At 55.8% G+C, this 130,714-nt stretch overlaps 6 protein-coding genes across 19 annotated transcripts; all 6 read left to right on the forward strand.

Annotated features, from left to right (window-relative positions):
- The first annotated feature begins 314 nt into the window (after positions 1-314).
- On the forward strand, positions 315-22,574 carry LOC309805682 (tubulin polymerization-promoting protein). Of its 5 annotated transcripts, none has more exons than XM_082623803.1 (4): positions 315-743; positions 14,787-15,107; positions 21,415-21,568; positions 21,706-22,570. In XM_082623803.1, exons 2-4 carry the CDS (start codon positions 14,791-14,793, stop codon positions 21,898-21,900), a joined length of 666 nt encoding a protein of 221 aa, XP_082479929.1. In that variant the 5' UTR covers positions 315-743; positions 14,787-14,790; the 3' UTR covers positions 21,901-22,570. The 5 variants fall into 5 exon arrangements, with proteins under 5 accessions (XP_082479929.1, XP_082479928.1, XP_082479927.1 ...); XM_082623802.1 differs by having other exon boundaries at positions 14,790-15,107; XM_082623801.1 differs by lacking the exon at positions 315-743 and adding an exon at positions 1,453-1,559.
- Positions 22,575-24,728: 2,154 nt separating this feature from the next.
- On the forward strand, positions 24,729-37,855 carry LOC309804033 (palmitoyltransferase ZDHHC11-like). 3 transcript variants are annotated; one of them, XM_082621038.1, is made up of 7 exons: positions 24,733-26,352; positions 31,518-31,693; positions 32,062-32,163; positions 33,235-33,359; positions 33,997-34,152; positions 36,378-36,490; positions 37,373-37,855. In XM_082621038.1, the coding sequence occupies exons 1-7, from the start codon at positions 26,026-26,028 to the stop codon at positions 37,409-37,411; spliced, it is 1,038 nt and encodes a 345-aa protein (XP_082477164.1). In that variant the 5' UTR covers positions 24,733-26,025; the 3' UTR covers positions 37,412-37,855. The 3 variants fall into 3 exon arrangements, 2 of the variants coding, with proteins under 2 accessions (XP_082477163.1, XP_082477164.1); XM_082621037.1 differs by having other exon boundaries at positions 24,729-26,352; positions 36,378-37,855; XR_014294041.1 differs by having other exon boundaries at positions 24,731-26,352; positions 33,997-36,490; positions 37,373-37,389.
- Positions 37,856-49,516: 11,661 nt separating this feature from the next.
- On the forward strand, positions 49,517-58,728 carry LOC309804035 (uncharacterized protein). Its single transcript, XM_082621039.1, has 5 exons — positions 49,517-49,862; positions 51,811-51,845; positions 52,713-52,815; positions 55,974-56,046; positions 57,852-58,728. The coding sequence occupies exons 1-5, from the start codon at positions 49,800-49,802 to the stop codon at positions 58,271-58,273; spliced, it is 696 nt and encodes a 231-aa protein (XP_082477165.1). The 5' UTR covers positions 49,517-49,799; the 3' UTR covers positions 58,274-58,728.
- Positions 58,729-67,278: 8,550 nt separating this feature from the next.
- Positions 67,279-90,786, forward strand: LOC309805234 (tubulin polymerization-promoting protein). 6 transcript variants are annotated; one of them, XM_082623165.1, is made up of 4 exons: positions 67,279-67,391; positions 83,002-83,322; positions 89,627-89,780; positions 89,918-90,782. In XM_082623165.1, the coding sequence occupies exons 2-4, from the start codon at positions 83,006-83,008 to the stop codon at positions 90,110-90,112; spliced, it is 666 nt and encodes a 221-aa protein (XP_082479291.1). In that variant the 5' UTR covers positions 67,279-67,391; positions 83,002-83,005; the 3' UTR covers positions 90,113-90,782. The 6 variants fall into 6 exon arrangements, with proteins under 6 accessions (XP_082479291.1, XP_082479289.1, XP_082479292.1 ...); XM_082623163.1 differs by having other exon boundaries at positions 67,293-67,391; positions 83,005-83,322; XM_082623166.1 differs by lacking the exon at positions 67,279-67,391 and adding an exon at positions 68,137-68,207.
- A 3,273-nt stretch (positions 90,787-94,059) lies between these two features.
- On the forward strand, positions 94,060-105,973 carry LOC309805684 (putative palmitoyltransferase ZDHHC11B). Of its 3 annotated transcripts, XM_082623806.1 has the most exons (7): positions 94,064-94,566; positions 99,732-99,907; positions 100,276-100,377; positions 101,449-101,573; positions 102,211-102,366; positions 104,591-104,703; positions 105,586-105,973. In XM_082623806.1, the coding sequence occupies exons 1-7, from the start codon at positions 94,126-94,128 to the stop codon at positions 105,622-105,624; spliced, it is 1,152 nt and encodes a 383-aa protein (XP_082479932.1). In that variant the 5' UTR covers positions 94,064-94,125; the 3' UTR covers positions 105,625-105,973. The 3 variants fall into 3 exon arrangements, with proteins under 3 accessions (XP_082479930.1, XP_082479931.1, XP_082479932.1); XM_082623804.1 differs by lacking the exon at positions 105,586-105,973 and having other exon boundaries at positions 94,060-94,566; positions 104,591-105,017; XM_082623805.1 differs by lacking the exons at positions 104,591-104,703; positions 105,586-105,973 and having other exon boundaries at positions 94,062-94,566; positions 102,211-102,819.
- Positions 105,974-114,096: 8,123 nt separating this feature from the next.
- Positions 114,097-124,360, forward strand: LOC309803784 (uncharacterized protein). The gene is made up of 5 exons (XM_082620504.1): positions 114,097-115,493; positions 117,442-117,476; positions 118,344-118,446; positions 121,605-121,677; positions 123,484-124,360. The coding sequence occupies exons 1-5, from the start codon at positions 115,431-115,433 to the stop codon at positions 123,903-123,905; spliced, it is 696 nt and encodes a 231-aa protein (XP_082476630.1). The 5' UTR covers positions 114,097-115,430; the 3' UTR covers positions 123,906-124,360.
- Positions 124,361-130,714: the final 6,354 nt, after the last annotated feature.

Genomic DNA, 130,714 nt, shown 5'->3' on the forward strand with positions numbered 1-130,714 from the left:
CCAGGACCACGGTGGGGATGGGCGGGCTCAGCCTGCCTGTCCCTGGTTCCCAAAGGGTCGAGAAAACCGCATCCTCTCTCCCGGGGGCGGGCGGTCTGTTGGACAGCAGCACCTGTGACCCCTTCTCTGGCTCAGCACCCCGGCTTCCCCTGCTGCCTGGCCCGGCCGGAATCCCAGGTGAAGTCGGAAGCTGCTGCCCGCAATTCCGACTCAGACGAGACCTGAGAGCTGGGCAGAGCCTGGGGTCAGGTGTGGGGTCTCTGCAGCCAGGACGAGCACAGAGACTGGGTGTGGGGGGGGAGGGAAGTCTGTGGCCAGATGGGCCATGGAGGTGTGTATGTGTAAGGCTCAGGGTGGGGGCTTTGCAGCCAAGAGGGGAGGACAGGGCCTGCGGTGGGCTCCTTGGCCAGCGCCAGGTACCACGGCAGTGAAACTAAAGGCCACGCTTCCCCCTGGAGCCCGGGCATCTGGACAGTTTGGGGCGGCTTGCTCCACTGGAGGGGGGCCTGGAGGATAGAGAGGGAGACCCCTGCACCCCAAGTCTCAGGACTAGAACCTCCCTGTCACCCCGGCCCCAGAACCTTCGGCTGAGCAAACTCCTGGTGAAGGCGGGGACGCGCCCTGTCTCCGAACCCACCCCTCCTGGCGCAGAGCCGGCCTGGTGGAGAGGAAGCAGCAGGTGTCCCGAGAAGAGAGACGAAGAGACCCTGGAAGAGGCTCTGAGGTCTGCAGCTTTCACCCAGGTAACCCGCGGAGGCCCCGGTCGGACGCAGGAAGATGGCCCGCCTCCAGCTGGAGTCGGAGCCCGGGTTGGGGCGCCGCCGCTCGCCCCCGGGAAGGCGTCCCAGCTGCGCACCGCGCCCAGGGCCCGGCACGGAGCCGCCTCCCCGCCTCTGGCCCACCCCAGCCAGGCGCTCGCCTCACCCTCCCACTGTCCCCCAAACTCTCGCGGGGCGGCCCCACTCCCCGCCCCACCCTGCTCCCCTCCTTGAGGCCCGAGCCCGGTCACCCCGGACCCCAGCGTTGGCCCGAGCGTCTCCGCAGAGAGGCCAGCGTCCAGCCGACCCAGCCGGGAGGCCCGTCCTCGCGCCCATCCGTCGACCCGCGTCCGGGGTCCCGGAGGGCCAGGTGGGACCGCACGGGCGACACCCCGCCCCGCGGAGCCGTGTGGCCCTGGGGCCAGCGCCGACCCGCCTTGTAAGGCAGGGTCCGCGCTCGGACGGCCTCAGTGCGCCTGGCAGCCCGGGAGGGAGGGGGCGGGGCGGAGCCGCCAAGAGAGTGCGGGGCGGGCCTGGGGGGCGGGTCCGAGAGGGGGCCAGTGGGGGCTGGGGGCGGGTCCTGGGACGGGTCCTCCAATAGGAGCGCGGGGAGGGCAGGGCGTGGGGCGGACCGGGCGCGGAAACTGGGGGCCAGGGGGCGCGCCGGCGGGTCTGGGGGCGGGCCTGAGGCCGGGGGCGGAGCCGGCGGGCTGGGAGCTGCGGCGCGAGCGCAGGCCGGGTACCGGGTTGCTCGCGCGCGAGTCGCGGAGGCGCCGCCGCTGCAGTCGCCGCATCTCCGAGGTAAGGGGCAGCGGGGCTCCGTCCCGGGGCGCGGCGCGCAGGGCCACCTGCGCCTGCGGGCCGGGGCGCGCCACCCATTCCCGGCGCCCGCCCGCGCCCCTTCCCCGAGGCCCAGTGCGTCCGTGCGCCCCGCGCCCCGGAGCTGCCGGCTATCCGCGCGGCGCTCGGGCCCCCGTGGCTGCGTCCGGGCGCGGGTTTGGGGACGCGGGGGCGCGGGCTGGAGCGACCGGCGATGCAAAGGGCAGGTTTATAATTGGGCCCTAAATGAGGCTCCTCGGCCTTTCTTCGTGTCGGTGCGTAACGCGATAGAGGACTCCCCTCGCAGCCCCTTCCCTCTCCGTGTCCTGCTACATAAACACCGTTCACATGCCCAGGCCTGGGGTGGCGGCTGCCAGCGAGACTGCGGGACATTAGGGCTTAGAGGGTTTGAAATGAAGCCACTGTCATACAGCACGAATTTAAGGAGCCCCAGGGCCACAGAAAGGGCCGTTTGTGTCCAGGGGCCGAGAATGTACGTGATCCTTTGGCGAGAACTCGGCCGTCCCTCGGTCCGGCATTAACGTCGCCATATCGGTGCAGGTGAGAGGGTCAGGCCTACACTTTGCAAATCCAGAAGCATCCCCGGAGGGGTGTTCTGTTTTCTTATCGCATGTGGGCACATAACCCGGCAATCAAGATAAAGAGGTTGGCTGCCAGTGTATTTTTTCCACACGCCCCTGGGGACCAGTGCCCCGCCCTTGAAGGAGGATCCAGAGAAACCCTTTATTCTGCGGTTTCAGTTATGTAAATGAAGCCTTGAAATGAGGTGGGAAGAAAACCCTCCCTGTGACTGCTGTTTTGATAGGCGCTTTGTGCTCTGATGATGGGACACCTTTTAGGCTAAGCTGGCTATGCTGTCATCCGTCTGTGTGTTTACTGGCTAATTCATCTGACGTTTATAAACGATAAAAGACCTAGCTCCCACGGCCCCCCCCCGCCACCACCTCCCAGGACTCCCCGTGGCCAATCTCTCAGGGAGGGTGCGCTGGGGGGGTGCTCCCCAGGGCCTGGGCCAGCCCCTGCCGCCTAGGAGGTGATCAGTAAACCCTGACCTGAACTCCAAGTGCCCTAGGACCACATCCGGGGATGGAGCAATGGGCCTGGGGAGGGAGAGCTTGGAGCCGGCAGGAAATGGGGGGAGGGGCGGGGGCCATGGGACAGGCGCCTTGCGAGTGCCTTAAACTGGACTCCATGACCCCTTCTCTGGTACCAGCCCCTGTTCCCACCACGTGGTTGGAATCCCAGGGCTCAGTGATGAGTGATGGGGGAAGGGGGTGCTGGTGAATTGCCTGGGGGCATCTGCAGAATGCGTGCCACACAAGGGTATGTGTGTTTTCCTGGGGAAGGGGCCTTCGTGATTTCCAGAAGGATCTGTGACTCAGAAAGGTACCCTAATTTATGTACTACATTAAAAAATTCTTCTCCATCTTTTTGGAATGACGAAGTGATGGAGATTAGTGGGAGCTGTGTTGGCCGAATTCTTATCTCCTCGGTGTTGTTTGGCTGATCTTCGTGAACCCGTTGAAGTTGCAATAAATAAGCTGTTTTAACTGTATACAAGGTTATAGATGCTCATTGTGGGAAATGTGCAAATCACAGGAGAGTTTCGTGAAGAAAATTAAAATCACTCGTCACTGATTGAGGATTAAGAGAAATCTTTGAGCAGCCAAACTGTCCTCTGGGGCTGCGTCCTCGTGGCTTCCCTCCCTGGTGGGCAGTGGAGCCGCTCCCTGCAGAAGAGGCTGAGAATTAGAAGCTTCCTCAGGGAGAGGCTTGCTGGCTTAGCGCCAGGGCTATTTATAGCTGGTGATGTTGCTGTGAGGCCAGAGGAGCACGTACAGGAGCCGCCATCCGGGGCCACTGGGGCCACGAGGCACAGCCCCCACTGCACCTTGAAGTATCAGGGCCTCCCTGGGTCGGGAGGTCTGTGCCCTGGGCCCAGCCTGGCACCATCTGGAAACCACCCCAGACCGAGGGTGCCGGGCACTGTGCAGAGGCCACCTGAGCCCCAAACCCTGGACCAGGCGGATGCTGGGATTAGGCAGGAGAATCGACACACGCCCAACTCCTGCTGCTTGAGCAGCAGGTGTTTCCTGGGAAGGAAGGTGGGGAGCTGCCTGGGGGGTGCCCAGCGGCATCTGGGGCTCAGACGTGGTCTCCGGCGCCCCGCTCTTCAGCCCCTCCTCGGGAGACCAGCCCCCTCTTGGGGTGGGGAGGTAACCATGGTGTCACAACCCATGGAACCCCCAAGCTTGGCACCCCCAGTCCACAGCATCCCCGCCACAAGTCCCAGCTCAGCAGAGTCTCTTCAGAGGGGGAACGTCCTCAGTGGCATCCACATGGCAGTTCCTGGAAATGGCTTTGATTGGCCCTGCTGGGGTGACAGGGGAGGGTGCGGGTTCTGTGATCTGCAGCCCCCAAGAAGGGCATATGGGGGAAGGGCCGCTCCCCACAGGGACGTGGCATGCTGTCTCCAAATCTCGTTTGCTGACAGGGAAGCAAGACTGTTTTGCGCTTGCAGATTTCCCCTTTAACTGTACGGGATGTGCAGTGACGTGCAGTGAAGCTCAATTGTAATTTAATGTCTAAATGTCCAAATGTAGGACCTTCCTTGGTGAAGAAATGTAACAAGTCTTTCACAGGGTGTGAGGAAATGATGGTGTTCTGACTTTGGTACCAAACCCAAGTGTCTTCTGCGACCCCCCATTAGCTGGGGGTGTGTGTGAGCTTACCCTCGGGAGAGCACATTCATGGCCACTTTTCCTTTTCTTAATTAGATTTGTGAAAAGGAAGGACTGGCCCTTACCTTTTTTCAAGCCTAAAAGTTAAGAACACCTGGAGCCCTTTCCTGCCCATCGCCTTGTGTCCCACAGAACAGTGTCCCCGTGTGTCCCCCTGTGTCCCCAGCATGTCCCATGTCCAGTTGTCCCAGCACAATCTCCCCTCTTTGGGCCACAGTCCCAAGGTCTCATCCTGTAACCCTGTTGCACCCATTTGTTCAACAGACATCAGGTGCCAGGTGAGCCCGGCCAGGTCAGCCCCGGGAAGCTCTCGCTCCAGCGGGAATGTCACAAAAGCCAGCATCCTCCGGGGGCCTCGTTCAGGCCTCACGCTCCCACTGCCTCTGGGCGCGGGGGGCCACGGGCCTCGGAGCCTGGGAGGAGCCCCCAGCACCAAGCTGCCTTCCTGGGAAGGCGGTTCCCGCAGCTCATCTGGGCCTCGTCTGCCCGGCCCTGGCCCTGCTGGCTGCTCGGCCCCCAGGCCTCCAGAGGTCCCGGGCCGCTCCTTCTTCCTCCTGCCAGGGGTTGTGGCTGCCCCCCAGCCCGTTCCTGGGGAGGGACTCTGCTTTTGCTGTGGTTTTACTCCCTGCGCCTGTTTCCCGCCCCCCCTCCGGTTTAGTGTTTAACCTTCCTGCCTCACAGCACGTGCTCTGCGATGCTGGCGCGTTTCGGGCAGTACCGCGTGGAGCCGGTGCCTGCTGCGTTCCGTGAGCCCCTCACCGTCCGCTGATCCCTTGTGTGGGCCACGGGCCTTGGGGTTATTTCCATTCTCTGGCGTGGCTGCCTGGAGCCCCCCTGCGTGTTCCTCGGAGAACACGTGCGAATGTTTCTGCTGGGCCCTCGGCGCCCCGTCTTAGCCGATGGTACCGGCGGCTCCCCGGAGTTGAAGCCCCTTGACGGCCGCGCTCCACAGCCGCCGGCAGTGGGCAGGGCGCAGTGGCCTCTTGGCGGGTGGCCTTCTGGAGGGTGCGTGCCAGAGCCTGCGTTTCAGGCTAAGGTAACGAAGCCAGGCGTCCCCGCCAGTGACTGGGTGTCTGGATGTGCTGGGCCTCCTCGAGTCCCTTGCCCGTTTCTCTAGAGCTGTCTTTTTCTGGTTGATCCACAGGGTTCTTTCTAGATTCTGGAGACGGCAATGTGTGTTGCATGTAAGAGACACCTTCTCTGCCCACAGCTGTCTTTTCAATCCTTAGTGATATCTTCTGATGAATGGAAGTTCTGAGTTTTAATCTGGTGCCATTTAAGAATCTTTTCCTTTAGGGTTAGTGGTTTTTGTGTCCTGTGTAGAGTCTTTCCCACCCAGGACATCAGATACTCTCAAACATCCCCTTCCTGAGGCTTAATGATTTTGCCTTTCCTGCTTCAATCTGTACCTGAATTAATTTCCATTTTTCTCCATGTGTCTGTTCAGTCAGCCCATCTCCTTTTGTTGAAAAAGTTTTCTTCCCCGCTTTTCCTTTGTTGTCCACACTGTCTCTGCACCTGTGCGGGTGGATTGGAGGCTCTCTTCTGCCCAGTGGTTTATTTTCTGTCCTTGTACCAAGACCACACACCACACTGGCTTCATTTCCAGAACTTTCCATCAAGTCTCGAAACCGCTGGGCAAACCCTCCACCTGTTCTCCCTTCAAGATCGCTGGTTAATTCATGGTTTTTTGCCTTTTTGTGTATATTTTACAGTCAGCTTGTCTCACTACCCAGACATAAAAAGTGTTAGAATTTTTATTTGGATTAAATTAAAACTGTGGATGAATTTAGGGACAATTGACCTCTTTGTATTTCAGACTTAACCCATGTTCATAATATCACTGTTCTTTCAATAATGCTTCATAGTCTCTGTGTGGACGGTCTTACACATCTTTTGTTAAATGTATTCCTAGGTAATTCATATTTCCTCACTTTTTTTTAAATGGTATATTTCTAAATACCTTTTATTGTCTGGTTTTGCTGCTACATGGAAATAGATTTTTGTATGTTGACCATGTATCCAGAAACCTTGCTAAACTCACGTTGATTCTAATAGTTTTCCTGGGATCCCTTTGGATTTTGTGTGTACACAGTCATAGAAACTGCAAATAATGCCAGTTTTATTTCTTCCTTTCTACGTTTATATATTTATTTCCTTTCCGTATCTTACCACACTGACACAGTGAGTAGAAGTGGTGATAGGCAAGCGTCTTTCTCTTACTCCAGTTTGAAAGGAAAATTTTTCAATATTCAAAGTGTGATGATTTTGTAGCTTTTTGTAGGTACCCATTATCAAATTAAGGAATTTATTTCCTTTTCTAATTTGCTCAGAATTTTTACGGTGAATAAATGCTGAAATCCATCAAGTGCTTTGGCTGCATTTATTAAGATGATAATATGATTTTGGTTCTGTGTTGTGTTATGTGGTGAATTATATTAAGTTAATGTTAAATGAACCTTGCACTCCTGGCATAAACCAAACTTGATTGTAAGGTATTGATCCTTTTTATCTATTACTGGATTCAGTTTGTTAATATTTTGTTTAGGGTTTTTGTATCTGTGTTTGTAAGTGAGATTGGCATCCATTTTTCTTTTCTTGTAACGCCCTTATCAGGTTTTGGTACCAGGATTATTTTAGCCAGACTGAGTCGGGTGGGGTGTTTCATCTTTTACTCTTCTCTGGAAGAATTTGTGTAAGACTGACAGTATTTCTTCTTTCGGTATAAGGAAGAATCTGCTGGTAAAGTCATCCAGGCCTGGGGTTTTCTTTGTGAGAAGGTTTTAAATAAGAATTCAAATCCTCAATAATTATAAGAATTAATAATAGATACAAGAGCAATGATAAGAATATATTTCTTCTTGTTACTGTTTGGTAAAATGGCTTTTGTTTTGTTTTTAGGAATTTGTCTGTTTCATTTAAATTATCAAACATGTTGGTCCAAAATTGTTTATAATATTCTCTTATTATATTTTAATCCCTTAATATCTGTCGAGCTTGTAGGGATGTCCTCATTTTCCATCTGATATGGGATATTTTGACCTTCTCTTTTTTTTACTTGATTAGCGTCCCCAGTATTTATCAATTTTATCAGTGTTTTCAAGGCATTAAGTTTTGATGTCGTTGGTCCTCTGTATTATAGATTTGTTTTCTAATTTATTAATTTGTACTTTTATCTTCATTGTTTCTAACACCTTTGTCCTTAATTTGCTGAGGTTTTTTTCCTAACTTCCTGGATGGCAGCTTACCTCACATATGATGGTGTACCCACATACCATTTTCCTATGTGTGTACACCATACACATGCACATATGTATGTACATGTGTGCACACACACACGTTTCCGCCATGTCTAGCTGTTTTCTTTTGGGTATTTCTGATCCACGAGTTCTTTAACCTGCTCTGCTGTGAATCCCATCCACTGAGTTCTGAATTTTAGTTATTGTGTGTTTGTTTTACGGTTAGAATTTCCAAGGTGTTCTTTTTTCAGATCTGCTACCTGCATTCTTACAGGCCCCATTCTTGGCTGGAATTCCTCACCTTGTTCTTTTTCTTCTCTGCACACGGTGCACGTAGTTACTTTAAACTCAATGTCTGATCCAGCTCCAGTAACTGGAGCCTCTCGTCGTTTCTGCTTCCTGTTGTTTCTGCAAGTTCTTGGCACTTGTTCCCCCTCTTGGGCCTGGTTATTTTTTTTATCATCATATGTGGATATTGTGTTTTTCCGTCTCCAACGGTCGTCTCCTCCTCAGGAGTGCTTGTGTGTGTCCTGCCGCTGTTTGGGGCACCAGCGCTCCAGATCCCCGCATCCACGCTGGGGGTAGAGGGGAGCCGGCCTGACCGCCCCTGACTCCCAGGCGCCCGTCCGCCCACCCCCAGGGCAGGGCTGGTCTGTTCAGGGTGCCCTGCCCTCCCGGGTGGGGGGCCTGGGGCTTTTCAGTCCCCGTGGTTGGTGGGAAGCCTCCCAGCTGTCTGGCACGGGGTGGGTGGGGAGTGAGGGCTGGGCTGCAGACCACTGCGGAGACCCTCGGGCTGCCTCCGGCTTTGCGCTTCACACCTGCGCCGGCTGATCTCCTCTTCGGCTGCTTGGGGCCAGGAGAGGCTTTGCGGCCTGCAGGCGACACTGCCGCCCACCTGCCAGCCGTCAGACCCAGGCAGCGGCCCTTCCCCGCAGGCCCCTCTGCTCTTCCTGGCCCTGCGGTTGGCTTCCCCGGGCCCCGGCCTGCCCCCCACGCTGTGGGCTCCGTGGGGTCTCGGGCGGCCTGAGAGGCCTGGCCCCAGGACCTGCCGTGCGGGCACGTGGTGACCGCAGGGCGCCTGCCGTCGGGGAGAGGCCAGGCCATCCGCGGGCAGCTCCACGTTCCTGGAGCTAACAGACTTCCTGTTGAGGGTCTCACGTGCACGCCAACTCGAGGCCGGACCCCGTCTGCGGGGAGGGGCCTCTGCCCGCTATTGCCCCTGGGTTCTGTGCCGCCGCCCAGGCTTCACTCCTCTGGGCCTTTGCAGGCGCTTTTCTCCCGGGCAGGGACCCCCTTCTGGTGTCCCTGCTGTGTGCGGGTCCTGGGGCCGCTGTGACAAAGGACCACAGACTTTTGACTGAAAACTACAGAAATATGTCCTCTCCCAGTTCTGAGGCCGGACTCCCAGTCCGAGATTGAGGTGTCGCAGGGCCGTGCTCCCTCCAGAGGCACCAGGGAGGGTCCCTCCTGCCTCTTCCAGCTCCCGGGGCTCCGGGCATCCCTGGGCTTGTGGCGACGTCCCTCCCGTCTTGGCCTCCGTCTTCACGTGGCTTCTCTGTCTGTGTGTCTCCTCTTCCGTCCCTTGTAAGGACACCTGTCAATGGACTTAGGGCCACCCTGGTCCAGAGTGGACCCATCTCGAGATCCTTAGCTTGATGACGTCTGCTGAGACCCTTCTTCCAAACGAGGCTCCTCCACCTTGCGAGGACGTGGACACACCTGGCTCGGGAACACCATTCACCCACTACACGTGCCCTGCACAGGGTCCGCCCGACCGCAGGTTGGCTGCAGATGCCGTGTTCTTGGATTTTGTAAGAAACTTGCTGACAAACAGTAGAGACCGGCTCTGGGACCGGGGGACTGAGGCCCAGGACATGGTTCCTGGGAGGCCAAGGGGTCCCAACGGAGTGAGTCCCCCAAAAAGCCCCAGCTTCGTGGTGACCCAGAGAAGCTCCTGCTGTCCGCATCAGTTCTTCTGAGGGGCAGGGGTGGCAAACCTGTCCTGGCCCCTTCCTCCCCCCCCGCCCCCGTCCCCTCCCCCGCCAGCCCGACCAGCAGGAGCCCCCAGGCCCGCGGGTGCGGCTCCCGCAAGATGGCCACGGCCCCCAGGAAGGCGCCCGCTCAGCCACCCACCTTCTTCCCTCTCGTCCCAGAGAAACCGCGTTTGACTTGGGCGCAGGGGACAGTGTGGCTGTGACTGTGGTTCCCAGGCTGCCCCGAGGGATGGCCTAGCCTCAGTGCAGGAGGTCCCAACCCCACGGGCCTTTCCGGGCCTACGGCCTGAAGCATGTGACCCGGGACCTGAGTGGCATCCTGCTCGGACGGTGCGGCCGCTCGCCCCGTGCTGTCGGGGCCCCTGCAGGGACCGTGGAAGGCAGCGCCGAGCCGGCAGGGCTGCGTCCACGCCTGAGGCTCCGGGACCGTCTGCTCTGCGGGGCAGGCACTCAGAGGCCGCTTTGTGCCCGCCTGGGAGGCCCCGCTGCCTGGGACGAGTGGTCATTCACATCGAGTGTCGGGCAGCCGAGCTGTGGTGGCCGTATTATGACTAAAATGTGGACAGTTGCCAAAGGGCTGTGTCGTGTTCCAGTGGACTCTGAAAGAAAGAGCCAGAGCTGCGGGCCGGCGGCCCAGACGGTGCGCAGCCCCGACGCCTCTGTTCCCCTCGGGCTGTTCCCTCGGAGGCTGTGCCTCTTCCAGGGGCTGCACCGAGGGCGAAGCTGGACCCCGACCCTGGGGGCCTAAGCCCTGGTGGACAGAGGGGAGCAGGGGGAGGCGACGGCATCCATCCCCCGGCTTCTGGCCGCTTGGTCTTTTGCATTTTCTGTCCTAACCCTCACCCGCCCACCTCATCTTGGCTGCACGGGTACAGCGCGCCCACCCGGCAGGGGTCAAGGAGGTTCTCCCCGGGACCAGCTGACCAGGCGCCCTGGCCTCCTGTGCGGCCCCGGAGCAACTTGGGACTTATTTGGGGGCTGCTGCTGTTATTCCCTCGCCCCCTCCGTGCGCCATCAGTCCTGGGACTGGGCCCGGTGGGCTGAGCCGTCCAAAGGGGCTGGGCTGCCCTGGGAGGCGCCTGCTTGCCCTGCACTCTCTCCTCCTCTCCTTCCCGCACTTGGCACAGAGCCTCTGGGTTGCCTCTGCGCGTCCAGCGGCATCCGGCGAGGGGCGTTCTGTGCCCAGGCCCCTGCACGGCCGAGGTCAGGTGCGCTCAGCAGACTGTCAGCCCGGTGGGCGTCAGGAGGCTCCGTCGAGGTCCAAGGAGGGCTAGTTTGTCAGATGCTCGGGAACCTGGCATTTCCAGGGCCCGTGCGGTTCTTGCACAGAAGCAGGGTCTCAGCTGGACCCCGGGCCTCGGGGGCACATCAGCGGGCGCAGCCACGGCCCAGGGACTTGGGCTCTCGGCCCTGGTGGAGGGTGCCGCCCCTGGGCCCGGCTTGCTGTAGACATCTGGAGGGTGCTGGCACCACGCCGGCCCTGAGAACGCAGGAGGGTGGCACGTGGGGTGGGCCGACGGGGCCGAGGACCAGGAGCTCGAGAGCCCAGGGCTCCCACCGCGGCTCGTGCCTCCAGAAGGTTCCTTCTGGCGTCCGCTGTCCCGGGAGCCCTTTCCCACCTGCGGGCCGGTCTCCCGGTCCCGAGCAGCCTCTAGGACGAGGTCGGGGACAAGAACCCCAGTCGAGCTCTAGCGCGTCGTCAGCGACACCCCCAGGGCATCCCGGCGGCCACAGAGCGCTGAGGCCTCTGGATCCCCCGGCTCTCCGACCCTTCAAGTAGGGGGCTCGCCAGTGGGGCTGATGTGTTGCGGGGAGGTTCCGGACTTGGGGTGCGATGCCCGGTGACCCGGCAGAGCCCGTGGTGGGGTTCGGGCGCCGTGACCCGAGTTTCCCCCGGGTCAGTTTCCCGCCGGCCCAGCTCGCTCGGCGTGAGGTGGAGCCGGGTTCCGAGTTCCGGGAGGTTTGGCGTCAAGGAGGCCGGCGGGACGGGGCCTGAGGCCTGAGCAGCGCCCCCGCAGGGCCTGGGAGGCGGGGAGTCCCCTGTGCGGGTCCCAGCCCCCAGACATGCGCATCCCCTGGCCCGCATCCTGCCCCCAGAAGCACGCCCCCCCAGACCCCCCACCCGAGGGCCGGCAGCTTTCCCAGGCCGCCCTCCAGCGAGCCTTGGCCATCCTGGTGCACTCAACACCCGCCTGGGGCTTCGGGCCCAGAGGACCAGGGAGGTGGAATGGGCCCCGGGGGCTGGAAGGCACCTGGATCCCAAGGGGCAAGATGCTTGAGGCCTGGTCCGATGCAGGAAGTGCCTGCAGGTAGGGTGTACATATGGGCAGCGTGAGGAGGGGCATTGGGAACGAGAGGCTGAGAGTTGGTCTGGGGGGCCCGGGGGTGGAGGTGCGTTCACACCTGCGGGAGCAGGAACACACACTCCACCTGTGGTCTCAGTGCACACCTGTGTTCTGCTCGAGGAGGGGGAGCCAGGGGAGGCGGAGCTGCTGTTGCCTTTAAAACAACACGTGGCCCAGCTCACATGCACACGTGGCCCAGCTCACATGCACACCTGGCTCAGCTCACATGCACACGTGGCCCAGCTCACATGCACACCTGGCCCATCTCACATGCACACCTGGCCCAGCTCACAGACACACCTGGCCCATCTCAGAGGCACACCTGGCTCAGCTCACAGACACACCTGGCCCATCTCACATGCACACCTGGCCCATCTCAAAGGCATACCTGGCCCAGCCCACCGGCACACCTGGCGCTGCTCACAGGCACACCTGGCCCATCTCACATGCACACCTGGCCCATCTCAAAGGCACGCCTGGCCCAGCTCACAGGCACACCTGGCCCAGCTCACAGGCACACCTGGCTCAGCTCACGTACACACCTGGCCCATCTCACAGGCACACCTGGCCCAGCTCACAGACACACCTGGCCCATCTCACATGCACACCCGGCCCATCTCAAAGGCATACCTGGCCCAGCCCACCGGCACACCTGGCCCAGCTCACAGGCACACCTGGCCCATCTCACATGCACACCTGGCCCATCTCAAAGGCACACCTGGCCCAGCTCACAGGCACACCTGGCCCAGCTCACAGTCAACCTGGCTCAGCTCACGTACACACCTGCTCCATCTCACAGGCACACCTGGCTCAGCTCACAGGCACACCTGGCACAGCTCACATGCACACCTGCCCCATCTCACAGGCACACCTGGCTCAGCTCACAGGCACACCTGGCACAGCTCACAGGCACACCTGGCTCAGCTCCCAGGCACACCTGGCACAGCTCACAGGCACACCTGCCCCATCTCACAGGCACACCTGGCTCAGCTCACAGGCACACCTGGCCCAGCTCACAGGCACACCTGGCCCAGCTCACTGGCACACCTGGCCCATCTCACAGGCACACCTGCCCCATCTCACAGGCACACCTGGCTCAGCTCACATGCACACCTGGCCCATCTCACAGGCACACCTGGTCCTGTTGCAGGCACATTGCTAACATGGATTCCCAGCCCTCCTGGCTGGGGGCACTGTGTGCTGATGTCACGCAGAAGCTGTGACTGTGGCAGATAAGGGTCTGTCCTGGGTCACCTTTTCTACAGGTTTTGCTTCAGATAGTCACGTCTTAAGGGCGTTGCCCGGGAGAATCATTCTGGAGACACAGGCCTCGTGGCACCTTTTTGGGGCGCGGACAGCCTGTGAGGGGCTGGTGGGCCAGGGGGTCACGTGGTGTCTGAAGACAGCTGGGCCCCCATGGTGGGTGGTCCCTGGAGCCTGGTGGACACTCTGGGGCCGGCTTCCCCAGGTCCGCTCGTCCTGCATCTCCTTCCACTCTGGTCTGTGAGTCCACCTGGCAGCTGCCTTGCCCTCTCCACACCCTCATTTGAAAATGCAAATCCGGTCATGCCGTCCATCCCCACACCCACCGTGAACCCTCATCAGCTCCCAGCTCCGGAGCCCGCGGGGTCAGCCGTGCCTCAGCAGGGCCTGGCCAGGGGACACTCACACAGTGTTCTCTCCACCTCACCTGCCCACCCCCGTTCCTCCTACCCCTGGCCCGGGCCCCACCCCGTGGACCAGCGGCTGACAAGCCTCACGTGGAGGGAGCCGGGCCTCCTGTTTGCCACGTCCACGGCCGGCCACAGCGACGCCTGGCCACGGGGCGCAGCCCACACGTGGATGCCGTTTGTCCTCGATGGCTCCAACACCGGCTGTGTCGTTTCTGCTCCCCGCACCGTCCTGCTTCTCCCCACAGCAGGAAGTCACCTTGGAGAGCTTCCCATCTGCATGTAGGGTCTCACTCCTGTTAGTTTTGTTAAAGTAATTTTCAAGTTACTTTATTAAGCTACAAACGTGGAGCCCAGGACGGAGAGCTGGGTCCTGGGGCTCATCACCACATCCCCAGTCATGTCCACCCTGCCCTGAGCCCCTGGTGTCCTGGACCATCCTCACCAGCCACTGTGCCTTCTTGAGCTGCACTGCCTTTTCTGTTTGGGGAACTTGTAGGTCCTGAGTTCAGCAGGGCCCTGCTCGGGACCCCCACAATGCCAGGTTGCCTACTGCCCCCCGCTGACCACTAGCCGTGACTCTGGGGGTGGGCATTGGTGCTGAGCTCCCGGCTCCCCAGAGCTGCTGGAGGTGGAGGTGTCTTCTCAGCCCCATGGGGACCCGGGCCCAGCTTTGGGCATTCACTGGGCTCCTGACGCCATCAGCCACCCCCCAACGTGAGCCCCCCCTACCCTGGGCGCAGGCCGCAGCCCCGCTCGGCCCTCGGAGTCTCCACAGACCCCTGCTCTCGCCTGGGGCTTCCCTCTTCTACTAGCGGTCTGTTCGGCCCGCTGGACCCTAGTCAGCAGACTGGGCCCTGAGGTGGGCGCAGCAGCGTGACCGGTTCTGGATCCCTTCCCCGAGGATGGTGTCACCCCACTGATGCCCGGGAAGGTGTCACTCAGGGAGCCCCCAGAGCAGGAGGGTCCTGAGTCCCCCAGGAGGCTGGCTCGTGCCCCACCGTGCTGGAGGCTTTGACTGTCGGGGACTTGGCGGCCAGGGCGCCAGGGCTGGAGGGGCCTCGCCGTGTTCTGCAGCAGATGGACACTTTGTCCCGGGGTCGCACAGTTGCTGGCGGGCCACAGCCCCTGTCCGCGGGCAGCGGGGGCCTTGGGCATCTGCCCGCAAAAGCAGGTGACCTCTTGTTGCTTCCTCCCAGTAGCATGGCTGACAGCAGGCCCAAGCCCCCCAAGCCCGCCAACAAGACGCCCCCCAAGTCCCCAGGGGACCCCGCAAAGGACAGGACAGCCAAGAGGCTGTCACTGGAGTCGGAGGGCGCCAGCGAGGGCGCGGCCGCCGCGGGCCCGGAGCTCAGCGCCCTGGAGGAGGCCTTCCGGAGGTTTGCGGTGCACGGGGACACCAGGGCCACCGGGAAGGAGATGCATGGCAAGAACTGGTCCAAGCTGTGCAGGGACTGCCAGGTGATCGACGGCAGGAACGTGACCGTCACCGATGTGGACATCGTCTTCAGCAAGATCAAGTACGTGTGCGCCTGGGACCAGGGGGGTGGGAGCGGGGCTCTGCGTTCTCTCGGGCGGCCAGGAGGGCGACGCCTCAGGACACTCTCCCTGCCCGGAAGAAGATGCCCGGGAGTTTGAACCAGAACAGGCCCCAGTGGGGCCGGGAGCCCAGGTCAGGGACGTGCCGCAGCCGCCTGCCGCAGCCTGAGGGGTCTCAAGTGGCAGAGCCCGGCCCGTGGGGGGCTGCTGGGGGCCGGGGGCACGAGTCCGGGAGGTGGGCGTCTGTGGCGCCGCTCCCCTCAGCTCTGGGGGACGTTCGCGTGTGAAGAAGAGCGGGGATGACGAACGGTGGGCGCCGTGTGCTTGTCCGTGTGTGTGTCTGCACGCGTGTGCACACGGGCTCGGGCATGTGGTCCGGGCGTCGATAGGCCCCCTCCCCCTTCTCCCGCCCTTCACACCCCGGGACCACACCTTGAGGACAGCAACAGCATCTCCGAGGCATCACACAGACACGCACACACGCGCACGTGCATGCCCACACGTGTAGAACTCAGGTCTCCACTCTGCTGGTCACGGCTCACCCGGAGGACAGATGCCCTGGACAGGCCTTGGAGACCGCGTGTGCAGGAGGCACGGGCAGTGGAGGCACACGGGCCCTTGTGCCCCCTGGGAAAGGGAGCCCCATCTGGTCCCCGTCCCGCTCTGGAGGGCAGGACACTGCTCAGACACTCAGGGAGGAGGCTTGGCCCCTGGCGCCCAGGCACTGCGGGGGCCCCACCTCAGAGCCTGGCTGCTCTGGGCCCCAGGGTCTCTGCCTCGGCTCGTCGCGGGAAGTGGGCGGCTGCAGCCCCGGTCCGGCGAGGGGTCGTGGTCAAGACACGGTCAAGACCAGTCTGTGGCTACTCCCCCTCTGCCCTCCTGGACCTGAACTCCCTGTGGGGTCCCTGTGACCTGTGTCCCACTTGGGAGAGCCTGTTCTGGGGGAGGGTCCCCCAGACCTCCCAGCTGTGCAGCGGGGGACCTTGCCCTTGGGAACGGAGAGGGAGACAGTGCTCCCTGGGGGGTCCTGGGGGGGTGGTGCCCTGAGTCGGGTCGTGGGGTCCTGCAGGACAGGCTGGGAGCCACACCTGGGGGACCAGGTCTGAGGAGTGTGGGGCGCGGTGGGGACGCGCGCGTCCCGGCGTGCGGGTCGTGGGACCGCGGCCGCTCCAGGTGGCAGCCGTGGCAGAAGCGCCGCAGCTCGCGGGAGCCGTGGGCGCGGAACCACACGGGTCGCTGACTGCCGATGGCTGTTTCTGTTTGGGGCGGTTGCCATGACTCTGCAGCCCTGCCGCCAGCCCGGTATCTGCAGCCTCTGTTTAGGCCGGTCGTCATGGCAGCGCTTGTTTGTTTGGATGTTGCTATGTGTTAAGTTTTAAACACGGTTCTTGCAGCTCTTCCCCAGGCCTCGACTGAAGACTGCCGTCTCCGGGACCAGGGCTTCCCCCGGCCCCGTGCCCGCCCCCCCGACCCCCCAGCCCCAGGGCGGAAGGAATTAACTCAGGACCCCGTTCCCATAAGCACGAGTGTCACCCCAACAGTCCCGCCGGGGGCCCGTGGGCCGCAGGGTCCCCTGCGTGTGTGCCCAGGTGGGAAGGCCGGGGAGGCGGATGGCGGCTCTGCTGGCCCTTCCTGGCCCCCACTCGCCGGCTTTCTGGCCAACGGTGGCGTTGCCCGTGACTCTGGAGCCCTGTCTGGGCTGCAGGTTAGGAGGACGCACGCCGGGGCGGGGGACGCGGCCCATTCTTGCTGCACGGGCTGCGGAGGGAACCGTCTGAAGCGCAGAGCTTGGCGCATCGGTGCAGAGACCCAGGCCACGCGGGATGCCTGCGGGAGCGGTGGGCAGGGCAGAGCCGGGTGCGCTGTGCAGTCCCAGACACGCCAGCGGGGCCCAGCGCCTGCTCGGTGCCTGGCGCCCGGGCCTGCCCTGCCCTGCCCTGCCCCTCCCTGCAGGCTGGTGGGTGAGGCTGTGGCATTCGGGGCCCTGACCCCAGCACGTGCTTCCAGCTGTGGCGTTGGGGGTCTCACAGTGTCCTCCGCGGGGGCCTCTCCTGGCCGCCCGAGGCTGTGCAGGGCATCCAGCAGCTTCTGCCCTGGCCTCCTTGGGGCCTGCCTGGCGTGTCTACAGAGGGCCAAGGCTTGTGGGGGCAGGAATCGGGCAAGTCCGTCCATGCTGGCTCCTCAAACCGCTGATATTGGTGTTGGACGCCAGTGCACACAGGCCTTTTGATGACCTTCCCCAAACATCCAGAAGTGGTTTCAACGACCTCAGGTGCATCTGTCCCCAGAACCCGTCCCTGAGCCTCCAGCCTGCGTTAGGCCCTCGCGAGGTCGGGAGGAACTTAGGATGCTCTTCCCTGCTTGGGGGGCAGCTGACTGTCGGGGTCACAGGTGCCCTTCAGGCGGCCGGCCTGGAGGCCGCCAGACCTGGGTGTGAGCAGCCTCCTTCCAGGTTGCCAGCAGCGTGGTCCCTGGGGCCCAGGAGCAGGGGGCTGGCATCTGCCCGCTCCCAAGGCCTGGTACCAGACGTGTGGGCAGCTGCCACATCACACTGCATCCTCACCCTGCATCCAGGTCCTCCAGACAGCGCTCCCGTGGCCACCCGCACAGCCCCGCTGGCCCAGGGTCTGATGGGAATATCCCGGGGGCTCCCTCCTCTGGCCCTCGTTGGTGCCTTAGCCTCCCCCTCCAGACCCCACTTCCTGCTCTCTGGACGGGTCACCCAGGTCCCAGCTTCTGCTGCTCAGGGGAGCCTGGGAGTCGGCTTTCTCCAGCCCCCAAGTGGCATGTTATCTGTGGTCCAGAGGGGGCCCCTTGCTCCGTCCTAGGACATGTTAGCCAAAGTCCAGCGGCCTTCATGACGCTGGCCCTGGAGACACAGACCTCTGTCCTCGGAGGGCTGTGCTGCCCCCCCCCCCCGCCCAGATCCCTGGCCACCGAGTGTCCCTGGTGACCTTCGGGAGTGGCCGGGCTCAGCCCTCTGCCTGCCCTGCGTTTGGCCTGGAGGTCTGGGGACACAGGGCCTGGGAAGCACAACCCATGGGGCCTCGTGTGTGACCAGTGACCCCATTACTGCTGGACCAGCTTTCCAGCAGAACAACGGCCTTCTGAGCAGGGCACTGGTTGGCCCCAGTGCTGAGCCGGGAGGAGGGGGTTTGGTGGGGGGACCCTCTCCGGTTCTGTGCACTCGGGAGAACAGGCTCCCTGTGTGTGCGGAGCCGTGTAAAGTGATCACGTGTCTCCAGGGAAGAGGCTGGCAGTGTCATTCGAGAACTCCCCAGGGACTGTTCCCAGCGGGGGCCGCGGGGCCCCCTGGGGAAAGCTCCCTGCCAGCCCAGACCAGGCTCTGAGACCCTGTCTGGCGGTCACGGTGGGGACATGTGGGGACACCCGGCCCCGCCAGGTGGAGCAGGCAGGTCAGCGCCCTGGGCCCGCACGTCCACTCGATCTGAATGCGGCCTCTGACGGAGGCCCCGTCGGCCATGCCCCGCCCCCAGCCCGAGTGACTCACACTGGTGGTGCCTGGTGCCCCAGCGGCCGGTCACCAGGCTGGCAGGCAGGCCTGGCGTCCGTGAATAGAGACAGGAGCGCCTTGGACAACCCAGGACAAACAAGTGGGGCCCCACGACCGTCGTGGGTCAGCGACCAGCAGGGATGGCAGGTTCCCCGCCCCAACAAGGCCAGGACCACGCTGCCCGGGACAGCTGGGCCAAGGGATCCCCCCAGCCCGGCCCACGGACCTCAGAGCCGCTGTGGTGTCGCAGCCAGGCTTTGAGGGGTGGAACCCACCGCCGGACACGGGGGCTCTGATGAGGCCTGCGGTCCAGGTGCCCCTCCCGACAGCCGTCCAGGCCTCTCGGGCTCCGCTCCCCACCCGCCCACATGGCCTCGCTGGCGGCACGACTTGGTCGTCCTCCCCGTGGCCCCTGCGGCTGTGTCCTCCCTCCGCTGTCTCCCCGACCCCGGGGTGGCCGGTCAGCACGTCCCGTGTCCTCAGACTCACGTGTCAAGTGCCTGTGAGTCCCGGCATGCGCAGGGGACGTCCTGAGGCATGTTTATCGCTTACCGCTGGGCTGTTGGAGTTCTGGTGACTGAACAGAACCACGAATAGGAGAGTGATACACACAGGTTTACGTGCGAGTGAGACCCAGGAGGGGTCAGGGGCTGTGCATGGGCTGCCGGCCCACCTTCTGGGGGTTGCTGCCGCCTGCACCCTTCCACACCGTGGTGTCCTTTTATCTGGTTTACTTACTTCCGCTGTCCCAGTGGGTGTGTGGCAGGGCCGCATCCCGGTTTAACCTGATTTCCCTGGTGCCCAGTGACGTGGAGCGTCCTTCACGGGCTGGTTTGCACTTGTAGGTCTTTGACAAAGTGTCCGGTTCAAATATTTGCCCAACTTTTTTTTTTTCTCTTTCTTGCGGTACACGGGCCTCTCACTGTTGTGGCCTCTCCCGTTGCGGAGCACAGGCTCCGGACGCGCAGGCCCAGCGACCATGGCTCACGGGCCCAGCCGCTCCGCAGCATGTGGGATCTTCCTGGACCGGGGCACGAACCCGTGTCCCCTGCATCGGCAGGCGGACTCTCAACCACTGCGCCACCAGGGAAACCCTGCCCAACTTTTTACATTGGGTTTTTTCTTGTTGTTGAGGTATAAGAGTTCTTTGTGTGTTTCAGATACAAGTCCTTTATCAGATTTTCTCCATCTGTGGCTTGTCTTTTACTTCTCTTAACAGTATCTCTTGAAGAGCATGGTTTTAAAATTTTTGGTCAAGTCCAATTCATTGTTTTTCTTTTATGGACTGTTTTTGGGGGGTCATTCCTGAGAAAATCTTTGCCTAAGCCAAGGTCACGAAGAGTTTCATTTGGATGCTTATCCAGAAGCTGGATGGTTCGGGGTCTGTGATAAATGCAGGACTGTGGTCCAGTTGAGTTAAACTTGTAGACGGCGTGGGGCACAGGCCAGGCCCTCTCCTCTGTGCGCAGCCTCCAGCCGCTGAAAGGACAGTTCCACCTCCATTCACTGGCTTTTGCAACCTTGTCAAAAACCCTTACATGTGGCCTGTTTCTGACTGTCCTGCAGCCGCTCTGCGGCCGTGCCTGTGGCTTTGCGGCCGGTGCTGACGTGGGGGCAGCCCCCTCCCACTCTGCCCTCCCCTCTCCAGCCGGTCCCCTGGGTGCCGTCAGCTGCGCTGTCTCGAGCCCTTGGCTTCTGCAGGCAGCCTTTCTGTTGGTCCCCGGGGCACCTCCCCCCACTCCTCTTACTGTAGAACATTGAGAACCTCACCGGATGGATTCGCTGGGGAAGATCCAAGGTGGCATAAGTGCTTTTCAGTTAAAACTCATAGAGACCAAGAGCCAGTCTAGAGCCATTTTGAAATTGCGAGAATGGACTTCCCTGGTGGCGCAGTGGTTGGGAATCCGCCTGCCGATGCGGGGGACATGGGTTCGAGCCCTGGTCTGGGAAGATCCCACATGCCGCGGAGCAGCTGGGCCTGTGCGCCACAACTACTGAGCCTGCGCGCCTGGAGCCCGTGCTCCACAATGGGGGAGGCCACTGCAGTGAGAAGCCCACGCACCTCAACCAAGAGTAGTCCCCGCTCGCCACCGCAACTAGAGAAAGCCCGCGCGAAGCAACGCAGCCAAAAAGGGAGGGAGGGAGGGAGGGAGGAGAAAGAAATTGCGAGAATGACCTACCAGATCCCGGGCGGCCGTGGGATGCCTCCGGATGAGGAGCTGCTCCCGGGTCCCGGCTGTGCCCCAGCGCGCCCAGTGCTGGTCAGGCCCCGGCCATGGGGAGGCGGCCCCCAATCCTGTCCCCGAGTGGGGACCGTGCCCCCCACACCCTGGCGACCCCGCGCAGGCCGGTGGCCCCAGCCAGGACTGCAGCTGCCTTGTGCCGTGGGATCTGACGTGCTTTTCACCCTTTCCCTCTGATGAAGGCGACACGCTCGCCCACTTTAGCACCAGACCAGGATGTGTTGGTGTCCAGTCGTTCATGAAGGACGTGCTTCCTGTCAACTTCACTCCAGGACGATTTGTATTTGCTGCCATTGCCGACGGCAGCCGACTATTGGGTGTAACGCCGCAGACCAGGGCGGGGCAGGGCACGTTCTGTGTTTTAATGGATGACTCGCTCTGGGCTGTGGGAAAGAGGTGGGGTGAGGGGTCCCCTGATGTCACCGAGGCCCTGGGTGGGGTGCGGGTCCCAGCCCAGTGACTGCTCAGCGCCTCCTCCCCGTGGGGGTGCCTGGGCCCGGTGGGCGCCCCCTGAGCCCCCTCTCCCTGCAGGGGCAAGTCCTGCAGGACCATCTCATTCGAGCAGTTCAAGGAAGCACTGGAGGAGCTGGCCAAGAAGAGATTCAAAGACAAGAGCGGAGAAGAGGCCGTCCGGGAGGTGCACAGGCTCATCGAGGGCAAGGCCCCCATCATCTCGGGGGTGACGGTGAGTTCGGTGCGCGGGTCTCGGGAAGGAGGCAGAAGCGTGGCTCCCGGGCACCGGCGGCCCCCGTCCACGGTCTGGGCCCCTGGGCTGGACTCGCCCTGGCGGCTTCCCTGACCTCGTTCCCCGCTCTCTTGCAGAAAGCCATCTCCTCGCCCACCGTGTCGCGGCTCACGGATACCACCAAGTTCACGGGCTCCCACAAGGAGCGCTTCGACCCGTCGGGCAGGGGCAAGGGCAGGGCGGGCCGCGTGGACCTGGTGGACGAGTCGGGCTACGTGCCGGGCTACAAGCATGCGGGCACCTACGACCAGAAGGTGCAGGGGGGCAAGTAGCCGGCGGGGCCTCCTCCCGTCGCCCAGTCCCCCACCGCCTCACACTTCGTTACATTCCTGTGCTTGCAGGCAGAACTCGGACCCGGGGCGGGGCGGGGCGGCCGCGGAGGCTCCAGGCCCGCCTCCCTCCCACCCGGGCCCGCACCCCCGCCACCCCAGCTTTGGCCCCGACTCACCTTTCCTAACACACCTGCCTCGTGCCCGCCAGGAAGTGGGCAGATGGCCCTTTCCAAAGTGTCTCCCGGGTCCAGACCACACCGGCCACTGGTTTGCAGCAAAGGGGGCGTTTTAAAGGAGCTGGTGGGCAGACCCTCACGGGGCAGTGTTGACCCACAAGCGCCAAGGCACCAACCAGCAGCCCCAGTAAAGCGGAGGGAGCCCCGGACAGGGCGCCGCGGGGCCTGGCGAGCCGCACGGAGGTGTGGGAGGCGGGGCTCACAGGTGGAGCCTGACAAGAAGGTGGGGACAGTCCCGTCTCGGGGCAGAGGGCCCGGCCCCGCGTGAACGTCCCACGGATGACGCGCGCTCGCAGCCCTGCGTGGCCCTCGTCACCCCGCGTGTCCCCTCGGCCGCGCGGGGAGGCGGGGCTCAGGCCGCAGGGCGCGGCTCACGAGGAGAGACGCGGGACGAGCGTGGGCCGCGGCCCCTCCACCCCATCAGCTCTCTCCTCCCCCAGGTCCTCTTGGTCGGAACAACCCAGCTGATCCCGACGTCCCAGCGCAGGTCCTGGAGAGGAAGGACTTAGGCCACGGTTGCCAGGTGTGTGTGCAGGGGGCCCTGGGTCAGGGTCGGGGGGGCCCGGGCGCCACCTCGCGCCACCACATGGCGGGCCTGCTGACGGGCTGGCGGGTGTCCGCACGGCCAGCGCCGTGGGCTCCGGCTTTCACTGAAGACCCACCCGCTCGGCCCTGCATTCTGAACTTGAAGTGCCCGGGGTGTCAGGGTGACTCTCAGGTCTGATGGAGTAAATCTTTTCAGAAGACCTCTGGGAAAAGGTGAGTGGGTGCGCTTGAGTCTCCAAGCCTCCTGGGGGCTTGCTCTATCTCACCTTCAGTGACAGGCTGGCTGGTCCATCTCAGGACAGAAGACTCAGCACTTGAACTTGATAAATGCCAGTTACGTCATGTCATAGGTGATGTCATTGTTCCTTCTTCTGGGACACCTGTAGGACTCTGTGTCCTGGAAGCTCGCATTTTCACCACCGTAGATGTCTTCTTTCCACTGTCTGGTTCTTGGAGGATAATTTAGTCTTCAATCTCCTTGCAGTGCGGACATTGCTTCACTTTTCTTGGGGTGGGGGCAGTGTGGATGGGGTGGGAACAGATGGGGGACGGGGTTGGGGAGGGGCTCTGTCCGCACTGCGGACAGGTTAGGAGATCTGGGACCGCCCCTGCTTCCATGGTGACCACGGCCTGTGAATCTTGGCCATGGTCGTGTCGGGGGCCTGGAGGTGACGATGACCTTACGGGTCATCCCAGCACCAAACACAGACTCTGGAGCCCCAGGGAGGCTGGAAAACAAGATGCAGGAACCAAAATGGGGCAAAAAGTGGACCCAGGCACCATCATGCCCCAAACGGCTAATTTCCTGAGCCCGACACCAGCGGTCTGCCCTATAGTGAAATCAGGATGTCCCAGAGGAGGTGGCACCAGGACAGGGCACGGAGGGAGAAGGCGGCTGTTCCCAGGGTGGGCAGGGGCACAAGATGGCCCCAGGGCCCCGGCCCAGGAAATAGCCTGGAAAACACTGAGCAGTGAGAAATGAGCCCAGAAACCTGAGAGTGTGTGCAGCTGTGGCGAGTGGTGTGTGCTGTGTGCTGTGTGTCTGTGTGGCGTGTGTGATTGTGTGTGTGTGTGTGGTGTGTGTATTTGTGGCGACGTGTGTGGCATGTGTCTGTGGCATGTGCGGATTGTGTGTTTTGTGTGTGTGTATGTGTGTGGTGTATGTGTGTGTGTGGGGTGTGTGTGTGTGTGGTGTGTGTGCGTGCCTGCGTGTGTGGCGTGTGCTGTGTGTCCGCGTGCAGCAGCAGTGTGGAGCTGTGTCTCAGGACGGTTGGGGCAGGAGAGCCTGTCGCCTAGCGACCGGCAGGGTTCCGGTGGCCGTGGCGACGGGGGACCAGGCTCCTGGCAGAGGGCTGAACGCAGAGGAGCTGGCAGGACAAGCCAAGGCTGCAGTGGGAGGTGGAGCCTGACAAGAAGGTGGGGACAGTCCCGTCTCGGGGCAGAGGGCCCGGCCCCGCGTGAACGTCCCACGGATGACGCGCGCTCGCAGCCCTGCGTGGCCCTCGTCACCCCGCGTGTCCCCTCGGCCGCGCGGGGAGGCGGGGCTCAGGCCGCAGGGCGCGGCTCACGAGGAGAGACGCGGGACGAGCGTGGGCCGCGGCCCCTCCACCCCATCAGCTCTCTCCTCCCCCAGGTCCTCTTGGTCGGAACAACCCAGCTGATCCCGACGTCCCAGCGCAGGTCCTGGAGAGGAAGGACTTAGGCCACGGTTGCCAGGTGTGTGTGCAGGGGGCCCTGGGTCAGGGTCGGGGGGGCCCGGGCGCCACCTCGCGCCACCACATGGCGGGCCTGCTGACGGGCTGGCGGGTGTCCGCACGGCCAGCGCCGTGGGCTCCGGCTTTCACTGAAGACCCACCCGCTCGGCCCTGCATTCTGAACTTGAAGTGCCCGGGGTGTCAGGGTGACTCTCAGGTCTGATGGAGTAAATCTTTTCAGAAGACCTCTGGGAAAAGGTGAGTGGGTGCGCTTGAGTCTCCAAGCCTCCTGGGGGCTTGCTCTATCTCACCTTCAGTGACAGGCTGGCTGGTCCATCTCAGGACAGAAGACTCAGCACTTGAACTTGATAAATGCCAGTTACATCATGTCATAGGTGATGTCATTGTTCCTTCTTCCGGGACACCTGTAGGACTCTGTGTCCTGGAAGCTCGCATTTTCACCACCGTAGATGTCTTCTTTCCACTGTCTGGTTCTTGGAGGATAATTTAGTCTTCAATCTCCTTGCAGTGCGGACATTGCTTCACTTCTCTTGTTTCTCTCACGCCCTCTTCCTTTTCCTCTTCTGGAAACCCTGACAGACACACATTGTGTCTGTGTCACTTAAATTTGCTCTCACAATTATCCCTTCCACACGTCTCTGTTTCAAGATCTGCAGTAATCCCTTGATGTGACCTTGCACGTGACTGGAGTTTGATTTTTGGCAACATCTTTTCTGTTAGTTGGCCCTTCCATCTGAATGCTTTCATCTGGGAATCATGTTTCAATACCAAGCCTGCCTTTCTGGGTTCTGAACCCCTGGTGCCTTGGTTGTGTTGTACAGATGTGCTATTAGATGCTCATGAAACCCACGCAAACTCAGGGCTGCTGTGTCCCGATGTCCACATGGCGTCACATCCAGAGGGCCAGAGCAGATGACCAAAAGCTGTGGCCAGCAGCTGAAACCTGCTCTTAGGACAATCCCCAAGGGGAAGTCACAGCTCACAGAAAAAAAGAGTCTTAGAATATTTTTCAACATTTCTGTCTCTTCCCAGAGTAACACATTAATATCAGCTGTATTTTCTGTGCATTTCTTCCTGAAGAGACAATGAAGGCCGTGCACGGGGCCTTCTAACCTCAACATTCCACCTGTAACAGCCGTTAACATCCTTGCCCCCTCCAGCACCCCCAAACACCCGACAGCCTCCCTGGCCATGTCCCTCCCTTTCCCAGTGGCCCTGCCCACCTGACTGGCTGGTTCCCTCCCACCCCTGGAGGGCCTGTTCCTGTGGAAGGAAAAACACAGGACTCTGGAAATGTGGCCTCTCCTGCCACAGGGGAAACTTGTAGGTTTTCTGGTGGATGAAAGTGTCACATGATCACACCAGCTAAAGTTGGCTTTTCCTGCCCCGCCCTCGGTTTCCCCGGGGATGAGGACCTTTTCCTCACTGGGTCCACCATATCCCATGAGTCTTCTGATGAGGCGTGTGCATCTATAAACCAGCCCCCAGACTCATTGCTGCAAGTGGCCCCCAGGCCATGAGGGGCTGGGAGCTGCCCGCCCTGCGGTCATGGTGGGGGGCAGGGGGTGCCCTTTGTTCCTCATCCAGGGGGCCACACCCCCCCCCAAGAGCTGTTTTCCGCAGCTGTGATGTCACCGGGGCCCCGGGCAATGCTGGGCCGTGGGTCCCACCCCGAGTCCCCGGGCCACGAGGGCAGGAGAACATGGCCTGCCATGCCCCGTCCTGCCTTGCAGATGGCGTTCTGTGCCAGGATCTCGAGGCTCACCCTCCGAGGAACCATGTCCAGGAAGAGCACGGAGACTGTGCCACCCAGGCGGTCCAGGGTGAATGGCTGGTCGCAGCCCATCCACTGCTTTCAGGTCGTGATCTGGATCGTGTTCCTGATCCTGACCTTCACCACCTTTGGCATCTTCATTCCCTTCCTGCCACCCGAGTGGAGATACATTGCCTACAGTGTATCCTTTTACTGGGGGCATTGCTGTCATCTAAGGGGGCGAGGGGGTCCCGGAGGGGCCTCCAGTAGGCCTGGCTCCAGGCCACCCGCAGAGGTGGTCAGACCTGCCCTCCGCCCCGGCTCCCACTGTCACAGTGCTGGAAACCCCACAGCTGTCCTCCAGGCCGCCGCCGCCTCAGGGTCTGGGCTACAAGTGCCCACCAGCGCTGGGGCCGGGAGAGGGTGCCCAGCTGGCAGCAGGGGTGGGAGGGTCCCGGGTGGACAGAGACCCCAGGAGCGGGGGAGCCGCAGACGGGCCACGCACTTTCCCAACCATGGCTGAGCGGTTGCTCTGTGCTGTCCAAGAGGATTGGTGGGTTTTAATAAGGACTTGAAGAGCTCGCGTGCCCCCGCGAGGGTCACCTATGTGGAGCCGAGGCGCTGACGTCTGTGATAATGTGTGGTGGCTGTGTTCTGGGCGAGAGACGTCTGCTCTGAATGCTGGGGTGGGCGTCGGGGTGGCGCGGGACTCCACCAGGAACCCCGGCCCTCACACTGAGGGTCGCCACACGTTACAGCCAGTGGACAGGCTGGGCTGCTGCGATGTGGGCATTGGAACCAGCTTCTAAGAGTGGGGTGTTTGCGCCTGTGGCTACACTGCCTGCCTCGTCTCCTAGGCTGCCCCGTGCCCCTGGCCAGGTGTGTGTCAGTGGTGGGGATCGGGCGCGAGGGAGGTGTCAGGACCAAGAAGGGCCCTCTGTCTCCCGGGGCCTCCCAGCCCCTTATCGTGGCGCCTTTCAGCTTTGAAGAAGTGGAGAGAGCAGTGTGATGGACCCCAGCTACCAGGTACTCAGCTTCACCAGTTAAGATTTTGCCAGTGTTGTTTCATATCTCACACACATACACTGAGTATCTTTAAAAACCCCAGACATCATGAAATTTCACTGGAATGCCCCAGTTTGCATCTGACAGAGACTTTTGTCTCCACACCACCATTCTTCTTATCTCATCTAAAAAATCCCATGGGACGTTACCAAGATTGACACTTGTTGTTTTGCAGATGTGGGGCCCCCTGAGCCCCAATCAGTCAGAAAAAGCAGGGCATCTGCCTGGAGTGCCTCTCACTCAGATGAGGCCCATTTTTTCCCCTCGAGGTCATAGAGATAGATTTCTTTGTGGTAAGGTTTGCAGTGATCAGTTTCCTGAATAGGAAAAGAGCTCTTCAGCTTTTCTGTTTCATCTTCTGTCTGTTTTGGCAAGTCATGTTTTTCAAGACATTTTAGTATTTTGTCTAAATTGTCAAATTTCTTGGAATAAAATTATTTGCACTATTTCCTGTTATCTGTAAGATCTGCCGTGATGCCACTGCTGATCAGTCTTCCTAGGGTTTATTGCTTTTATCAGTTATTCAGAGAGTCAGCTTTTGGACTTACTGATTTTCCCTGTTTTATTTTTTTGAATTTCTGCTTTTATTTTTACTATTTATTTTCAATGTATTGTGGCTTTAATTTCCTCTTTTTCTACCTTCTTTTTTTCTTTTAAGATTTATCTTTATCCATTTATTTATTTATTTTGGCTGTGCCAGGTCTTTGCTGTGGCACGTGGGATCTTCACTGTGGCACGTGGGAGCTTTTAGTTGCAACAAGTGAACTCTTAGTTGCGGCATGCGGGATCTAGCCCTCCGACCAGGGATCAAACGCAGAGTCTTACCCACTGGACCACCAGGGAAGTTCTGTTTTTTCTACCTTCTTAAGGTGGAAACTTAGGCCATTGATTTTAGACCTTTTTTCTTTTTGTCGTATCTGAAGCTATAATTTCCCCCCTAGGTGCAAGCACACACAGACCTACAAACACACAAATATACATACAATGCACAAGTCACAAACCAGCCACACATATGGGCACCCACTCTGCCACACGCACAGAGGCACGGAGGCACAAAGATGGAGGCCAGAGGTCCAACTGGTTTGGCAGGGCCGTGCTCCCTCTGAAGTTCCCAGGACCTGTCCCAGCTCCGGTGGCCTCAGGCATCCCTTGGCTTTAGATGCCACCACCTCTGCGTCCTCACAGGGTTGTCCCGCTGTGCGTGTCTGAGTCCTGATCTTCTCCTCTTATAAGGACCCCAGTCCTATGAGATCAGGACCCACCATGAGGACCTCATCTCAACTTGATCATCTGCAAAGACCCCATTTTCAAGTAAAATCATTCACAGTTCCTGGGGTTAGGACTTCAACATCTTTTGGGGACACAGTTCAGCCTCACCTGTGGGTCTTTGCTTATGTGCTGGCTATGATGCTGTATCTTCATTCTCTTTCGGCCCAAAACTTAGCTGAGTTTTGGCCCTTGGAGCCTTTTTGAGTGTCCTGTGTGCTTTGTCCAGTAGCCACTGTGAGTGCTTACCTGCTTTGTGCACAGCAAGGAGCCCCGGGGTCAAGTGCACCCCGTCCCACGTGGACGGCCATTTCTTCCCAGAGTCCTGGCCCCCTGGTGGGCCTCTTGCCTCTGGGTGGCTCAGCACCCAGTCTGTGTGGCCCCCTCCTGCCTGTCCCAAGCGGTGGATGCAGGATGGCGTCCCTGGCTGTTCAGAGCTCAGACGGCCTTCAGGACATGTTTTCTGGTCCAGTTTCCTGCCCCCCAGACCCGCCACTGCCCCAGCGATGTTCCTCAGGCCCAGGCAGCTGCACTTGGGCGCCATGCTCTGGCCACTAGGGCGCGCCAGCGTCACTCGGCGCCTGCAGCGACCCAGGAGCAGGGAGAGCAGTGTCCCGGGTCAGGGCCGCGGGATTTCAGGAAGCCGGGTGGCATTCCGTGGGCCCGGTGGAGACGGGGAAGCGTCAGCAAGGCTGCACGTGCAGCGTGGGGGTCACCGTGCGGAAGCCTGGCCGCCCTTGGCCTGCGGAAAGCACTGGGCGGGGTGGGGCTCCTCTGGGACCCAGGCAGCGGTAGGGCAGCTCCGCGGGGGCCGCGCCCTCCCGCTGCAGGACCGGCGAGGCGGCCGTGTGACAGGGCGGGCATCCTGGGCTGGCGCCCGGTGCTGTTTGTTTACTGAACAAAGATAGTTGCTAGGGGACCGCCGCGTCCGCAGAACAGCTCGGGGCCCTGCTTTGCAGGGGAAGTGAGAAGGCAGACCGGGTTCTTTTTATTATTTACTTGAACCTAAGACGCTCCTGAGATAAAATTACATCGAAAGTGAAAGCTGGCAGCTTGAGGGCGCGACACCCCGCCTGTGGCACCTTCTATTCTGGGGGCTCGGTGACGGCCACTGAGTGTGTGACCGACAGCGGGAGTGGCCGGGTCGTCTCTGGCAAACGCAGACGCGGGCAGGCAGGTGGGCCCACGCGCGTACCTGTGGCAGACGTGTGACGTCTGAGGGGCCGTGGCAGCTTGGCCCACCGCATCGGGGTCTCGGGAACCCCCGGGCACCTGCAGGTTTAGGGGCTCTGCAGGGCTGCCTGTCAGGCTTGGGTTGGGCCCCCGGGCACCTCCCCCGTGAGGCTGAGGGTCTGAGCGTGGGCTGCTGTCCCCCCGCCCTCCCTGGCGGCGGTCTCGTGTGGAGCCGAGTGTGGACGTGTGGACAGAGCCCTTGGGCCACACTGGGCTCCAGCCTCCCAGCTGCCCTCCTGTCCACCCTCCCGGCCCCACCCCCCGCCGTCTGATGGGGACCGGCCTACTCTAGCTCCGCAGAGCAGGGCCGCACCTGGGCCGCAGCGCGACTTCCTGCCACATCTCCTGTCCCGGGCTGTGCCCCCGCCTGTGTCCTGCGCTCAGGACATGCTCCCGTTGCCACAGCAACCACACAAACAGTGCTGTGTCAGCTGTGCCTCAGGCCTCGGGACGCGGGCGTAGGGGCACCAGCGTGCCCGGACCTTGCTGGCATCTCCAGATGGGACAGTGCAGGCTGGCCGCTGACCACCTGCCCACTGCCCCACACCCTGCCCAGGAGCGTGGCTCCGTCTGCTGGACAGCAGGGGCAGGGAGGTCCAGGCCACAGGAAGGGTGTCACTGCGGGATCTGGTCAGTCCCGTTCCCTGTGTCGGTCCCCTGGCCTGGCTGGTCCTCGGCTCTCTCGCCCTCACCGTGGTCTCTGTGCCCCCTGGCTGGGCCGGGCCTCTGGTGCCCCACGCCTGGCACCCAGGGCCCTGGGTCTGCACTGGAGGCTGGAGGACAAGGGAGGCCAAGCAGCTTTGGCCAGACCAGCTCCCCACTGAGGCTCACCGTGCAGCAGGGATGCTTGGTCCAGGCAGGACCGCGCCTGTGAGCACAAGCCCCAGAGCCCCAGGGCGGCTCCACTGCGGCTGAGCATTACAGGCAGGGCCAGCAGGCCCTGGACCCCCAACGCGGTGCAGCCTGAGAAGGACCCCAGAAGAGGGGCCTCTTTGCTCAGAGTCTGCACTGCCGGTGGGCCTCTGTACAGGCACCGTAGACCCTGTGCACATGCGGCTTTGCCACGAGACCCTGTGGGCGGGCGGAGAGAGGCGTCTCCGCACCACGCCCAGGCCGCCCTCGCAGGAGCTGGACCTGTGAACCCGAACCCTCCCAGCTCAGACCCATCCTGGGAAGCAGGGCAGGGCTGATGGGCAGGCCAGGCCGACACTTCCTCCCCTTCTGTTTGGTTTCCATGGGGACCGTGTGTCAGTTCCTGAAGAGGAGGTGGAGAGGGTGGGATCTGAGGAATTGATTTTACCCTGGGAGCCCTGGAGGGCGTGGGAGCTGGAGTGGGCCTGGGGGGTCCTGGGCTTGGGGGAGACAGCGAGAGACAGAGACAGACAGACAGACAGCCCCGGCCCACTCACCACAGAGGCTCACTGGGGGTACTGGAACCCTCCCTCCCTCCCTCCCTCCTTCTCCTGATGGCATGTGCGCTCAGTGTGGCCTCCCTGCCCCAAGGACCTCCACAGCCTGGCTTCGGCGCCAGGCTCGGTGCCCGCGGACACACACGGGCCTCTCCCGCTGTCCCAGCGAAGCTCCGCTTGGGTCGCAGGGCCACGGCCTCCGGCGGGCCCTGCTCTGTCCCTCAGGGGCAAAGGACTCGGGCGGGTTCTGCTGGGCGCACAGGAGCCAGAGGGGCCGCTCCCATTCCCGGCCAGGCACAGGCTCCCGTGGCTGCCTGGGGCCTGGCCACCCGGCCACCCGGAGTGGGCCCCTCGCGCGTGCCGCCCAGGCCGAGCTGTCCTTGACAACCCCCAGGTGACCGGCGGGATTTGGCTCTTCTACATCTTGGCCCACCTGGTGGTGGTTTCCATCGACCCGGCCGAAGCCAGTGTCCGCCTCAAGAACTACTCACGGTCTGTGCCGACCTTCGACCGGTCCAAACACGCACATGTCATCGAGAGGCAGTACTGTCACCTGTGCAGGGTCACTGTGTGAGTACCCAGCCGTGCGAGGGGACCCCCGCGCCGTCCCGCGGGGGTGGGCTGGGCTCGGGAGCACCTGGTCCCCAGCAGCCGACGGGCGCCGCCCCTTTTGCAGAGAAGCAGGGGCCCCGACACACAGCCCCCCGCCAGGCCGGGGCAGGAGCGCTGTGGCCTTGGGTCTCACACAAGCCTCTGCCGCCGACCGGATCCCAGCCCGGGGCTGCTCAGGGCCCCAAGGGTGTCAGTAGGGGCCGGGAGGGATCTGACTCAGCCTCCGGGCCTCAGGCCCTGGTACCTTGTGACGGCGCCCAGCGTGAGGTTGGCCCTGCAGGCAGACAGGGGCTCTGACGGGCGGCCCCTCCCGACCTTCCTTCCAGGAATGTGAAGTCCAAACATTGTATCACCTGCAACAAGTGTGTCTCAGGCTTCGACCATCACTGCAAATGGCTTAACAACTGCGTGGGGAGCAGGAATTACTGGTGAGGGGTCTCCCCGCCTGGGACGTGGGGCCTGGGGTGGCACTCACCCCTCACGCGGCTTGCTCCCCCTCCTCCGGGACGAGCCTCCTTAAGGGGCCTCCTAACTGGCCGAGCACCTCAAGGTCCACCTGCCGTGGGGACGGGTGAGGGGTGTGGCCCTGCCGTGAAGAGCACCGAGGGGGCCAGGAGGTCCCGACGGCGGCTCCAAGCACAGAGCTGGCTGAGAGGGCTCTCCTGGCGGGCGCCTCCCCATGTCCACTGGGCAGGGTCGGCAGGACGGCGGGGTGGGGGGGCCTGGCACGCAACAGGGTTGGCCTGTGCGGGGTTATCTGGGGCATTGGGGGAGGACCTCAGGGCAGGACCTCACGGCGACTTCAGGTGAACCACAGACACTGTTTAACACTGAAAATGTGAAAGGTATTACAGCAGAAAGACTAAAGGAAGGCGTTTTAGTGGAACCGTATTCCAGGAATTGCCACCCAGGGTTTATTTGTTCGGACGGGGAGACCATTCTCGGGGTCTTTTGTGCGCAGAGTGCAGCAGTGATTTGGGTCTAAAACCGAAGCACGCAGCCCTGACGGGTGTGCTTTTCGAAGGCAGTGTGGCCCCGCTCCTTGGCGCTGGCATCAGCACCCCGGCCGGCTGTGCCCTTGGTGGTGGCTGGGAGGGAGCCGGGTCTGAACCAGCAGGAGAAGGGGACCCGGGAGGGGCCGGCTTGGACCAGTCGTGCCCCGTGTCTGAGCCTCCGTCTCCCTCTTGTGAGCTGGGGTGCTTAGTGTTAGGGTTAGGGCCCTCCTGTAGGACCGAGTGAGATCTCAGGTGCGTGTTGTGGAGCAACAGAAACCGCAGGGGAGGCCCCGGGGCCGTGGGTCTGTGCGGTCACCCCGAGAGCAGGAGAGAGAAGCCCAAAGGTCGGGAGCCAGAGGGGGACGGGCTGCGGGACGGCGGCCGGGGCACACCCTCAGCAGGGGCGACCCCGGGTCGCGCACACTGCCCTGGGCCCCGGCGCGCGTGCCGCTGGCTCCCAGGGCCCGGGCTGTGCAGCCGCCCGAGCAGGCTCTCGTCCCACAGGTACTTCTTCGCCTCAGTGGCCTCAGCGTCGGCCGGACTGCTGTGTGTGGTCGCCATGCTGCTGTACATCTTCACCCAGTACTTCATCAACCCCGCCAGGCTGCGCACCGACCCACACTACGGGAGTATGCACTGCCCCGGGCCCGGGCCCGGGCCCGGGCCTCCCCTCCCGCCACCTTCCTTCTGGGGGGCCACGTAGGGCAGCCCGGGGTCGAGCACCTGTCCAGGCTGAGTTGTGGGGTGAAGACGCTTGAGCTGGAATTCGGTCTTCACTGGCCAGCACATGACCCTTCTCTGTTTTTCTTCACTTAATTGTTGGAAGCCGCATGGCTGTGGTGTCAGGTCCCCTCGGGTCACAGAGGACTGTATCCTGGAAATGCCCCAGGTGGGGGCTCTGACCTTCCAGCTCTAGTTAGAGTGGGGAGGGCCCAGCGGGGCAGCGCAGTGGACGCCGGGGTCAGGCTCTGTGACCTGGGCACCTAGTTACCCTCTCCCAGCCTTACCTTCCAGATCCAGAAAGTGGATCGTGATATACCCACCGCAGTCAGGAGGGGCTGCAAGGGTACTTAGGCCAGGCAGAGCACACCTGGGCGAGGAGGAAGGGCTCACCTGGGCAGGGAGGGGCTCACCTGGGCAGGGAGTCACTCCCTCGGGCTGGTGTTCCCTCCCCCACTGCCAAGCTCTGCCTCCAGGTACTCACCTGACGAGAGGTGCGACCTTGTCAGCAGGAGCTGGATGCGCGTCTCTCTCCCCCCGGCACAGGTGTCTCCGACCAGAACACGTGGCTACTGCTCCTTCCGCTTTTCCCTGTGAGGACGGGCGCCCCGGTCTTCCTGGGCATCGTGGTGCTGATGCTGCTGCTTGAGCTCGCCAGCCTCGTGCTGGTCGGTCAGCTGCTCGTGTTCCACCTCTACTTGAGTACGTGCCCCCTGGGCTGCCCCGTGTTGGCCAGCCTTCGCCCCTATGTTCACATGGGTCCCCGGGCAGGCAGCCTCCGCCAGAAACAAGCTCAGAGCACAAAGGACAAGTCACAGGAAGAGAAGAAACACCCCGCGAGGGGCAGAAGGGCTGAGTTCTGTTCCAAGACCTGCGGGAAACATAAAGGAGGTTCAGGAAGTGGTCAGGACGGTGTTCAGAGACGGAAAAAGGAACAGAATCCATGAGGCAGGAACAGGACACTGTGGAAAAGAGCAGGGAGGTTTAGAAGAGCAACAACCAGAAACCCTAACAACGAAGAGCACTGAACTCAGCGATGGCGTCTCCACTAACCAAACTCGCTTGACGGAGAACCGGTGGTTTTCTCGTGTCCGCACGGCAGCTGCCCGGGGCAGGCTCCATCTGCCTTTAAAATGAGGGGAGGAGGCCTGTCCCGCACCCTGTGAAGCCTTTGTTTGGAAGTCACGACCGTCACCAACCTCTGCGGCCCCAAAGGGAAGGCAAGGCGCCTGTGGTGGCCGTGCCGGGTGCTCCGGCGCCCGCCATGCCCTGCTGAGCCAGAGACGAGGGCAGAACCCGCCCTGGAAGCCCCGGACGGCTCCCCCAGCTCCTGCGTGCACGGCGGGGCCAGCAGGGCCCTGGGCTCGGGGCCGGGGTGCGTGTCGGGGGCCGCTGCGTCTGTCCAGGCGGAGCATGCCCAAGCGCTGCTCTCTGCACTTCTGCAGCTGATGGGACGCGGTGAGTCCGCAGGAGTGAGGAGGGGCCTGGAGAAGTCAAGCCCACAGGACTCGGTGGCCGGCTGGACATGTAAGGACAGGAGTGTCCAGGGGCTAGTGGTGCCACCGTCACCGAGCATGAGGACACACAGGAGGCCTGTACAGGGGGAGACGTGCGGGACTCAGGACCGAGTGGGTTTATTTTAGGGTCTTTGAACCTCCAAGAATGGATTTCCAGGAAAACGTTGGGATTTAGCTATTGGTAGTTACAGTAAGAGTACCCTGGAACGTATCTACTTAACATCCTCGCGACCCCTCAGTCTCTGCGGGGTCAGACTCAGCGCAGTGGCGAGTCGGAATTCAGTCCAGGCTCAGCGCAGTGGCGAGTGCTCAGCGTGCAATCGGAGTGAAACCCTCGGGCCGGAGGCCCAAGGGAGAGCCGGGCACCGCAAGTGGGAGAGAAAGCGCCACGGAAGATGCTGAGGAAGAAGAGGGTCCTCCAGCGGCCCGAGCTGGCGGGTGGGCCCTGCAAGGCGAGTGGACACAGGTGGCCCTTCCTCAGTGAGGCCGGGCTCCGGCCACAGCTCCCAGGCCACGCGGTGTGTGAGGCTCTGCGTCCGTGTCCCCTCCTCTGCTTGATCACTGCAGTCCGATCGCCACACCTCACGCGAAGTGCGCTCAGAAGAGGGTGAGCTCCGGAGGCACGCAGGGGTGTCTCAGTCTGGATTTGGTGGTGTTTGTGCAAACCCACACGGAAGAATGAATATTTTCACGAGAATACAAACAGGGTCAAGTTTACATCCTCAAAGTGTGACACAGGTTCTGAGGGAATGTGTGCAGTTAATCAAGAAAGATAAGGCAAACGAAGCAAAAGCCCTTGGAGGAACCCTCAGGGAAGCGGACGGGGAAGGGGTTCTGAGCCTCGGGCCCCCGCGGGGTAGCAGCCGAGCGGGTCTTGTGAGGCCTTGTGAGGACTTGTGAGGGCAGGCGGCCCTCCGTCTGCTCCTCAAGCGGCAAATAGGCTTCTGTGGGTGGCCCTTTTCGCTTTTCAGAAATGATGGTCAACCCTCTGTTCTCACGTTTGTTAGTTTCCACGGAAAGGTTGGCCCCTCCGCGAAGGCACACGAGTGAAACGGGCACAGAGCATGCTTTCGTTAGTAGTGCTTTTCTACTGGCAAACGTGTTTGAGAGTTTCTGCTAACAACCTGGGGTCCTTCCGCCACGTGTGGGAGCTGGTATCTCACCTTGATTAACACGGAGCTGGGCTCAGCACTCCCCCGTCCACCTTGGCTTTACGGGCCTGTGAGGGACGCAGGGCCATGGCTCCCCTGCCCGGGACGGGGCTGGTGGGCCGCTGCTGGCCGCGGCCCAAGGCCAGCCGGGCTTGGGGTGGCCTGGGAACCAGCCGCCACCGCCCCGGACACAGAGGGCGGGGCCGCTGCGCAGCTCATGGAGGATGACTCTGCCCCTTGCCTCCGTCCTCCTTTCTAGGGGCCAAGAAGCTGAGCACATATGATTACCTAAATCAGGACGAAGAAGAACAGAGCTCGAATCCCCCGGCAGTGCAGAGAGGTGTGACCCCACAAGGAAACGAGTTGTCACAGGTACTGGACGTCTCTCTGCTTCACCATCCAGGTTCATGCAGGGCCGGGGCAAGACCCAAGGTCACCTTGCAGCTAGGACCACTTAGGCACAGTCCTTCGCTTCTGTGTTGGTGTGTGTGTGTGTGGCTGTATGTGCATGTGCGTGAGTTTGGCATGTAGTGTGCACGTGTGTGTTGTGTCATTTCCGAGCTCACTCTCCCCAAGGTTGAGTCAGCAGGGCCGACTCCGTTCAGGCCGCCCATTTCTTCAGCTGCTCAGCAAAATTAACATCCACTCTTCAAAGGCCAGCATGAAGAAAATGAAAATAAAAGCCACAGACACAAATGATTATTTGCAGATCATAGACTTGTACCCAGAAAATGTGTAGAAATTTCAAAACTCAATTATAAGAAAATCGACCCAGCTTTTTAAATGGGCAAAAGATTTGAACACACTGCACCAAAGGGGATCTATGGGTGGCAGATAAGCACATGAAAAGATGGTCAACATAATTCATTGTTAAGGAAACACAAATGAAAACCACAGTGAGACATCACACATGCCCATCAGAGTGGCCATAATCAAAGAGACCAGCCCCGAGTGTCGGTGAGGCTGTAGATGGCGGTGGGGATGCGGAACTACATCACTTTGCAAGGAGGTTCGGCATTTTCTTAAAAAGTGAAATATATACGTCTCAGTGACCCAGTCACCCCACTCCCTGTCTCTTGCCAAAGAGAAATGGAAACGCGCACACATGTGTAAGGGTGCGGGGGAGGGTGCCCCCCTCCCCTCCTGTGAGGTCCCTTCCCAGGACCCAGGGGACTCTTAGGTACCACTGCTGCAAATCAACTGAAAGTGTCAACAACGTGCTTTCATTTTATGACTTTCCTTTATCTCCCACAGGAGCTGGATAACGACCTGAGATCGTCTGTGCAGGGGTAAGTCGTCATCTGCCTAGAGCAGCTATATTCTCCTCTTAACTGGCTTGCTTTAAAAAGTCTTTCTTACGGGCTTCCCTGGTGGCGCAGTGGTTGAGAGTTCGCCTGCCGATGCAGGGGACACGGGTTCGTGCCCCGGTCCGGGGGGATCCCACATGCCACGGAGCGGCTGGGCCCGTGAGCCATGGCCGCTGAGCCTGTGCGTCCGGAGCCTGTGCTCCGCAACGGGAGAGGCCTGCGTACTGCAAAAAAAAAAAAAAAAAAAAGTCTTCCTTAGCCCAAGGAACATCCTCCATATTCTTTCCTAATATTTTTGTAATTTTTACTTGCTTTCTTTACATTTGGCTTTTAAACCATCTTCTATTTATTTTTGTATTTACTGAGGTTATTTTATTACAGCATAACTGTTGGTTGCCACCTCATTAATTAAATGGTCCACTTTTCCTCATCCAATCGAAAGGCCGTTTTCCTGATACCCCGAGCGTCCGCAGACGCTGGGCTTGTCTGCTTCTGGACACCAGTCTGTCCCTCTGCTGAGGCTACTAAGGACACTGTGCTCTTTTCACGATAGGACTTCATTTAGCTACCTTTTAACATCTAGTAGGTGAATGCCCCTCTTAAGATTTTTGCTTTTCATTACTTTTGACAATTCTTTCCTGTATTTATTTTTCCATATAAACTTGAAGATCATTTTGTGCAGTTCCAAGAAACCTGGAGTTTGAACTGGAGTTACGTTAGGTGTGCACTTTACGTGGGAGGCACAAAGCCTGCCTCCCCACCTTCACAGCTCAGCGTCTGTGTGGGGAGCAGACCAGGAAGCCAGTCTGCGGGTGGGGAGGTGGGGAATCGAGGGGCTGGAAGTGCCGGGCACACCGTAGTAGGGCTCCTTCTTCCCGGAAACCTGCAGGGGAAGCTCCAGCGTTCCTGGCAGGGAAGATTGGCCCAGGGGTCCTGGGGGACTTCACGTCTCCCTTGCCACAGCTCACCTGGCAGAGAGACTCAGAAAAGGAGAAGTGCACCGTTAGTCAATTCCCCAAAAGCTGAGAATTGCTGCAGGTTTTTGCTTAGTTTAATAATCAGGGCATATAGTTTAGTGTGAAAGAACATTCCTTTTCAAATAGCCCACTATTTTTGTTTCTAAATTTATTAGAAACCTGATTGGTACTAGTATTGTGACAACCTAAGTCATTTTGAATTTCACTTTCAAGTGTCTATGGTCCTTTAAATAAAATCTAAGAATATTTTTTCTTTTATTTCTTTCTGGCAAGAAGGATTGAAGCGTACCTGGAATCAGCGTGGTGAGCTGAGCTCGAAAACCAAACCGAAACAAGACAAAAACCTAGGTTTTTTTCAGGTTGCCTAATCAATGCATATGCATTATAGAAAATTTGGAAACTGCACAACTTCCCAGTGTAAATACGAACATCCCTTCTTGCCCCCCTCCACCAACTGCCACTGCTGGCATTTTGATTAGTATCTTTTAGGTCTTCCTTTTAAATACTTTTTGTGTGCATTGTATACATGATGGGTTTTTTTCTAAAATTATAATCATACTGTAGAACTCTTTAGAAGTCTTTTTTAAAAACTCCATATATTGTGAACATTGTTAACAGAAAAAATAATGAATTTTATGAATATAAATCATGCCAACTTTGGAATGTACCGTATTCCTCATTTTTGGAATACTATTCTTTATTTTCAATCTAGTCTTCACTTTTGCATCCCTTTATTGAAAGGGTTGATTGTGGGAGAAGTGTGATGCAACGAAATACAAGTTTACAAGCCCTCCAGACCCAATGGGCAATAAAACACCAATGACCTTTTTTTTGCTGCAGAAATGTTCCTGGGGTGACCTGGGAATCAACCTAACAGTTGACGAGTAGACACAGCCCGATTTGGGGGAAAGTTTGCTGGAGTAGGTCCTAGAAACCTGGGAATATGTTTAAATCACAAGACACTGAAGTGTCTCACAGGCGTGTTTTGGTGGAAAACACTGTGGGACTTCGTAAAGTGTGTCTCTAGTAGCAGTTATCAGACCAGTTTACTGGGAGTGTTTCTTCTGTTCTGGACTGTTTGCCTGCCGTGGAACAGTAAATAGAATAGATTATATTGATAGAAATTGACCAGCTAGGACGAAAATAAAGTGGGGAGAGGACCACACACAGGCAGACACTTCCTGTCTGATTTTAGAGGCGTGGCCTGTGCCAGTTCCCATTGCTACACAGCAAATCCCCACAGGCTTAGTGGCAAAGACGACGTGTGAACTCTCGGTTCCCGCAGTCACACGCCTGCGGGCGCATCAGTCTCTGCTTGGCACTTCACACAGAGCCGCCAGGGCTCCTGGGGCAGTGGCCTCTGCAGAAGGTGGGTCTGGAATGTTGACAGAGCCAGTCCCGTCCTCACGCTCCATCTCTAAGTCGGTAGCGGGGGGCCGAGTCCTCCTCATGCTTCAAACCTCCCCAACTTCCCCCTTCCATGTTCCTCGGTTTGTGGAGGTCCGTGTGATGACACTGACCTACCTGGGCATCAAAGACAAGCCTCCCGTATTCATTTCCTGGAGCCCCTGCGGGAAAGTGCCACAAAGTGGCAATGTTGTGGCCCCGAGGCACGTCACTGTGCACTTGTAAAGAGCCCCTGCACCGCTGCTGCTCACAAACTGGCAAGTGCAGTTGTCCTGGGGGGGCTCAGTGGGGCGAAGCCCGTCTTCCTGGCATCCCACTGGCAAGCAGCCATGGTCCTTTACATGCACAGCCCCTGCAGGCTGTTTTACATCGAGCGTTCACACGGCCTCCCAGGGCTGCTGCTCTAAGGAGGAAACGGCAGCATTGACGCTGGCGTGAGGCTTTGCAGCCTTACCCGCCCCGCGTGCGCTCCTGCCCCCAGCCAGCTCCCTCCTCGCTGACCTCAGTGTTCCCTCCGCCTGCCCCATCCTAGCAGAAAGAAGCCCAAGGCTTTCCTGCCAACTTCCATGCACCTGGGTCTGTGCTCCACCACCGTAAAGCCAGAGGACACCTCGTCATCAAAGGTAAGCCCACGGCCACCAGCGTGAGACTCACCACGGGGGTCAGAGCCGAAGGTGGGTCTCAGGCCCTCCAAGAATGAGGGCAGAGCAGTATTTGGAATCGCTTGTTTGATGAATTGAAGCATTTATGTGGTTCCCAGGGATGCCCCTTACGTGGGAACAAAGGTAGGTGGGGAACAGAAGAGAAAGTGAGGGGCAGAGGTACTCTTAACTGTGAGGCTTGTGTTGTGTGTGTGTGTGTGAGTGTGTGTGTGATGCATGTGTGTTCTGTGTGTGAAGTGTGTGTGATGTGTTTGTGATGTGTGTGTGTGAGTGTGATGCATGTGTGATGTGTGTGTGAGATGTGAGTGTGCCATATCATTTCCATAACTTCACAGGATCAAGCCTGCAGGGCTGACTCATTGTAGGCCCTCCCAGAGGTCAGATGCTCCAGGGGTTTCTGGTAGGCTACTTGTGAGCAGGCGTTGCTACTATGCCAATTTCTGAAGGTTGCTGGTGACTTTATTTTCTCTGTGGAGGAGCTTCATCTCACCACGAAGCCTGGAGGGCATCAGAGAAGGTGGATCCTTGTAATAATTTAGAAATAGCAAGAGGGTCAGCACCCACCTTTAGCAGCAGTGAAGTTGTCAGCAGTCTTTTTCCTTGCTTGCGCTCGCGCTAGCAACTTCTACTAGAAGCTCGGAAGCAACTTCGTGGAAACTGTCATCCTGCCCACCCACCCCAGACCCAACCACCAAAGGTGACCTTCACTGCAAGCCAGGAGCAGGCGTCCATGGGTTTTCCTTTGCTGTCGTTAAAGCCAGGGTGACCCTATGTTCCAGTTTGCCTGAGACAGTCCCATTTGACACCTGCTGCCAGTCCTGACCACGTGGTCACCACTCTGATGGACACTTGTCATTGATCATTATGTTAAATCTCACTAAGACTCTCCTGGACACATTATTATATCCATTTGGTGGCCAACAGGAGAGAAGGAGGCCAAGCTCAACTCCTAAGAGAAGGCAGATCTTCTAAGACTCTGAGATTTGAAACCTTTCTCTCTCCTGCACTGGAGAACACATTATCTTTGGCATTTAAGAACATGAAATTCCAAATTACCAATGCACAGGTGACTTTCTAATGCAAAAATATAACATTATGGGTTTGGGTCTCTTAAACTTTTCTATACTTAATTGTAAGTGTTCTAAGGTTGAAATATTGCTTTATTACTTAAGAAAGGGATTTACCATTCTACTTAGTTGGTACAAATTCCCAAAACCAATTCAAGAAGAAATGGAACATTCAAATGGTCATATAACAAGTAAAGACACTGAACTAGTAATTTTAAATTCTCCACAAAGAAAATCCTAGGCCCTAATGGCCTCATTGGTGAATTCTAACTGTTATTTTAAGGGGAAAAAAACCCAAATCAATTATGCACAAACTTCCAGAAAATAGAGGAGGAAGAAATACTTCCCAACTCATTTCTGTGAGGCTAGTACATAATACTAAAGCCAGATAATGTCATCAAAAAAGAGTATCATTAAAAAAAAGAGTATCATAAGCCAATATCACTCATGAATTCAGAGGCAAATATCATTAACAAAATTTAGCAAACCAAATGCAGTCACATATATACAGAACTATACACTGTGACTAAGTGAGCTTTATTCCAGAAATGCAAGGTTGGTTTAACATCTGAGAACGTATTCATGTAGTAAACATATTAATAAAATAAAATACAGTAAACATACAAGCACATCAATCAATCAGAAAAAACATTTGCTAGTAACACTTCTAGTTATGATAAAACAATTTCACAACCTAGGGGGGAAAACACCCTAAATCTGATAAAGAACACTAGTGAAACTTACAACTAATTCATACTTAATTCATACTGAAGGCTTTCCCCTTAAGATTGGGACCAAGACAAGAATGTCCATTCCAAACTTCTATTTGACATTTTACTAAAGTTCCAGCCAGTGCAGTAAAGCAAGAAATATAAGTTAAAGGCATATAGATTTGAAAATGAAACGGTGTTTATTTGTAGGAAACATGATCTAACAAATCTGCAGAAAAGCTAGTAGAAATAATAAGATAGCTTAGCAAGGTGGTAGGATATAAAATCAATGTTAAAAACTGAATTACATTTCCGTATACTGGCAGTAAAAATTCTGAAAATGGTATTAAGAAAACTATTCCATTCACAGTAGAATCAAAAAATAATAAAATAACGAAACAAGCCCCAAAATCTTTATATGTGAAGCTACAAACTATTGCTGAGAGAAATTAGACACAATCCAAATAAATGGAAAGATTTACAATATTTATGGATTGGAACACTCAATATTGTCACGATAGAAAATTTCCCCCAAATTGATCTACAAACTTACATGATCCCCATTGAATTCCCAGCAAGATTTTTTCTTTAAGGAAATAGCAAGCTGTATGTGGAAATTCGGAGGACTTAGAGTGGCCAAAATCATTCAGAAAAAGAAGAACCAAATTGGAGGGTTTAGACAATCTGACTTCAAATTTCACCACAAAGCTACTGTATGGTTGCCAGCATAAGGATAGACATAGAGATCAATGAAACAGAATAGAAACTCCAGAAATAAAACCTTTACATTTATGGTAAATGGAATTTTAAACAAATGTGCCAAGGCAATTCAATGGGGAGAAATGTATTTTCAGTAAATGATACTGGAACAATTGGATACCCACAAGGAAGAAAAAAATGAACTTAATGTCCTACTTCACAGCATACAAAAAAATAACTCAAAATCAATCTTGGACCTAAATTTCAGGGCTAAACTACAACACTTTAGGAAGAAAACAGAATAAAATCTTTGTGATCTTGAGTTAGGCAAAGTTTTCTTTAATATGACACCAAAGCACTATTAAAGAAAAATATGAAAAATTGGACTTCATCCAAATTTAAAATATTTGCCCTTCAAAAGTCACCACTACAAAAATAAAGATATAAGTCACAGACTGGAATAAATACTTCCAAACCATATACTTGTATCCAGAATATAAAGAATTTTCAAAACTCAATTATAAGAAAAGTGACCCAGTTTTTTAAATGGGCAAAAGACTTGAACAAACTGCCCCAAAAAGGATATATGGGTGGCAAATATGCACACGAAAAGATGGTCAACATCATTAGGCATTAGGGGAATGAAAATTAAAACTAAAATAAGACCCCACTACACATGAATCAGAATGGCTAAAATTAAAAAGGCTAACAATACCAAGTGTTGGTGAACCTGTAGATGTCTTAATACATGGAAAGGAAAATGAGAATTTAAAGTGACACCACTTTGGAAAGTAGTTTGGCAGTTTCTTTAAAACTTAAATATATTCTTATCATTTGACCCAGCAATCCCATTCCTGACTAGGAGAAATGAAGCCACCTCTGTACATGTAACCTGGGTTGGGAGGAAAGATACTATCCCACCAGTGAGATCCTTTCCCAGGCCTCAGAAGCCCCTGAGACACCATTGCTTGAAATCAACTATAACAAACTTGAATTTTCTGAACAAATAACCTCAACATCGACAATTTCTTCCTTTACAATTTTACTGATTTTTATTTATTCTCACAGCAACCAGTTGCCAGCCTGAGTTCACCTGTACAGAGGTAGGTTAGATGCTTACTGGAGTTGTTGTATCTATCTGAAAAATAGCTATATTCTCTTCTTAACTCAAATTACTTCGAAAAATAATTCATCTGTGATGGAATATTTTTAAATAATGTGTAACACAATGGAAGCTAACATTGTTTCACCTAAGATTACTAACAATTATAGCCATTCATGTCTCTCATTTTTACTTATCTTACTTGCAAAAACTACAGTAATTCTTCTCGCCCTTCTTTACAACTACTCTCCGAACTAATACACAAAAACAAGACAAGGCTCTTTACTTTCCGTGCCAGTGGGAGAACATGGGCTCCGCTGAGTCCGAATGTCCCTTTGACGGCCTCTACTAACGTTAGGGTTCAATTAAGCCCCCAACAGTCAGGCTGACTCATGTTGAGTCGCTGTTGAGTCAGTTAGATGCTAAGGTAAGTGACACTCTGCCCCAGGAGCACTGCACACACGCACATGACCTCTTCACCTTCAGAATCACAAAAGCAGACCATGGCCCATTATAAAGGTCATCATCCAGGGTAAGAACACATTTTAAGAGTACACGCTGTCTCCGTGATGAAATTGTATGCAGTCATGAAAAGTCATCTTCTCACAGAAGGTGGAGAAACAGGGAATTTACTTGCAATGTTATGGTGGGTGTTTTCATTTACTAGGGCTGCCACAGCAAAATACCACAAAACAAGCAGCTTAAACATTAGAAACAGGTCTCACTGTTCTGGAGGCTGGAAGTCTGAAATCAAGTGTTGGCAGGGTGGGTTGGGATCTGAGGGTGGGGGGATCTGTTCCAGGCCTGGCTCCTTGGCTTGTAGACGGTGATCTTCTCCCTGTGTCTCTTCACATCATCTTCCCTCTATGCCTGTCTCTGTGCACAAATTTCCCCTTTTTACAAGGCCACCACGGGTATTGGATTTAGTACCCACCCTAATCCAAAATTTTTTATTTTCTTTTATTTATTTACTTTTGGCTGCATTGGGTCTTCGTTGCTGCGCACTGGCTTTCTCTAGTTGCAGTGAGCAGGGGCTACTCTTCATTGCTGTGCGTGGGCTTCTCATTGTGGTGGCTTCTCTTGTTGTGGAGCACGGGCTCTAGGCATGTGGGCTTCAGTAGTTTTGTGGCTCACAGAATCTAGAGCGCAGGCTCAGTAGTTGCGGCACACGGGCTTAGTTGCTCCGCAGCAGGTGGGATCTTCCTGGACCAGGGCTCGAACCCATATCCCTTGGACTGGCAGGCGGATTCTTAACCACGGTGCCACCAGGGAAGCCCCCATGACCTCACTTTAAGTTGATGACTTCTGAAACACCCTGTCTCCAAATAAGGTCACACATTCTGACGTCCTGGGAATTATGGCTCCAATGCAGTCATCCCTCAGTATCCGTGGGGGATTTGTTCCAGGAGCCCCTGCATTTACCAAAATCCATGGATGCTCAAGTCCCATAAGTAGCCATCCATATCTGTGGGTTCTGGATCCGAGGACTCAACAAACCACAGATAGAAATTTCAGTCCAAGTTTGGGTGAATTCTTGGATGTGAGACCCATAAATCTGGAGGGCCAACTGTATATTGGAAAAAACGCACGTATAAGTGAACCCGCACTGTTCAAAGCCATGTTGTTCAAGGGTCAACTGTTCATTTTTTTGAAGGGACACAATTTAACCCACAAGAGTCTGCCTTCTGGCCCTCCAAAATCCATGCTCTTCTGTCGCCACATCACAACTTCCCCCAGTTCGAGCATCAGCTCTAAGTCCCAAATCTCACCACCTAAATCATCCAAATCAGTGGTTGCTGAGACTCAGGGTATGATTGATTCATCCTGGACAAAATTCCACTCCATCTGTGAACCTGTGAAACCAGACAAGTTATTTGCTTCCAAAATACATTGACGGGACAGGCATAAGCTAGACATACCCATTCCAGAAGGAAGAAATCGGAAGGAATAAAGGGTCACCAGTCCCGAGCAAATCTGAAACCCAGCAGGGAAAATTCCTTAGATTTCAAGTGTTGAGAAAAGTCCCCTTTGGCTTGGTCACCTGTGCTATCGCCAGGCCCACCACATGACGGCCCACCACGCCCTGCTCCATGCCAGGAAGCTGGGCTTGTTATCCATTTAAAGTTGAGAGTCGGTTGAGATTAACACCTCTCTGCTTCTTCATTATTATATCTGTAACACATGCTCTTATGTCAATATAGAGACCAGGGAAAACCCCCAACACCACCTCAAGGCTGATATCTGAGCAGCCGCCACCTTTGCTTTCTATCCATACACAAAAGCTTACAGGAAAAAGATCAAATCACGCCATACCTGTCAGTCTGCAGCTCCCTATTTTATACCCACAATGGTATATCGTGGATGGCTTTTGTGACACTGCACATAGACGTGATTCCTTCTCATCAGGAAAGTCATCCTCTTCCATGGAGAGACCGTGAGTTCGTCAGCTATCCCCCGGCACACCCTGAGGTTATGTCCAGCTTTGGCTCTTTCAGACAGTTTACCGGAAGCGTCTTTGGGCCAATATTGTTAGGTACAGTTGGTTTTATTTCTGTAGGACATCCACAGGGCAAAGGGCTTGGCTGTGCACTTTAAATCTTCATAGATCTTCACGATTACTTTCCCCAAAGTTAGAGTAATTCACACTTCCATCAATTTCCTCAGAGTTTTCAATACAAGATACTAACAGTATATTTAGTTTTATCCAAATAAAACAAGTAATTGTTTCTATGTGCATTCCTCTTAATACCAGTGGGAATGTACATCATTTCATCTGTTTTGACCATTATATTGTGTGCATGTGCACACACATTCTCTTGTGTGCATTGCATTAGGTTTCCACATATTTTCCCCATTTTTATACTGGGCTATTTGTATATTTCTTAGCAAGTTTAAGAGCTCTTTGCCTACTGAAGATATTGATTAATTCTTTGTTCTATGCGTTTCAAATATATTTCATCCAGTCTGTCATTTAAAAAAAATTTCGGGGCTTCCCTGGTGGCACAGTGGTTGAGAGTCCGCCTGCCGATGCAGGGGACACGGGTTCGTGCCCCGGTCCGGGAAGATCCCACATGCCGCGGAGCGGCTGGGCCCGTGAGCCATGGCCGCTGAGCCTGCGCGTCCGGAGCCTGTGCTCCGCAACGCGGGAGGCCACAACAGCGAGAGGCCCACGTACTGCAAAAAAAAAAAAAAAATTTCTGTATTGTGTCTTTTGCAATGTAGAGGTCACAAATTTTTCTGAAGCTGAATTTGTCAAAATTTTCTTTTGTCTTACTTTTAAAAGCCTTCCTTACTCTCAGTTTCTACAAATAGCCTCCAATAGCCTTTCTAATATTTTCATAGTTTTTATTTGCTTTCTTTACATTTTGATTCTCAGGCCATCTTGACTTTTGGAAACAGTGAGACAGGTAACAAAGTCATTTTATCCCAACGATACAACTGTTGGTTGCCACCTCATTTATTAAGTAGCCCACCTTCCCCGTGGAAGTGAGAAGCTCTCTCTTTAGTGTCTGGACCCATCTGCACTCATCCTGGATGCCTGCTTCTGCCTCAGTTACCTCTTTCTACTGCAGCAGCATCCCTCTATTCCCTGTTAGACAAATTCCTATCAAGATGTCTTCATTTTTCAAAATTTTTGACAATTCTTACACATTTATTTTTCCAGATAAACTTTGAAATGGTTTTGTCCAGTTCCAAGACACCTGGGTTTGGGGTTGGTGTTGCCTTCAATATGGCTTCACTTGGGAGGGACCAGTGCTTCTTCCCAGCACCACTGCTCCATGTGGAAGCACAGGGAAGCCTCGATTCATCTCTCCTCAGTGGAAAAGGGGCCAGAAGTGCAGCCCCCACCCTTCTGGAGGGACGTGCTGGGAGCTGGGGATGGGGAGTGCTGGGGCTGTGCCCCTGTGGGTCACTCTCTCTCCATCCTGCATCCAGCAGAGCTGAGAGGTTCCCTGGACCAGGAAAGGGGAGCTTAGAAGAAATGCACCACTAGGCAGTTTCTCAGATGCTGAGAGTTACTTAGATTTTTGCTCAGTCTAACAATCAGCCAGTAAATACAATTTAGTGTAAAAAGATCATTCTCTTTCAAACAACCCAAGAAGTTTTCTTCTAAATTGACTTCCTGAGAAATCTGACTGGCAAGACTATCATGTAACTCCAAGTCATTATGAATTTCACTTTACAGCATCATCTAACCATGACCCTTTAAGTAAAATCTGAGAACGTTTCTCTTTTATCCCTTTCTGGTAAGAATGATAGAAACTTAACTGGAACCAGGATGGTAAACTTTCACCTCAGAACAATTGTTTTCAGATTTCCAAATCAATGCATATTTATTATAGGAAATTTGGAAATACAAAATTCCCAGTATAAAAACAAAAGACACTCAGCGTCCCCCACCCGCCAATAACTACTGCTGGAATTTTGATTTGTATCTTTTAAGTCTTCCCTTCTAATAATTTTTCTGTGCATTGTATACATAATGTTTTATTTTATACAATAATGATCATATACAATTCCTTAGGAGCCTCATGTATTGTGAAGTTCATTCTGTTAAAAGAAAAAAATCAAGACTTTTTCTCCTACCTTGGGCATGTGTCATATTCATCTTTACCATCTTGATTCTTTTTCTTTTCCAATCCAGCCTCTCCTCCTCCAACTGGAAAAGGAGCTAGCATTGTTTAATGAAAGGGTTAATGATGGGTAACGTGTGATACAAGTACAATATAAGTTACATTGTAACTTATGTACAATAAGTTGAGATGAGATGGGAAATAAATTACCAGTAGTCTTTTGTGTGGCAGAAAATGTTGCTAGGGTAACATAGTCGTTTGGATCCAGTTGAGGAAATCTGCACTTTTGATGGCCATTCCCAGCCTCACCCCTACGGCTGACCCTGTTAGAGCAGGTCGGATCTCGGTTCACAGAGACCAGGGGAAATACGTAAGTCACGTGACACCTGCCAGGGGAAGAATTGCGCCCCATACGTGCCCGTGGATGTGACGGTGTTCTGTGGGCAAGTTGCCACGGAGAACCTCACGGAGGACTTTACACAGTGTCTCTTACTCTAGCAGCGGTTGTCGTACCAATTTCTAAAGAGTATTTCTTCTGGACTGTTTATCTGTTACGGAATGTTACATGGATGGGATGAGGATGTGAACAAGGAATAAGATCTTACATGTGAAGACGCACATCAACACTTGCTGTCTCATGGTTTCCTTGGGGCAGAAACCTGGTCGAGTGAAACTGGGTCTCTTCTCTGCACCCCACAGACAGCAACCGTGTGCCCCCAGGTTTCGTTCATCCCTGGAGGTTCTGGGGGAGAATCCACTTCCAAGCCCACTGGGGACAGTGACAGAATTCACTTCTCACCTTTTCTCGTCCCCCTGAATCGCAAGTTAGCAATGGCAGTTTAAGTCCTTCTTAACGTTCAAATCTCTCTGAATTATGCTTCCTGGGTTCTCCGTTTTTAGAGGCTCAGATGATTACACTGGGCCCACGTGGCTAATTCAACACGATGCTTTTGTGTTCGTTTTAGGTCTAGTGCAACGAATCCTCACAAACTAAGGGGCTTGAAAGAGGAGGCATTTGTTCTCTCTCAGCGTCAGAGGCCCGACCCCAGGGCTCAGCAGAGCTGCTCTCTCTCTGAGCCTTGTATGGTCGCGCAGCCTCTCACAGCCCATTCTGAGCCCCCAAAAGTCCACATTTGCTGATATGTGTCCTTTCTTCCTTCTGTATGTCCCACCAGCATGAAGCTCACAGAGCTGGACTCCACCATCAGCAACCTAGGCGAGAGCTCCTCGGGGCTGCAGGTAAGCACGGCGCGGGGCCAGGGGCCAGGCTCAGGGACCCGGGGGAGGACCGCACAGCGCAGGAGTTGCCTGTTTGACTCGCTTGTTTTAAACATTTATAGTGTTTCTGGGGCTGCTACTCTAACGGAATGTTCCTACGTCCATTCTTACATCCAGACGGGCATCTAGATCTTGTGTTAGGCAAAGTTTTCTTTTATACGATGCCAAAAGCACTGTCTATGAAAGAGAACAGTGGCATGCGTGTACCTGGCGAGATGATCGCATCTCACGTCGTCACCTTGTGTGTGAGAGACAGAACCTTGAGATCTAGTCTCAGCAAATTCCAAGGACAGTCACCAGGATGCACGTTAGATCATAAGGTTTATTTTAGAAGGTCTTCCTTTGGGTAAACCTATTAATAAACTTTTGGTCCCAGGAATTGCACTCCTGAGAATGAAAATAGACTCTAAGCCTTCCCGGGTTCAACCCAGTTCTGCCGGTTACCTGGGCGGGGAGCCCTGTGCATGTCTACTCCTGTGCAGACCTCTAAGTTTATTGATGATGACTGCAGAGATGTTTCACTAGCACAGTACCCAACACTTGGGAGCACGCAACTGTTTCTTACCATTAACTTGAAGATCCAATCGTAAATGTGGACAAAGCTCTATTGCAAAGATGTTCACCATAACATTGTTTACAATAATGAAAAATCTGAAATAATCTAAAAATCCAAATTCAGGTGAATGATTAAGTAAAATGGGATGAATATCCAGTCCTGACAGATGATGGGCCAATTGAAAATTCTGGCTTTGAAGATGAAATAATAAAGTTGAATGCTTCTGATGTAATAGGTGGGGAAAAGCAGTATATAAAATTACATATATGGCATGTTTGCAACTGTATAAAACAAAAACCAAATCCTATAAATAGGGAAAAAAAGATTGACAGAAAATGCATGAAAATGCATTAGGATGATTGAACTCTGGGTAACTTTTAGTTTTCTTTTTCTATTTTCCAAAGTGTTATCTGCGGTTGCATGATTTTTGAGTAAAAATACATGAAATATTTCATTTTTTAGGTTAAAAAAGGAAGAAAAAAAAGTGATACATTGGACATCATCAAAGCTTAGGGTTAGGGTTAGGGTTAGGGTTAGATTCGAACAAACTCTTTACCAAAAGGGATCAATGGACAGCGAATAAGCACCTGAGAAGAGGCTCAGTGTCACTAGACACCGAGGAAATACAAATCAGAACTGCAATAAGGTATCACCACACACCCGCCAGCGTGGCTGTAAGCGAAAAGTTCACTGATACCAAGTGTAGTGAAGAGGCAGGAGGTGGAGGCCTGTGCCCTGCGGGTGAGATGTGGATGACAGGCCAGGCCAGCAGCACCTGGAGCCAAATACATGCTTGCATGTGACCCAGCCGCCCCACTCCCGTCCTCACCAAACAGGAGTGAAAACACGTGCACGTGTGGCAGTGTATTTCTCTGCTTGGGCTGCAGAGGCCAGGCAGCCCAAACTACACGTTTATTTTCTTACAATTCCGGAGGCTAGAAGTCTGCAGTCAGGGCGTGGTCAAGGTTGGAGCATCTCTCCTTGGCCATCACACGGCCTTCATCCTAATCTCCTCCTCATGTGAGGAGACCAGGCACAGTGGACTAGGATGCACCCTAATGACCTCATTCCACATTAATTGCTGCTCTAAAGGCCCTATTTCCAAATGCAGTCACAAAGTCACGAGGGGCTAGGACTTCAACATAGAAATGGAGGGGATGCAATTCAGGCCAGAACCCGAGGACTGGGGGTAGGGTACCACCCACCAGAGATCCTTCCCTGGACCTGGGAGCCCCTGAGGTACCCTTACTCAAAGTCCACTGATGATGGACTTGATTTTGTGTAAGATAAGCTCCATGTCAAGGGCTTCTTTTTTAACTTGATGAATCATCATTTACTCCTTTCCCCCCACAGGAACTGGATGCCAACCTGAGTTCATCCACAGTGGGGTAAGTCTGTGAGCTTTTCTCCCTGACAATGGGCTGTATACTCCTCTTAACGCAGATTCCTGAGGAGGGTGGTTTATCTGTGATGGGGTATTTGAAGGAAGACATAATAGAAAATACAATTATTCAGGTAACTCTCTGACACTGTCACCCACGGCTGTCCCCCAGCCTGGAAAGTCCTGAGTTCTCCCTGTCACCTTCTTTACAACTTACACCTGAGCTAATGGACACATACGAGTCATGCTTGTTTGATTTCTCTGTGAACATGTAGGACGCCCTTCCGATGGTTTCCAATAGTGTCCTCCTGACGCAGGCCTGAGTCCAGTGGGCGCTGAGTCTGTTCGCCTTCCAGGAACACGGGCCAGCCCACTGCCCACCTCCCTGCCTCAAGGGCAGGAAGTGGCCCTTTACAAAGGCCCCGACCCAGTTTCAAGCACACGTGTTAAAGCGTATGCTCTGTCCCCTGGCAAAACTGTGTGTGGCCACGAGAGCCTTATATCTTAGAATAGCGTGTAACAATGGACACACTCACAACTTGACAGTAAGTAAATTACTCTTTATTCACTTACTCAGCAACAGGGAGAGTGTTAAATAAAAAGCTACTTTTACAAAACATTTCCTATGTTGTAAGCATTTGGAGATTGCACCCTTACCCTCCAAGCTCAATCACTTTCATCTGGTGTCATTTAATACAATTTAAAATAAAAATTAAAAGGAACAAGTCATTTACTTGAATCTCACACCACACACACACACACACATGCACGCACATGCTCGCACACCTCTCCAGCCCTCAGACACTGCACGTGGTCTCCTTCCGTGTCCCCCACATGCCAACCCCCGCCTCCCTGCTGCTTCTGTTTCCCACAGCTCCAGCAGAGTGAAGTGGAAGGGGTTCCTGCTGCCACGGTCCAGGCGCTCAAGTGTGACCCCCCTCAGGACCATGGGCCCAGAGAGCTCCCTGAAACTCCAGGTGAGCCCGGGGGACCGACCTCTGAGCCCCAAGTGCAGAATGAGGCTCTGTGTAGAAGTCAGGCTCCCCAGACTGAGGTTAGGATGACTGGTTTGCCTGTGACCCAGGAGTGCTGCTCAGGGCAGCCCAGCTGAGTGCAGAGCAGCAGAGAAAGGGGGGGCCAAGGCTGTTCTTGGCCGCGGGATGGTGTGTGTGTGTGTGATAGAAGCAGACGGACCCCAAAACAGAGGCACCACCAGCGGCCCTTGTGGGAGTCCTGATGTCCACAAGCAGCTTTGAAAGACTGTCTAGTACCTTTTCATTTTAGCCTGAAGAATTTGGAGGGGCTGTGTAAACTGTGTTAAGTCTATTGGTGATAGATTCCCTCGGCATTTATTTACCTGAAGATGTCTTGATTTCTCCATCATTCTTAAAAGATACTTTTGTTGTGTATAGAATTCTTGGTTGGCAGGGGTTTTTTTTTTCCTTCGTGACATTATGTCACCCCAATGACTCCTGGCCTCCATGGAATCTGATGAGAAATCACTGTTTATCACAATGAGGATCCCTTGTTTGTGATCAGTTGCTTCTCTCTTGCTGCTTTCAAAATTCTCTCTTTAGGTTCTGAGAATTTGGCTGTAATATCTCAGTGTGGATTGTTTTAGTTTACCTTGCTTGAAGTTTGTTAAGCTTCTTGGATTTGTAGATGCATGTTTTTCATCTTTGAGAAGCTTTCAGTCATTATTTCTTCAGGTATTTTTCTGTTCTCTTCCCCTCTCCCCTCCTCCTGGGACTCCCAAATGCGTATGTTGATACCTTCGATGGTGTCCCACAGGTCCATCAGCCTCTGTCCACTTTCCTTCATTCTTTTTTCTTTACGGTCTTCAGACTGGATAATTTCAGTTTCATCAAGTTTTCTGATCCTTTTTCCTGCCTGCTCAAATATGCTGATCTCCTCCAGTGAATTTTTTATTTCGGTTTTCGTGTTTTTCAGCTCCAGAATTCGTTTAGTGTCTTTTTCTAATTTCTACCTCTTTACTGATATTCTTATCTGTCCGTACACCATTTTCCTGATGTCCTTTACTTCTTTGTCCATGATGTCCTCTGCCGCACTGAGCATTTTTGAGACAGCCGATTCAATATCCTTGACTATTAATTTGAAAGTCTGGGCTTCCTGTTTCTTTGTATGTTTTATAATTTTTTGTTGAGAACTGGATATTCCGAGTATTATAATGTGGTAACTCTGGAAGTCAGATTCGCTCCTCAGGGATTATAGATTTTTGCCTGTTGAAGGTTGGAACTATGTGCTTGTGACTTTTCCAAACTATTTTTGCCAAGTGTGTATTTCTCGTCACTGAAATTTCTCTTCCGTTATCTCTGTGGTCAGCTAGTGACCTGACAAAGACTTTCTTAAATGTCTGGCTGCAAATAGAGGGGAAAGGTTCTGTCCCTTTAAATCTTCCAGAAGGTGGCACTGACGGAAGCTCTTGCTGCCAAGGGGGCCAAAACCAAGGCAGGCACCTGTGCCTGCCCCTCAGGGCAAGGCCAGACCAAGCAAAACACACAACCCCAAACTTGTGGAGTGCATCAGCCAGCTGCTCTGGGAATGAAGGTTCTTCTGCCCAAAGCTGCAGCAGGACTAAAGAACAGAGGGTGGCGGCCTCTCCCTCCCCCCCAGGATGTTACAGTATCTGATCAGTCTCCAAGTGTGAGATGGGTGACTGACAGCTCCTTACAGCATGAGGGTTACCTCAGTGGAGGACAAACGTCTAAAGCTTGCGACTGCACCCCTTTTCCCTAGCAAACCATTGCTGCACTTTTGATACACAACCTTCTTCAACACAGTCATCAGCCACATCCTTCCCCACAAATCTCCATTCCCCAGTCCTCCACTGTTTCACCTACCTGCTTTGTCTGGTTTTTATTTTCATTCCAAAGTAATATTTTGTTTCCCCTTAGTTCCAGTAATTTTTAGATGGTTTGGCAACACCTCACCTCGCCTTTGCTTCCTGGGCATCACTTCCTCTGTGTATTGTTTCTCACACTGCCCTGTCTCTACCAAGATTACTGCTCCAGTGCTTTCATCTGGGGGCAGACACCCCATTGTTGCCTGTGGACTCAGGAAGGTTTGTAGCAGCGATCGTTTGCCTGGCTGCTCGGCCTGCAGTGGTCCCAGCAAGTTATCCATTGGGGGTACCCCCCCACAACCACAGCAGCACCCTGCCCCCCTCACGGTGGATTCCATGAGGGTCTCTCCCACCTTCCACAGCACACTCCTCTGACCATGTCCTTCTGTGCCCATTTGCTTCCTCCTCTTTGGGAGCTGTCTTTTCTGGCCCAGCAAGGGTTTCCCTTCTTGCTTTCCCCTGAGGTTATATCTTTACCCCTTTGTGTATCTATTTATCTATTGACTATAATTTTAAAGTATTGGATCAGGGAAGGGAGACTATAGCGTATTTTAGACATGCTGTTTTGATTTAGAAGTCTCCTAGTGACATGTTTACTTGTAAGTCTTTCCAAAGTTTCAAAGAACAATTTTGCATAGTCGCAGTCTCTGGTTCCTGCCACATTCAGCACTGGAAGTTGAAATGATCACCATCCCTGACCCTTTGGCAAATCTGGCAAGAGCTGTGGTCACCCTTCCTGTTGGCTAGCTGGCAGACATGGGACAATAAAGTCTTCAGTCTGCTGGGCCAGGTTAGCACCAGGGCAAGGAAAAAAGTGCCTGTATTCAGATGTGGGTGTAAAACACTAGGGGCTCCCTGGTAGCCAGACCCCAGCACCACAGAGCAGCGAGTTATATGGAGAAGTTGCCAGGTTTGCGATGACTTGTGTGTGCCCCAGGCACCCCCCATTTCTCGTGCTGGGAACCCACACAGGTCTCCTTGGCTTCCATGAGACCCTCACACGCATTAGGCAAAGCACACTTGTCTTTATCCTGATGTACATGCTGGAGAAAAAGCCAACATTCTCCACCAGAAGCAGTGGTGGTTCTAGCCACACACAGAGATGAATGCTCTGAGGCTCTAGAGGTGACCGACTGCCCACATCTCAGAGCTCATCCAGGGGAGAGGCAGGCTTGTCTGTCTCTAAAACATCCTCTTGTCACTACATTTTGTCCCCTTTGGCAGTTTAACAAATACTGCATCATGGATTCCCTATTACTTCTCTTTCTGTAGAATGCAAAGGATCAACAAGAAATAAAGCTGCAAATGGAAGGAGACATGGCTGAAAACCAAGGCTCAGCTTCAGGTTAGCTATTTGGCAATTTGGGTCATGTTGAGATCTACCCAAGTGTGATTTTCTACAGAGTTAAATATTTTCTAAGGAAAAAAAAAAAGGAGAGAGAAATCAGCATGGAAACTCAGGGCTGGGACAGTTGTCTCTGTGATGTGTCCGCAGACAGCTCCTGACATCCCATGTGTTTGCCTTCCCCACTCTGTGCCAAAAAGCAGTCCAAGAGGTGGAGCTGGACCCTGGCCGAAGCACCAGCAGCGAACGTCTGCCCCTGCCTGAGGGCTGGCTCTGGGCGTCCTTCTGTGGCCACCAATCCGAGCTGTGGGCCCCAACCAGTGATGGTGGCCAAGCTCATGGTGGCCACAGGGGGCAAGGTCCCACCAGAGAGTCTGGATGGCGACTGGAACAGAAGGTCCAGTGTGCTCCATGGACACTCCAACTTGGCTCCACCACATCCCACCTGCCGGGGTCTCGAGTGATTTCACGCAGTGTCTTCATTGTTTGTGAGTCTTCATCCTTCCAGAGTTTAAAAAAATATTCACCACTCAGCCTTTCACCAACTAACGTTCATGACGATATCGTCTCATGAGTGTGCATCCCGGTAGAGCCCACAGGGCACCTCCTTGAGCTGTTAACTCTTCAGCACGCTCGATGTAGGACTCGGAGACTCTGACTCCTGGAAGGGAGATGGAGGCTGGAAGGGTTAACTGATGTTACGTTATTCCACGTAAGCTGGATTTGAAGGCTCACAAACACAAACATGGCATCAATGAAGCAGGGAGGGGAGAAGAGAGAGGCTGTTCCATGAGCCCGAGTGTGCAGGTTGATTCTGAGGACAGAGGGTGCTCCCGACAAGTGAGCACCATAGGTGTGTGAGGGTGCGCCCACGTGTGGAGGTCCTCCTAAAGGTGATGATGAACCAGCCAGGCGCTGAGGGGTTCTCAGGCTGGGACTGAGGCAGGGAGACCCCTAGAGAGAAGCCCAGGGCACCTGCCAACCCTGGTGACCTTGATCTTCACCGACGTACAGGAGGTAGAAACAGAAGGCCAAGTTCAGAGCCAACTTAACTTTATGGGTTAAGTTGTCCCATAAAACTGGAACCCCAAAATGTGGAGGTGAGCCAGAGGACCCCAGTTCTCTAGCCCCAAAGGACATAGGAATAATCAGCCTCAAACCTTGGGGATGTGAGGAAAAGAGAAAACTCATTGCTGACTATTCGGAACACCAGGCTGTCCCTAACTTTGTGAAAGGGGGCTGATCCCCTGAGCCCTCAAGCTGAGAAGTGACATAGAGGGTTAGGGTCATCCTGGGTGCCAGGCGGAGACCCTCTGAGACTCGCCCTTCATTGCTTGCTGCTCCTTCATCAACGACATCACAAAGAGAACTGCACAGAAGGTGAGCAGCTCTCAGTAAAATGACCGACTTCACATGGGGACAAAGCACTGGCGTGAGAATCCACAGAAACTGTAGCAGAAACAGACGCAGAGGCCTCGGGACTCATCAGACGAAAACACCAAATAACTATGAGGATTTATTTTGTTTAGAGAACTAAAAGGCAAAGTTCAAAATATCTGAAGAGAACAGAAAACTATTCCTTAATTACCAAACACATTTGAGGAAGGATGAACTAAAACTTACAGAAATGCAAAAGGGCAGGACAAGAGGTGCATAGAGCTGAGCCTGGTCTTTGCTGCAACGGCCGCTCTGTGCCGGGTGGGGCGCCGTGTGCCGTGTGCGGGGCCGTGTGCCTGGGCTCGGAGCCCCCCACCCCTGCACACACCCCTCCGAGGTGCTCACGGGAATGTCTCCTTTTTCTGCAGGAGCCCAGGGACCTGCGCCGACTGAGAGCCCCTTCCAGGGCTCCTTCTCCGCCAGTGTGCTGCCTGTGAAGTCGGTCCCGGAAACGCGCACTCTCCTGTTCCCTCTGCGTGGCCACAGGAAAGACACGTCGTCCCAGAGGCACTGTGACGTCCTCCCCAGCAGCCAGAAGCCCTGGAGCTTGGAGGCCACGGTCTTCTACCTCCCCGGGAGCTGCCAGGAGGAGCCTCATGAGTGGGCAATGGTCAAGAGCCTGCCCGTCATCGAGGAAGAAGAGTATGGGATGAAGGTGACCCCTGTCATCAGTGTGCAGAAGGATTGCAGCCCCAAGGAGGCCACTGAGCCCGGCATCCCCACCAAGGTCACCGTGATCATAGTGAATGAGGTCCCAGAGCCCGAGGACCGGGCTGCCCAGCCTCAATAGAGCAAGCGTGTCCCCCAGGGCCCCAGGACGCCCCTTCCTCCAGAGCTGCTCACACAGCCTGGCCTCATTTCCAATTCTAGGAGGAGACCTGGGTGGGCCCTGCCGTCCACGGCCAGACCCCGCGGTCCACCTTCAGACCCCACACCCTCTGTGAGAGTCAGGAGGGAAGAGGGAGCATGAGCCCCTCTGCTTCTGGCTACGTGGGAAGAGTTTTATGATCTCTGCATTTCACTCACTCTAGAAGCCATATTTTAAAGACTTTCATATTTTTCTAAACACGTCTAAGTGTTATTCCAGAAAGAAAGAGGATTCAAGATGGAGTGGGTGCCATGTTTTTACTCTGTTGACTATTAATGTTTTTAACTGTATGAATTTAAGTAGCTTTTAAGAAAATTCTTCAGAATTCCTTAGTAAGTTTTATAAGAAAAAATAAAAATTAATTTTAATGGCAATAACCTTGAAATCAGTCTTGGTAAATTTTAAGTCCCCGGGTTTCAAGTGGCTGCTTCTGTGAAGGCCTGGCCGCCGCTCCCTGGCCTGCCCACCACACTAGTGCTGGGCTCTGAAGTCCAGTGTGAACCAGGCCTGGTTTGGGCCTCCAGAACTGGCTCCCAAGCCCATTCCCGGGGGCAGCCACCCCAGCCTTGTCCCGGTCACTCCCCTGAATCGGGCCCCCTGCAGGCGGTGACCATCCAGGGCACAGCCTGCCTCACCCGCACGGCCGTGGTCATCCCCACCAGCACGGTCCGAGGCCCTGGGCAGGCTACTGAGCTCCCATTTCCTCCACTGAGCCGCACGCTGATGACGTCCCCTCCTAGAGGGTCAGCCTCCAGGCCGCCTGTGTGGCCCCTCATCGGGAGAGCACACGCATGTGTCGTGCGTGACGCAAGGAGCCCCTTGGCCTCACCTGCTCATGACCATGTTCTTCAGTCACAGAGTCCGTTTCCAGCGCCCTCCTCCTGATGGAACGTGTTCTCCCTTGGGGACCACCTAGAAGACCCCCACACGCCCTTGGGCCTCTCCAGGGTGGGGGTGCCCTCCTACAGCCCACCTCCCCCACCGCACACACTTCTCATTCCCATCAACACAGTCGGGGGGCCCTGCCTCCAAGCCGAAGACAGCTGCGCCCTCTCACCTGCGGGAAACCTGGAGCGGCCCCTCCCTGTCCCTGTTTTCCTGCCACCTCCAGCCCTCTCTGCCCTCCCCACAGGGTTTGGGTGTCCCTCTGGGCTGCCAGCAGCACTCTGGCTCCTGCCCCCAGGCCCCCAAGTCTGCAGAGACCTGGTCCCCACAGGACCTGCTAGTGGAACTTCTGTCACCCCAGTTACTTGAAATCGGATTATGGCACCAGGTGGCAGCTCCCCCGGCCCCATGGCATGGGGACCTCCAAGTCCACGTGGGCTCTTGGGACTGAGGGAACCCAGCCGCTCATCTGACCTCAACCTTAAGAAAAGAGGAGCCTCTGGCTTCCAGAGGGGAGGTGGTCTCTGCCTCCCACCCAAGCTCACAAAGAAGATCCAGAAGATCCCCCAAATAGAGAACAGGTTCAGAAGCTGGGTGGCTAGAACGTACTGACAAAAAGCATGCAGGGACTACATGATAGGCATTAGGGCTATGGCCCTCTGAGTCATGAATATGGACTGAGGACCTAGGACACGAGATATGAAGAAAGGGCTCCCAGGCTGTATGGTGACGTTTTTACTGCAGAACAATAAGCACTTGCTTAAAAACGCATTTTTATTGCGTCCTGCATTGAAGAAAGTGAGGAGACTCTCAAGAAACTAGAGAAAGTGAGCTGGGAGACAAGTAGTGAGCACACAGAAGGGGGGGCTTCTTTGAAACTAGGCCTTGAACCAAGAGCAGGGCTGGGTGCAAGATTCCAGGACTAAATCAGGGACTCCAGCAGAAATAAACTGAAATAAGGCGGCCGAAGTTGAGACCCTAGATTTCTTAGATTTCTAGATTTCAGGGTTTAAGATCAATCAAAATAAGCTCACAATGAAAGATCAGAGAAAACACACCATTGTGAGTGGAAGTCAACAGAAACAGTAGAAGTGGATTTAGGCCCCAGAAACTTGAGATTTGGAATTAGAAAGATGGAATATTCAATAGGGTGCATGAAATATTTAAATATACGAAAATCACAGAAATAAGCAAAAAGAAGATTTTCTTCATGATCAGGAAGATATGTAAAAGATGCAAATAGACTTTTTTTTTTTTTTTTTTTTTTTTTTTTTGCGGTTCGCGGGCCTCTCACTGTTGTGGCCTCTCCCGTTGCAGAGCACAGGCCCCGGACGCACAGGCTCAGCAGCCATGGCTCTCGGGCCCAGCCACTCCACGGCATGTGGGATCCGCCCAGACTGGGGCACGAACCCGCTTCCCCTGCATCGGCAGGCAGACTCTCAACCACTGTGCCACCAGGGAAGCCCTGCAAATAGACTTTTTAGAAATAAATATACTTGTTAAAATAAACGTAACAGGTAAACGAAACATCAGATTAAACATAGTTGAAGAAAGAGTTATTAAACAGGAAAATCATCTGAAGAAATTACTCAGAATGCAGACACAGCAGAGAGGATGAGAGATGGACAGAAAGAAGGGAAGGTTGGCAGAGACAGAGGAAAGATGGGGTCTCAGATGCTAGAGGACAGGAAGACAAGAACGCAGGGAGGGAAGTGTTATAAGGGCTCCCCTGAACTAACAAAGGACATGAAAGTACAGGTACAGGAGGCATAACGTATAACAAGCTGCATAAATAAAAAAGTAACCCACACCTAGACACCTTGGAGAGAAAGGCAGGGCACCAGACCATCTGACCTTGAAAACAACCAGAAAGAGAACGGATCACCTACAGAGAACAGCAGACTTCTGGACAGTAACAACGAAAGGAGGGAAGTGATGTCCACCAAGTGTGACAGAAATGGGTGTCAACCCAGCGGCGTGTACCCAACAGTGCACACTTAGGACAAAGAGCCGAAACACATTCTTAGATAAATAAAAGCTGAGTTCACCACCATCAAAGGAAAACGTGTAACGCAAACATTGGCAGAAGCCACGGGAAAAATGGAGACGTGCTTCCAACACACCCCTCTCGGCTGTGTCAGGCCACCACATTGGAAAGGAAGTAAAAATACAGATGGGACAACACGACGAACAAGCCCGATTTAGGGGGCATCATCAGGACCCTGGACTCGTTTTCTGGAACATGTGGGTTCTGCTCAGGCACACAGGGATTATTTCCCAAAACAAAGCCCGAGCAACCCTCTGGTCACGGGGCGGGTGGGTGAGGGACCTCACCTCTGTCCCCACCTCCGCCCTGTGGGGTGCCGTCTCCTGCTGCCTTACGGGCTCCCCGTGACCACGGAGTTGAGCAGTGGGACTGATGTACACGCTGAGCCTCCCCTGGGTCTTCATGTTTGGGCTTCATCGTGCTTTTTGCACCTCTGGGTTTAGTTTACATCACATTTGGAAACATTTTGGCATTCATTTTTTTTCTAACATCTTTTCTGCACTCCAACCCCAATATTTTCTCCCCTTCTTCAAGAGCTTCAACTAAACATACATTAGGCTGCTTCAAGCTGTCCCACAGGTCACTGATGATTTTTTTTTTTTTGGTGGTGCCACACAGCATGTGGGATCTTAACTCCCCAACCAGGGATCAAACCCGTGCCCCCTGCAATGGAAGCACAGAGTCCTAACTAGCAGACCGCCAGGGAAGTCCCTGTGATGATTTTTTTTAATTCTCTTTCATCTCTGTTTCATCTTGGAGAGTCGGCATTGCTACACTTCTCCATGGTCTAACCTGCCAGTAACCCCTTGTGTACTTTATCCCATGCATCGTAGTTTTTACCTCCGTGAATTTAACCGGTAGTGTTGGTATAGTCTTAGAACACGTGGAATACGTTATAATACTGTTTTATTGCCCTGTGTCGGTTCTAGGTCCATTTCAATGGATTCATCTATCTTCTCACTATGGGTCTTATTTTTTTTTTTGCTTCTTTGCACACCTCATAGTTCCCATTGAATGCCAGTGACTGTTAAGGGTACCTTTTGGGTGCTAGATATTTCTGTATTCTTATACAGTAAATTTTCTTGAAGTTTGGTCTGAGATGCAGTTTGGTCCCTCTGCCTTGCTGCTAAGATTTGTAGGCAAGACCAGGGCAGAGCTCGGACTGCGGTCTCCCATCCCCTCTCCAGAGCAATCCCTTTCTTTCCAGGCACCCCAACGCCCAAGAATTGTGAAGTCTTCTTGTTGGCTGGTACACGCGTCACTCATGACCTTGTGTGTGTCAGGCTCTGCCCCCTCTGACATTTGCAGTGGTCCACTCCCAGCCTTGCGGGTGTCCTCACCTAGGTGAGGGGATCAGCACTCGGCTGCACACTCTAGGGGGCTGTGCAGCTCTCTCTGTGCTACTCTGTCCACTTTGGACCTCCCAGTCTCTCCGCTTTGTCCCCTCACCTGGGGAGGCTGCCGGCTCCGCCCGGGTCCTCTCCCTGCACCTGGACGCTATCTAGGACGCCAGCTGGGGCTCCCGTCACTCGGGTCACTGTCCTTTGTCACCTGCTGTCCAGTGCCTTGCACACCATTGCTTCATAGATTTCATCCAGTTTGGGGCTGTTTCACATCTAGTTCCTGTGGTTACTCCATCTTGCCTGGAAGTGGAAGAGTCTGTTCAGTGATAATTTGAGGCATATTGGCTACTGCTGCGCACACACCCATTTTCCTTTGCAAACTCAGGAAATGCAATGACGGGAGCGGAGCCAACTGAACCCACACAGGCTCAGGCAGCTGCTGTTGTCACCGGTGAAGACGTGCCAGGGCCGAGGGGTCGCAGACCCCAACCCCCAGCAGGGACGCGCCCCCGAACAGCAGGAAATGGGGGCGGCGCTTCTCAAGGGCGTGTGTTCACAGAACGCAGGGGGAGGGTAGCTGACCCAGTAGCTACTGCCTTAACAGACTAGGAATCGTGCTGAGATCTCCGTGTGCTGAGAAGGCAGCACAGAAGAAGAGGTTCTCAGTTTAATGAAGTGGGAAAGGCTCGGACTGGGCTGAGGGGCGGACTCTGCTCCCACGGGGCAGCTGACCCCGGCGTGGTTTCCGGGGACACATGGTGCCCCTGTCCCGGGATCCCTTCCAGACGATGAGACACGGTGTCAGGCAGAGCCAGTGACTCCCCTGCAGTGGACGTCTTCTGATGGATTTTCACAGATGCTGGAAGAACAAGCTTATCAAAATGGCTTTGATTTCTGTTAAACTGTTTCGATTTTTATAACCTCTATGACGTGGATGCACATCCACGTCCTCTTGAAGGGACCACAGAAAGCCGCCCTGTTCACACACCCACCTCAAGCCCTGCAGTTTAGAACGCCGTCCGCCGTGACTTCGGGGTGTCCGACTGTCCTACTGTCCTCTGGCCCTCACGCCCGGAGTGCGCAGGCGTTAAACGAACTTGATGGCACATTCAGGAAACCGTGTGCATGCCTGTGCTGGCACCATACGCTCTCAGCCTCATGCAACGTTGGGAAAAAGGAAAAGCCAAGGTAGGCTGCCTCGGGTGGACACAGGGGCACCACCTCGGCCACTATGATCACAGCAACGATGACCAACAGCCCCGGGGAAGAACTCAGAGTCTGTCACTGTGCTCAGAGCCCACGCACCATGTTGCCAGGGTTAGCACCGCAGGTTTGGCATGACCAGAGGTGCAGAAGGATGCGTGGGCAGGAGGGGTCCCCAAAGCCAAGGGGACACACCAGGCCTCCACCCCGAGTTGGTGAGCTGATGCCCCTTGAGACTGTCTTAGAAGCAAAGTTAACAACAGACCCCAGGTCCTGAAAGTCTTATTAGAATAAAAATTAGGGAATCATCTTAAACCATCAGAAATGTATATGGCTTTCTTAAATAAGACTTTATGCCCAGGTTTATGACTGCAAGGATAAGTCTACGAGCCACAAAAGCAGGTTTCCAAGGTGAGTACCAAGCACGTGCTGGTGGTGGGCGCCAGCCCTGCCCCAAGCCTGCTGTGTGTCCTGGGTCAGCTATTCAGCTTCCCTGAGTCCCAGGGGCACCGCCTGAAAATCGGGACAGCGATCAGCGCTGCGCACGCCTAGGACCCCCAGGAGGATCCCGTGCTGGCCCAGGGCTCGGCCGCCACCATCATGAGATTCTTCACAATCTGGAACGAGGGCCCCAAGGTTTCATTTTGACTGGATCCCGCACCTGACGTCGGCGGCCCCGATCGGACATCCACTCCAGGCGGGATGTGCAGCAGGGCAGGGACAGCGTGGGCCACAGAGCGGGCACTGGGCGTCCACGGTCACCGTGCTGGGCTGTGGTGAGGACATTCCTCCCCAGGAGCCATCTGTCTGTCCATCCCGTGCACCTCACCCCGAGGAGGGGGCCCTGCTGGGCACCGACCAGCAGCGAGCAGACAGAGCGGTCCCCAGCTGGCTAAGGCACCCCACCCTGGGCAGCAGCTCCCCAAGGGGCTCAGAGCTGGCTGGAGGTCGTCCCTCCTTCCTTGGCTGCCCGGGGTTATTTTGGCTCCATTGGGTCTAGGCTTCGATGAAGGGCAACTCTTCCCTGGTTGAGCAGCACCAAGCGGGAGTCGCCAAAGCTCTGTCCCCCTGGCGAGATGGATGGGCCGCCTTGTGCCCACCAGTGTCCCCCTGCCGCCTGGGTGAGAGCCTGCACGTGCCCGCGGTCCACGAGCAGCTTCCCACGTGGGGGAACACCGCGTGGCCGAGGATGGAAGCTGCCTGGGCCTCCGAGCATGTGGTCAGGAATGCATTTCAACCAAGAGGACGGACTTCAGGTTTTAAAATAAGGAACACTCTCATGCCTAGTATGTGGAGTTAGGTATATAGCCTGAGGCTCCAGCCATTTCCCGCCCACAGACGCCCTCTGCCTCCCGTCTGGGTGGCCCTCGGTGGGGGGCGCCCAGGGTCCAGAGCCTGAGGTAGCCAGTGGGAGCTAGGGTGGACAAGGCATGGGAAACAGAACGTGCCAGGAAGCCAGGCCAATGAGCTGAGCACCGTCCTGGGGGGAGCACAGAGGTGGTCTCTGTAGATGTAAGTAGGGGCCTCTACAGGAGGGCACCTCGGATTACCCTCGTGGGCCCTAAATCCACGAGAGTGTCCTTAGGAGACAAAGGGAGGAAACAGACACGGGGGAGGAGGCCACGTGAAGTCACAGCCCGAGGTCAGGGTGATGGGGCCACAAGCCCAGGGATGCCTGGAGGCCCCCAAAGCTGGAGAGGCAGGAAGGGTCCCCAGACCCCTGCAGGGAGCACGGCTGCCGACGCCTTGACTTTGGACTGTGAGGGCTTCTGTTGTTTAAGCCGCCAGCATGCAGTCCTTTGCCCCGTGGCCCTGAAAAACCAGCACAGTGTCTTACAAGTACAGATGATTCCGCTCACGGGCGGCCTCCGTGTGGCCACCGTGCAGACGTGCGTGTGCCAACTCGAGTTGGGTTTTGATAACTGGGGTGTAGACGGAGGCCGTCCCAGTCTTGTCAGTGGACCAAGGGCCAGGGGGCAGTGTCATCCCCCACAAAGGGTGCGCTGGTGCAGCAGCCAGAGCCAGAAGAAGGGTCCTCCGACTCCCACACCAGGATGGAACCTGCCATCCCATCCTATCCTGAAGGGGACTCTCCCAGCTTGGTAAGAGCCCATGTCACTATTCCAGGCGATTTTTTGAGTGTGGCCAGGACTGACCCTATGCTGTGAACTCAAAGCACAATCTCATTCACAGACGACCAGTGGTAGCCTCCAGGAATGGTACAGCCGGCAACCCCGCTGGCTGGCTTCTGGCGCCTGCGCCGTGGGGCGTGGCTCCGTGGGCTGTAGCTCTAGCCACCCCATCGTGGGGGTGGGAGTGCTGGGAGCCCGCCCCGTCCCCCAGGCCCTGCCTCTGGGATGACTCTGTCCCTCACACACTTCTGCCCCCGGAGTCTGGCACTCACCTCCCAGAGCAGTTCTGCCATCGGCAAACCCGCACATTTATGCCACAGCGCTTGCACAGGTTTTGAAAGTGGACCGAATGCTCGCCTTTTGGCTAATACGATACTGGGAACATAATAACGAGTAGTGTTTTTCGTTCTTTCGTTTGCATCGTTAATAGTAACTTCAGCGGTGCTCGGGGCTGTGTGGGACAGAGAAGGTGCAGCCCAGCTTCAACCTAAAGAGTCAGGACCACAGGTCACGAGGAGCGGGCCTCAGGGGGACCTCCTGCTTTCCCTGTCCTTGCGACTCTAAGATCCTGGACTTGCCTGGTGTCCAGAGCGTGAAACTTTTCAGGGAAATGAGAAATAGAAGCCCATCTTCGGCCAGTTTTGAGCAGGAGCAGAAACCAGAGGGGCTGAGAGAAAGGCACGTCACCCCAGGACCACGGTGGGGATGGGCGGGCTCAGCCTGCCTGTCCCTGGTTCCCAAAGGGTCGAGAAAACCGCATCCTCTCTCCCGGGGGCGGGCGGTCTGTTGGACAGCAGCACCTGTGACCCCTTCTCTGGCTCAGCACCCCGGCTTCCCCTGCTGCCTGGCCCGGCCGGAATCCCAGGTGAAGTCGGAAGCTGCTGCCCGCAATTCCGACTCAGACGAGACCTGAGAGCTGGGCAGAGCCTGGGGTCAGGTGTGGGGTCTCTGCAGCCAGGACGAGCACAGAGACTGGGTGGGGGGGGGAGGGAAGTCTGTGGCCAGATGGGCCATGGAGGTGTGTATGTGTAAGGCTCAGGGTGGGGGCTTTGCAGCCAAGAGGGGAGGACAGGGCCTGCGGTGGGCTCCTTGGCCAGCGCCAGGTACCACGGCAGTGAAACTAAAGGCCACGCTTCCCCCTGGAGCCCGGGCATCTGGACAGTTTGGGGCGGCTTGCTCCACTGGAGGGGGGCCTGGAGGATAGAGAGGGAGACCCCTGCACCCCAAGTCTCAGGACTAGAACCTCCCTGCCACCCCGGCCCCAGAACCTTCGGCTGAGCAAACTCCTGGTGAAGGCGGGGACGCGCCCTGTCTCCGAACCCACCCCTCCTGGCGCAGAGCCGGCCTGGTGGAGAGGAAGCAGCAGGTGTCCCGAGAAGAGAGACGAAGAGACCCTGGAAGAGGCTCTGAGGTCTGCAGCTTTCACCCAGGTAACCCGCGGAGGCCCCGGTCGGACGCAGGAAGATGGCCCGCCTCCAGCTGGAGTCGGAGCCCGGGTTGGGGCGCCGCCGCTCGCCCCCGGGAAGGCGTCCCAGCTGCGCACCGCGCCCAGGGCCCGGCACGGAGCCGCCTCCCCGCCTCTGGCCCACCCCAGCCAGGCGCTCGCCTCACCCTCCCACTGTCCCCCAAACTCTCGCGGGGCGGCCCCACTCCCCGCCCCACCCTGCTCCCCTCCTTGAGGCCCGAGCCCGGTCACCCCGGACCCCAGCGTTGGCCCGAGCGTCTCCGCAGAGAGGCCAGCGTCCAGCCGACCCAGCCGGGAGGCCCGTCCTCGCGCCCATCCGTCGACCCGCGTCCGGGGTCCCGGAGGGCCAGGTGGGACCGCACGGGCGACACCCCGCCCCGCGGAGCCGTGTGGCCCTGGGGCCAGCGCCGACCCGCCTTGTAAGGCAGGGTCCGCGCTCGGACGGCCTCAGTGCGCCTGGCAGCCCGGGAGGGAGGGGGCGGGGCGGAGCCGCCAAGAGAGTGCGGGGCGGGCCTGGGGGGCGGGTCCGAGAGGGGGCCAGTGGGGGCTGGGGGCGGGTCCTGGGACGGGTCCTCCAATAGGAGCGCGGGGAGGGCAGGGCGTGGGGCGGACCGGGCGCGGAAACTGGGGGCCAGGGGGCGCGCCGGCGGGTCTGGGGGCGGGCCTGAGGCCGGGGGCGGAGCCGGCGGGCTGGGAGCTGCGGCGCGAGCGCAGGCCGGGTACCGGGTTGCTCGCGCGCGAGTCGCGGAGGCGCCGCCGTTGCAGTCGCCGCATCTCCGAGGTAAGGGGCAGCGGGGCTCCGTCCCGGGGCGCGGCGCGCAGGGCCACCTGCGCCTGCGGGCCGGGGCGCGCCACCCATTCCCGGCGCCCGCCCGCGCCCCTTCCCCGAGGCCCAGTGCGTCCGTGCGCCCCGCGCCCCGGAGCTGCCGGCTATCCGCGCGGCGCTCGGGCCCCCGTGGCTGCGTCCGGGCGCGGGTTTGGGGACGCGGGGGCGCGGGCTGGAGCGACCGGCGATGCAAAGGGCAGGTTTATAATTGGGCCCTAAATGAGGCTCCTCGGCCTTTCTTCGTGTCGGTGCGTAACGCGATAGAGGACTCCCCTCGCAGCCCCTTCCCTCTCCGTGTCCTGCTACATAAACACCGTTCACATGCCCAGGCCTGGGGTGGCGGCTGCCAGCGAGACTGCGGGACATTAGGGCTTAGAGGGTTTGAAATGAAGCCACTGTCATACAGCACGAATTTAAGGAGCCCCAGGGCCACAGAAAGGGCCGTTTGTGTCCAGGGGCCGAGAATGTACGTGATCCTTTGGCGAGAACTCGGCCGTCCCTCGGTCCGGCATTAACGTCGCCATATCGGTGCAGGTGAGAGGGTCAGGCCTACACTTTGCAAATCCAGAAGCATCCCCGGAGGGGTGTTCTGTTTTCTTATCGCATGTGGGCACATAACCCGGCAATCAAGATAAAGAGGTTGGCTGCCAGTGTATTTTTTCCACACGCCCCTGGGGACCAGTGCCCCGCCCTTGAAGGAGGATCCAGAGAAACCCTTTATTCTGCGGTTTCAGTTATGTAAATGAAGCCTTGAAATGAGGTGGGAAGAAAACCCTCCCTGTGACTGCTGTTTTGATAGGCGCTTTGTGCTCTGATGATGGGACACCTTTTAGGCTAAGCTGGCTATGCTGTCATCCGTCTGTGTGTTTACTGGCTAATTCATCTGACGTTTATAAACGATAAAAGACCTAGCTCCCACGGCCCCCCCCCGCCACCACCTCCCAGGACTCCCCGTGGCCAATCTCTCAGGGAGGGTGCGCTGGGGGGGTGCTCCCCAGGGCCTGGGCCAGCCCCTGCCGCCTAGGAGGTGATCAGTAAACCCTGACCTGAACTCCAAGTGCCCTAGGACCACATCCGGGGATGGAGCAATGGGCCTGGGGAGGGAGAGCTTGGAGCCGGCAGGAAATGGGGGGAGGGGCGGGGGCCATGGGACAGGCGCCTTGCGAGTGCCTTAAACTGGACTCCATGACCCCTTCTCTGGTACCAGCCCCTGTTCCCACCACGTGGTTGGAATCCCAGGGCTCAGTGATGAGTGATGGGGGAAGGGGGTGCTGGTGAATTGCCTGGGGGCATCTGCAGAATGCGTGCCACACAAGGGTATGTGTGTTTTCCTGGGGAAGGGGCCTTCGTGATTTCCAGAAGGATCTGTGACTCAGAAAGGTACCCTAATTTATGTACTACATTAAAAAATTCTTCTCCATCTTTTTGGAATGACGAAGTGATGGAGATTAGTGGGAGCTGTGTTGGCCGAATTCTTATCTCCTCGGTGTTGTTTGGCTGATCTTCGTGAACCCTTTGAAGTTGCAATAAATAAGCTGTTTTAACTGTATACAAGGTTATAGATGCTCATTGTGGGAAATGTGCAAATCACAGGAGAGTTTCGTGAAGAAAATTAAAATCACTCGTCACTGATTGAGGATTAAGAGAAATCTTTGAGCAGCCAAACTGTCCTCTGGGGCTGCGTCCTCGTGGCTTCCCTCCCTGGTGGGCAGTGGAGCCGCTCCCTGCAGAAGAGGCTGAGAATTAGAAGCTTCCTCAGGGAGAGGCTTGCTGGCTTAGCGCCAGGGCTATTTATAGCTGGTGATGTTGCTGTGAGGCCAGAGGAGCACGTACAGGAGCCGCCATCCGGGGCCACTGGGGCCACGAGGCACAGCCCCCACTGCACCTTGAAGTATCAGGGCCTCCCTGGGTCGGGAGGTCTGTGCCCTGGGCCCAGCCTGGCACCATCTGGAAACCACCCCAGACCGAGGGTGCCGGGCACTGTGCAGAGGCCACCTGAGCCCCAAACCCTGGACCAGGCGGATGCTGGGATTAGGCAGGAGAATCGACACACGCCCAACTCCTGCTGCTTGAGCAGCAGGTGTTTCCTGGGAAGGAAGGTGGGGAGCTGCCTGGGGGGTGCCCAGCGGCATCTGGGGCTCAGACGTGGTCTCCGGCGCCCCGCTCTTCAGCCCCTCCTCGGGAGACCAGCCCCCTCTTGGGGTGGGGAGGTAACCATGGTGTCACAACCCATGGAACCCCCAAGCTTGGCACCCCCAGTCCACAGCATCCCCGCCACAAGTCCCAGCTCAGCAGAGTCTCTTCAGAGGGGGAACGTCCTCAGTGGCATCCACATGGCAGTTCCTGGAAATGGCTTTGATTGGCCCTGCTGGGGTGACAGGGGAGGGTGCGGGTTCTGTGATCTGCAGCCCCCAAGAAGGGCATATGGGGGAAGGGCCGCTCCCCACAGGGACGTGGCATGCTGTCTCCAAATCTCGTTTGCTGACAGGGAAGCAAGACTGTTTTGCGCTTGCAGATTTCCCCTTTAACTGTACGGGATGTGCAGTGACGTGCAGTGAAGCTCAATTGTAATTTAATGTCTAAATGTCCAAATGTAGGACCTTCCTTGGTGAAGAAATGTAACAAGTCTTTCACAGGGTGTGAGGAAATGATGGTGTTCTGACTTTGGTACCAAACCCAAGTGTCTTCTGCGACCCCCCATTAGCTGGGGGTGTGTGTGAGCTTACCCTCGGGAGAGCACATTCATGGCCACTTTTCCTTTTCTTAATTAGATTTGTGAAAAGGAAGGACTGGCCCTTACCTTTTTTCAAGCCTAAAAGTTAAGAACACCTGGAGCCCTTTCCTGCCCATCGCCTTGTGTCCCACAGAACAGTGTCCCCGTGTGTCCCCCTGTGTCCCCAGCATGTCCCATGTCCAGTTGTCCCAGCACAATCTCCCCTCTTTGGGCCACAGTCCCAAGGTCTCATCCTGTAACCCTGTTGCACCCATTTGTTCAACAGACATCAGGTGCCAGGTGAGCCCGGCCAGGTCAGCCCCGGGAAGCTCTCGCTCCAGCGGGAATGTCACAAAAGCCAGCATCCTCCGGGGGCCTCGTTCAGGCCTCACGCTCCCACTGCCTCTGGGCGCGGGGGGCCACGGGCCTCGGAGCCTGGGAGGAGCCCCCAGCACCAAGCTGCCTTCCTGGGAAGGCGGTTCCCGCAGCTCATCTGGGCCTCGTCTGCCCGGCCCTGGCCCTGCTGGCTGCTCGGCCCCCAGGCCTCCAGAGGTCCCGGGCCGCTCCTTCTTCCTCCTGCCAGGGGTTGTGGCTGCCCCCCAGCCCGTTCCTGGGGAGGGACTCTGCTTTTGCTGTGGTTTTACTCCCTGCGCCTGTTTCCCGCCCCCCCTCCGGTTTAGTGTTTAACCTTCCTGCCTCACAGCACGTGCTCTGCGATGCTGGCGCGTTTCGGGCAGTACCGCGTGGAGCCGGTGCCTGCTGCGTTCCGTGAGCCCCTCACCGTCCGCTGATCCCTTGTGTGGGCCACGGGCCTTGGGGTTATTTCCATTCTCTGGCGTGGCTGCCTGGAGCCCCCCTGCGTGTTCCTCGGAGAACACGTGCGAATGTTTCTGCTGGGCCCTCGGCGCCCCGTCTTAGCCGATGGTACCGGCGGCTCCCCGGAGTTGAAGCCCCTTGACGGCCGCGCTCCACAGCCGCCGGCAGTGGGCAGGGCGCAGTGGCCTCTTGGCGGGTGGCCTTCTGGAGGGTGCGTGCCAGAGCCTGCGTTTCAGGCTAAGGTAACGAAGCCAGGCGTCCCCGCCAGTGACTGGGTGTCTGGATGTGCTGGGCCTCCTCGAGTCCCTTGCCCGTTTCTCTAGAGCTGTCTTTTTCTGGTTGATCCACAGGGTTCTTTCTAGATTCTGGAGACAGCAATGTGTGTTGCATGTAAGAGACACCTTCTCTGCCCACAGCTGTCTTTTCAATCCTTAGTGATATCTTCTGATGAATGGAAGTTCTGAGTTTTAATCTGGTGCCATTTAAGAATCTTTTCCTTTAGGGTTAGTGGTTTTTGTGTCCTGTGTAGAGTCTTTCCCACCCAGGACATCAGATACTCTCAAACATCCCCTTCCTGAGGCTTAATGATTTTGCCTTTCCTGCTTCAATCTGTACCTGAATTAATTTCCATTTTTCTCCATGTGTCTGTTCAGTCAGCCCATCTCCTTTTGTTGAAAAAGTTTTCTTCCCCGCTTTTCCTTTGTTGTCCACACTGTCTCTGCACCTGTGCGGGTGGATTGGAGGCTCTCTTCTGCCCAGTGGTTTATTTTCTGTCCTTGTACCAAGACCACACACCACACTGGCTTCATTTCCAGAACTTTCCATCAAGTCTCGAAACCGCTGGGCAAACCCTCCACCTGTTCTCCCTTCAAGATCGCTGGTTAATTCATGGTTTTTTGCCTTTTTGTGTATATTTTACAGTCAGCTTGTCTCACTACCCAGACATAAAAAGTGTTAGAATTTTTATTTGGATTAAATTAAAACTGTGGATGAATTTAGGGACAATTGACCTCTTTGTATTTCAGACTTAACCCATGTTCATAATATCACTGTTCTTTCAATAATGCTTCATAGTCTCTGTGTGGACGGTCTTACACATCTTTTGTTAAATGTATTCCTAGGTAATTCATATTTCCTCACTTTTTTTTAAATGGTATATTTCTAAATACCTTTTATTGTCTGGTTTTGCTGCTACATGGAAATAGATTTTTGTATGTTGACCATGTATCCAGAAACCTTGCTAAACTCACATTGATTCTAATAGTTTTCCTGGGATCCCTTTGGATTTTGTGTGTACACAGTCATAGAAACTGCAAATAATGCCAGTTTTATTTCTTCCTTTCTACGTTTATATATTTATTTCCTTTCCGTATCTTACCACACTGACACAGTGAGTAGAAGTGGTGATAGGCAAGCGTCTTTCTCTTACTCCAGTTTGAAAGGAAAATTTTTCAATATTCAAAGTGTGATGATTTTGTAGCTTTTTGTAGGTACCCATTATCAAATTAAGGAATTTATTTCCTTTTCTAATTTGCTCAGAATTTTTACGGTGAATAAATGCTGAAATCCATCAAGTGCTTTGGCTGCATTTATTAAGATGATAATATGATTTTGGTTCTGTGTTGTGTTATGTGGTGAATTATATTAAGTTAATGTTAAATGAACCTTGCACTCCTGGCATAAACCAAACTTGATTGTAAGGTATTGATCCTTTTTATCTATTACTGGATTCAGTTTGTTAATATTTTGTTTAGGGTTTTTGTATCTGTGTTTGTAAGTGAGATTGGCATCCATTTTTCTTTTCTTGTAACGCCCTTATCAGGTTTTGGTACCAGGATTATTTTAGCCAGACTGAGTCGGGTGGGGTGTTTCATCTTTTACTCTTCTCTGGAAGAATTTGTGTAAGACTGACAGTATTTCTTCTTTCGGTATAAGGAAGAATCTGCTGGTAAAGTCATCCAGGCCTGGGGTTTTCTTTGTGAGGTTTTAAATAAGAATTCAAATCCTCAATAATTATAAGAATTAATAATAGATACAAGAGCAATGATAAGAATATATTTCTTCTTGTTACTGTTTGGTAAAATGGCTTTTGTTTTGTTTTTAGGAATTTGTCTGTTTCATTTAAATTATCAAACATGTTGGTCCAAAATTGTTTATAATATTCTCTTATTATATTTTAATCCCTTAATATCTGTCGAGCTTGTAGGGATGTCCTCATTTTCCATCTGATATGGGATATTTTGACCTTCTCTTTTTTTTACTTGATTAGCGTCCCCAGTATTTATCAATTTTATCAGTGTTTTCAAGGCATTAAGTTTTGATGTCGTTGGTCCTCTGTATTATAGATTTGTTTTCTAATTTATTAATTTGTACTTTTATCTTCATTGTTTCTAACACCTTTGTCCTTAATTTGCTGAGGTTTTTTTCCTAACTTCCTGGATGGCAGCTTACCTCACATATGATGGTGTACCCACATACCATTTTCCTATGTGTGTACACCATACACATGCACATGTGTATGTACATGTGTGCACACACACACGTTTCCGCCATGTCTAGCTGTTTTCTTTTGGGTATTTCTGATCCACGAGTTCTTTAACCTGCTCTGCTGTGAATCCCATCCACTGAGTTCTGAATTTTAGTTATTGTGTGTTTGTTTTACGGTTAGAATTTCCAAGGTGTTCTTTTTTCAGATCTGCTACCTGCATTCTTACAGGCCCCATTCTTGGCTGGAATTCCTCACCTTGTTCTTTTTCTTCTTTGCACACGGCGCGCACTGCCCATTTCTTCTCTGCACACGGTGCACGTAGTTACTTTAAACTCAATGTCTGATCCAGCTCCAGTAACTGGAGCCTCTCGTCGTTTCTGCTTCCTGTTGTTTCTGCAAGTTCTTGGCACTTGTTCCCCCTCTTGGGCCTGGTTATTTTTTTTATCATCATATGTGGATATTGTGTTTTTCCGTCTCCAACGGTCGTCTCCTCCTCAGGAGTGCTTGTGTGTGTCCTGCCGCTGTTTGGGGCACCAGCGCTCCAGATCCCCGCATCCACGCTGGGGGTAGAGGGGAGCCGGCCTGACCGCCCCTGACTCCCAGGCGCCCGTCCGCCCACCCCCAGGGCAGGGCTGGTCTGTTCAGGGTGCCCTGCCCTCCCGGGTGGGGGGCCTGGGGCTTTTCAGTCCCCGTGGTTGGTGGGAAGCCTCCCAGCTGTCTGGCACGGGGTGGGTGGGGAGTGAGGGCTGGGCTGCAGACCACTGCGGAGACCCTCGGGCTGCCTCCAGCTTTGCGCTTCACACCTGCGCCGGCTGATCTCCTCTTCGGCTGCTTGGGGCCAGGAGAGGCTTTGCGGCCTGCAGGCGACACTGCCGCCCACCTGCCAGCCGTCAGACCCAGGCAGCGGCCCTTCCCCGCAGGCCCCTCTGCTCTTCCTGGCCCTGCGGTTGGCTTCCCCGGGCCCCGGCCTGCCCCCCACGCTGTGGGCTCCGTGGGGTCTCGGGCGGCCTGAGAGGCCTGGCCCCAGGACCTGCCGTGCGGGCACGTGGTGACCGCAGGGCGCCTGCCGTCGGGGAGAGGCCAGGCCATCCGCGGGCAGCTCCACGTTCCTGGAGCTAACAGACTTCCTGTTGAGGGTCTCACGTGCACGCCAACTCGAGGCCGGACCCCGTCTGCGGGGAGGGGCCTCTGCCCGCTATCGCCCCTGGGTTCTGTGCCGCCGCCCAGGCTTCACTCCTCTGGGCCTTTGCAGACGCTTTTCTCCCGGGCAGGGACCCCCTTCTGGTGTCCCTGCTGTGTGCGGGTCCTGGGGCCGCTGTGACAAAGGACCACAGACTTTTGACTGAAAACTACAGAAATATGTCCTCTCCCAGTTCTGAGGCCGGACTCCCAGTCCGAGATTGAGGTGTCGCAGGGCCGTGCTCCCTCCAGAGGCACCAGGGAGGGTCCCTCCTGCCTCTTCCAGCTCCCGGGGCTCCGGGCATCCCTGGGCTTGTGGCGACGTCCCTCCCGTCTTGGCCTCCGTCTTCACGTGGCTTCTCTGTCTGTGTGTCTCCTCTTCCGTCCCTTGTAAGGACACCTGTCAATGGACTTAGGGCCACCCTGGTCCAGAGTGGACCCATCTCGAGATCCTTAGCTTGATGACGTCTGCAGAGACCCTTCTTCCAAACGAGGCTCCTCCACCTTGCGAGGACGTGGACACACCTGGCTCGGGAACACCATTCACCCACTACACGTGCCCTGCACAGGGTCCGCCCGACCGCAGGTTGGCTGCAGATGCCGTGTTCTTGGATTTTGTAAGAAACTTGCTGACAAACAGTAGAGACCGGCTCTGGGACCGGGGGACTGAGGCCCAGGACATGGTTCCTGGGAGGCCAAGGGGTCCCAACGGAGTGAGTCCCCCAAAAAGCCCCAGCTTCGTGGTGACCCAGAGAAGCTCCTGCTGTCCGCATCAGTTCTTCTGAGGGGCAGGGGTGGCAAACCTGTCCTGGCCCCTTCCTCCCCCCCCGCCCCCGTCCCCTCCCCCGCCAGCCCGACCAGCAGGAGCCCCCAGGTCCGCGGGTGCGGCTCCCGCAAGATGGCCACGGCCCCCAGGAAGGCGCCCGCTCAGCCACCCACCTTCTTCCCTCTCGTCCCAGAGAAACCGCGTTTGACTTGGGCGCAGGGGACAGTGTGGCTGTGACTGTGGTTCCCAGGCTGCCCCGAGGGATGGCCTAGCCTCAGTGCAGGAGGTCCCAACCCCACGGGCCTTTCCAGGCCTACGGCCTGAAGCATGTGACCCGGGACCTGAGTGGCATCCTGCTCGGACGGTGCGGCCGCTCGCCCCGTGCTGTCGGGGCCCCTGCAGGGACCGTGGAAGGCAGCGCCGAGCCGGCAGGGCTGCGTCCACGCCTGAGGCTCCGGGACCGTCTGCTCTGCGGGGCAGGCACTCAGAGGCCGCTTTGTGCCCGCCTGGGAGGCCCCGCTGCCTGGGACGAGTGGTCATTCACATCGAGTGTCGGGCAGCCGAGCTGTGGTGGCCGTATTATGACTAAAATGTGGACAGTTGCCAAAGGGCTGTGTCGTGTTCCAGTGGACTCTGAAAGAAAGAGCCAGAGCTGCGGGCCGGCGGCCCAGACGGTGCGCAGCCCCGACGCCTCTGTTCCCCTCGGGCTGTTCCCTCGGAGGCTGTGCCTCTTCCAGGGGCTGCACCGAGGGCGAAGCTGGACCCCGACCCTGGGGGCCTAAGCCCTGGTGGACAGAGGGGAGCAGGGGGAGGCGACGGCATCCATCCCCCGGCTTCTGGCCGCTTGGTCTTTTGCATTTTCTGTCCTAACCCTCACCCGCCCACCTCATCTTGGCTGCACGGGTACAGCGCGCCCACCCGGCAGGGGTCAAGGAGGTTCTCCCCGGGACCAGCTGACCAGGCGCCCTGGCCTCCTGTGCGGCCCCAGAGCAACTTGGGACTTATTTGGGGGCTGCTGCTGTTATTCCCTCGCCCCCTCCGTGCGCCATCAGTCCTGGGACTGGGCCCGGTGGGCTGAGCCGTCCAAAGGGGCTGGGCTGCCCTGGGAGGCGCCTGCTTGCCCTGCACTCTCTCCTCCTCTCCTTCCCGCACTTGGCACAGAGCCTCTGGGTTGCCTCTGCGCGTCCAGCGGCATCCGGCGAGGGGCGTTCTGTGCCCAGGCCCCTGCACGGCCGAGGTCAGGTGCGCTCAGCAGACTGTCAGCCCGGTGGGCGTCAGGAGCTCCGTCGAGGTCCAAGGAGGGCTAGTTTGTCAGATGCTCGGGAACCTGGCATTTCCAGGGCCCGTGCGGTTCTTGCGCAGAAGCGGGGTCTCAGCTGGACCCCGGGCCTCGGGGGCACATCAGCGGGCGCAGCCACGGCCCAGGGACTTGGGCTGTCGGCCCTGGTGGAGGGTGCCGCCCCTGGGCCCGGCTTGCTGTAGACATCTGGAGGGTGCTGGCACCACGCCGGCCCTGAGAACGCAGGAGGGTGGCACGTGGGGTGGGCCGACGGGGCCGAGGACCAGGAGCTCGAGAGCCCAGGGCTCCCACCGCGGCTCGTGCCTCCAGAAGGTTCCTTCTGGCGTCCGCTGTCCCGGGAGCCCTTTCCCACCTGCGGGCCGGTCTCCCGGTCCCGAGCAGCCTCTAGGACGAGGTCGGGGACAAGAACCCCAGTCGAGCTCTAGCGCGTCGTCAGCGACACCCCCAGGGCATCCCGGCGGCCACAGAGCGCTGAGGCCTCTGGATCCCCCGGCTCTCCGACCCTTCAAGTAGGGGGCTCGCCAGTGGGGCTGATGTGTTGCGGGGAGGTTCCGGACTTGGGGTGCGATGCCCGGTGACCCGGCAGAGCCCGTGGTGGGGTTCGGGCGCCGTGACCCGAGTTTCCCCCGGGTCAGTTTCCCGCCGGCCCAGCTCGCTCGGCGTGAGGTGGAGCCGGGTTCCGAGTTCCGGGAGGTTTGGCGTCAAGGAGGCCGGCGGGACGGGGCCTGAGGCCTGAGCAGCGCCCCCGCAGGGCCTGGGAGGCGGGGAGTCCCCTGTGCGGGTCCCAGCCCCCAGACATGCGCATCCCCTGGCCCGCATCCTGCCCCCAGAAGCACGCCCCCCCAGACCCCCCACCCGAGGGCCGGCAGCTTTCCCAGGCCGCCCTCCAGCGAGCCTTGGCCATCCTGGTGCACTCAACACCCGCCTGGGGCTTCGGGCCCAGAGGACCAGGGAGGTGGAATGGGCCCCGGGGGCTGGAAGGCACCTGGATCCCAAGGGGCAAGATGCTTGAGGCCTGGTCCGATGCAGGAAGTGCCTGCAGGTAGGGTGTACATATGGGCAGCGTGAGGAGGGGCATTGGGAACGAGAGGCTGAGAGTTGGTCTGGGGGGCCCGGGGGTGGAGGTGCGTTCACACCTGCGGGAGCAGGAACACACACTCCACCTGTGGTCTCAGTGCACACCTGTGTTCTGCTCGAGGAGGGGGAGCCAGGGGAGGCGGAGCTGCTGTTGCCTTTAAAACAACACGTGGCCCAGCTCACATGCACACGTGGCCCAGCTCACATGCACACGTGGCCCAGCTCACAGGCACACGTGGCCCAGCTCACATGCACACCTGGCTCAGCTCACATGCACACGTGGCCCAGCTCACATGCACACGTGGCCCAGCTCACATGCACACCTGGCCCAGCTCACATGCACACGTGGCTCAGCTCACATGCACACGTGGCTCAGCTCACATGTACACCTGGCCCAGCTCACATGCACACCTGGCCCAGCTCACATGCACACTTGGCCCAGCTCACATGCACACCTGGCCCAGCTCACATGCACACCTGGCTCAGCTCACATGCACACTTGGCCCAGCTCACATGCACACCTGGCTCAGCTCACATGCACACGTGGCCCAGCTCACATGCACACGTGGCCCAGCTCACATGCACACCTGGCCCAGCTCACATGCACACTTGGCCCAGCTCACATGCACACGTGCCCCAGCTCACATGCACACGTGGCCCAGCTCACATGCACACCTGGCCCAGCTCACATGCACACTTGGCCCAGCTCACATGCACACCTGGCCCAGCTCACATTTACACGTGGCCCTGCTCACATGCACACGTGGCCCAGCTCACAGGCACACGTGGCCCAGCTCACATGTACACGTGGCCCAGCTCACATGCACACCTGGCCCAGCTCACATGCACACTTGGCCCTGCTCACATTTACACGTGGCCCAGCTCACATGCACACGTGGCCCAGCTCACAGGCACACCTGGCCCAGCTCACATGTACACGTGGCCCAGCTCACATGCACACCTGGCCCAGCTCACATGCACACGTGGCTCAGCTCACATGCACACCTGGCCCAGCTCACATTTACACGTGGCCCAGCTCACATGCACACCTGGCTCAGCTCACATGCACACTTGGCCCTGCTCACATGCACACGTGGCCCAGCTCACAGGCACACCTGCCCCAGCTCACATTTACACGTGGCTCAGCTCACATGCACACCTGGCCCAGCTCACATGCACACGTGGCCCAGCTCACATTTACACGTGGCCCTGCTCACATGCACACCTGGCCCAGCTCACATGCACACCTGGCTCAGCTCACATGCACACCTGGCCCAGCTCACATGCACACCTGGCCCAGCTCACATGCACACGTGGCCCAGCTCACATTTACACGTGGCCCTGCTCACATGCACACCTGGCCCAGCTCACATGCACACCTGGCCCAGCTCACATTTACACCTGGCTCAGCTCACATGCACACCTGGCTCAGCTCACATGCACACCTGGCTCAACTCACATGCACCCTTGGCCCTGCTCACATGCACACCTGGCCCAGCTCACATTTACACGTGGCTCAGCTCACATGCACACCTGGCTCAGCTCACATGCACACCTGGCCCTGCTCACATGCACACCTGGCCCAGCTCACATTTACACGTGGCTCAGCTCACATGCACACCTGGCCCTGCTCACATGCACACCTGGCTCAGCTCACATGCACACCTGGCTCAGCTCACAGACACACCTGGCCCATCTCACAGGCACACCTGGCCCAGCTCACATGCACACCTGGCCCTGCTCACAGGCACACCTGGCTCAGCTCACATGCACACCTGGCTCAGCTCACAGACACACCTGGCCCATCTCACAGGCACACCTGGCTCAGCTCACAGACACACCTGGCCCATCTCACAGGCACACCTGGCCCAGCTCACAGACACACCTGGCCCATCTCACATGCACACCTGGCCCATCTCAAAGGCATACCTGGCCCAGCCCACCGGCACACCTGGCCCTGCTCACAGGCACACCTGGCCCATCTCACATGCACACCTGGCCCATCTCAAAGGCACACCTGGCCCAGCTCACAGGCACACCTGGCCCAGCTCACAGGCACACCTGGCTCAGCTCACGTACACACCTGGCCCATCTCACAGGCACACCTGGCCCAGCTCACAGACACACCTGGCCCATCTCACATGCACACCTGGCCCATCTCAAAGGCATACCTGGCCCAGCCCACCGGCACACCTGGCCCAGCTCACAGGCACACCTGGCCCATCTCACATGCACACCTGGCCCATCTCAAAGGCACACCTGGCCCAGCTCACAGGCACACCTGGCCCAGCTCACAGTCAACCTGGCTCAGCTCACGTACACACCTGCTCCATCTCACAGGCACACCTGGCTCAGCTCACAGGCACACCTGGCACAGCTCACATGCACACCTGCCCCATCTCACAGGCACACCTGGCTCAGCTCACAGGCACACCTGGCACAGCTCACAGGCACACCTGGCTCAGCTCACAGGCACACCTGGCACAGCTCACAGGCACACCTGCCCCATCTCACAGGCACACCTGGCTCAGCTCACAGGCACACCTGGCCCAGCTCACAGGCACACCTGGCCCAGCTCACTGGCACACCTGGCCCATCTCACAGGCACACCTGCCCCATCTCACAGGCACACCTGGCTCAGCTCACATGCACACCTGGCCCATCTCACAGGCACACCTGGTCCTGTTGCAGGCACATTGCTAACATGGATTCCCAGCCCTCCTGGCTGGGGGCACTGTGTGCTGATGTCACGCAGAAGCTGTGACTGTGGCAGATAAGGGTCTGTCCTGGGTCACCTTTTCTACAGGTTTTGCTTCAGATAGTCACGTCTTAAGGGCGTTGCCCGGGAGAATCATTCTGGAGACACAGGCCTTGTGGCACCTTTTTGGGGCGCGGACAGCCTGTGAGGGGCTGGTGGGCCAGGGGGTCACGTGGTGTCTGAAGACAGCTGGGCCCCCATGGTGGGTGGTCCCTGGAGCCTGGTGGACACTCTGGGGCCGGCTTCCCCAGGTCCGCTCGTCCTGCATCTCCTTCCACTCTGGTCTGTGAGTCCACCTGGCAGCTGCCTTGCCCTCTCCACACCCTCATTTGAAAATGCAAATCCGGTCATGCCGTCCATCCCCACACCCACCGTGAACCCTCATCAGCTCCCAGCTCCGGAGCCCGCGGGGTCAGCCGTGCCTCAGCAGGGCCTGGCCAGGGGACACTCACACAGTGTTCTCTCCACCTCACCTGCCCACCCCCGTTCCTCCTACCCCTGGCCCGGGCCCCACCCCGTGGACCAGCGGCTGACAAGCCTCACGTGGAGGGAGCCGGGCCTCCTGTTTGCCACGTCCACGGCCGGCCACAGCGACGCCTGGCCACGGGGCGCAGCCCACACGTGGATGCCATTTGTCCTCGATGGCTCCAACACCGGCTGTGTCGTTTCTGCTCCCCGCACCGTCCTGCTTCTCCCCACAGCAGGAAGTCACCTTGGAGAGCTTCCCATCTGCATGTAGGGTCTCACTCCTGTTAGTTTTGTTAAAGTAATTTTCAAGTTACTTTATTAAGCTACAAACGTGGAGCCCAGGACGGAGAGCTGGGTCCTGGGGCTCATCACCACATCCCCAGTCATGTCCACCCTGCCCTGAGCCCCTGGTGTCCTGGACCATCCTCACCAGCCACTGTGCCTTCTTGAGCTGCACTGCCTTTTCTGTTTGGGGAACTTGTAGGTCCTGAGTTCAGCAGGGCCCTGCTCGGGACCCCCACAATGCCAGGTTGCCTACTGCCCCCCGCTGACCACTAGCCGTGACTCTGGGGGTGGGCATTGGTGCTGAGCTCCCGGCTCCCCAGAGCTGCTGGAGGTGGAGGTGTCTTCTCAGCCCCATGGGGACCCGGGCCCAGCTTTGGGCATTCACTGGGCTCCTGACGCCATCAGCCACCCCCCAACGTGAGCCCCCCCTACCCTGGGCGCAGGCCGCAGCCCCGCTCGGCCCTCGGAGTCTCCACAGACCCCTGCTCTCGCCTGGGGCTTCCCTCTTCTACTAGCGGTCTGTTCGGCCCGCTGGACCCTAGTCAGCAGACTGGGCCCTGAGGTGGGCGCAGCAGCGTGACCGGTTCTGGATCCCTTCCCCGAGGATGGTGTCACCCCACTGATGCCCGGGAAGGTGTCACTCAGGGAGCCCCCAGAGCAGGAGGGTCCTGAGTCCCCCAGGAGGCTGGCTCGTGCCCCACCGTGCTGGAGGCTTTGACTGTCGGGGACTTGGCGGCCAGGGCGCCAGGGCTGGAGGGGCCTCGCCGTGTTCTGCAGCAGATGGACACTTTGTCCCGGGGTCGCACAGTTGCTGGCGGGCCACAGCCCCTGTCCGCGGGCAGCGGGGGCCTTGGGCATCTGCCCGCAAAAGCAGGTGACCTCTTGTTGCTTCCTCCCAGTAGCATGGCTGACAGCAGGCCCAAGCCCCCCAAGCCCGCCAACAAGACGCCCCCCAAGTCCCCAGGGGACCCCGCAAAGGACAGGACAGCCAAGAGGCTGTCACTGGAGTCGGAGGGCGCCAGCGAGGGCGCGGCCGCCGCGGGCCCGGAGCTCAGCGCCCTGGAGGAGGCCTTCCGGAGGTTTGCGGTGCACGGGGACACCAGGGCCACCGGGAAGGAGATGCATGGCAAGAACTGGTCCAAGCTGTGCAGGGACTGCCAGGTGATCGACGGCAGGAACGTGACCGTCACCGATGTGGACATCGTCTTCAGCAAGATCAAGTACGTGTGCGCCTGGGACCAGGGGGGTGGGAGCGGGGCTCTGCGTTCTCTCGGGCGGCCAGGAGGGCGACGCCTCAGGACACTCTCCCTGCCCGGAAGAAGATGCCCGGGAGTTTGAACCAGAACAGGCCCCAGTGGGGCCGGGAGCCCAGGTCAGGGACGTGCCGCAGCCGCCTGCCGCAGCCTGAGGGGTCTCAAGTGGCAGAGCCCGGCCCGTGGGGGGCTGCTGGGGGCCGGGGGCACGAGTCCGGGAGGTGGGCGTCTGTGGCGCCGCTCCCCTCAGCTCTGGGGGACGTTCGCGTGTGAAGAAGAGCGGGGATGACGAACGGTGGGCGCCGTGTGCTTGTCCGTGTGTGTGTCTGCACGCGTGTGCACACGGGCTCGGGCATGTGGTCCGGGCGTCGATAGGCCCCCTCCCCCTTCTCCCGCCCTTCACACCCGGGGACCACACCTTGAGGACAGCAACAGCATCTCCGAGGCATCACACAGACACGCACACACGCGCACGTGCATGCCCACACGTGTAGAACTCAGGTCTCCACTCTGCTGGTCACGGCTCACCCGGAGGACAGATGCCCTGGACAGGCCTTGGAGACCGCGTGTGCAGGAGGCACGGGCAGTGGAGGCACACGGGCCCTTGTGCCCCCTGGGAAAGGGAGCCCCATCTGGTCCCCGTCCCGCTCTGGAGGGCAGGACACTGCTCAGACACTCAGGGAGGAGGCTTGGCCCCTGGCGCCCAGGCACTGCGGGGGCCCCACCTCAGAGCCTGGCTGCTCTGGGCCCCAGGGTCTCTGCCTCGGCTCGTCGCGGGAAGTGGGCGGCTGCAGCCCCGGTCCGGCGAGGGGTCGTGGTCAAGACACGGTCAAGACCAGTCTGTGGCTACTCCCCCTCTGCCCTCCTGGACCTGAACTCCCTGTGGGGTCCCTGTGACCTGTGTCCCACTTGGGAGAGCCTGTTCTGGGGGAGGGTCCCCCAGACCTCCCAGCTGTGCAGCGGGGGACCTTGCCCTTGGGAACGGAGAGGGAGACAGTGCTCCCTGGGGGGTCCTGGGGGGGTGGTGCCCTGAGTCGGGTCGTGGGGTCCTGCAGGACAGGCTGGGAGCCACACCTGGGGGACCAGGTCTGAGGAGTGTGGGGCGCGGTGGGGACGCGCGCGTCCCGGCGTGCGGGTCGTGGGACCGCGGCCGCTCCAGGTGGCAGCCGTGGCAGAAGCGCCGCAGCTCGCGGGAGCCGTGGGCGCGGAACCACACGGGTCGCTGACTGCCGATGGCTGTTTCTGTTTGGGGCGGTTGCCATGACTCTGCAGCCCTGCCGCCAGCCCGGTATCTGCAGCCTCTGTTTAGGCCGGTCGTCATGGCAGCGCTTGTTTGTTTGGATGTTGCTATGTGTTAAGTTTTAAACACGGTTCTTGCAGCTCTTCCCCAGGCCTCGACTGAAGACTGCCGTCTCCGGGACCAGGGCTTCCCCCGGCCCCGTGCCCGCCCCCCCCACCCCCCAGCCCCAGGGCGGAAGGAATTAACTCAGGACCCCGTTCCCATAAGCACGAGTGTCACCCCAACAGTCCCGCCGGGGGCCCGTGGGCCGCAGGGTCCCCTGCGTGTGTGCCCAGGTGGGAAGGCCGGGGAGGCGGATGGCGGCTCTGCTGGCCCTTCCTGGCCCCCACTCGCCGGCTTTCTGGCCAACGGTGGCGTTGCCCGTGACTCTGGAGCCCTGTCTGGGCTGCAGGTTAGGAGGACGCACGCCGGGGCGGGGGACGCGGCCCATTCTTGCTGCACGGGCTGCGGAGGGAACCGTCTGAAGCGCAGAGCTTGGCGCATTGGTGCAGAGACCCAGGCCACGCGGGATGCCTGCGGGAGCGGTGGGCAGGGCAGAGCCGGGTGCGCTGTGCAGTCCCAGACACGCCAGCGGGGCCCAGCGCCTGCTCGGTGCCTGGCGCCCGGGCCTGCCCTGCCCTGCCCTGCCCTGCCCCTCCCTGCAGGCTGGTGGGTGAGGCTGCGGCATTCGGGGCCCTGACCCCAGCACGTGCTTCCAGCTGTGGCGTTGGGGGTCTCACAGTGTCCTCCGCGGGGGCCTCTCCTGGCCGCCCGAGGCTGTGCAGGGCATCCAGCAGCTTCTGCCCTGGCCTCCTTGGGGCCTGCCTGGCGTGTCTACAGAGGGCCAAGGCTTGTGGGGGCAGGAATCGGGCAAGTCCGTCCATGCTGGCTCCTCAAACCGCTGATATTGGTGTTGGACGCCAGTGCACACAGGCCTTTTGATGACCTTCCCCAAACATCCAGAAGTGGTTTCAACGACCTCAGGTGCATCTGTCCCCAGAACCCGTCCCTGAGCCTCCAGCCTGCGTTAGGCCCTCGCGAGGTCGGGAGGAACTTAGGATGCTCTTCCCTGCTTGGGGGGCAGCTGACTGTCGGGGTCACAGGTGCCCTTCAGGCGGCCGGCCTGGAGGCCGCCAGACCTGGGTGTGAGCAGCCTCCTTCCAGGTTGCCAGCAGCGTGGTCCCTGGGGCCCAGGAGCAGGGGGCTGGCATCTGCCCGCTCCCAAGGCCTGGTACCAGACGTGTGGGCAGCTGCCACATCACACTGCATCCTCACCCTGCATCCAGGTCCTCCAGACAGCGCTCCCGTGGCCACCCGCACAGCCCCGCTGGCCCAGGGTCTGATGGGAATATCCCGGGGGCTCCCTCCTCTGGCCCTCGTTGGTGCCTTAGCCTCCCCCTCCAGACCCCACTTCCTGCTCTCTGGACGGGTCACCCAGGTCCCAGCTTCTGCTGCTCAGGGGAGCCTGGGAGTCGGCTTTCTCCAGCCCCCAAGTGGCATGTTATCTGTGGTCCAGAGGGGGCCCCTTGCTCCGTCCTAGGACATGTTAGCCAAAGTCCAGCGGCCTTCATGACGCTGGCCCTGGAGACACAGACCTCTGTCCTCGGAGGGCTGTGCTGCCCCCCCCCCCCGCCCAGATCCCTGGCCACCGAGTGTCCCTGGTGACCTTCGGGAGTGGCCGGGCTCAGCCCTCTGCCTGCCCTGCGTTTGGCCTGGAGGTCTGGGGACACAGGGCCTGGGAAGCACAACCCATGGGGCCTCGTGTGTGACCAGTGACCCCATTACTGCTGGACCAGCTTTCCAGCAGAACAACGGCCTTCTGAGCAGGGCACTGGTTGGCCCCAGTGCTGAGCCGGGAGGAGGGGGTTTGGTGGGGGGACCCTCTCCGGTTCTGTGCACTCGGGAGAACAGGCTCCCTGTGTGTGCGGAGCCGTGTAAAGTGATCACGTGTCTCCAGGGAAGAGGCTGGCAGTGTCATTCGAGAACTCCCCAGGGACTGTTCCCAGCGGGGGCCGCGGGGCCCCCTGGGGAAAGCTCCCTGCCAGCCCAGACCAGGCTCTGAGACCCTGTCTGGCGGTCACGGTGGGGACATGTGGGGACACCCGGCCCCGCCAGGTGGAGCAGGCAGGTCAGCGCCCTGGGCCCGCACGTCCACTCGATCTGAATGCGGCCTCTGACGGAGGCCCCGTCGGCCATGCCCCGCCCCCAGCCCGAGTGACTCACACTGGTGGTGCCTGGTGCCCCAGCGGCCGGTCACCAGGCTGGCAGGCAGGCCTGGCGTCCGTGAATAGAGACAGGAGCGCCTTGGACAACCCAGGACAAACAAGTGGGGCCCCACGACCGTCGTGGGTCAGCGACCAGCAGGGATGGCAGGTTCCCCGCCCCAACAAGGCCAGGACCACGCTGCCCGGGACAGCTGGGCCAAGGGATCCCCCCAGCCCGGCCCACGGACCTCAGAGCCGCTGTGGTGTCGCAGCCAGGCTTTGAGGGGTGGAACCCACCGCCGGACACGGGGGCTCTGATGAGGCCTGCGGTCCAGGTGCCCCTCCCGACAGCCGTCCAGGCCTCTCGGGCTCCGCTCCCCACCCGCCCACATGGCCTCGCTGGCGGCACGACTTGGTCGTCCTCCCCGTGGCCCCTGCGGCTGTGTCCTCCCTCCACTGTCTCCCCGACCCCGGGGTGGCCGGTCAGCACGTCCCGTGTCCTCAGACTCACGTGTCAAGTGCCTGTGAGTCCCGGCATGCGCAGGGGACGTCCTGAGGCATGTTTATCGCTTACCGCTGGGCTGTTGGAGTTCTGGTGACTGAACAGAACCACGAATAGGAGAGTGATACACACAGGTTTACGTGCGAGTGAGACCCAGGAGGGGTCAGGGGCTGTGCATGGGCTGCCGGCCCACCTTCTGGGGGTTGCTGCCGCCTGCACCCTTCCACACCGTGGTGTCCTTTTATCTGGTTTACTTACTTCCGCTGTCCCAGTGGGTGTGTGGCAGGGCCGCATCCCGGTTTAACCTGATTTCCCTGGTGCCCAGTGACGTGGAGCGTCCTTCACGGGCTGGTTTGCACTTGTAGGTCTTTGACAAAGTGTCCGGTTCAAATATTTGCCCAACTTTTTTTTTTTCTCTTTCTTGCGGTACGTGGGCCTCTCACTGTTGTGGCCTCTCCCGTTGCGGAGCACGGGCTCCGGACGCGCAGGCCCAGCGACCATGGCTCACGGGCCCAGCCGCTCCGCGGCATGTGGGATCTTCCTGGACCGGGGCACGAACCCGTGTCCCCTGCATCGGCAGGCGGACTCTCAACCACTGCGCCACCAGGGAAGCCCTGCCCAACTTTTTACATTGGGTTTTTTCTTGTTGTTGAGGTATAAGAGTTCTTTGTGTGTTTCAGATACAAGTCCTTTATCAGATTTTCTCCATCTGTGGCTTGTCTTTTACTTCTCTTAACAGTATCTCTTGAAGAGCATGGTTTTAAAATTTTTGGTCAAGTCCAATTCATTGTTTTTCTTTTATGGACTGTTTTTGGGGGGTCATTCCTGAGAAAATCTTTGCCTAAGCCAAGGTCACGAAGAGTTTCATTTGGATGCTTATCCAGAAGCTGGATGGTTCGGGGTCTGTGATAAATGCAGGACTGTGGTCCAGTTGAGTTAAACTTGTAGACGGCGTGGGGCACAGGCCAGGCCCTCTCCTCTGTGCGCAGCCTCCAGCCGCTGAAAGGACAGTTCCACCTCCATTCACTGGCTTTTGCAACCTTGTCAAAAACCCTTACATGTGGCCTGTTTCTGACTGTCCTGCGGCCGCTCTGCGGCCGTGCCTGTGGCTTTGCGGCCGGTGCTGACGTGGGGGCAGCCCCCTCCCACTCTGCCCTCCCCTCTCCAGCCGGTCCCCTGGGTGCCGTCAGCTGCGCTGTCTCGAGCCCTTGGCTTCTGCAGGCAGCCTTTCTGTTGGTCCCCGGGGCACCTCCCCCCACTCCTCTTACTGTAGAACATTGAGAACCTCACCGGATGGATTCGCTGGGGAAGATCCAAGGTGGCATAAGTGCTTTTCAGTTAAAACTCATAGAGACCAAGAGCCAGTCTAGAGCCATTTTGAAATTGCGAGAATGGACTTCCCTGGTGGCGCAGTGGTTGGGAATCCGCCTGCCGATGCGGGGGACATGGGTTCGAGCCCTGGTCTGGGAAGATCCCACATGCCGCGGAGCAGCTGGGCCTGTGCGCCACAACTACTGAGCCTGCGCGCCTGGAGCCCGTGCTCCACAATGGGGGAGGCCACTGCAGTGAGAAGCCCACGCACCTCAACCAAGAGTAGTCCCCGCTCGCCACCGCAACTAGAGAAAGCCCGCGCGAAGCAACGCAGCCAAAAAGGGAGGGAGGGAGGAGAAAGAAATTGCGAGAATGACCTACCAGATCCCGGGCGGCCGTGGGATGCCTCCGGATGAGGAGCTGCTCCCGGGTCCCGGCTGTGCCCCAGCGCGCCCAGTGCTGGTCAGGCCCTGGCCATGGGGAGGCGGCCCCCAATCCTGTCCCCGAGTGGGGACCGTGCCCCCCACCCCCTGGCGACCCCGCGCAGGCCGGTGGCCCCAGCCAGGACTGCAGCTGCCTTGTGCCGTGGGATCTGACGTGCTTTTCACCCTTTCCCTCTGATGAAGGCGACATGCTCGCCCACTTTAGCACCAGACCAGGATGTGTTGGTGTCCAGTCGTTCATGAAGGACGTGCTTCCTGTCAACTTCACTCCAGGACGATTTGTATTTGCTGCCATTGCCGACGGCAGCCGACTATTGGGTGTAACGCCGCAGACCAGGGCGGGGCAGGGCACGTTCTGTGTTTTAATGGAAGACTCGCTCTGGGCTGTGGGAAAGAGGTGGGGTGAGGGGTCCCCTGATGTCACCGAGGCCCTGGGTGGGGTGCGGGTCCCAGCCCAGTGACTGCTCAGCGCCTCCTCCCCGTGGGGGTGCCTGGGCCCGGTGGGCGCCCCCTGAGCCCCCTCTCCCTGCAGGGGCAAGTCCTGCAGGACCATCTCATTCGAGCAGTTCAAGGAAGCACTGGAGGAGCTGGCCAAGAAGAGATTCAAAGACAAGAGCGGAGAAGAGGCCGTCCGGGAGGTGCACAGGCTCATCGAGGGCAAGGCCCCCATCATCTCGGGGGTGACGGTGAGTTCGGTGCGCGGGTCTCGGGAAGGAGGCAGAAGCGTGGCTCCCGGGCACCGGCGGCCCCCGTCCACGGTCTGGGCCCCTGGGCTGGACTCGCCCTGGCGGCTTCCCTGACCTCGTTCCCCGCTCTCTTGCAGAAAGCCATCTCCTCGCCCACCGTGTCGCGGCTCACGGATACCACCAAGTTCACGGGCTCCCACAAGGAGCGCTTCGACCCGTCGGGCAGGGGCAAGGGCAGGGCGGGCCGCGTGGACCTGGTGGACGAGTCGGGCTACGTGCCGGGCTACAAGCATGCGGGCACCTACGACCAGAAGGTGCAGGGGGGCAAGTAGCCGGCGGGGCCTCCTCCCGTCGCCCAGTCCCCCACCGCCTCACACTTCGTTACATTCCTGTGCTTGCAGGCAGAACTCGGACCCGGGGCGGGGCGGGGCGGCCGCGGAGGCTCCAGGCCCGCCTCCCTCCCACCCGGGCCCGCACCCCCGCCACCCCAGCTTTGGCCCCGACTCACCTTTCCTAACACACCTGCCTCGTGCCCGCCAGGAAGTGGGCAGATGGCCCTTTCCAAAGTGTCTCCCGGGTCCAGACCACACCGGCCACTGGTTTGCAGCAAAGGGGGCGTTTTAAAGGAGCTGGTGGGCAGACCCTCACGGGGCAGTGTTGACCCACAAGCGCCAAGGCACCAACCAGCAGCCCCAGTAAAGCGGAGGGAGCCCCGGACAGGGCGCCGCGGGGCCTGGCGAGCCGCACGGAGGTGTGGGAGGCGGGGCTCACAGGTGGAGCCTGACAAGAAGGTGGGGACAGTCCCGTCTCGGGGCAGAGGGCCCGGCCCCGCGTGAACGTCCCACGGATGACGCGCGCTCGCAGCCCTGCGTGGCCCTCGTCACCCCGCGTGTCCCCTCGGCCGCGCGGGGAGGCGGGGCTCAGGCCGCAGGGCGCGGCTCACGAGGAGAGACGCGGGACGAGCGTGGGCCGCGGCCCCTCCACCCCATCAGCTCTCTCCTCCCCCAGGTCCTCTTGGTCGGAACAACCCAGCTGATCCCGACGTCCCAGCGCAGGTCCTGGAGAGGAAGGACTTAGGCCACGGTTGCCAGGTGTGTGTGCAGGGGGCCCTGGGTCAGGGTCGGGGGGGCCCGGGCGCCACCTCGCGCCACCACATGGCGGGCCTGCTGACGGGCTGGCGGGTGTCCGCACGGCCAGCGCCGTGGGCTCCGGCTTTCACTGAAGACCCACCCGCTCGGCCCTGCATTCTGAACTTGAAGTGCCCGGGGTGTCAGGGTGACTCTCAGGTCTGATGGAGTAAATCTTTTCAGAAGACCTCTGGGAAAAGGTGAGTGGGTGCGCTTGAGTCTCCAAGCCTCCTGGGGGCTTGCTCTGTCTCACCTTCAGTGACAGGCTGGCTGGTCCATCTCAGGACAGAAGACTCAGCACTTGAACTTGATAAATGCCAGTTACATCATGTCATAGGTGATGTCATTGTTCCTTCTTCCGGGACACCTGTAGGACTCTGTGTCCTGGAAGCTCGCATTTTCACCACCGTAGATGTCTTCTTTCCACTGTCTGGTTCTTGGAGGATAATTTAGTCTTCAATCTCCTTGCAGTGCGGACATTGCTTCACTTTTCTTGGGGTGGGGGCAGTGTGGATGGGGTGGGAACAGATGGGGGACGGGGTTGGGGAGGGGCTCTGTCCGCACTGCGGACAGGTTAGGAGATCTGGGACCCCCCCTGCTTCCATGGTGACCACGGCCTGTGAATCTTGGCCATGGTCGTGTCGGGGGCCTGGAGGTGACGATGACCTTACGGGTCATCCCAGCACCAAACACAGACTCTGGAGCCCCAGGGAGGCTGGAAAACAAGATGCAGGAACCAAAATGGGGCAAAAAGTGGACCCAGGCACCATCATGCCCCAAACGGCTAATTTCCTGAGCCCGACACCAGCGGTCTGCCCTATAGTGAAATCAGGATGTCCCAGAGGAGGTGGCACCAGGACAGGGCACGGAGGGAGAAGGCGGCTGTTCCCAGGGTGGGCAGGGGCACAAGATGGCCCCAGGGCCCCGGCCCAGGAAATAGCCTGGAAAACACTGAGCAGTGAGAAATGAGCCCAGAAACCTGAGAGTGTGTGCAGCTGTGGCGAGTGGTGTGTGCTATGTGCTGTGTGTCTGTGTGGCGTGTGTGATTGTGTGTGTGTGTGTGGTGTGTGTATTTGTGGCGACGTGTGTGGCATGTGTCTGTGGCATGTGCGGATTGTGTGTTTTGTGTGTGTGTATGTGTGTGGTATATGTGTGTGTGTGGTGTGTGTGTGTGTGTGGTGTGTGTGCGTGCCTGCGTGTGTGGCGTGTGCTGTGTGTCCGCGTGCAGCAGCAGTGTGGAGCTGTGTCTCAGGACGGTTGGGGCAGGAGAGCCTGTCGCCTAGCGACCGGCAGGGTTCCGGTGGCCGTGGCGACGGGGGACCAGGCTCCTGGCAGAGGGCTGAACGCAGAGGAGCTGGCAGGACAAGCCAAGGCTGCAGTGGGAGGTGGAGCCTGACAAGAAGGTGGGGACAGTCCCGTCTCGGGGCAGAGGGCCCGGCCCCGCGTGAACGTCCCACGGATGACGCGCGCTCGCAGCCCTGCGTGGCCCTCGTCACCCCGCGTGTCCCCTCGGCCGCGCGGGGAGGCGGGGCTCAGGCCACAGGGCGCGGCTCACGAGGAGAGACGCGGGACGAGCGTGGGCCGCGGCCCCTCCACCCCATCAGCTCTCTCCTCCCCCAGGTCCTCTTGGTCGGAACAACCCAGCTGATCCTGACGTCCCAGCGCAGGTCCTGGAGAGGAAGGACTTAGGCCACGGTTGCCAGGTGTGTGTGCAGGGGGCCCTGGGTCAGGGTCGGGGGGGCCCGGGCGCCACCTCGCGCCACCACATGGCGGGCCTGCTGACGGGCTGGCGGGTGTCCGCACGGCCAGCGCCGTGGGCTCCGGCTTTCACTGAAGACCCACCCGCTCGGCCCTGCATTCTGAACTTGAAGTGCCCGGGGTGTCAGGGTGACTCTCAGGTCTGATGGAGTAAATCTTTTCAGAAGACCTCTGGGAAAAGGTGAGTGGGTGCGCTTGAGTCTCCAAGCCTCCTGGGGGCTTGCTCTATCTCACCTTCAGTGACAGGCTGGCTGGTCCATCTCAGGACAGAAGACTCAGCACTTGAACTTGATAAATGCCAGTTACATCATGTCATAGGTGATGTCATTGTTCCTTCTTCCGGGACACCTGTAGGACTCTGTGTCCTGGAAGCTCGCATTTTCACCACCGTAGATGTCTTCTTTCCACTGTCTGGTTCTTGGAGGATAATTTAGTCTTCAATCTCCTTGCAGTGCGGACATTGCTTCACTTCTCTTGTTTCTCTCACGCCCTCTTCCTTTTCCTCTTCTGGAAACCCTGACAGACACACATTGTGTCTGTGTCACTTAAATTTGCTCTCACAATTATCCCTTCCACACGTCTCTGTTTCAAGATCTGCAGTAATCCCTTGATGTGACCTTGCACGTGACTGGAGTTTGATTTTTGGCAACATCTTTTCTGTTAGTTGGCCCTTCCATCTGAATGCTTTCATCTGGGAATCATGTTTCAATACCAAGCCTGCCTTTCTGGGTTCTGAACCCCTGGTGCCTTGGTTGTGTTGTACAGATGTGCTATTAGATGCTCATGAAACCCACGCAAACTCAGGGCTGCTGTGTCCCGATGTCCACATGGCGTCACATCCAGAGGGCCAGAGCAGATGACCAAAAGCTGTGGCCAGCAGCTGAAACCTGCTCTTAGGACAATCCCCAAGGGGAAGTCACAGCTCACAGAAAAAAAGAGTCTTAGGATATTTTTCAACATTTCTGTCTCTTCCCAGAGTAACACATTAATATCAGCTGTATTTTCTGTGCATTTCTTCCTGAAGAGACAATGAAGGCCGTGCACGGGGCCTTCTAACCTCAACATTCCACCTGTAACAGCCGTTAACATCCTTGCCCCCTCCAGCACCCCCAAACACCCGACAGCCTCCCTGGCCATGTCCCTCCCTTTCCCAGTGGCCCTGCCCACCTGACTGGCTGGTTCCCTCCCACCCCTGGAGGGCCTGTTCCTGTGGAAGGAAAAACACAGGACTCTGGAAATGTGGCCTCTCCTGCCACAGGGGAAACTTGTAGGATTTCTGGTGGATGAAAGTGTCACATGATCACACCAGCTAAAGTTGGCTTTTCCTGCCCCGCCCTCGGTTTCCCCGGGGATGAGGACCTTTTTCTCACTGGGTCCACCATATCCCATGAGTCTTCTGATGAGGCGTGTGCATCTATAAACCAGCCCCCAGACTCATTGCTGCAAGTGGCCCCCAGGCCATGAGGGGCTGGGAGCTGCCCGCCCAGCGGTCATGGTGGGGGGCAGGGGGTGCCCTTTGTTCCTCATCCAGGGGGCCACACACCCCCCCCCAAGAGCTGTTTTCCGCAGCTGTGATGTCACCGGGGCCCCGGGCAATGCTGGGCCGTGGGTCCCACCCCGAGTCCCCGGGCCACGAGGGCAGGAGAACATGGCCTGCCATGCCCCGTCCTGCCTTGCAGATGGCGTTCTGTGCCAGGATCTCGAGGCTCACCCTCCGAGGAACCATGTCCAGGAAGAGCACGGAGACTGTGCCACCCAGGCGGTCCAGGGTGAATGGCTGGTCGCAGCCCATCCACTGCTTTCAGGTCGTGATCTGGATCGTGTTCCTGATCCTGACCTTCACCACCTTTGGCATCTTCATTCCCTTCCTGCCACCCGAGTGGAGATACATTGCCTACAGTGTATCCTTTTACTGGGGGCATTGCTGTCATCTAAGGGGGCGAGGGGGTCCCGGAGGGGCCTCCAGTAGGCCTGGCTCCAGGCCACCCGCAGAGGTGGTCAGACCTGCCCTCCGCCCCGGCTCCCACTGTCACAGTGCTGGAAACCCCACAGCTGTCCTCCAGGCCGCCGCCGCCTCAGGGTCTGGGCTACAAGTGCCCACCAGCGCTGGGGCCGGGAGAGGGTGCCCAGCTGGCAGCAGGGGTGGGAGGGTCCCGGGTGGACAGAGACCCCAGGAGCGGGGGAGCCGCAGACGGGCCACGCACTTTCCCAACCATGGCTGAGCGGTTGCTCTGTGCTGTCCAAGAGGATTGGTGGGTTTTAATAAGGACTTGAAGAGCTCGCGTGCCCCCGCGAGGGTCACCTATGTGGAGCCGAGGCGCTGACGTCTGTGATAATGTGTGGTGGCTGTGTTCTGGGCGAGAGACGTCTGCTCTGAATGCTGGGGTGGGCGTCGGGGTGGCGCGGGACTCCACCAGGAACCCCGGCCCTCACACTGAGGGTCGCCACACGTTACAGCCAGTGGACAGGCTGGGCTGCTGCGATGTGGGCATTGGAACCAGCTTCTAAGAGTGGGGTGTTTGCGCCTGTGGCTACACTGCCTGCCTCGTCTCCTAGGCTGCCCCGTGCCCCTGGCCAGGTGTGTGTCAGTGGTGGGGATCGGGCGCGAGGGAGGTGTCAGGACCAAGAAGGGCCCTCTGTCTCCCGGGGCCTCCCAGCCCCTTATCGTGGCGCCTTTCAGCTTTGAAGAAGTGGAGAGAGCAGTGTGATGGACCCCAGCTACCAGGTACTCAGCTTCACCAGTTAAGATTTTGCCAGTGTTGTTTCATATCTCACACACATACACTGAGTATCTTTAAAAACCCCAGACATCATGAAATTTCACTGGAATGCCCCAGTTTGCATCTGACAGAGACTTTTGTCTCCACACCACCATTCTTCTTATCTCATCTAAAAAATCCCATGGGACGTTACCAAGATTGACACTTGTTGTTTTGCAGATGTGGGGCCCCCTGAGCCCCAATCAGTCAGAAAAAGCAGGGCATCTGCCTGGAGTGCCTCTCACTCAGATGAGGCCCATTTTTTCCCCTCGAGGTCATAGAGATAGATTTCTTTGTGGTAAGGTTTGCAGTGATCAGTTTCCTGAATAGGAAAAGAGCTCTTCAGCTTTTCTGTTTCATCTTCTGTCTGTTTTGGCAAGTCATGTTTTTCAAGACATTTTAGTATTTTGTCTAAATTGTCAAATTTCTTGGAATAAAATTATTTGCACTATTTCCTGTTATCTGTAAGATCTGCCGTGATGCCACTGCTGATCAGTCTTCCTAGGGTTTATTGCTTTTATCAATTATTCAGAGAGTCAGCTTTTGGACTTACTGATTTTCCCTGTTTTATTTTTTTGAATTTCTGCTTTTATTTTTACTATTTATTTTCAATGTATTGTGGCTTTAATTTCCTCTTTTTCTACCTTCTTTTTTTCTTTTAAGATTTATCTTTATCCATTTATTTATTTATTTTGGCTGTGCCAGGTCTTTGCTGTGGCACGTGGGATCTTCACTGTGGCACGTGGGAGCTTTTAGTTGCAACAAGTGAACTCTTAGTTGCGGCATGCGGGATCTAGCTCTCCGACCAGGGATCAAACGCAGAGTCTTACCCACTGGACCACCAGGGAAGTTCTGTTTTTTCTACCTTCTTAAGGTGGAAACTTAGGCCATTGATTTTAGACCTTTTTTCTTTTTGTCGTATCTGAAGCTATAATTTCCCCCCTAGGTGCAAGCACACACAGACCTACAAACACACAAATATACATACAATGCACAAGTCACAAACCAGCCACACATATGGGCACCCACTCTGCCACACGCACAGAGGCACGGAGGCACAAAGATGGAGGCCAGAGGTCCAACTGGTTTGGCAGGGCCGTGCTCCCTCTGAAGTTCCCAGGACCTGTCCCAGCTCCGGTGGCCTCAGGCATCCCTTGGCTTTAGATGCCACCACCTCTGCGTCCTCACAGGGTTGTCCCGCTGTGCGTGTCTGAGTCCTGATCTTCTCCTCTTATAAGGACCCCAGTCCTATGAGATCAGGACCCACCATGAGGACCTCATCTCAACTTGATCATCTGCAAAGACCCCATTTTCAAGTAAAATCATTCACAGTTCCTGGGGTTAGGACTTCAACATCTTTTGGGGACACAGTTCAGCCTCACCTGTGGGTCTTTGCTTATGTGCTGGCTATGATGCTGTATCTTCATTCTCTTTCGGCCCAAAACTTAGCTGAGTTTTGGCCCTTGGAGCCTTTTTGAGTGTCCTGTGTGCTTTGTCCAGTAGCCACTGTGAGTGCTTACCTGCTTTGTGCACAGCAAGGAGCCCCGGGGTCAAGTGCACCCCGTCCCACGTGGACGGCCATTTCTTCCCAGAGTCCTGGCCCCCTGGTGGGCCTCTTGCCTCTGGGTGGCTCAGCACCCAGTCTGTGTGGCCCCCTCCTGCCTGTCCCAAGCGGTGGATGCAGGATGGCGTCCCTGGCTGTTCAGAGCTCAGACGGCCTTCAGGACATGTTTTCTGGTCCAGTTTCCTGCCCCCCAGACCCGCCACTGCCCCAGCGATGTTCCTCAGGCCCAGGCAGCTGCACTTGGGCGCCATGCTCTGGCCACTAGGGCGCGCCAGCGTCACTCGGCGCCTGCAGCGACCCAGGAGCAGGGAGAGCAGTGTCCCGGGTCAGGGCCGCGGGATTTCAGGAAGCCGGGTGGCATTCCGTGGGCCCGGTGGAGACAGGGAAGCGTCAGCAAGGCTGCACGTGCAGCGTGGGGGTCACCGTGCGGAAGCCTGGCCGCCCTTGGCCTGCGGAAAGCACTGGGCGGGGTGGGGCTCCTCTGGGACCCAGGCAGCGGTAGGGCAGCTCCGCGGGGGCCGCGCCCTCCCGCTGCAGGACCGGCGAGGCGGCCGTGTGACAGGGCGGGCATCCTGGGCTGGCGCCCGGTGCTGTTTGTTTACTGAACAAAGATAGTTGCTAGGGGACCGCCGCGTCCTCAGAACAGCTCGGGGCCCTGCTTTGCAGGGGAAGTGAGAAGGCAGACCGGGTTCTTTTTATTATTTACTTGAACCTAAGACGCTCCTGAGATAAAATTACATCGAAAGTGAAAGCTGGCAGCTTGAGGGCGCGACACCCCGCCTGTGGCACCTTCTATTCTGGGGGCTCGGTGACGGCCACTGAGTGTGTGACCGACAGCGGGAGTGGCCGGGTCGTCTCTGGCAAACGCAGACGCGGGCAGGCAGGTGGGCCCACGCGCGTACCTGTGGCAGACGTGTGACGTCTGAGGGGCCGTGGCAGCTTGGCCCACCGCATCGGGGTCTCGGGAACCCCCGGGCACCTGCAGGTTTAGGGGCTCTGCAGGGCTGCCTGTCAGGCTTGGGTTGGGCCCCCGGGCACCTCCCCCGTGAGGCTGAGGGTCTGAGCGTGGGCTGCTGTCCCCCCGCCCTCCCTGGCGGCGGTCTCGTGTGGAGCCGAGTGTGGACGTGTGGACAGAGCCCTTGGGCCACACTGGGCTCCAGCCTCCCAGCTGCCCTCCTGTCCACCCTCCCGGCCCCGCCCCCCGCCGTCTGATGGGGACCGGCCTACTCTAGCTCCGCAGAGCAGGGCCGCACCTGGGCCGCAGCGCGACTTCCTGCCACATCTCCTGTCCCGGGCTGTGCCCCCGCCTGTGTCCTGCGCTCAGGACACGCTCCCGTTGCCACAGCAACCACACAAACAGTGCTGTGTCAGCTGTGCCTCAGGCCTCGGGACGCGGGCGTAGGGGCACCAGCGTGCCCGGACCTTGCTGGCATCTCCAGATGGGACAGTGCAGGCTGGCCGCTGACCACCTGCCCACTGCCCCACACCCTGCCCAGGAGCGTGGCTCCGTCTGCTGGACAGCAGGGGCAGGGAGGTCCAGGCCACAGGAAGGGTGTCACTGCGGGATCTGGTCAGTCCCGTTCCCTGTGTCGGTCCCCTGGCCTGGCTGGTCCTCGGCTCTCTCGCCCTCACCGTGGTCTCTGTGCCCCCTGGCTGGGCCGGGCCTCTGGTGCCCCACGCCTGGCACCCAGGGCCCTGGGTCTGCACTGGAGGCTGGAGGACAAGGGAGGCCAAGCAGCTTTGGCCAGACCAGCTCCCCACTGAGGCTCACCGTGCAGCAGGGATGCTTGGTCCAGGCAGGACCGCGCCTGTGAGCACAAGCCCCAGAGCCCCAGGGCGGCTCCACTGCGGCTGAGCATTACAGGCAGGGCCAGCAGGCCCTGGACCCCCAACGCGGTGCAGCCTGAGAAGGACCCCAGAAGAGGGGCCTCTTTGCTCAGAGTCTGCACTGCCGGTGGGCCTCTGTACAGGCACCGTAGACCCTGTGCACATGCGGCTTTGCCACGAGACCCTGTGGGCGGGCGGAGAGAGGCGTCTCCGCACCACGCCCAGGCCGCCCTCGCAGGAGCTGGACCTGTGAACCCGAACCCTCCCAGCTCAGACCCATCCTGGGAAGCAGGGCAGGGCTGATGGGGAGGCCAGGCCGACACTTCCTCCCCTTCTGTTTGGTTTCCATGGGGACCGTGTGTCAGTTCCTGAAGAGGAGGTGGAGAGGGTGGGATCTGAGGAATTGATTTTACCCTGGGAGCCCTGGAGGGCGTGGGAGCTGGAGTGGGCCTGGGGGGTCCTGGGCTTGGGGGAGACAGCGAGAGACAGAGACAGACAGACAGACAGCCCCGGCCCACTCACCACAGAGGCTCACTGGGGGTACTGGAACCCTCCCTCCCTCCCTCCCTCCTTCTCCTGATGGCATGTGCGCTCAGTGTGGCCTCCCTGCCCCAAGGACCTCCACAGCCTGGCTTCGGCGCCAGGCTCGGTGCCCGCGGACACACACGGGCCTCTCCCGCTGTCCCAGCGAAGCTCCGCTTGGGTCGCAGGGCCACGGCCTCCGGCGGGCCCTGCTCTGTCCCTCAGGGGCAAAGGACTCGGGCGGGTTCTGCTGGGCGCACAGGAGCCAGAGGGGCCGCTCCCATTCCCGGCCAGGCACAGGCTCCCGTGGCTGCCTGGGGCCTGGCCACCCGGCCACCCGGAGTGGGCCCCTCGCGCGTGCCGCCCAGGCCGAGCTGTCCTTGACAACCCCCAGGTGACCGGCGGGATTTGGCTCTTCTACATCTTGGCCCACCTGGTGGTGGTTTCCATCGACCCGGCCGAAGCCAGTGTCCGCCTCAAGAACTACTCACGGTCTGTGCCGACCTTCGACCGGTCCAAACACGCACATGTCATCGAGAGGCAGTACTGTCACCTGTGCAGGGTCACTGTGTGAGTACCCAGCCGTGCGAGGGGACCCCCGCGCCGTCCCGCGGGGGTGGGCTGGGCTCGGGAGCACCTGGTCCCCAGCAGCCGACGGGCGCCGCCCCTTTTGCAGAGAAGCAGGGGCCCCGACACACAGCCCCCCGCCAGGCCGGGGCAGGAGCGCTGTGGCCTTGGGTCTCACACAAGCCTCTGCCGCCGACCGGATCCCAGCCCGGGGCTGCTCAGGGCCCCAAGGGTGTCAGTAGGGGCCGGGAGGGATCTGACTCAGCCTCCGGGCCTCAGGCCCTGGTACCTTGTGACGGCGCCCAGCGTGAGGTTGGCCCTGCAGGCAGACAGGGGCTCTGACGGGCGGCCCCTCCCGACCTTCCTTCCAGGAATGTGAAGTCCAAACATTGTATCACCTGCAACAAGTGTGTCTCAGGCTTCGACCATCACTGCAAATGGCTTAACAACTGCGTGGGGAGCAGGAATTACTGGTGAGGGGTCTCCCCGCCTGGGACGTGGGGCCTGGGGTGGCACTCACCCCTCACGCGGCTTGCTCCCCCTCCTCCGGGACGAGCCTCCTTAAGGGGCCTCCTAACTGGCCGAGCACCTCAAGGTCCACCTGCCGTGGGGACGGGTGAGGGGTGTGGCCCTGCCGTGAAGAGCACCGAGGGGGCCAGGAGGTCCCGACGGCGGCTCCAAGCACAGAGCTGGCTGAGAGGGCTCTCCTGGCGGGCGCCTCCCCATGTCCACTGGGCAGGGTCGGCAGGACGGCGGGGTGGGGGGGCCTGGCACGCAACAGGGTTGGCCTGTGCGGGGTTATCTGGGGCATTGGGGGAGGACCTCAGGGCAGGACCTCACGGCGACTTCAGGTGAACCACAGACACTGTTTAACACTGAAAATGTTAAAGGTATTACAGCAGAAAGACTAAAGGAAGGCGTTTTAGTGGAACCGTATTCCAGGAATTGCCACCCAGGGTTTATTTGTTCGGACGGGGAGACCATTCTCGGGGTCTTTTGTGCGCAGAGTGCAGCAGTGATTTGGGTCTAAAACCGAAGCACGCAGCCCTGACGGGTGTGCTTTTCGAAGGCAGTGTGGCCCCGCTCCTTGGCGCTGGCATCAGCACCCCGGCCGGCCGTGCCCTTGGTGGTGGCTGGGAGGGAGCCGGGTCTGAACCAGCAGGAGAAGGGGACCCGGGAGGGGCCGGCTTGGACCAGTCGTGCCCCGTGTCTGAGCCTCCGTCTCCCTCTTGTGAGCTGGGGTGCTTAGTGTTAGGGTTAGGGCCCTCCTGTAGGACCGAGTGAGATCTCAGGTGCGTGTTGTGGAGCAACAGAAACCGCAGGGGAGGCCCCGGGGCCGTGGGTCTGTGCGGTCACCCCGAGAGCAGGAGAGAGAAGCCCAAAGGTCGGGAGCCAGAGGGGGACGGGCTGCGGGACGGCGGCCGGGGCACACCCTCAGCAGGGGCGACCCCGGGTCGCGCACACTGCCCTGGGCCCCGGCGCGCGTGCCGCTGGCTCCCAGGGCCCGGGCTGTGCAGCCGCCCGAGCAGGCTCTCGTCCCACAGGTACTTCTTCGCCTCAGTGGCCTCAGCGTCGGCCGGACTGCTGTGTGTGGTCGCCATGCTGCTGTACATCTTCACCCAGTACTTCATCAACCCCGCCAGGCTGCGCACCGACCCACACTACGGGAGTATGCACTGCCCCGGGCCCGGGCCCGGGCCCGGGCCTCCCCTCCCGCCACCTTCCTTCTGGGGGGCCACGTAGGGCAGCCCGGGGTCGAGCACCTGTCCAGGCTGAGTTGTGGGGTGAAGACGCTTGAGCTGGAATTCGGTCTTCACTGGCCAGCACATGACCCTTCTCTGTTTTTCTTCACTTAATTGTTGGAAGCCGCATGGCTGTGGTGTCAGGTCCCCTTGGGTCACAGAGGACTGTATCCTGGAAATGCCCCAGGTGGGGGCTCTGACCTTCCAGCTCTAGTTAGAGTGGGGAGGGCCCAGCGGGGCAGCGCAGTGGACGCCGGGGTCAGGCTCTGTGACCTGGGCACCTAGTTACCCTCTCCCAGCCTTACCTTCCAGATCCAGAAAGTGGATCGTGATATACCCACCGCAGTCAGGAGGGGCTGCAAGGGTACTTAGGCCAGGCAGAGCACACCTGGGCGAGGAGGAAGGGCTCACCTGGGCAGGGAGGGGCTCACCTGGGCAGGGAGTCACTCCCTCGGGCTGGTGTTCCCTCCCCCACTGCCAAGCTCTGCCTCCAGGTACTCACCTGACGAGAGGTGCGACCTTGTCAGCAGGAGCTGGATGCGCGTCTCTCTCCCCCCGGCACAGGTGTCTCCGACCAGAACACGTGGCTACTGCTCCTTCCGCTTTTCCCTGTGAGGACGGGCGCCCCGGTCTTCCTGGGCATCGTGGTGCTGATGCTGCTGCTTGAGCTCGCCAGCCTCCTGCTGGTCGGTCAGCTGCTCGTGTTCCACCTCTACTTGAGTACGTGCCCCCTGGGCTGCCCCGTGTTGGCCAGCCTTCGCCCCTGTGTTCACATGGGTCCCCGGGCAGGCAGCCTCCGCCAGAAACAAGCTCAGAGCACAAAGGACAAGTCACAGGAAGAGAAGAAACACCCCGCGAGGGGCAGGAGGGCTGAGTTCTGTTCCAAGTCCTGCGGGAAACATAAAGGAGGTTCAGGAAGTGGTCAGGACGGTGTTCAGAGACGGAAAAAGGAACAGAATCCATGAGGCAGGAACAGGACACTGTGGAAAAGAGCAGGGAGGTTTAGAAGAGCAACAACCAGAAACCCTAACAACGAAGAGCACTGAACTCAGCGATGGCGTCTCCACTAACCAAACTCGCTTGACGGAGAACCGGTGGTTTTCTCGTGTCCGCACGGCAGCTGCCCGGGGCAGGCTCCATCTGCCTTTAAAATGAGGGGAGGAGGCCTGTCCCGCACCCTGTGAAGCCTTTGTTTGGCAGTCACAACCGTCACCAACCTCTGCGGCCCCAAAGGGAAGGCAAGGCGCCTGTGGTGGCCGTGCCGGGTGCTCCGGCGCCCGCCATGCCCTGCTGAGCCAGAGACGAGGGCAGAACCCGCCCTGGAAGCCCCGGACGGCTCCCCCAGCTCCTGCGTGCACGGCGGGGCCAGCAGGGCCCTGGGCTCGGGGCCGGGGTGCGTGTCGGGGGCCGCTGCGTCTGTCCAGGCGGAGCATGCCCAAGCGCTGCTCTCTGCACTTCTGCAGCTGATGGGACGCGGTGAGTCCGCAGGAGTGAGGAGGGGCCTGGAGAAGTCAAGCCCACAGGACTCGGTGGCCGGCTGGACATGTAAGGACAGGAGTGTCCAGGGGCTAGTGGTGCCACCGTCACCGAGCATGAGGACACACAGGAGGCCTGTACAGGGGGAGACGTGCGGGACTCAGGACCGAGTGGGTTTATTTTAGGGTCTTTGAACCTCCAAGAATGGATTTCCAGGAAAACGTTGGGATTTAGCTATTGGTAGTTACAGTAAGAGTACCCTGGAACGTATCTACTTAACATCCTCGCGACCCCTCAGTCTCTGCGGGGTCAGACTCAGCGCAGTGGCGAGTCGGAATTCAGTCCAGGCTCAGCGCAGTGGCGAGTGCTCAGCGTGCAATCGGAGTGAAACCCTCGGGCCGGAGGCCCAAGGGAGAGCCGGGCACCGCAAGTGGGAGAGAAAGCGCCACGGAAGATGCTGAGGAAGAAGAGGGTCCTCCAGCGGCCCGAGCTGGCGGGTGGGCCCTGCAAGGCGAGTGGACACAGGTGGCCCTTCCTCAGTGAGGCCGGGCTCCGGCCACAGCTCCCAGGCCACGCGGTGTGTGAGGCTCTGCGTCCGTGTCCCCTCCTCTGCTTGATCACTGCAGTCCGATCGCCACACCTCACGCGAAGTGCGCTGAGAAGAGGGTGAGCTCCGGAGGCACGCAGGGGTGTCTCAGTCTGGATTTGGTGGTGTTTGTGCAAACCCACACGGAAGAATGAATATTTTCACGAGAATACAAACAGGGTCAAGTTTACATCCTCAAAGTGTGACACAGGTTCTGAGGGAATGTGTGCAGTTAATCAAGAAAGATAAGGCAAACGAAGCAAAAGCCCTTGGAGGAACCCTCAGGGAAGCGGACGGGGAAGGGGTTCTGAGCCTCGGGCCCCCGCGGGGTAGCAGCCGAGCGGGTCTTGTGAGGCCTTGTGAGGACTTGTGAGGGCAGGCGGCCCTCCGTCTGCTCCTCAAGCGGCAAATAGGCTTCTGTGGGTGGCCCTTTTCGCTTTTCAGAAATGATGGTCAACCCTCTGTTCTCACGTTTGTTAGTTTCCACGGAAAGGTTGGCCCTCCGCGAAGGCACATGAGTGAAACGGGCACAGAGCATGCTTTCGTTAATAGTGCTTTTCTACTGGCAAACGTGTTTGAGAGTTTCTTCTAACAACCTGGGGTCCTTCCGCCACGTGTGGGAGCTGGTATCTCACCTTGATTAACACGGAGCTGGGCTCAGCACTCCCCCGTCCACCTTGGCTTTACGGGCCTGTGAGGGACGCAGGGCCATGGCTCCCCTGCCCGGGACGGGGCTGGTGGGCCGCTGCTGGCCGCGGCCCAAGGCCAGCCGGGCTTGGGGTGGCCTGGGAACCAGCCGCCACCGCCCCGGACACAGAGGGCGGGGCCGCTGCGCAGCTCATGGAGGATGACTCTGCCCCTTGCCTCCGTCCTCCTTTCTAGGGGCCAAGAAGCTGAGCACATATGATTACCTAAAGCAGGACGAAGAAGAACAGAGCTCGAATCCCCCGGCAGTGCAGAGAGATGTGACCCCACAAGGAAACGAGTTGTCACAGGTACTGGACGTCTCTCTGCTTCACCATCCAGGTTCATGCAGGGCCGGGGCAAGACCCAAGGTCACCTTGCAGCTAGGACCACTTAGGCACAGTCCTTCGCTTCTGTGTTGGTGTGTGTGTGTGTGGCTGTATGTGCATGTGCGTGAGTTTGGCATGTAGTGTGCACGTGTGTGTTGTGTCATTTCCGAGCTCACTCTCCCCAAGGTTGAGTCAGCAGGGCCGACTCCGTTCAGGCCGCCCATTTCTTCAGCTGCTCAGCAAAATTAACATCCACTCTTCAAAGGCCAGCATGAAGAAAATGAAAATAAAAGCCACAGACACAAATGATTATTTGCAGATCATAGACTTGTACCCAGAAAATGTGTAGAAATTTCAAAACTCAATTATAAGAAAATCGACCCAGCTTTTTAAATGGGCAAAATATTTGAACACACTGCACCAAAGGGGATCTATGGGTGGCAGATAAGCACATGAAAAGATGGTCAACATAATTCATTGTTAAGGAAACACAAATGAAAACCACAGTGAGACATCACACATGCCCATCAGAGTGGCCATAATCAAAGAGACCAGCCCCGAGTGTCGGTGAGGCTGTAGATGGCGGTGGGGATGCGGAACTACATCACTTTGCAAGGAGGTTCGGCATTTTCTTAAAAAGTGAAATATATACGTCTCAGTGACCCAGTCACCCCACTCCCTGTCTCTTGCCAAAGAGAAATGGAAACGCGCACACATGTGTAAGGGTGCGGGGGAGGGTGCCCCCCTCCCCTCCCGTGAGGTCCCTTCCCAGGACCCAGGGGACTCTTAGGTACCACTGTTGCAAATCAACTGAAAGTGTCAACAACGTGCTTTCATTTTATGACTTTCCTTTATCTCCCACAGGAGCTGGATAACGACCTGAGATCGTCTGTGCAGGGGTAAGTCGTCATCTGCCTAGAGCAGCTATATTCTCCTCTTAACTGGCTTGCTTTAAAAAGTCTTTCTTACGGGCTTCCCTGGTGGCGCAGTGGTTGAGAGTTCGCCTGCCGATGCAGGGGACACGGGTTCGTGCCCCGGTCCGGGGGGATCCCACATGCCACGGAGCGGCTGGGCCCGTGAGCCATGGCCGCTGAGCCTGTGCGTCCGGAGCCTGTGCTCCGCAACGGGAGAGGCCTGCGTACTGCAAAAAAAAAAAAAAAAAAAAAAAGTCTTTCTTAGCCCAAGGAACATCCTCCATATTCTTTCCTAATATTTTTGTAATTTTTACTTGCTTTCTTTACATTTGGCTTTTAAACCATCTTCTATTTATTTATTTTTTTTTTTTTTTTTTTTTCCTTTTTGCGATATGCGGGCCTCTCACTGTTGTGGCCTCTCCCGTTGCGGAGCACAGGCTCCGGATGCGCAGGCCCAGCGGCCATGGCTCACGGGCCCAGCCGCTCCGCGGCATATGGGATCCTCCCAGACCGGGGCACGAACCCGTATCCCCTGCATCGGCAGGCGGACTCTCAACCACTGCGCCACCAGGGAGGCCCCATCTTCTATTTATTTTTGTATTTACTGAGGTTATTTTATTACAGCATAACTGTTGGTTGCCACCTCATTAATTAAATGGTCCACTTTTCCTCATCCAATCGAAAGGCCGTTTTCCTGATACCCCGAGCGTCCGCAGACGCTGGGCTTGTCTGCTTCTGGACACCAGTCTGTCCCTCTGCTGAGGCTACTAAGGACACTGTGCTCTTTTCACGATAGGACTTCATTTAGCTACCTTTTAACATCTAGTAGGTGAATGCCCCTCTTAAGATTTTTGCTTTTCATTACTTTTGACAATTCTTTCCTGTATTTATTTTTCCATATAAACTTGAAGATCATTTTGTGCAGTTCCAAGAAACCTGGAGTTTGAACTGGAGTTACGTTAGGTGTGCACTTTACGTGGGAGGCACAAAGCCTGCCTCCCCACCTTCACAGCTCAGCGTCTGTGTGGGGAGCAGACCAGGAAGCCAGTCTGCGGGTGGGGAGGTCGGGAATCGAGGGGCTGGAAGTGCCGGGCACACCGTAGTAAGGCTCCTTCTTCCCGGAAACCTGCAGGGGAAGCTCCAGCGTTCCTGGCAGGGAAGATTGGCCCAGGGGTCCTGGGGGACTTCACGTCTCCCTTGCCACAGCTCACCTGGCAGAGAGACTCAGAAAAGGAGAAGTGCACCGTTAGTCAATTCCCCAAAAGCTGAGAATTGCTGCAGGTTTTTGCTTAGTTTAATAATCAGGGCATATAGTTTAGTGTGAAAGAACATTCCTTTTCAAATAGCCCACTATTTTTGTTTCTAAATTTATTAGAAACCTGATTGGTACTAGTATTGTGACAACCTAAGTCATTTTGAATTTCACTTTCAAGTGTCTATGGTCCTTTAAATAAAATCTAAGAATATTTTTTCTTTTATTTCTTTCTGGCAAGAAGGATTGAAGCGTACCTGGAATCAGCGTGGTGAGCTGAGCTCGAAAACCAAACCGAAACAAGACAAAAACCTAGGTTTTTTTCAGGTTGCCTAATCAATGCATATGCATTATAGAAAATTTGGAAACTGCACAACTTCCCAGTGTAAATACGAACATCCCTTCTTGCCCCCCTCCACCAACTGCCACTGCTGGCATTTTGATTAGTATCTTTTAGGTCTTCCTTTTAAATACTTTTTGTGTGCATTGTATACATGATGGGTTTTTTTCTAAAATTATAATCATACTGTAGAACTCTTTAGAAGTCTTTTTTAAAAACTCCATATATTGTGAACATTGTTAACAGAAAAAATAATGATTTTTATGAATATAAATCATGCCAACTTTGGAATGTACCGTATTCCTCATTTTTGGAATACTATTCTTTATTTTCAATCTAGTCTTTACTTTTGCATCCCTTTATTGAAAGGGTTGATTGTGGGAGAAGTGTGATGCAACGAAATACAAGTTTACAAGCCCTCCAGACCCAATGGGCAATAAAACACCAATGACCTTTTTTTTGCTGCAGAAATGTTCCTGGGGTGACCTGGGAGTCAACCTAACAGTTGACGAGTAGACACAGCCCGATTTGGGGGAAAGTTTGCTGGAGTAGGTCCTAGAAACCTGGGAATATGTTTAAATCACAAGACACTGAAGTGTCTCACAGGCGTGTTTTGGTGGAAAACACTGTGGGACTTCGTAAAGTGTGTCTCTAGTAGCAGTTATCAGACCAGTTTACTGGGAGTGTTTCTTCTGTTCTGGACTGTTTGCCTGCCGTGGAACAGTAAATAGAATAGATTATATTGATAGAAATTGACCAGCTAGGATGAAAATAAAGTGGGGAGAGGACCACACACAGGCAGACACTTCCTGTCTGATTTTAGAGGCGTGGCCTGTGCCAGTTCCCATTGCTACACAGCAAATCCCCACAGGCTTAGTGGCAAAGACGACGTGTGAACTCTCGGTTCCCGCAGTCACACGCCTGCGGGCGCATCAGTCTCTGCTTGGCACTTCACACAGAGCCGCCAGGGCTCCTGGGGCAGTGGCCTCTGCAGAAGGTGGGTCTGGAATGTTGACAGAGCCAGTCCCGTCCTCACGCTCCATCTCTAAGTCGGTAGCGGGGGGCCGAGTCCTCCTCATGCTTCAAACCTCCCCAACTTCCCCCTTCCATGTTCCTCGGTTTGTGGAGGTCCGTGTGATGACACTGACCTACCTGGGCATCAAAGACAAGCCTCCCGTATTCATTTCCTGGAGCCCCTGCGGGAAAGTGCCACAAAGTGGCAATGTTGTGGCCCCGAGGCACGTCACTGTGCACTTGTAAAGAGCCCCTGCACCGCTGCTGCTCACAAACTGGCAAGTGCAGTTGTCCTGGGGGGGCTCAGTGGGGCGAAGCCCGTCTTCCTGGCATCCCACTGGCAAGCAGCCATGGTCCTTTACATGCACAGCCCCTGCAGGCTGTTTTACATCGAGCGTTCACACGGCCTCCCAGGGCTGCTGCTCTAAGGAGGAAACGGCAGCATTGACGCTGGCGTGAGGCTTTGCAGCCTTACCCGCCCCGCGTGCGCTCCTGCCCCCAGCCAGCTCCCTCCTCGCTGACCTCAGTGTTCCCTCCGCCTGCCCCATCCTAGCAGAAAGAAGCCCAAGGCTTTCCTGCCAACTTCCATGCACCTGGGTCTGTGCTCCACCACCGTAAAGCCAGAGGACACCTCGTCATCAAAGGTAAGCCCACGGCCACCAGCGTGAGACTCACCACGGGGGTCAGAGCCGAAGGTGGGTCTCAGGCCCTCCAAGAATGAGGGCAGAGCAGTATTTGGAATCGCTTGTTTGATGAATTGAAGCATTTATGTGGTTCCCAGGGATGCCCCTTACGTGGGAACAAAGGTAGGTGGGGAACAGAAGAGAAAGTGAGGGGCAGAGGTACTCTTAACTGTGAGGCTTGTGTTGTGTGTGTGTGTGAGTGTGTGTGTGATGCATGTGTGTGAAGTGTGTGAAGTGTGTGATGTGTGTGATGTGTTTGTGATGTGTGTGTGTGAGTGTGATGCATGTGTGATGTGTGTGTGAGATGTGAGTGTGCCATATCATTTCCATAACTTCACAGGATCAAGCCTGCAGGGCTGACTCATTGTAGGCCCTCCCAGAGGTCAGATGCTCCAGGGGTTTCTGGTAGGCTACTTGTGAGCAGGCGTTGCTACTATGCCAATTTCTGAAGGTTGCTGGTGACTTTATTTTCTCTGTGGAGGAGCTTCATCTCACCACAAAGCCTGGAGGGCATCAGAGAAGGTGGATCCTTGTAATAATTTAGAAATAGCAAGAGGGTCAGCACCCACCTTTAGCAGCAGTGAAGTTGTCAGCAGTCTTTTTCCTTGCTTGCGCTCGTGCTAGCAACTTCTACTAGAAGCTCGGAAGCAACTTCGTGGAAACTGTCATCCTGCCCACCCACCCCAGACCCAACCACCAAAGGTGACCTTCACTGCAAGCCAGGAGCAGGCGTCCATGGGTTTTCCTTTGCTGTCGTTAAAGCCAGGGTGACCCTATGTTCCAGTTTGCCTGAGACAGTCCCATTTGACACCTGCTGCCAGTCCTGACCATGTGGTCACCACTCTGATGGACACTTGTCATTGATCATTATGTTAAATCTCACTAAGACTCTCCTGGACACATTATTATATCCATTTGGTGGCCAACAGGAGAGAAGGAGGCCAAGCTCAACTCCTAAGAGCAGGCAGATCTTCTAAGACTCTGAGATTTGAAACCTTTCTCTCTCCTGCACTGGAGAACACATTATCTTTGGCATTTAAGAACATGAAATTCCAAATTACCAATGCACAGGTGACTTTCTAATGCAAAAATATAACATTATGGGTTTGGGTCTCTTAAACTTTTCTATACTTAATTGTAAGTGTTCTAAGGTTGAAATATTGCTTTATTACTTAAGAAAGGGATTTACCATTCTACTTAGTTGGTACAAATTCCCAAAACCAATTCAAGAAGAAATGGAACATTCAAATGGTCATATAACAAGTAAAGACACTGAACTAGTAATTTTAAATTCTCCACAAAGAAAATCCTAGGCCCTAATGGCCTCATTGGTGAATTCTAACTGTTATTTTAAGGGGAAAAAAACCCAAATCAATTATGCACAAACTTCCAGAAAATAGAGGAGGAAGAAATACTTCCCAACTCATTTCTGTGAGGCTAGTACATAATACTAAAGCCAGATAATGTCATCAAAAAAGAGTATCATTAAAAAAAAAGAGTATCATAAGCCAATATCACTCATGAATACAGAGGCAAATATCATTAACAAAATTTAGCAAACCAAATGCAGTCACATATATACAGAACTATACACTGTGACTAAGTGAGCTTTATTCCAGAAATGCAAGGTTGGCTTTAACATCTGAAAACGTATTAATGTAGTAAACATATTAATAAAATACAGTAAACATACAAGCACATCAATCAATCAGAAAAAACATTTGCTAGTAACACATCTAGTTATGATAAAACAATTTCACAACCTAGGGGGGAAAACACCCTAAATCTGATAAAGAACACTGGTGAAACTTACAACTAATTCATACTTAATTCATACTGAAGGCTTTCCCCTTAAGATTGGGAGCAAGACAAGAATGTCCATTCCAAACTTCTATTTGACATTTTACTAAAGTTCCAGCCAGTGCAGTAAAGCAAGAAATATAAGTTAAAGGCATATAGATTTGAAAATGAAACGGTGTTTATTTGTAGGAAACATGATCTAACAAATCTGCAGAAAAGCTAGTAGAAATAATAAGATAGCTTAGCAAGGTGGTAGGATATAAAATCAATGTTAAAAACTGAATTACATTTCCGTATACTGGCAGTGAAAAGTCTGAAAATGGTATTAAGAAAACTATTCCATTCACAGTAGAATCAAAAAATAATAAAATCACGAAACAAGCCCCAAAATCTTTATATGTGAAGCTACAAACTATTGCTGAGAGAAATTAGACACAATCCAAATAAATGGAAAGATTTACAATATTTATGGATTGGAACACTCAATATTGTCACGATAGAAAATTTCCCCCAAATTGATCTACAAACTTACATGATCCCCATTGAATTCCCAGCAAGATTTTTTCTTTAAGGAAATAGCAAGCTGTATGTGGAAATTCGGAGGACTTAGAGTGGCCAAAATCATTCAGAAAAAGAAGAACCAAATTGGAGGATTTAGACAATCTGACTTCAAATTTCACCACAAAGCTACTGTATGGTTGCCAGCATAAGGATAGACATAGAGATCAATGAAACAGAATAGAAACTCCAGAAATAAAACCTTTACATTTATGGTAAATGGAATTTTAAACAAATGTGCCAAGGCAATTCAATGGGGAGAAATGTATTTTCAGTAAATGATACTGGAACAATTGGATACCCACAAGGAAAAAAAAAATGAACTTAATGTCCTACTTCACAGCATACAAAAAAATAACTCAAAATCAATCTTGGACCTAAATTTCAGGGCTAAACTACAACACTTTAGGAAGAAAACAGAATAAAATCTTTGTGATCTTGAGTTAGGCAAAGTTTTCTTTAATATGACACCAAAGCACTATTAAAGAAAAATATGAAAAATTGGACTTCATCCAAATTTAAAATATTTGCCCTTCAAAAGTCACCACTACAAAAATAAAGATATAAGTCACAGACTGGAATAAATACTTCCAAACCATATACTTGTATCCAGAATATAAAGAATTTTCAAAACTCAATTATAAGAAAAGTGACCCAGTTTTTTAAATGGGCAAAAGACTTGAACAAACTGCCCCAAAAAGGATATATGGGTGGCAAATATGCACACGAAAAGATGGTCAACATCATTAGGCATTAGGGGAATGAAAATTAAAACTAAAATAAGACCCCACTACACATGAATCAGAATGGCTAAAATTAAAAAGGCTAACAATACCAAGTGTTGGTGAACCTGTAGAGGAGTTGGATGTCTTAATACATGGAAAGGAAAATGAGAATTTAAAGTGACACCACTTTGGAAAGTAGTTTGGCAGTTTCTTTAAAACTTAAATATATTCTTATCATTTGACCCAGCAATCCCATTCCTGACTAGGAGAAATGAAGCCACCTCTGTACATGTAACATGGGTCGGGAGGAAAGATACTATCCCACCAGTGAGATCCTTTCCCAGGCCTCAGAAGCCCCTGAGACACCATTGCTTGAAATCAACTATAACAAACTTGAATTTTCTGAACAAATAACCTCAACATCGACAATTTCTTCCTTTACAATTTTATTGATTTTTATTTATTCTCACAGCAACCAGTTGCCAGCCTGAGTTCACCTGTACAGAGGTAGGTTAGATGCTTAGTAGAGTTGTTGTATCTATCTGAAAAATAGCTATATTCTCTTCTTAACTCAAATTACTTCGAAAAATAATTCATCTGTGATGGAATATTTTTAAATAATGTGTAACACAATGGAAGCTAACATTGTTTCACCTAAGATTACTAACAATTATAGCCATTCATGTCTCTCATTTTTACTTATCTTACTTGCAAAAACTACAGTAATTCTTCTCGCCCTTCTTTACAACTACTCTCTGAACTAATACACAAAAACAAGACAAGGCTCTTTACTTTCCGTGCCAGTGGGAGAACGTGGGCTCCGCTGAGTCCGAATGTCCCTTTGACGGCCTCTACTAACGTTAGGGTTCAATTAAGCCCCCAACAGTCAGGCTGACTCATGTTGAGTCGCTGTTGAGTCAGTTAGATGCTAAGGTAAGTGACACTCTGCCCCAGGAGCACTGCACACACGCACATGACCTCTTCACCTTCAGAATCACAAAAGCAGACCATGGCCCATTATAAAGGTCATCATCCAGGGTAAGAACACATTTTAAGAGTACACGCTGTCTCCGTGATGAAATTGTATGCAGTCATGAAAAGTCATCTTCTCACAGAAGGTGGAGAAACAGGGAATTTACTTGCAATGTTATGGTGGGTGTTTTCATTTACTAGGGCTGCCACAGCAAAATACCACAAAACAAGCAGCTTAAACATTAGAAACAGGTCTCACTGTTCTGGAGGCTGGAAGTCTGAAATCAAGTGTTGGCAGGGTGGGTTGGGATCTGAGGGTGGGGGGATCTGTTCCAGGCCTGGCTCCTTGGCTTGTAGACGGTGATCTTCTCCCTGTGTCTCTTCACATCATCTTCCCTCTATGCCTGTCTCTGTGCACAAATTTCCCCTTTTTACAAGGCCACCACGGGTATTGGATGCTTCTTCCCAGCACCACTGCTCCATGTGGAAGCACAGGGAAGCCTCGATTCATCTCTCCTCAGTGGAAAAGGGGCCAGAAGTGCAGCCCCCACCCTTCTGGAGGGACGTGCTGGGAGCTGGGGATGGGGAGTGCTGGGGCTGTGCCCCTGTGGGTCACTCTCCCTCCATCCTGCATCCAGCAGAGCTGAGAGGTTCCCTGGACCAGGAAAGGGGAGCTTAGAAGAAATGCACCACTAGGCAGTTTCTCAGATGCTGAGAGTTACTTAGATTTTTGCTCAGTCTAACAGTCAGCCAGTAAATACAATTTAGTGTAAAAAGATCATTCTCTTTCAAACAACCCAAGAAATTTTCTTCTAAATTGACTTCCTGAGAAATCTGACTGGCAAGACTATCATGTAAATCCAAGTCATTATGAATTTCACTTTACAGCATCATCTAACCATGACCCTTTAAGTAAAATCTGAGAACGTTTCTCTTTTATCCCTTTCTGGTAAGAATGATAGAAACTTAACTGGAACCAGGATGGTAAACTTTCACCTCAGAACAATTGTTTTCAGATTTCCAAATCAATGCATATTTATTATAGGAAATTTGGAAATACAAAATTCCCAGTATAAAAACGAAAGACACTCAGCGTCCCCCACCCGCCAATAACTACTGCTGGAATTTTGATTTGTATCTTTTAAGTCTTCCCTTCTAATAATTTTTCTGTGCATTGTATACATAATGTTTTATTTTATAAAATAATGATCATATACAATTCCTTAGGAGCCTCATGTATTGTGAAGTTCATTCTGTTAAAAGAAAAAAATCAAGACTTTTTCTCCTACCTTGGGCATGTGTCATATTCATCTTTACCATCTTGATTCTTTTTCTTTTCCAATCCAGCCTCTCCTCCTCCAACTGGAAAAGGAGCTAGCATTGTTTAATGAAAGGGTTAATGATGGGTAACATGTGATACAAGTACAATATAAGTTACATTGTAACTTATGTACAATAAGTTGAGATGAGATGGGAAATAAATTACCAGTAGTCTTTTGTGTGGCAGAAAATGTTGCTAGGGTAACATAGTCGTTTGGATCCAGTTGAGGAAATCTGCACTTTTGATGGCCATTCCCAGCCTCACCCCTACGGCTGACCCTGTTAGAGCAGGTCGGATCTCGGTTCACAGAGACCAGGGGAAATACGTAAGTCACGTGACACCTGCCAGGGGAAGAAATGCGCCCCATACGTGCCCGTGGATGTGACGGTGTTCTGTGGGCAAGTTGCCACGGAGAACCTCACGGAGGACTTTACACAGTGTCTCTTACTCTAGCAGCGGTTGTCGTACCAACTTCTAAAGAGTATTTCTTCTGGACTGTTTATCTGTTACGGAATGTTACATGGATGGGATGAGGATGTGAACAAGGAATAAGATCTTACATGTGAAGACGCACATCAACACTTGCTGTCTCATGGTTTCCTTGGGGCAGAAACCTGGTCGAGTGAAACTGGGTCTCTTCTCTGCACCCCACAGACAGCAACCGTGTGCCCCCAGGTTTCGTTCATCCCTGGAGGTTCTGGGGGAGAATCCACTTCCAAGCCCACTGGGGACAGTGACAGAATTCACTTCTCACCTTTTCTCGTCCCCCTGAATCGCAAGTTAGCAATGGCAGTTTAAGTCCTTCTTACGTTCAAATCTCTCTGAATTATGCTTCCTGGGTTCTCCGTTTTTAGAGGCTCAGATGATTACACTGGGCCCACGTGGCTAATTCAACACGATGCTTTTGTGTTCGTTTTAGGTCTAGTGCAACGAATCCTCACAAACTAAGGGGCTTGAAAGAGGAGGCATTTGTTCTCTCTCAGCGTCAGAGGCCCGACCCCAGGGCTCAGCAGAGCTGCTCTCTCTCTGAGCCTTGTATGGTCGCGCAGCCTCTCACAGCCCATTCTGAGCCCCCAAAAGTCCACATTTGCTGATATGTGTCCTTTCTTCCTTCTGTATGTCCCACCAGCATGAAGCTCACAGAGCTGGACTCCACCATCAGCAACCTAGGCGAGAGCTCCTCGGGGCTGCAGGTAAGCACGGCGCGGGGCCAGGGGCCAGGCTCAGGGACCCGGGGGAGGACCGCACAGCGCAGGAGTTGCCTGTTTGACTCGCTTGTTTTAAACATTTATAGTGTTTCTGGGGCTGCTACTCTAACGGAATGTTCCTACGTCCATTCTTACATCCAGACGGGCATCTAGATCTTGTGTTAGGCAAAGTTTTCTTTTATACGATGCCAAAAGCACTGTCTATGAAAGAGAACAGTGGCATGCGTGTACCTGGCGAGATGATCGCATCTCACGTCGTCACCTTGTGTGTGAGAGACAGAACCTTGAGATCTAGTCTCAGCAAATTCCAAGGACAGTCACCAGGATGCACGTTAGATCATAAGGTTTATTTTAGAAGGTCTTCCTTTGGGTAAACCTATTAATAAACTTTTGGTCCCAGGAATTGCACTCCTGAGAATGAAAATAGACTCTAAGCCTTCCCGGGTTCAACCCAGTTCTGCCGGTTACCTGGGCGGGGAGCCCTGTGCATGTCTACTCCTGTGCAGACCTCTAAGTTTATTGATGATGACTGCAGAGATGTTTCACTAGCACAGTACCCAACACTTGGGAGCACGCAACTGTTTCTTACCATTAACTTGAAGATCCAATCGTAAATGTGGACAAAGCTCTATTGCAAAGATGTTCACCATAACATTGTTTACAATAATGAAAAATCTGAAATAATCTAAAAATCCAAATTCAGGTGAATGATTAAGTAAAATGGGATGAATATCCAGTCCTGACAGATGATGGGCCAATTGAAAATTCTGGCTTTGAAGATGAAATAATAAAGTTGAATGCTTCTGATGTAATAGGTGGGGAAAAGCAGTATATAAAATTACATATATGGCATGTTTGCAACTGTATAAAACAAAAACCAAATCCTATAAATAGGGAAAAAAAGATTGACAGAAAATGCATGAAAATGCATTAGGATGATTGAACTCTGGGTAACTTTTAGTTTTCTTTTTCTATTTTCCAAAGTGTTATCTGCGGTTGCATGATTTTTGAGTAAAAATACATGAAATATTTCATTTTTTAGGTTAAAAAAGGAAGAAAAAAAAGTGATACATTGGACATCATCAAAGCTTAGGGTTAGGGTTAGGGTTAGGGTTAGATTCGAACAAACTCTTTACCAAAAGGGATCAATGGACAGCGAATAAGCACCTGAGAAGAGGCTCAGTGTCACTAGACACCGAGGAAATACAAATCAGAACTGCAATAAGGTATCACCACACACCCGCCAGCGTGGCTGTAAGCGAAAAGTTCACTGATACCAAGTGTAGTGAAGAGGCAGGAGGTGGAGGCCTGTGCCCTGCGGGTGAGATGTGGATGACAGGCCAGGCCAGCAGCACCTGGAGCCAAATACATGCTTGCATGTGACCCAGCCTCCCCACTCCCGTCCTCACCAAACAGGAGTGAAAACACGTGCACGTGTGGCAGTGTATTTCTCTGCTTGGGCTGCAGAGGCCAGGCAGCCCAAACTACACGTTTATTTTCTTACAATTCCGGAGGCTAGAAGTCTGCAGTCAGGGCGTGGTCAAGGTTGGAGCATCTCTCCTTGGCCATCACACGGCCTTCATCCTAATCTCCTCCTCATGTGAGGAGACCAGGCACAGTGGACTAGGATGCACCCTAATGACCTCATTCCACATTAATTGCTGCTCTAAAGGCCCTATTTCCAAATGCAGTCACAAAGTCACGAGGGGCTAGGACTTCAACATAGAAATGGAGGGGATGCAATTCAGGCCAGAACCCGAGGACTGGGGGTAGGGTACCACCCACCAGAGATCCTTCCCTGGACCTGGGAGCCCCTGAGGTACCCTTACTCAAAGTCCACTGATGATGGACTTGATTTTGTGTAAGATAAGCTCCATGTCGAGGGCTTCTTTTTTAACTTGATGAATCATCATTTACTCCTTTCCCCCCACAGGAACTGGATGCCAACCTGAGTTCATCCACAGTGGGGTAAGTCTGTGAGCTTTTCTCCCTGACAATGGGCTGTATACTCCTCTTAACGCAGATTCCTGAAGAGGGTGGTTTATCTGTGATGGGGTATTTGAAGGAAGACATAATAGAAAATACAATTATTCAGGTAACTCTCTGACACTGTCACCCACGGCTGTCCCCCAGCCTGGAAAGTCCTGAGTTCTCCCTGTCACCTTCTTTACAACTTACACCTGAGCTAATGGACACATACGAGTCATGCTTGTTTGATTTCTCTGTGAACATGTAGGACGCCCTTCCGATGGTTTCCAATAGTGTCCTCCTGACGCAGGCCTGAGTCCAGTGGGCGCTGAGTCTGTTCGCCTTCCAGGAACACGGGCCAGCCCACTGCCCACCTCCCTGCCTCAAGGGCAGGAAGTGGCCCTTTACAAAGGCCCCGACCCAGTTTCAAGCACACGTGTTAAAGCGTATGCTCTGTCCCCTGGCAAAACTGTGTGTGGCCACGAGAGCCTTATATCTTAGAATAGCGTGTAACAATGGACACACTCACAACTTGACAGTAAGTAAATTACTCTTTATTCACTTACTCAGCAACAGGGAGAGTGTTAAATAAAAAGCTACTTTTACAAAACATTTCCTATGTTGTAAGCATTTGGAGATTGCACCCTTACCCTCCAAGCTCAATCACTTTCATCTGGTGTCATTTAATACAATTTAAAATAAAAATTAAAAGGAACAAGTCATTTACTTGAATCTCACACCACACACACACACACACATGCACGCACATGCTCGCACACCTCTCCAGCCCTCAGACACTGCACGTGGTCTCCTTCCGTGTCCCCCACATGCCAACCCCCGCCTCCCTGCTGCTTCTGTTTCCCACAGCTCCAGCAGAGTGAAGTGGAAGGGGTTCCTGCTGCCACGGTCCAGGCGCTCAAGTGTGACCCCCCTCAGGACCATGGGCCCAGAGAGCTCCCTGAAACTCCAGGTGAGCCCGGGGGACCGACCTCTGAGCCCCAAGTGCAGAGTGAGGCTCTGTGTAGAAGTCAGGCTCCCCAGACTGAGGTTAGGATGACTGGTTTGCCTGTGACCCAGGAGTGCTGCTCAGGGCAGCCCAGCTGAGTGCAGAGCAGCCGAGAAAGGGGGGGCCAAGGCTGTTCTTGGCCGCGGGATGGTGTGTGTGTGTGTGATAGAAGCAGACGGACCCCAAAACAGAGGCACCACCAGCGGCCCTTGTGGGAGTCCTGATGTCCACAAGCAGCTTTGAAAGACTGTCTAGTACCTTTTCATTTTAGCCTGAAGAATTTGGAGGGGCTGTGTAAACTGTGTTAAGTCTATTGGTGATAGATTCCCTCGGCATTTATTTACCTGAAGATGTCTTGATTTCTCCATCATTCTTAAAAGATACTTTTGTTGTGTGTAGAATTCTTGGTTGGCAGGGGTTTTTTTTTTCCTTCGTGACATTATGTCACCCCAATGACTCCTGGCCTCCATGGAATCTGATGAGAAATCACTGTTTATCACAATGAGGATCCCTTGTTTGTGATCAGTTGCTTCTCTCTTGCTGCTTTCAAAATTCTCTCTTTAGGTTCTGAGAATTTGGCTGTAATATCTCAGTGTGGATTGTTTTAGTTTACCTTGCTTGAAGTTTGTTAAGCTTCTTGGATTTGTAGATGCATGTTTTTCATCTTTGGGAAGCTTTCAGTCATTATTTCTTCAGGTATTTTTCTGTTCTCTTCCCCTCTCCCCTCCTCCTGGGACTCCCAAATGTGTATGTTGATACCTTCGATGGTGTCCCACAGGTCCATCAGCCTCTGTCCACTTTCCTTCATTCTTTTTTCTTTACGGTCTTCAGACTGGATAATTTCAGTTTCATCAAGTTTTCTGATCCTTTTTCCTGCCTGCTCAAATATGCTGATCTCCTCCAGTGAATTTTTTATTTCGGTTTTCGTGTTTTTCAGCTCCAGAATTCGTTTAGTGTCTTTTTCTAATTTCTACCTCTTTACTGATATTCTTATCTGTCCGTACACCATTTTCCTGATGTCCTTTACTTCTTTGTCCATGATGTCCTCTGCCGCACTGAGCATTTTTGAGACAGCCGATTCAATATCCTTGACTATTAATTTGAAAGTCTGGGCTTCCTGTTTCTTTGTATGTTTTATAATTTTTTGTTGAGAACTGGATATTCCGAGTATTATAATGTGGTAACTCTGGAAGTCAGATTCGCTCCTCAGGGATTATAGATTTTTGCCTGTTGAAGGTTGGAACTATGTGCTTGTGACTTTTCCAAACTATTTTTGCCAAGTGTGTATTTCTCGTCACTGAAATTTCTCTTCCGTTATCTCTGTGGTCAGCTAGTGACCTGACAAAGCCTTTCTTAAATGTCTGGCTGCAAAAAGAGGGGAAAGGTTCTGTCCCTTTAAATCTTCCATAAGGTGGCACTGACGGAAGCTCTTGCTGCCAAGGGGGCCAAAACCAAGGCAGGCACCTGTGCCTGCCCCTCAGGGCAAGGCCAGACCAAGCAAAACACACAACCCCAAACTTGTGGAGTGCATCAGCCAGCTGCTCTGGGAATGAAGGTTCTTCTGCCCAAAGCTGCAGCAGGACTAAAGAACAGAGGGTGGCGGCCTCTCCCTCCCCCCCAAGATGTTACAGTATCTGATCAGTCTCCAAGTGTGAGATGGGTGACTGACAGCTCCTTACAGCATGAGGGTTACCTCAGTGGAGGACAAACGTCTAAAGCTTGCGACTGCACCCCTTTTCCCTAGCAAACCATTGCTGCACTTTTGATACACAACCTTCTTCAACACAGTCATCAGCCACATCCTTCCCCACAAATCTCCATTCCCCAGTCCTCCACTGTTTCACCTACCTGCTTTGTCTGGTTTTTATTTTCATTCCAAAGTAATATTTTGTTTCCCCTTAGTTCCAGTAATTTTTAGATGGTTTGGCAACACCTCACCTCGCCTTTGCTTCCTGGGCATCACTTCCTCTGTGTATTGTTTCTCACACTGCCCTGTCTCTACCAAGATTACTGCTCCAGTGCTTTCATCTGGGGGCAGACACCCCATTGTTGCCTGTGGACTCAGGAAGGTTTGTAGCAGCGATCGTTTGCCTGGCTGCTCGGCCTGCAGTGGTCCCAGCAAGTTATCCATTGGGGGTACCCCCCCACAACCACAGCAGCACCCTGCCCCCCTCACGGTGGATTCCATGAGGGTCTCTCCCACCTTCCACAGCACACTCCTCTGACCATGTCCTTCTGTGCCCATTTGCTTCCTCCTCTTTGGGAGCTGTCTTTTCTGGCCCAGCAAGGGTTTCCCTTCTTGCTTTCCCCTGAGGTTATATCTTTACCCCTTTGTGTATCTATTTATCTATTGACTATAATTTTCAAGTATTGGATCAGGGAAGGGAGACTATAGCGTATTTTAGACATGCTGTTTTGATTTAGAAGTCTCCTAGTGACATGTTTACTTGTAAGTCTTTCCAAAGTTTCAAAGAACAATTTTGCATAGTCGCAGTCTCTGGTTCCTGCCACATTCAGCACTGGAAGTTGAAATGATCACCATCCCTGACCCTTTGGCAAATCTGGCAAGAGCTGTGGTCACCCTTCCTGTTGGCTAGCTGGCAGACATGGGACAATAAAGTCTTCAGTCTGCTGGGCCAGGTTAGCACCAGGGCAAGGGAAAAAATGCCTGTATTCAGATGTGGGTGTAAAACACTAGGGGCTCCCTGGTAGCCAGACCCCAGCACCACAGAGCAGCGAGTTATATGGAGAAGTTGCCAGGTTTGCGATGACTTGTGTGTGCCCCAGGCACCCCCCATTTCTCGTGCTGGGAACCCACACAGGTCTCCTTGGCTTCCATGAGACCCTCACACGCATTAGGCAAAGCACACTTGTCTTTATCCTGATGTACATGCTGGAGAAAAAGCCAACATTCTCCACCAGAAGCAGTGGTGGTTCTAGCCACACACAGAGATGAATGCTCTGAGGCTCTAGAGGTGACCGACTGCCCACATCTCAGAGCTCATCCAGGGGAGAGGCAGGCTTGTCTGTCTCTAAAACATCCTCTTGTCACTACATTTTGTCCCCTTTGGCAGTTTAACAAATACTGCATCATGGATTCCATATTACTTCTCTTTCTGTAGAATGCAAAGGATCAACAAGAAATAAAGCTGCAAATGGAAGGAGACATGGCTGAAAACCAAGGCTCAGCTTCAGGTTAGCTATTTGGCAATTTGGGTCATGTTGAGATCTACCCAAGTGTGATTTTCTACAGAGTTAAATATTTTCTAAGGAAAAAAAAAAAAGGAGAGAGAAATCAGCATGGAAACTCAGGGCTGGGACAGTTGTCTCTGTGATGTGTCCGCAGACAGCTCCTGACATCCCATGTGTTTGCCTTCCCCACTCTGTGCCAAAAAGCAGTCCAAGGGGTGGAGCTGGACCCTGGCCGAAGCACCAGCAGCGAACGTCTGCCCCTGCCTGAGGGCTGGCTCTGGGCGTCCTTCTGTGGCCACCAATCCGAGCTGTGGGCCCCAACCAGTGATGGTGGCCAAGCTCATGGTGGCCACAGGGGGCAAGGTCCCACCAGAGAGTCTGGATGGCGACTGGAACAGAAGGTCCAGTGTGCTCCATGGACACTCCAACTTGGCTCCACCACATCCCACCTGCCGGGGTCTCGAGTGATTTCACGCAGTGTCTTCATTGTTTGTGAGTCTTCATCCTCCCAGAGTTTAAAAAAATATTCACCACTCAGCCTTTCACCAACTAACGTTCATGACGATATCGTCTCATGAGTGTGCATCCCGGTAGAGCCCACAGGGCACCTCCTTGAGCTGTTAACTCTTCAGCACGCTCGATGTAGGACTCGGAGACTCTGACTCCTGGAAGGGATATGGAGGCTGGAAGGGTTAACTGATGTTACGTTATTCCACGTAAGCTGGATTTGAAGGCTCACAAACACAAACATGGCATCAATGAAGCAGGGAGGGGAGAAGAGAGAGGCTGTTCCATGAGCCCGAGTGTGCAGGTTGATTCTGAGGACAGAGGGTGCTCCCGACAAGTGAGCACCATAGGTGTGTGAGGGTGCGCCCACGTGTGGAGGTCCTCCTAAAGGTGATGATGAACCAGCCAGGCGCTGAGGGGTTCTCAGGCTGGGACTGAGGCAGGGAGACCCCTAGAGAGAAGCCCAGGGCACCTGCCAACCCTGGTGACCTTGATCTTCACCGACGTACAGGAGGTAGAAACAGAAGGCCAAGTTCAGAGCCAACTTAACTTTATGGGTTAAGTTGTCCCATAAAACTGGAACCCCAAAATGTGGAGGTGAGCCAGAGGACCCCAATTCTCTAGCCCCAAAGGACATAGGAATAATCAGCCTCAAACCTTGGGGATGTGAGGAAAAGAGAAAACTCATTGCTGACTATTCGGAACACCAGGCTGTCCCTAACTTTGTGAAAGGGGGCTGATCCCCTGAGCCCTCAAGCTGAGAAGTGACATAGAGGGTTAGGGTCATCCTGGGTGCCAGGCGGAGACCCTCTGAGACTCGCCCTTCATTGCTTGCTGCTCCTTCATCAACGACATCACAAAGAGAACTGCACAGAAGGTGAGCAGCTCTCAGTAAAATGACCGACTTCACATGGGGACAGAGCACTGGCGTGAGAATCCACAGAAACTGTAGCAGAAACAGACACAGAGGCCTCGGGACTCATCAGACGAAAACACCAAATAACTATGAGGATTTATTTTGTTTAGAGAACTAAAAGGCAAAGTTCAAAATATCTGAAGAGAACAGAAAACTATTCCTTAATTACCAAACACATTTGAGGAAGGATGAACTAAAACTTACAGAAATGCAAAAGGGCAGGACAAGAGGTGCATAGAGCTGAGCCTGGTCTTTGCTGCAACGGCCGCTCTGTGCCGGGTGGGGCGCCGTGTGCCGTGTGCGGGGCCGTGTGCCTGGGCTCGGAGCCCCCCACCCCTGCACACACCCCTCCGAGGTGCTCACGGGAATGTCTCCTTTTTCTGCAGGAGCCCAGGGACCTGCGCCGACTGAGAGCCCCTTCCAGGGCTCCTTCTCCGCCAGTGTGCTGCCTGTGAAGTCGGTCCCGGAAACGCGCACTCTCCTGTTCCCTCTGCGTGGCCACAGGAAAGACACGTCGTCCCAGAGGCACTGTGACGTCCTCCCCAGCAGCCAGAAGCCCTGGAGCTTGGAGGCCACGGTCTTCTACCTCCCCGGGAGCTGCCAGGAGGAGCCTCATGAGTGGGCAATGGTCAAGAGCCTGCCCGTCATCGAGGAAGAAGAGTATGGGATGAAGGTGACCCCTGTCATCAGTGTGCAGAAGGATTGCAGCCCCAAGGAGGCCACTGAGCCCGGCATCCCCACCAAGGTCACCGTGATCATAGTGAATGAGGTCCCAGAGCCCGAGGACCGGGCTGCCCAGCCTCAATAGAGCAAGCGTGTCCCCCAGGGCCCCAGGACGCCCCTTCCTCCAGAGCTGCTCACACAGCCTGGCCTCATTTCCAATTCTAGGAGGAGACCTGGGTGGGCCCTGCCGTCCACGGCCAGACCCCGCGGTCCACCTTCAGACCCCACACCCTCTGTGAGAGTCAGGAGGGAAGAGGGAGCATGAGCCCCTCTGCTTCTGGCTACGTGGGAAGAGTTTTATGATCTCTGCATTTCACTCACTCTAGAAGCCATATTTTAAAGACTTTCATATTTTTCTAAACACGTCTAAGTGTTATTCCAGAAAGAAAGAGGATTCAAGATGGAGTGGGTGCCATGTTTTTACTCTGTTGACTATTAATGTTTTTAACTGTATGAATTTAAGTAGCTTTTAAGAAAATTCTTCAGAATTCCTTAGTAAGTTTTATAAGAAAAAATAAAAATTAATTTTAATGGCAATAACCTTGAAATCAGTCTTGGTAAATTTTAAGTCCCCGGGTTTCAAGTGGCTGCTTCTGTGAAGGCCTGGCCGCCGCTCCCTGGCCTGCCCACCACACTAGTGCTGGGCTCTGAAGTCCAGTGTGAACCAGGCCTGGTTTGGGCCTCCAGAACTGGCTCCCAAGCCCATTCCCGGGGGCAGCCACCCCAGCCTTGTCCCGGTCACTCCCCTGAATCGGGCCCCCTGCAGGCGGTGACCATCCAGGGCACAGCCTGCCTCACCCGCACGGCCGTGGTCATCCCCACCAGCACGGTCCGAGGCCCTGGGCAGGCTACTGAGCTCCCATTTCCTCCACTGAGCCGCACGCTGATGACGTCCCCTCCTAGAGGGTCAGCCTCCAGGCCGCCTGTGTGGCCCCTCATCGGGAGAGCACACGCATGTGTCGTGCGTGACGCAAGGAGCCCCTTGGCCTCACCTGCTCATGACCATGTTCTTCAGTCACAGAGTCCGTTTCCAGCGCCCTCCTCCTGATGGAACGTGTTCTCCCTTGGGGACCACCTAGAAGACCCCCACACGCCCTTGGGCCTCTCCAGGGTGGGGGTGCCCTCCTACAGCCCACCTCCCCCACCGCACACACTTCTCATTCCCATCAACACAGTCGGGGGGCCCTGCCTCCAAGCCGAAGACAGCTGCGCCCTCTCACCTGCGGGAAACCTGGAGCGGCCCCTCCCTGTCCCTGTTTTCCTGCCACCTCCAGCCCTCTCTGCCCTCCCCACAGGGTTTGGGTGTCCCTCTGGGCTGCCAGCAGCACTCTGGCTCCTGCCCCCAGGCCCCCAAGTCTGCAGAGACCTGGTCCCCACAGGACCTGCTAGTGGAACTTCTGTCACCCCAGTTACTTGAAATCGGATTATGGCACCAGGTGGCAGCTCCCCTGGCCCCATGGCATGGGGACCTCCAAGTCCACGTGGGCTCTTGGGACTGAGGGAACCCAGCCGCTCATCTGACCTCAACCTTAAGAAAAGAGGAGCCTCTGGCTTCCAGAGGGGAGGTGGTCTCTGCCTCCCACCCAAGCTCACAAAGAAGATCCAGAAGATCCCCCAAATAGAGAACAGGTTCAGAAGCTGGGTGGCTAGAACGTACTGACAAAAAGCATGCAGGGACTACATGATAGGCGTTAGGGCTATGGCCCTCTGAGTCATGAATATGGACTGAGGACCTAGGACATGAGATATGAAGAAAGGGCTCCCAGGCTGTATGGTGACGTTTTTACTGCAGAACAATAAGCACTTGCTTAAAAACGCATTTTTATTGCGTCCTGCATTGAAGAAAGTGAGGAGACTCTCAAGAAACTAGAGAAAGTGAGCTGGGAGACAAGTAGTGAGCACACAGAAGGGGGGGCTTCTTTGAAACTAGGCCTTGAACCAAGAGCAGGGCTGGGTGCAAGATTCCAGGACTAAATCAGGGACTCCAGCAGAAATAAACTGAAATAAGGCGGCCGAAGTTGAGACCCTAGATTTCTTAGATTTCTAGATTTCAGGGTTTAAGATCAATCAAAATAAGCTCACAATGAAAGATCAGAGAAAACACACCATTGTGAGTGGAAGTCAACAGAAACAGTAGAAGTGGATTTAGGCCCCAGAAACTTGAGATTTGGAATTAGAAAGATGGAATATTCAATAGGGTGCATGAAATATTTAAATATACGAAAATCACAGAAATAAGCAAAAAGAAGATTTTCTTCATGATCAGGAAGATATGTAAAAGATGCAAATAGACTTTTTTTTTTTTTTTTTTTTTTTTTTTTGCGGTTCGCGGGCCTCTCACTGTTGTGGCCTCTCCCGTTGCAGAGCACAGGCCCCGGACGCACAGGCTCAGCAGCCATGGCTCTCGGGCCCAGCCACTCCACGGCATGTGGGATCCGCCCAGACTGGGGCACGAACCCGCTTCCCCTGCATCGGCAGGCAGACTCTCAACCACTGTGCCACCAGGGAAGCCCTGCAAATAGACTTTTTAGAAATAAATATACTTGTTAAAATAAACGTAACAGGTAAACGAAACATCAGATTAAACATAGTTGAAGAAAGAGTTATTAAACAGGAAAATCATCTGAAGAAATTACTCAGAATGCAGACACAGCAGAGAGGATGAGAGATGGACAGAAAGAAGGGAAGGTTGGCAGAGACAGAGGAAAGATGGGGTCTCAGATGCTAGAGGACAGGAAGGCAAGAACGCAGGGAGGGAAGTGTTATAAGGGCTCCCCTGAACTAACAAAGGACATGAAAGTACAGGTACAGGAGGCATAACGTATAACAAGCTGCATAAATAAAAAAGTAACCCACACCTAGACACCTTGGAGAGAAAGGCAGGGCACCAGACCATCTGACCTTGAAAACAACCAGAAAGAGAACGGATCACCTACAGAGAACAGCAGACTTCTGGACAGTAACAACGAAAGGAGGGAAGTGATGTCCACCAAGTGTGACAGAAATGGGTGTCAACCCAGCGGCGTGTACCCAACAGTGCACACTTAGGACAAAGAGCCGAAACACATTCTTAGATAAATAAAAGCTGAGTTCACCACCATCAAAGGAAAACGTGTAACGCAAACATTGGCAGAAGCCACGGGAAAAATGGAGACGTGCTTCCAACACACCCCTCTCGGCTGTGTCAGGCCACCACATTGGAAAGGAAGTAAAAATACAGATGGGACAACACGACGAACAAGCCCGATTTAGGGGGCATCATCAGGACCCTGGACTCGTTTTCTGGAACATGTGGGTTCTGCTCAGGCACACAGGGATTATTTCCCAGAACAAAGCCCGAGCAACCCTCTGGTCACGGGGCGGGTGGGTGAGGGACCTCACCTCTGTCCCCACCTCCGCCCTGTGGGGTGCCGTCTCCTGCTGCCTTACGGGCTCCCCGTGACCACGGAGTTGAGCAGTGGGACTGATGTACACGCTGAGCCTCCCCTGGGTCTTCATGTTTGGGCTTCATCGAGCTTTTTGCACCTCTGGGTTTAGTTTACATCACATTTGGAAACATTTTGGCATTCATTTTTTTTCTAACATCTTTTCTGCACTCCAACCCCAATATTTTCTCCCCTTCTTCAAGAGCTTCAACTAAACATACATTAGGCTGCTTCAAGCTGTCCCACAGGTCACTGATGATTTTTTTTTTTTTTTGGTGGTGCCACACAGCATGTGGGATCTTAACTCCCCAACCAGGGATCAAACCCGTGCCCCCTGCAATGGAAGCACAGAGTCCTAACTAGCAGACCGCCAGGGAAGTCCCTGTGATGATTTTTTTTAATTCTCTTTCATCTCTGTTTCATCTTGGAGAGTCGGCATTGCTACACTTCTCCATGGTCTAACCTGCCAGTAACCCCTTGTGTACTTTATCCCATGCATCGTAGTTTTTACCTCCGTGAATTTAACCGGTAGTGTTGGTATAGTCTTAGAACACGTGGAATACGTTATAATACTGTTTTATTGCCCTGTGTCGGTTCTAGGTCCATTTCAATGGATTCATCTATCTTCTCACTATGGGTCTTATTTTTTTTTTTGCTTCTTTGCACACCTCATAGTTCCCATTGAATGCCAGTGACTGTTAAGGGTACCTTTTGGGTGCTAGATATTTCTGTATTCTTATACAGTAAATTTTCTTGAAGTTTGGTCTGAGATGCAGTTTGGTCCCTCTGCCTTGCTGCTAAGATTTGTAGGCAAGACCAGGGCAGAGCTCGGACTGCGGTCTCCCATCCCCTCTCCAGAGCAATCCCTTTCTTTCCAGGCACCCCAACGCCCAAGAATTGTGAAGTCTTCTTGTTGGCTGGTACACGCGTCACTCATGACCTTGTGTGTGTCAGGCTCTGCCCCCTCTGACATTTGCAGTGGTCCACTCCCAGCCTTGCGGGTGTCCTCACCTAGGTGAGGGGATCAGCACTCGGCTGCACACTCTAGGGGGCTGTGCAGCTCTCTCTGTGCTACTCTGTCCACTTTGGACCTCCCAGTCTCTCCGCTTTGTCCCCTCACCTGGGGAGGCTGCCGGCTCCGCCCGGGTCCTCTCCCTGCACCTGGACGCTATCTAGGATGCCAGCTGGGGCTCCCGTCACTCGGGTCACTGTCCTTTGTCACCTGCTGTCCAGTGCCTTGCACACCATTGCTTCATAGATTTCATCCAGTTTGGGGCTGTTTCACATCTAGTTCCTGTGGTTACTCCATCTTGCCTGGAAGTGGAAGAGTCTGTTCAGTGATAATTTGAGGCATATTGGCTACTGCTGCGCACACACCCATTTTCCTTTGCAAACTCAGGAAATGCAATGACGGGAGCGGAGCCAACTGAACCCACACAGGCTCAGGCAGCTGCTGTTGTCACCGGTGAAGACGTGCCAGGGCCGAGGGGTCGCAGACCCCAACCCCCAGCAGGGACGCGCCCCCGAACAGCAGGAAATGGGGGCGGCGCTTCTCAAGGGCGTGTGTTCACAGAACGCAGGGGGAGGGTAGCTGACCCAGTAGCTACTGCCTTAACAGACTAGGAATCGTGCTGAGATCTCCGTGTGCTAAGAAGGCAGCACAGAAGAAGAGGTTCTCAGTTTAATGAAGTGGGAAAGGCTCGGACTGGGCTGAGGGGCGGACTCTGCTCCCACGGGGCAGCTGACCCCGGCGTGGTTTCCGGGGACACATGGTGCCCCTGTCCCGGGATCCCTTCCAGACGACGAGACACGGTGTCAGGCAGAGCCAGTGACTCCCCTGCAGTGGACGTCTTCTGATGGATTTTCACAGATGCTGGAAGAACAAGCTTATCAAAATGGCTTTGATTTCTGTTAAACTGTTTCGATTTTTATAACCTCTATGACGTGGATGCACATCCACGTCCTCTTGAAGGGACCACAGAAAGCCGCCCTGTTCACACACCCACCTCAAGCCCTGCAGTTTAGAACGCCGTCCGCCGTGACTTCGGGGTGTCCGACTGTCCTACTGTCCTCTGGCCCTCACGCCCGGAGTGCGCAGGCGTTAAACGAACTTGATGGCACATTCAGGAAACCGTGTGCATGCCTGTGCTGGCACCATACGCTCTCAGCCTCATGCAACGTTGGGAAAAAGGAAAAGCCAAGGTAGGCTGCCTCGGGTGGACACAGGGGCACCACCTCGGCCACTATGATCACAGCAACGATGACCAACAGCCCCGGGGAAGAACTCAGAGTCTGTCACTGTGCTCAGAGCCCACGCACCATGTTGCCAGGGTTAGCACCGCAGGTTTGGCATGACCAGAGGTGCAGAAGGATGCGTGGGCAGGAGGGGTCCCCAAAGCCAAGGGGACACACCAGGCCTCCACCCCGAGTTGGTGAGCTGATGCCCCTTGAGACTGTCTTAGAAGCAAAGTTAACAACAGACCCCAGGTCCTGAAAGTCTTATTAGAATAAAAATTAGGGAATCATCTTAAACCATCAGAAATGTATATGGCTTTCTTAAATAAGACTTTATGCCCAGGTTTATGACTGCAAGGATAAGTCTACGAGCCACAAAAGCAGGTTTCCAAGGTGAGTACCAAGCACGTGCTGGTGGTGGGCGCCAGCCCTGCCCCAAGCCTGCTGTGTGTCCTGGGTCAGCTATTCAGCTTCTCTGAGTCCCAGGGGCACCGCCTGAAAATCGGGACAGCGATCAGCGCTGCGCACGCCTAGGACCCCCAGGAGGATCCCGTGCTGGCCCAGGGCTCGGCCGCCACCATCATGAGATTCTTCACAATCTGGAACGAGGGCCCCAAGGTTTCATTTTGACTGGATCCCGCACCTGACGTCGGCGGCCCCGATCGGACATCCACTCCAGGCGGGATGTGCAGCAGGGCAGGGACAGCGTGGGCCACAGAGCGGGCACTGGGCGTCCACGGTCACCGTGCTGGGCTGTGGTGAGGACATTCCTCCCCAGGAGCCATCTGTCTGTCCATCCCGTGCACCTCACCCCGAGGAGGGGGCCCTGCTGGGCACCGACCAGCAGCGAGCAGACAGAGCGGTCCCCAGCTGGCTAAGGCACCCCACCCTGGGCAGCAGCTCCCCAAGGGGCTCAGAGCTGGCTGGAGGTCGTCCCTCCTTCCTTGGCTGCCCGGGGTTATTTTGGCTCCATTGGGTCTAGGCTTCGATGAAGGGCAACTCTTCCCTGGTTGAGCAGCACCAAGCGGGAGTCGCCAAAGCTCTGTCCCCCTGGCGAGATGGATGGGCCGCCTTGTGCCCACCAGTGTCCCCCTGCCGCCTGGGTGAGAGCCTGCACGTGCCCGCGGTCCACGAGCAGCTTCCCACGTGGGGGAACACCGCGTGGCCGAGGATGGAAGCTGCCTGGGCCTCCGAGCATGTGGTCAGGAATGCATTTCAACCAAGAGGACGGACT

The sequence above is a fragment of the Mesoplodon mirus genome, assembly GCF_964341445.2.
Source record: "Mesoplodon mirus genome assembly, chromosome: 5".
Classification (NCBI taxonomy): domain Eukaryota; kingdom Metazoa; phylum Chordata; class Mammalia; order Artiodactyla; family Ziphiidae; genus Mesoplodon; species Mesoplodon mirus.

Bases quoted from the DNA above. Each gene is read 5' to 3' on its own strand.
- LOC309804035 (XM_082621039.1), top strand. From the start codon at position 49,800: ATGAAGCTCACAGAGCTGGACTCCACCATCAGCAACCTAGGCGAGAGC. The intron at 49,863-51,810 runs GTAAGCACGGCG...TTCCCCCCACAG, and splicing joins AGAGCTCCTCGGGGCTGCAG to GAACTGGATGCCAACCTGAG. The intron at 56,047-57,851 runs GTTAGCTATTTG...CTTTTTCTGCAG, and splicing joins AAACCAAGGCTCAGCTTCAG to GAGCCCAGGGACCTGCGCCG.
- LOC309805234 (XM_082623161.1), top strand. From the start codon at position 78,312: ATGCGCATCCCCTGGCCCGCATCCTGCCCCCAGAAGCACGCCCCCCCA. The intron at 78,557-83,001 runs GTAGGGTGTACA...GCTTCCTCCCAG, and splicing joins GATGCAGGAAGTGCCTGCAG to TAGCATGGCTGACAGCAGGC. The intron at 89,781-89,917 runs GTGAGTTCGGTG...GCTCTCTTGCAG, and splicing joins CCATCATCTCGGGGGTGACG to AAAGCCATCTCCTCGCCCAC.
- LOC309805684 (XM_082623804.1), top strand. From the start codon at position 94,126: ATGAGGGGCTGGGAGCTGCCCGCCCAGCGGTCATGGTGGGGGGCAGGG. The intron at 100,378-101,448 runs GTGAGGGGTCTC...CTCGTCCCACAG, and splicing joins GTGGGGAGCAGGAATTACTG to GTACTTCTTCGCCTCAGTGG. The intron at 102,367-104,590 runs GTACGTGCCCCC...CCTCCTTTCTAG, and splicing joins CGTGTTCCACCTCTACTTGA to GGGCCAAGAAGCTGAGCACA.
- LOC309804033 (XM_082621037.1), top strand. From the start codon at position 26,026: ATGTCACCGGGGCCCCGGGCAATGCTGGGCCGTGGGTCCCACCCCGAG. The intron at 26,353-31,517 runs GTATCCTTTTAC...GACAACCCCCAG, and splicing joins GGAGATACATTGCCTACAGT to GTGACCGGCGGGATTTGGCT. The intron at 31,694-32,061 runs GTGAGTACCCAG...CCTTCCTTCCAG, and splicing joins CACCTGTGCAGGGTCACTGT to GAATGTGAAGTCCAAACATT.
- LOC309803784 (XM_082620504.1), top strand. From the start codon at position 115,431: ATGAAGCTCACAGAGCTGGACTCCACCATCAGCAACCTAGGCGAGAGC. The intron at 115,494-117,441 runs GTAAGCACGGCG...TTCCCCCCACAG, and splicing joins AGAGCTCCTCGGGGCTGCAG to GAACTGGATGCCAACCTGAG. The intron at 121,678-123,483 runs GTTAGCTATTTG...CTTTTTCTGCAG, and splicing joins AAACCAAGGCTCAGCTTCAG to GAGCCCAGGGACCTGCGCCG.
- LOC309805682 (XM_082623799.1), top strand. From the start codon at position 11,637: ATGCGCATCCCCTGGCCCGCATCCTGCCCCCAGAAGCACGCCCCCCCA. The intron at 11,882-14,786 runs GTAGGGTGTACA...GCTTCCTCCCAG, and splicing joins GATGCAGGAAGTGCCTGCAG to TAGCATGGCTGACAGCAGGC. The intron at 15,108-21,414 runs GTACGTGTGCGC...CTCTCCCTGCAG, and splicing joins ATCGTCTTCAGCAAGATCAA to GGGCAAGTCCTGCAGGACCA.